The 115,000-nt window shown below is 34.4% G+C and overlaps 1 long non-coding RNA gene and 1 other non-coding gene across 2 annotated transcripts; one reads left to right on the top strand and one right to left on the bottom strand.

The window, feature by feature from the left end:
- The first annotated feature begins 22,139 nt into the window (after positions 1-22,139).
- Positions 22,140-93,359, top strand: LOC145291621 (uncharacterized). The gene is made up of 2 exons (XR_013869469.1): positions 22,140-22,367; positions 92,401-93,359. It is a non-coding gene; the product is annotated as an uncharacterized LOC145291621 (long non-coding RNA).
- On the bottom strand, positions 70,521-70,656 carry LOC145291842 (U4 spliceosomal RNA). The gene has a single exon (XR_013869482.1). It is a non-coding gene; the product is annotated as a U4 spliceosomal RNA (small nuclear RNA).
- Positions 93,360-115,000: the final 21,641 nt, after the last annotated feature.

Genomic DNA, 115,000 nt, shown 5'->3' with positions numbered 1-115,000 from the left:
CATCAAAACGTACATTTCATTAACAAAGCTTCTTTCTTAGAACTGCACGTCTGTGGAACTCTCTTCTGTTTGCCTGCTTCCAAGCTGACTACAACTTGGTTGTCTTCAAGTCCAATATAAACAAATTCTTAATGAACCGCCCCATTAAGTAATCCAATCTATCAAATTTTCATTAATAACGACTACTACAATATTATACTATTGATTACTGTACACTCAATAACACTTATTCTCGAGTGGCCACCAGGCCTTGATAAGTGGTAAATCTCATATATATATATATATATATATATATATATATATATATATATATATATATATATACGGTTACTACTGATAGACAAAATAAAAAATAAGTAAAAAACACAAAAAAATACGCGTCAATTTGATAAGACTAAAACACTTTCACTTTTTTTCACTTTTTTTTCATACAATGGACAAAAAGCAGAAAAAATATACAATCACATATGCACAGACGAAAAACTATTTTACGATTTCTGGTTTTGAAATGTAAATCTTAAAAACAAGACACAACAAAGACGGCCTATGATTCAACCGAATATATGCAGTTGGTAATTCACTGACGCGGAACGATTTCAGGACTACTTGGGTCTAATCTGAATAGTCATTTTGTATTATACTCTTGCTGGTATATACATACATACATACATATATATATATATATATATATATATATATATATATATATGTATATGTGTGTGTGTGTGTGTGTGTGTGTGTGTGTGTGTGTGTGTGTGTGAATCACTTACTTGGAACCTACTCATTTTGTATACAGGAAGTCGGAATATGTAAAAAATCGATTTCGACGTACGAAGTCAACCACTAAACTAAGTTGTTCATAAATCTACACAGATATTTTTTTATAGATGTGAAGGCTACGTATAGAACTAACCATATTTTTTGGAAAAACTGCTAATCTCAGCCGGAACAATGGCTGCTACAAGACAGAGCAGGTAGTAAACTTCAGGCTTTTGCATAAAGTGTTCTTTCACCTAGATGCATGTCCCAACGAAGGTGGATTAAATGCGCCTCCAGAGATAAATTGACAAATTTCTACGTCCCCGCGCGGATAAGATATATATATATATATATATATATATATATATATATATATATATATATATATATATATATATATATATATAATACATTAATTACATTTTTACCCCAAACAAGGCACATTGCTATTTGATGTAGCGGGCTACAATCAGTGACATAAGCTAAAGGTGTACTATGTGGGGAGTTTGGCAGAAAGATGTCGGTTCACGTTACGCTTGAACTTCTGCATGTCGGTACAGTTGGGGAAGCAGGAACCCGGAAGGGAATTCCAAAGTCTAGCGTTTCTGGGAAGAAACTGTTGGAGCAGAAGGTTCTCTTACATCTAGGGATCTCAACTGTGAAGGTGCGGGATTTTGCTGTTTGTCGGGGGTATTTACGTCGAGGGGGGAGAAATGCTTGCAGTTCTACGGAGCATTTACCGTTAAAGTACATGTAGAACAAGCAGATGGATGCTACATTTCGTCGATGGGACAGCGGCTGAAGCTTAGATGACAGTTCAAGACCCATCAGGTTAGCGACTCTCTTTTGAACCTTGTTTACGAGTGAGAGACTAGTAGCAGATGCACCAGCCAAATATGACAGCAATACTCCATGTATGGGCGAATGGTGGCCTTTTAGTGGTACAGCATAATTTCGGGCGTTAGTAGCTTTCTAGCACGGTATAGAGAACCTACCTTTTTCGCAACGGTCCTGGCAATGCTCTCAATGTAATTGTTCCAACTCATGTTTCTTGTGAACGTTAGGCCGAGGAGTTTAGAAGATGTACTTTCAGATAAAGAGTTTTTGGCCAAGGTTTCTTGTAGTTATGTAAGGAAACAAGTTTAGTCTTGGCAGCATTGAATGTGACCACCCATTTTTGTTCCCATTCCACTACAGATTGTATATCATCCTCTAATGTTTCTGCCATTTCCTTAGATATGTGTTCATTTGTTTTCCTGTCGTGTCTGTTATACAGCGTGGTGTCATCAGCATATATACCCATCTCACAGACAATTTTGTCAGGGGGGGGGGTCATGTAAAATATTAGGAATAATAGAGGTCCAAGGATAGACCCCTGAGGCACTCCCGCATTTATATCATATTGTTTAGATGTACGACGATCGAGGACACCTGGATTTTTCTATTATCCAAGTAGGATTTAATTCAAGTCAGATATATATCTATTCTTTTTAAAATATAATTATCCACTGACACGTGTTTCGTCGTCTACGACTCATCAGAGTGGCTGAATCTTAAGGGGGTACCAAATTGATCAAAGGGAAAATTATTCCCAACTCGCATTTAGGTAAAAATGCAATTTCGTATGAATAATTGAATTCATTCAAAAAGTATCGCAAACAAAAAAAAACAAACATATATATATATATATATATAAATATATATATATATATATATATATATATATATATATATATACTAGCAGTGTGTAAAATACGCTTAAATATGATATTTTGATTAATGTAGATTTCGTATTTACTATTATATTCTATTGGACACATATATAGTAATGATTTAAAAAGTAAAAAAAAAAGTATGACTCCTGCGCCACCACTGAGAACCGAAACCAAAATATTTAGCTTACAACTTATTTTTGCCTCTACCGTTAATGACTCAGTTGTGACGACATGCTTGCCGTAAGGCTAAAAATTAAAACATGAAACAATAGATACTACGTTATGAATGTATATATGTAATGCCAGCGTTTACCTTCACCAAATAAATTTCATTTTTTTTCACACGTTTGTAACGATTTTGCCGGGATGAAACCCAAATATAAACTTCGCATGGGTTCAAATACCTTATATATAAAGTTTCATGTCAGTAGACCAAAAAGTCTAGGAGTTTTCTAGGACAAATTTTTTTTAAACAAAAATGCATACGTATACATAAATATATATGGAAAGAGTTTTGTGTATACTATAAACTTTGTATGCAAATATTACGCAAGTATAAATCATTCAGAATAGCTGCATGAATATAATCACCTCTAACAGTTTACTAAAGATGATCATCCCAAAGGAAAACCGAAAAAACTAATAGGGAAATAATTAAAATGAATGTTTAAAAGAATATACAAATTACCTAGATCTTTTGCTAGTGAATGTAATTCCACAAGACATATATAACAAATTCGTATTTTCTTTTTAAATAAATAGAAAACGGTTTTTTTTTATATGAATATCAATACATAAAGAACAAGTGAAGCATGCATGGTCCCATGTAAGTGCGGAGTGAAAGAGGCATAAAACAATGACTAAGTTCAGCATCCCCCCCATCCATTGAGCCCCAAAATTCCCAAGGGGACGTCAAATCCTGCTGAAAATGAACAACGGTGCAGTGGTAGGCCTTAACATATGTAAATTTGAGTTCTGTACCATGCAAAAAAAAAAAAAATTAAAAAAATAACGTCCATCATTTGCTTCCTCCTTATTTAGCCCCCGAACTCCCCAAGACCTTAACATATTTACATTTGAGTTCAGCACCATGCAAAACTGCTAAATAGATATATACATAGAAAATTTTGGACAAATATGGTAAAATAGTCCCCAAAATGGAGTATTTTTATTAGCCCTGAAAGAGCCCCTGAGGCACACCGAAGAGTTATCGCGAAGTATAGACAAACAAAATTATATAGAAATCAGTTAGTTACAACTTTCTTTTTTTTTTCTTTTTTTTTTGCATAGGCATCACCACATTATCAAGGCCCAGAGGCCACTCAAGGATAAGGGTTAAAGAGTGTACAGTAGAAATTGGACAATATAGTAATCATTAGTAATGAAAATTTGGTAAATTTAGTAACTTATATGGAACGGCTCATCAAGAACTTATTTATTTTAGACTTGAACACAACCATATTGTAGTCAGCCGGAAAGCAGGAAAACGGAAGACAATTCCACAGGCGTGCAGTTCTAAGAAAGAAGCTTTGTTCATGGAATCTACGTTTAGGTTAAGGCACAGATAAAGAGTGGGGGGAATTATTGATAGTGTTTACAGCTAGACGAGTGTTTCTTGTGAAAGTTTGGCGAGGGGGGACCATAGATTGAAGCTCAGTCGAACACTTTCCATGAAAATAACGATACATCAGAGACAAACTCGCAACATCTCTTCTGTGAGATAGAGGTTGCAAGGAGGAGAAAAGGACATCTCCTACGAGGCTACGAAGTCTATTTTGAACTCTTTCAAGGCAGGACAAGTCCTTTCTAGCAGCTCCTGCCCAGATGTGGCAACAGTATTCCATCCTTGGACGAGTTTTATAAAAATCCAAGTCATCAATTTTTTTTATAAGCACAAAAGTGTCAATTTTAGCAATTTTAACCCGGAAGACACCCCTAGTGGGAACACCCGGAGTTTTCCCGGAAAATCCATTCTGTTACATTTTTACACTAATCATGTTTAATGTTTGTGCGAAATTTCAAAACCTTCCAAGGTGTAGTTATTGAGAGAAGTGCGGACAGACGAACGGACGAACGGACAAGGGTGAATTTATCGGTTCACCCTTCTTTCTATATATAGTTTACTATTAAACTAAAATAACGAAATACAATAATAGAAGAGGTATCGCAAGCGAAAAAATGGTAATGATAAAATCGCCCCCCCTTAAAAATGGCGAGTCCCAGGAGAGGAACCCTATGCACGCTTGCACCGCTTACGTAGAACTACCACATGTGGCAGAATAACACGCCACGGGGAATGGCAGGTTTTGACGGGTGACACCGCTCATCCCACTACCAGGGGGTGGGGAGCTCCAGTGAAGGCAATTGTAACTGGAAACATTGTGCACGCTCAATCCGTTTGATTAACACTCGTATAGTTATCAAATATGGCGGATGACATACCATGGGATGGGAGATTGTTTTATGGGTTACACCGCTCACCAGCACCGACGGGATAGTGGGCCCCAAGCGTGTTACTTATAAATGAGAACCTTGTGCACGCTCGCATACTATGAGTCGGTTACTAGTGTGACCGCCCAATGGTAACAACGAACGGCTTGGGAACGGCAACCAATGTACGTTTTCAGGGAGAGAATTTCTTCTGCTCCACTGGTGGATGACTCCAGGCCCCGCCGGGGTTTTCAAACGGTATTTCAGAAAACAATAAAATACATCTCGTTGTATTATTTTGATTAATCGGACAATTATTCTTATCTTGGGTGTTATTAGCACCACGTTTCCATCGCTGTGCCCTGCGACATTCTTCGGGTGTTGAATACATGTTTGATTTTCCTCTACTAAGGAAAAGAGGAGTTAGCTCTGCATTGCAAGAATTCGACAAACGAAGGCAGGGCCACACCGGGGTCACTTATAATGAGGACCATCAATTTGTATAATAGGTTTGTGCCAATAAAAATTCACACTACAATCCCACAGATCCATTTGAAGGGGTCCCTTTGGTTTTGATACTTCAAAAATTTGGAACTATCTATTTAAACCCAAACCCCCTAGTATATATATATATATATATATATATATGTATATGTATATGTATATATATATGTATATATATATATTGTGCATATATAAGCATGTATATATATATATATATATATATATTATCTCTACAATTATATAAATGCTACTTTGTGTATGTGAATTCGTTCGTTAGAGACTCAAAAACGTCTGGACCGATTTATATGAAATTTCACACAAAGGTACTTGGTATGCCTGGCACTGTTTTGGCATCGAAATGTTTCGAATAAGTATCAGGAAAAATATTCGCTATGTATTATTGTACGTATGCAAATGAAAATGACCGACCATTTTTCCAGGTCGTTGTTTAGCGACGAGCCACACCAACGCTGACACTGTTATTTATGTTATGGAAAGGTTCGTACTACTACTACTCACTTCACAGTGCATGCACACACGCGCACACACGCACACACGCACACATGACCACTACAGCGTGTTTTCTCTTTCTTTCTTTCTTTCTTTCTTTTCTGTTTGACGACGTCACTTCTTAATGTTGTTCCGTTAATGGGAAAGACGTTTATTGATACAATTGGACAATTTAATTTCTTAAATCAAAACTGCACAGACGGTAATACCTCAATTACAGTATGAATACAACTTAATTTTTTTTTATATTTTAAAATAGTTTTTCCATCTTTTAGCATTAACTTCACTTTAATTAACACTTTAAATAACATTTATTTATACAAATTCAGTAACTTACCAAAAATGATTTTTCTTTGACAAACTAATCAAAACAAAACACTATTCATAACAACAATAAAACCACATTGCTTATATAATACTTATGCATTTACGAACACTTATTTAAAATTCTCTCTTTTCTCATTTAATCTTCTCATAAATTTCGATTGAGATTTTTTTCGAAAATGTTTATTTTTACATATTTATTTTATCTTACACTTCATACGCATAAAAATGGCATTAAATCAGCCCCCCGACCAAGGTCGGGTAATACTGCTTGTGTATATATAAATACATGTGTGTATATATATATATGTGTGTGTGTGTGTGTGTGTGTGTGTGTGTGTGTGTGTGTGTGTGTCTTTATTTCGAAATAAACATTTATGCATGCGAATTTATTCCATGAATAAATTTCGTTTTCAATGATAACTAATTGTGTGTGTATATATATATATATATATATATATATATATATATATATATATATATATATATATATATATATATATATACAACGAGTATAGATAGAAGAGAGGAAACTCAATTCTATAAGAGGAGACTTATCGGGATGATATAATGCTCAACAAATTTCAATGGAGCTTATATAGGAGACTACAATAATGGAAAATGAATTGTCAAAGACTATATATAGAAAAATATAGAATGAGTCATTTATTTAATAAGGGTATGCATACATTTAGTTGGGGGATAAGGGGTACTCTTTATACCAAGTTCTTTCGAAGCCTAATGCTTCTCATCAGAAGAGCAGAGAAGGTGCTACAAAACATAATGGGGGTGTGACGTCTAGCGTTCATTAAGAACGAAATAAATGAATAAAATTATTGTTGTTAGGGGGAATTATATTGAATTCTAAGATAAAGGAGGGGCGTACTATATAAAGTGTAATATAAAAAGAATGTAGGGTTTCTACCATAGTTTTTAATAATGGAAGTAGTTTATGTCTTTAAGATTCAGGGGGACGTATTTGGGTGATTGGGCTGTTATTCTATTTTATCCGTATGTAAGGTCTATAGTGTCTATGCAGGAGATTTACGCTAAAAGGTTTCTTATCGACAGCGGTAACCAAGACAACAATGGCACTTAGAGACGGTGTATGTTTTTAGGCATAAATTATGATGAACAATTAAAGCGATAGTGTATATGCTAAGCAGGATTAATCAAAAGTAACGTTATCATAACATTACTTATAAGGAGAATATAGCTATGTCGTGATGTTATGAGATTAATGCAAGTTAGGTTGTGGATTACTTGGGGAGTATACTAGGATTTTAATTTAGTTGGGTAGAGGAAGGCTCGAAGGTTAATTAAAGGGGTTAGTTATGAGATGGGTATGAGTGGGAATTTGTAAGAGTATAATAATAATTTTCAGAAGATAATATATGGTGGATAATATGTAGTATTAGGGATGCCTTGTTGTTAGGTGTAAAGAGGTTTGTGTGAAATATAAGGCAAAGAAATAAAGATAGGGGTGTAAAGTTGATAAAAGTGGATAAAGGGATGAACAGATAATTAGGGTTTGGACGAATTGCGCGGTGTGATAACAGGGGAAGAATATACTACTACTAATAATAATAATTACAAATCGATAAAAATATCTAAACTAAATTTAGTCAATTGGAGGCAATGGTTGGAGAGATAGGGTACATGTATACAAAAGTGAGGCATAAAAGTGTAAATTATATATATATATATATATATATATATATATATGATTAGGCAGCAAACGAGCGAGATAATATCCCTTTAGGTACAAAACTTTTCGCGAGGAAAATGTTTGTAGATGTCCATATTATAATCCGGAATTTTTTTGGATGCAGGGGCCAGTGGTATAAGTTCTTTATGAACAATCAAGATATAAACAACAAATTACATTTGGGCTCGTGTTTGACTAGAGTGATTTTCCCCCAGTATGGAGATTCGATGAAGTGAAATATTAATGGTAGTGAGAGAGATTGGCAAATTGAAATTAAAATTGAAATTTTGTCTTATCAGGAGATATGAACGATGATAACATTACCTCTGTCATAATTAAGGATGATGGCACCCAAGATTGAGTCGGTATTTACATGGTTGGAGTTAGAGTGTCCGCGTTTGCTCTATATTTCCTTGTTATATGATGCCGTAGGAGTTCCTTGGTGTAATGCTGTTATATTAGTTTCTTTATTCATCCTTGGCGCATGAGGAATGCGAGATTAACATAGCAGTTTCAAGCCTGTTTAATGGACGGCGAACTGGACCAGAGTCGGCTAGCTGGAGCTTTCAGTGAGAATTAAGGACAGAGTCTTGTGAGTAGTAGAGACGAAATTGCCAGGTTGAAGCGGGTTTGATGGTATAGGCTAGGGATGCGTGGAGAACTGGGGCTATAGACCTTAACGGCTAGTATATATATATATATATATATATATATATATATATACACACATAGCCTAAACTATCAAACCCGCTTCAAACTGGCAATTTCGTCTGTACTACTCACCAGACTCTGTCCTTCATTCTCACTGAAAAAGGAAACAATTGTTACTATAATAGTAGTGTTTTTAGTCAAAATAAATATGTTCAGGGAAGAAATGAAGTAAAACCAAATATATTCGTGCTAATAACATAATAGAAGGAAAAAACGAAAAAATAAGCAAGTATGAATCAAGTATCGGAGATATATTTCCGTTTCTACAAACGATACTTTTGTATATTTCTTATTTGTTTTTTGACAATAAGCTTGATTAGGAGTTTGTTCATTATTACTTACGACTCACATGACCTCGGTTTAGGACTCTCGTCTCCTAATTAGCATTGACTGTTAAGAGTCTGATTTATTTTTTATAGATAAATTACGGTAGACAAAGTAAATATTCTCAAGGTCACTTACTTTAACTTTTGAAATCGTGAACTTTCTTGTAACACCTATTTGCTAAACATCCACAATGTCTCTCAAGTAGTTTATATTTAAATAATAAAATGCAATTCAAGTTGTTGTTTATTTGCTATTGCTACCCTGATCCTGGTCGTTTTCTGGTCATTGTGCGTATATCCTCTGAAATAATCAATACTTTATTGTATTAATTTCAGTTTGACATTTTTAAAACTAATCCTTATTTCCCTTTCAAATTAAACATACGTTAGATATGTTAGATGGGTTTCCATTGCACAAGTTGCTATGTTAATTGTAGCTGATCAGGAATTGTGAACCCATAATTTTATTAATAGTGTTATTATGTAAATAACCGGAAATATGAAGTTGATGTAGTCGTCGATTCTAAAGTCTGCAGCAGTATACGTTAGGGAAATTACTCACCCCAGTCCGAAGATCCGATTTGAATTACCCTGAAAAAATCTAAGTGAAGGACGATAAAAAAAACTTGACAGGAAATAATGAATAGAAATCTGTTGGCAAACAAATGAAAAAATTCCAGAAAAATAATAGTGTAAAAAAATATTTGAAAAAATGTGTTTAAGAAAGAAGAAAAAAGCTAGAAAAGAAAAGATGGCTGTCATTGAAGATGAGATTTGCGACGAAAGATGAAACGATAATAAATAACAGAAAAGATGGCGTCGTTGGGAAGTGTTAGCATAAAGAAGTTGATATTTAATGAGGAATGAAGAGAATGTTTGCTCGACATAGTGATAGAAAAAAAAAAAGAGATTATACAAATTAGAAAAAGGAACGAAAGAAATGCGCACATACACTAAAATAAAGAATGATCAAAACAACGAATATTAAATAAAAATAAACACATCTGGTAACATATGATACGGCACAAAACAAAAACAACAAAACAACAAAAAAAAATAATACAAGATGTCTTAAGGATGGAATTGAAACGTAACTTACTCAACCTTTCGTTAAAGAAGACAAAAATAATAACAAAAATGTGATAAAAAAGAAGAATAGAAATAACAAGGTCATGTACTAAAAGATATTCTTTAAGCACAATATACAAATAATGAATGTTTTTATGATGCCTACTTGTTTGCGTTCGTTTATTTCCTCTGTTTGCTAAGTTTTTGTCAGGTTTCTTACTTTTTCACAATTTTATTTTACACACACACACACATATTCTTTATTTGTTTTTACATATGTTGCTACACAGTCATGAGCATGTTTCGGTCAGCTAGTTACCAGTAAATCTAGACCTCTTCAGGCGATACATCTTATAAGAAAACAAAGTTTGCAATGAAAATATCAGGTCTTCGTCGTCACTGAAAGTTCATATCAGGGGGTTCCGTCAAATATTGTGAAAAATAACATCTGGTTGTAAATAAATAGGACCCAAGAGGCTCCAAATATATATATATATATATATATATATATATATATATATATATATATATATATTCAAGGAAATGGCAGAAACACTAGAGGATGACCTCCAATCCATAGTGGAATGGGGACAAAAATGGTTGGTCACATTCAATGCTAAGACTAAGCTTGTTTCCTTCAATAACTACAAGAAACCTTCTCTACCACCAATAGCAATGGCCAAGAACACATTGCCTGAAAGTACTTCTTTACAGGGAATATGAACTGGATTAGATACATTGAGAGCATTGCCAAGGCTGCTGCAAGGAATGTTGGCTCCCTCTACCGTGCTAGAAAACTACTTACGCCTGACAGTATCCTATACCTCTATAAGGCAACCATTCGCCCATGTATGGAGTACTGTTGTCACATTTGGGCTGGTGCATCTGCTGCTTGTCTCTCGCTCCTGACCAGGGTTCAAAAGAGAGTCGCCAACCTGATAGGTCCTGAACTGTCATATAGGCTTCAACCTCTGTCCCATCGACGAGATGTTGCATCCCTCTGCCTGTTCTACAAATACTTTAATGGTGAATACTCTGACGAACTGCAAACACTTGTACCTCCCCGACGTAACTACTCCCGACAAACCCGACAAGCTACTAAGTCTCATCCCTTTACAGTAGAGATCCCTAGGTGCAAGAAAGCCTTTTACTCCAATAGTTTCTTCCCCAGAAGTGCGGGTCTTTGGAACTCCCTTCCGGGATTCTGCTTTCCCAACTGCAATGATATGCAGAAGTGCAAGTGTAATGTTAACAAACATCTTTCTACTCTTCTCCCCTCATAATGACCCCGCTAATTAAGTCCCTAATAGTAGCCCCCTGCTTCAAAGTGTCACTGGGCCTTGTTTGGGGTGAAAATTGAATAAAAAAAAATAAAATAAAAAAATATATACATATACAATTATTTCCACAGCCAGACAACGCCACAGCTCTCAAGAGCCAAGAAACTGGAAGTCTAAGACTCGAATTGCACCCTATATTAGGCTCATCAGTAAGATGCATCCGAACTCGAAATTCGAAACCCAAGCCTCTTGCACATTAGGCGAGCACTCTACCAACTGAGCAAACACGCCACACACACAGATTGTCGTGGTGGCATCGTCCTACGAGCATAAAATTCATACTTGTGAGACATTGGCTGGGGTTATAGCAGGTTGGATGACCACCTCCCTTGTTGGGTATGAGGTAGGTTCATTCCACTGTCGGATTTATGCTGCGGGTTGCGTGATCTGTGTAAATTAATAGGGTGGCAAAAAGAAAGTCCGCACTTTTCTATTTTTACCCCTTTAGTATTCCGTTTATCATGGCAAAAAGAGAAAAAAACTTTCCCACATATCTGAATCTGCTATGTACCAAATTTCAAGTCTGTAGATAAATATTGCGCGTTGACTATATAGGTTGAGAAGTGTGCTAACGCACTCATTTTCACTTTTATATATACTAGCAGGTCAATCTAGCTTTGCCCTGGCTCTATGTACTGTTCTTACATATATATATATATATATATATATATATACATACATATATATATACATATATATATAAAGTTGACTCACATCCTGATAACCTACATCTAAAATTCATCAACTTTCGATTTGTTAGCTTTCTTGGCTTTTGTGAGCTGCGATGTTAGCTGGGTGTGGAAATAATTGTATATTTTCTCACATTCTGAAGATTATACACACACACACACACACACACACACACACACACACACACACACACACATATATATATATATATATATATATATATATATATATATATATATATATATACTAGCAAAAGTACCCGTCGTTGACTGGGTTCAAAAACAGCCTACAGAAAATCAACTCTGATTTATGAAAGTATGATAGGTTATGAAAAGGAAGGGTTGTAAAGAGATAGCTTCGAATTTGGGGGTATCAAAACCAAAGCAAAATATGATGAAAGTAAAAATAAAATAGATAAACCCCATAATTTATTATACCATACCTATTCAGACTGAAACACTTATCACAATATTGTGTGGATCTATATTAAAAAACCTTGTTTAACTTTGTGACATATTTCCATTCTATGGAGGTCAGGTGCAAACGAACACCCCATAATTTTATTATACCCTATTTCTTCAAACTGAAACATAATTATCAAAGTATACTTACGCGGATAGATATTAAACGTCTTCATTAAAGTTTGTTTCTATTTCCATTCCGTGGAGGGTTAGGCGCAATTGTATTATACCATCCATATTCAAGTTAAAACATACTTATCAAAGTATTATTATGTACATCTATATCAAAAACACTTGTAAACGTTTTTTTTTTATTTTTAAATTTTTTATTTCCATACTTTGTGGACCAGGCGCGAACGCAGACCCCACAATTTTAATGAACCACCGTTCTGCAGGATCAAAGATACCCATTCCTGTGTCTCGATACATCTTCTATCATTATATGTAATCAGTTTTTTTTAAAATAGTCAACCATATAGGAGCCTATTCGTGACCACATACATACACATACACACACACACACACACATTCAGCTTTATATTATATATATATATATATATATATATATATATATATATATATATATATATATATATATATATATATATATATATATAGTCATCCACATACAGTACGATATAATAGCAAGTCGCCTCACGTTTCCTGGTCGTATATTTCACTGAAATATAATATTTTAACCGATGCAGATTTCGTCTTTATTATGGAGCCAATTAGCTGTTGATTATTATATTGTACCCAATATATAGTATTAAATTATCATATTTGTATTCATGCAGATGTTGTATGGTTTACCAAAGCTCTATTGGCTGTGATATTGTAACGAATATATAATAATCGTTTCGAATATTTAAAAAAAAACTTGGGTGCCATCAGCCAGAATGGAAACAAAATATTTAGCGCCCCAGTCTTAGTAGTTGGCGTTTAAGTTATAAACAGTTGGACGAAAACGTTAAAAATAAAGCATCTTTACTGTGTGTATATATATGCGCGCATGCGTAGAAGCAACAGGTTCAGTCGACTTACTCCTACCAAGTTCAATTTTTTTTCTTCAACTTTGACCTCTGAGCAGTTATTTTTACCTGCTAAAAACCAAATAAAATTTGTGAGACAGGGCCAAATTTCTTATATTTTTGAAGTTTAAAGTCTCAAGACCAAAAATTTCAGAAAGGTATTTTGCAGACAGAACTCGTTCCTCGTACAAACGGAGACAAGTCCACACATATATATATATATATATATATATATATATATATATATATGTGTGTGTGTGTGTGTGTGTGTGTGTGTGTGTGTGTGTGTGTGTGTGTGTGTGTGTGTGTGTGTTGTTACTTTCTTTGATATTCTGGAGTGTTACCACACAGTGTATTAGCTCGAGTTTAAGTTTCTCAGCCTTGGTCCCCATTCAGAGATAACACTTCATCAGACCAAAAAGACGATGTATATATATATATATATATATATATATATATATATATATATATATATATATATAATTATTATTATTATTATTATTATATATAATGGTGGCAAAAAGAAAAGTCCGCACTTTAAGTTTTTCAGAAACTGCAAATTTAAGCTAAACTTAATGTAACTGTTTAAACAAATTATACCTCATTTTATTGGCCTTTTATTCTTCTATAATGTTATTTGTTCATATTTGACTTTTAATTGAAATATTCTAGTGTTTACGTCAATTTAAAAAAATAACTTCAAATTGAGGAGGCAAAAAGAAAGTCCGCAGCAATAAATTCGCTTAAAACTAGCTTAAATTATCGCCCCTAAATCAGACCGACTTGACACGTTCCTTAGGATTATTTTCAAGCCTACTTATTGTTAACATAATGAATCTGCGATGTGAACCATTAGTTAGCAGACAGAAAAACCTGACGACCCCGCACGAACCAATGTTTCTATTTTAACCCCTTTAGTATTCCGTTTATCATGGCAAAAAGAGAAAAAACACTTTTCCACATATCTGAATCTGCTATATACCAAATTTCAAGTCTGCAGATAAAGATTCCGTTGAGTATATAGGCTAAGAAGTGTGCTCACGCACTCATTTGCACTTTTATATATACTAGCAGTTCAGCCTTGCTTTGCCCTGGCTCTATGTACTGTTCTTACCTTTATATATATATATATATATATATATATATATATATATATATATATATATAAAGGTAAGAACAATACATGGGGCCCGGGCAAAAGTTAAATTAGACCCTGTTGACACCAATGATTCCACGAGTACTCTGGAATCTAAATTCCAGAAAAAATTAGTTAAATGGGTAAAAAGTGGTTTACTTTCTTCCGAGATAGCTAGTGAGATTAGACTCTCGGGCTCTATCCGTCCAAGATTATATGGCCTACCCAAAACACTCAAAGCGGATATTCACTTAAGACCTATTCTATCTATGGTAGGGTCCTCACAACAGAAGGTTGCAAAATGGATCTTCAATATTCTTCAGAGTATCAAATTATAAAAGTAAATACTGTCTAAAAGATTTATTTCATTTTGCTGACAACATGCAAAAATCAACGAGTACAAATAAATTTATGTGTTCGTATGATATCAGCAATTTATTTATTTGCGTCCCAGTTTTAGAAACGATAGATATTGGTGCTGACTTTTTATATCGCAGCTAAAGTCCAACATTTTCCGTTCCTGAACACGTATTTGTTGAACTAATTAAATTTGCCGTAACATCCGTTGAATTTAGCTTTAATGATGTAATGTACAGGCAATTGGTGGTGTGTCGATGAGCTCCGTGTTGGGACCCACATTGGCCAACATTGAGGAAAAATTAATGGTCTATTTTAGATATGTAGACGACACGTTTTGCCTGTTTGATAGTAATTCGGAGGCAAACGAATTTTTCTCGTTACTAAACAGTATGAATCCGGCGTTAAAGTATACGTATGAAAGTGAAGATAATTCTGCCCTGGACTTTCCCGATGTTTTGGTAACAAAAACGCCATCTAGTTACCTTACATCGATTTATCGCAAACCAACATTCACTGGGCTGTATACACGCTGAGGTTCATTCAGCCCTAACAAACGCAAATATAATTTGATTTGGACATTAACACATCGTGCCCTAATGATCTGCTCGCCAGAAAAATTGGATGAGGAATTAAATACAATTACAGATGCTTTGTCCAATAATGGGTATCCTTTAGATGTAATTGAAACCACCATTAAAAGGAAAAGAGCAGATTTTTTACAAAAAAAAACCAATATGGTGGATAAATGTCCGGTTTTTATTCGATTGCCGTAGTTGGGGAAAGTAAGTGAAAAATTCACCAAATAAATTAGTTCAACTGTTGAAGGATATTATTTTGCTTCACATGTTCGTGCTGTGTATAATGCAAAACCATTAATAGCTTCCAATAAAAAAAGATGTTCTACCCCCTCATCATATTAGTAATGTCATTTATTCATTTAAATGTGGTTGCGGTGCCGACTACGTAGGTCGAACGTCTTTAAAATTGGTAAGTCGCATACAACATGTACCGAGCAAAACCAGGAATGGAACATTCCTACCTACCGACGCTGCAAACAACACATATGGATCCGCTATAACGGAACACTTTATTAAATACCGGGATTATACAACGAACTTCAGCATCGATTCTTTCTCCGTATTGAGTCGAGCTCACGCCGTATATAATCTAAAAGTCTTGGAGACTGTTCACGCTGGTCTTAGGAAGCCTTCCCTTTGTAACCAAAGCGACTGCTTGTTGGGTTAGCATGTGTTCAGCCTCTAAAATTCACCCCCTTGCTCTTGCTCGCGTTTCTTTTTTAGATTTTATCATTAAGGAAAACAAATTACTAAAAAATAAATCCCTCGATTCCAATTTTGATGAGTGAGGGCGAAACATGTCAATTGACTCGTTTTGATTTTCTTTTCCTATTTCCCTACTTTTATTTTTTATCGTTATCCATTTTCCTTTTCTTCTCAGTCTTGTTTTTAATATAAAATGAATTCCGAAGGAATACGTCTTCCCTCCATGATTGCCTTAATAAAGTTTTGTACCCCCAAGAAAATCATGATATATATATATACATATATATATATTAAAATGTTGACTCATATCCAGGTAACCTACATCTATAATTTCAAGTGTTTAAATCAAAAACATGGTTGAGGAGTGTTGTAGAGTCTGCAAAAGTCAGACCGTTTGAACTTTGACATCTTGGTAGCAAAATGTTCTGCCAAAATCGATAAAGAAGTTTGCCCTATGTCTGTATACACTTTATGCAAATTTTGAAACGTTTAGACCAAAAATTGGCTTGAAGATTAAATGTTTTCAATTTTGACCCCCTTAACATTTATTGTAATGGCCCAAATCAAGTAAAAACTTTGATCTATGTACAAATTGGAACAGGAGTTTGGTAGAGTTTCCAAAGGTCAACTCGTTGAACTTTTACCCCTAGAAAGCCAAATTTCTGGATTAAAAAAGTTTTCCCAAATCTGAAAATTGACAAAGTAGTTTGGCAGGGAAATGTAAACACACACAGAGACACAAACACAATTTCACTTTTATATATATATATATATATATATATATATATATATATATATATATATATATATATATATATATATATAGGTATTATGTCTTTGTCTTGGTCTTTGTGTGCTTGTACGTATTGTGTTGCTATAATTTGATCGTTCCATCGGGATGTTGTGTTGATCCGCTTTAGTTATACGCACATCTGCCACTTTAAGCTTCTTCCTTACGCACTTAACTTGTTTCTTCCGAAAAAGTAATCATAACAAGTTTTACTGACACATTTTTTTAAAACTTGGCCGTTTCGTCTTTCATTTATTCTATACATTTTCACTCATTTGTTTGCATGATTATTATTTTAAGAAACAGGCTTCGCTTTGTATTATTGCTTTAGAAATATTTGTGTTATATATCAGTAGCACTATGACATATATATATATATATATATATATATATATATATATATATATATATATATATATAAAGCTGAACGTCTGGGGGTGTCTAGCCACGAATAGACTCCTATATGGTTGACTATTATAGAAAACTGATCGCATATAATGATAGAAGATGTATCGAGACACAGGAATAGGTATGTTTGATCTGGTATAATGATGATTCATTAAAATTGTGAGGTCTGCGTACGCGCCTGGTCCACAAGTATGGAAATAAAAAGTTTAAAAATTTAAAAAATAAAACGTTTACAAGTGTTTTTGATATAGATGTGCATAATAATATTTTGATAAGTATTGTTTAACTTAAATAGGGATAGGTTAATAAAATTGTGGGATCTGCATTCCTTCCTGGCCTCCATAGAAGGGAAATTAGCACAAACTTTAATAAAGACTTTTCATATCTATCTGCGTAAGTATACTTTGATAATTATGTTTCAGTTTGAAGAAATATGGTATAATAAAATTATTGAGTGTTCGTTCGCGCCTGACCTCCATAGAATGGAAATATGTCACAAAGTTTAAAAAGGCTTTTTAATATAGATCCCCAGAATATTGTGATAAGTGTTTCACTGTGAACAGGTATGGTATAATAAATAATGGGGGTTATCTATTTTATTTTTACTTTCATCATAGTTTGCTTTGGTTTTGATACCCCCAAATTCGAAGCTATCTCTTTACAACTCTTCCTTTTCATAACCTATCATCTATAAATATAAAAGCGAAAATATATGTATGTATGTATGTATGTATGTGTGTTCGCTTTTTCTATGTGTCTACAAAAGGCTTTTTTCAGAGAAGCGGTCGCTCGCTTAACAACTTTTTAAAACTTTTTATATCACATACAAATCGTAATATCTCACAGATAACAACGAAGCTCGCCTGTCTATTTAATTTGGTCGATTTCGGGAAGATAAATATTCAATATTTCTCGCTCGCCGCATGTGGGTTAGTTTTTTTCTTCGGGAAAAAAAAAAGCGTTCAGCAGTAAATGAATACCATCCCGCAGTCAAAACTTGACCTCATTTAAAACGAGCATCTGCTTAATCTAACTAATTAAATAAATTGAAACGTGTTTCCGTTAGCATGTCGCTGTGGGGCAATGGTTAACATCGCACTTTTTTTTTGTTCACACTTTAATTTACAACTTTGCCTCAACGGTTCGGGTTCGATCTACATACTTACTTTTTTTTAACCCCCCTCCCAAACACCCGGGCAACGCAGAGTACCCCTCGCTAGTACTTTCATAAATCAGAGTCCATTTTCTGTAGGTTGTTTTTTAACCAGGTCAATGACGGGTATTTTTGCTAGTATATATATATATATATATATATATATATATATATATATATATATATATATATATATATATATATATATATACTAGTAGGAGTACCTGTTGTTGACTGGGTTTAAAAGGAGGCTTCAAAGATAGACTTTTATAACAATATAAGTGTCTTTTACATTCTTTAAAACTAATATTTGTTTCCTACATACTTTTTGTATATTATATGTAGTTTCGTCTAGTAGATGGACAAGCACACATACTTTGAGCTTTATAACATCGTCTTATAGATGTGCAGCCAGACAGGCAGATCCGACATTGCTCTTATCATCTTTATGAAAGTGGGTCTAATTTTCAAACGAACATGTGGGGGGAGCAGTGGTTGGAATCTTTATTGACACAAACGTATGGACACTAATTAGGGTTCCCTATTATACGTGACCCCAATAAGTTCCCAGCTCTGTTAATGAAAGTGAGATATAACCCATAAAGCCCTCATTTTGATGATGGGTTATCATGGCAGGTTCGGTAGCTCTATGCCAAACAGTGAGAGCGTGCATAGGTATATATAAAGGACACCAATGAGACCTCACCCTCGTCGGGGAGAGCGAGTGGTGTAACCTGTTAAAACTTCCCCTTCCTCTATGGTTGGTTATCCTGCCAAATTTGATTGCTCTACGTTAAACGGTATGAGCGTGCATAGGGTTCCTCCCGTGTAAGTGGCCTCCTTCCATGGGTCCAACTTTATCATGCCCATTTTAGATCCTTGATACATCGTTTATCATTTTATGTGGTCAGTTTAGTAAAATAGGAAACCATATAGAAGTCTATTCGTGTACAGAGAGACACGCAGACACACAGACGTTGAAATTTATTATATACAGTAGAACCCCGGGATACGCTGGCAGTGGGATACGATTGTTGTCATGTTACGATGTGGGATACGATTTAATGTACTTCATTTAGTTACTAATTTTTAATTCCGTATCCCGGGGTTCTACTGTATATATACCTATACATACATATATACACACACACACATACATACGTACATATATATATATATATATATATATATGTGTGTGTGTGTATATGTGTGTGTGTAAATATCTGTGTGTATAGTATTTTGTGCATAGTCTAATGTATTTACTACTACTCTCTTTTCGACGCGTTCAAAAAAGAGCCTCTACTTTGATAGGTCACGCAATATTGGCCAAACTTCAACCCCGGTCCCATCGCCGCGATCTTGTATCCTTGTGCCTGTTGTACAATAACTTTAATAGAATACGCTCTGACTAACTCGTATCAGTTATGCACTTTAGACGCACATATTCTCGATTAACGTGTCAAGCAGCAAAATCCCAACCCTCCAGTCTTGAGGCCTGTATCTGACGTAATCTGCAGAATTATGATCCAAACCTACAAATAAGAACTCTTTATTTCATCTTAAAACGAGTCAAAAGTACTTTTCGGAATTTAAATCGCTGGCTTATAAAAGAAAATACCAACTAACAGGAAAAAAAAACTGTTTGCCTACACTCATAGTGTAATGTTGTGACCCTTTGGGCTGTGGTCATAGCGTAGTATCTGTGTTATCCGTTGCAAACAGGACCAAGGGTCAAAACATCATCATTATTATTATTATTATTATCATTATTATTATTATTATTATCATCATCATCATTATTATTAATTGATTCGAGCGACACCAAGTCGCTGGATCAATTATTAAGACTAGAAAAATAAACAATTAAATAGGGAAAAATGATTGACATATAATATATATCGCAAAAGGAATGTGAAAATAGAAAATAGATGTAAACATTATTTTTTGTTTGCATAAAAAATAACTAGATTGGGGTTACATCAGCTGTTGATTTGAGACACGTAACGAAACACGTGACGAAATGTAGATTTGTGGAGATTCTATGAGTCGGTAGTTGGACATTAGAGAGAAAGGACATCTCAAAAAGGGGAGTTGGTCTCCATGGCGCTGGGAGCGGCATCATTACAGGTAGCGAAGATTTAAAAACGCTTAATCTCTGAAAATGCCAGGCAGATCATAAAAATAAATGTTCGTAAATAATTCAGGTATGTGTTGTATTATTTACACCTGTTAAAATAGAACTGTTTGTCTACAATTGTTTTGATACGTCCACGTCAATCGTTGCCTGTTAAACTCTTGCATAAATGTTAAAATATACACACTAGACGATCAAATAAATGATACGACGTATATACATACACGCATTAACATATACATGAATATACAGAAGAAAAACCCAACTATACATGTACGTCGTTATATGCATATTCATATACACAGTACACAAAAGACCCCTTTGTAAAGCACCATAACGTAACAATAGTCAATGTCACATGTCCCAATACAATATGAATATATTGATTTGTAATTAATAGTAAGTTGACATTTTTGCACAAACGTATTATACAAGGATACCAAAAAAAAACAAAAAAACAAAAGCTAAATAGAGGCCATCTAGAGCATATGCTGTAGAACGGAGAAAAAAAGGCCAAAGACCCTAGTGTTTTGATGTGATGTTTTGAATATAATAAATTAGTTATGACCAAAGTTTCATTTCATTTGGACAAAAAACGGGGCCTAATTAGAGTTGGGGCCCGTTTTGGGGGGATCACCCTGTACTATAAATTAAGATGAAAATAGCTATTATATTCTTTTTTTTTCTTATATAAACATCTTATCTTATAGGATTGTCGAAGTTCTCGATTTTCCATTTATAAAACAATGTTTATTTTTTTTAGGTAACTTGTCATCTTTTTATTATTTTAATATTTAATTTTATTTTTAAGTTATTAAGCGTACATCTTCCATATACACTCTGTTCGTGTTCTTTCTTTGTTAAAGCAACAACTTTTATACCACTATTAATATTCAGTGTCGGAGTGGTTCATGGAAATACACAAAGGTGGCACAAGAGGGCATCTACCAAAGTGCAGTATTGTTTTACTGTCTTTCTTTTTGACACCAATAAATCCTCAATTTTAAATACTATATATCATCTATAATAGATCAAAAAGAGAGACGATATGGTTAGATCTTGACAATGATCGTGTATATTGAAAGTATATACATAACAGCAGATTACTTCGCATTTGCCAACAGTGGTAGTATGAGTTTGAATACAATAGATGCGATAAGATGTAATCTCAGAGTAACCGATTCCATCGTCCACAACGGTATTCATTCGGCTGATCAAGCACACCCAACATAATAAATACATCAATAAAACCGAGCGCATGATTTAAAGAACTAGTTGTTTAGATACAACTGAAAAACATGTAACACGATTATAGGAATGTTTATAAACTTAATCGTATTCACGCTATTAATTACAGGCGCCGGCGACGTCCAGTTGGATTCAAACGAAAATATAATTACACACTCAGTTTGCCATGTTATTTAAAGCCTGTGACCCAATAGTAAGTTGAAAGAAGATTTCAAGAAAGTTATTCTGAATTAATGGTTTCTAAACTACGTCGCCCTCAGATTTCATAAAGGAAAATAGGTAAGTAGATTACAGTTATATGAAGAGTTGACCAACTTAAGTTTAAAAGGAGTCTTGCTAGATTGTTTTTAGTGTACTAAAATAAGCATCCATGATTGTTAACGTGATCTTATCCTGTTTTCATGTTTGATGAGATTTTTACAACGTTTCAGCTGATGGTCTTCTTCAGGTGTATTTTTTTCTCGTACTGGGGAATTATTCTCCTAAAGTATAAATCTGCACGGAATTCTGAGCCGAACTCTATATTTTATCCGCGTCGTATATAGCTGATATACATTGCTCATGTCTCTTTAACGTTGTGATGCGTCGATGTATGCCATTTCTGGATTTTTGAAGTTGAGGATTGGTTATTCGTATTATTTGGATTCATCGGACCATCGTTCTCAACCTGATTGTGATTTTCACAATGTTACGTTCGATGTAACCTCCGATCTTCTTCAGGTGTATCTTGTCGAACTCGGGAATTTTTCCGTCGAACTCGTGAATTTGGACGGAATTTCGAACGGAACTTTTTATTTATTTCACGGGGTAGAATGCTCTTATTCAGTCTGGGCGGGCGAACAATACAATCGCGAATTACTTAGGACTTCTATCCAGTCATGGCTGACAGAACAAGAGCATGCTACCCCCGTAAAGTAAATAAAGGTTTTCGCTCGGACTTCCGTCCATATTCCCGAATTCGATAGAAACATCCCCGATTTCGACAAGATACCCCTGAAGAAGGTCGGAGGTTACATCGTTGTAAAAGTCACACTCAATATGAGAACGATAGTCCGATGAATTCAAATAATACGAGGGTAGATATATATATATATATATATATATATATATATATATATATATATATATATATGTGTGTGTGTGTGTGTGTGTGTGTGTGTGGGTGTGTGCTAACATTTTGTGATCGTCTACTTCCTTGAATGTGCGTATAACGTCTGTTGGTCGTCTCTAGTATTTATGTGTGTGGATATTTTTATAACAGTGTGTATAGCAAGTATGGACAATGCTTTACCAACGAGATGGATAACATTGTCGGTGGGGACACAAGCAGAAGAGACTTTTTCAAAGTTTCTTTCGTGCTTTTGTGCAATTAGATGCTTTCCCTCGAAAAGGGAAACGCTAAGATCTGAATTGTAATTGAATATGATCATTTATTTCCATGCTTGGTCGCTTCATCGGAGTTGCCCATACTTCAGACCAGTCTACATTTTTTAATGTCACTCCTTTGACTTCCCCGGGCGGCAAACCCAAACTCTAGAGCACAAGACTCCCGTATGTTCGCTAACACATTAGATACCGAACTAATCTTTCTTCACTGCCCACATGTATCTCTGTTTCCTCCTTTTTTCGTTCTTTGTGAGAAGTCATCAATAAATCATCTTTGTTGTTTATCAAAATCCATGTTTATGCTTGTTATGAAAACTAAAATTCCGTTTTATCAAGTTAACATTCCTGGTACATATTTTAGCATAAATATTTTACATTTAAATACCTAGTACGCTTCGATGACATTCTTTTTGTTATGTAAGAATTTTATTCGTTACCGAAATATTTCTACTAACTAAATACTGACAATTACTCACGATAGCTACCCGGCATTTTCTGGGAATAACAACATAACACTCGATCGTATCATGGTCTTGTTTCTTCAGCTATGACCATGTAGAATTCCTGAGTAATTCGCAATTGTATTTTTGACTAAAGAATAAACTGAGGATTAAGATTTATCGAATACTTTATCGATTACACTACGCATCGATCAGATACAATCGCCATCTAAAACAAAAACATAAACATATATCTTATCTGCTTAGTTTTGCCTTTCCGTTTTACAGCAGATTGGGGGTTATAAAGTGCTGAAAAAATCCTATTCGTAACTATTCTTTTCTATGTTTACTTTATGTCATATTATTTGGCGATAATTTAATGTCTAAATCCAATATCTATACATACAGCCATTGAAGCGTAAGGAACTACTGTGGCGTTGGGATAGAATTATAGGATGCACCGTAAGTGGGGATTTGGGTAGCATGATATTTTCTCTACGTGTTGATACGGTAGCATAAAAAATGGGGGAAAGACAATTCCGGAGACAAGCGGCTTAAGCAAAGAAAAGTAGAGCATCTTCCGGCATCTATGGGCCTCTACAGTAAAGGGGTGCAAATTTGCTGATATTTTGTGGATCCAGCGTGTTTTCCTTAGAGTGTACAAGTACAGTATGCCTACAGAAGTATATTAGATCATATAAATTCAGTAAAATGAGGAGATAAGGGACAGGGTGTGGTAGACAGTATATGACCTATCTGTTTAAAAAGTAATTTTGAACCTTGTTCACAAGAAAAGATAGTACTGAGTGCATTAACCTAGATGTATCAACATTAGTTCATGAGGGGTAAGATTCCCTAAACTAATTTTCATAGTACTGTGTAAGAACGAGCATTATCATGATGGAAGATGACTCCTTTTGTTTAATACAAAGGGTAGTTTTCGGGTCAACATGGGTGAAAATATTGCAGAAAAATATGATTTTAATCTTTAATAATCTGAATTATAAATTAATCATGGTGATATTTTTAAAGTAATAACACTATACATAAATAAATAACAATGGTTTAAAATGCCCCTTCTACAAACCGGCAAAATCGTTTTCATCAACCTCATATCTACCCCTAATATTACCTTCCCCCCTCAGAGCGGCATTCACTGTAGGTGGGTTGAACCAGCTTTCTATGAAGGAGAAAATTCGTGGAAGTATAAAATTCACAAGCGGACCCCCAGTCGTATATATATCTCCGTTAAGGGAGACGAGGACGTTAGACATTTGCAGCTCTTGCAAGGAGGTGTCAATTTCCTTCTACATACACCGCTTGGTATTCTCAGAATGACCACCCATCTGATTGAGAAGACTCAACGTTGCTTAACTTCCGTAATCTAATGAGAGCTCGACGGAATGTTGCATCAATGTGCCTAGTTTACAAGTATTTTAATTGAAGGTGCTCCAACGAACTCCAAGCACTTGCACACCCTGGACATATATACACCTAACAATTAACTCGACAAGTAGCAAAATGCCACACCTACCCTTACACAATAGAGATCCCTAGATGTCCGAAAACCTTCTACTCTAATAGTTTCTTTCTTCAAACTGCTAAACTTTGGAATTCCTTCCAAGGTTTCTGCTTTCCTGACTGTCTGACATCCAGAAGTTCAAGGGTAATATAAACAAACATCTTGCTGCTCAGCTCCCTACATAGTATGCCCGTAAATTATGTCCCAAAGACTATCCCCTACGTACAAAAATGCATTGTACCTTCTTTAGAAATAGCAATGAAAAAGAAGTGGTCGACGTGATTATGCATATGTAGGTAGGTGGATAAATAAATAACAACGTTCATAAAAGGTAAAGGTATTTCGCAGCACCTGTTCTAAATAGTGTGTTTTATTGGCTGGGGAATATTGTGCGATCTGATTTCTAATCCAGGCAAACGATTCGGTGTAGTCGCGTGTAACGCGTCCATTACTTTATTAGTTTTATGGCGTTCCGTCTTATATGTAACAATGAACGTTTCGCTGTTTATTATGAAAAATAAATACCTGCTGAAATCACTTGTTTACGGGAGTGTTGATGAAAGTAGATATTTGTGCCAGCAAAACACTTAAGGTTTTAAGCTGTCTGACTAAACACAATTCAGACGTAAATGCTGTATTGTGGATCAGACCATTTATTTCTTGATATAAATGGACATTTGTAAAATTAGTTTGTAAACAACGGCATTCATTCGTGAGCATATTAGCCATTTTCTTTAATGGGAGCCGTCGTCTAAAAGAAAGGAACAAACGAAAGAAGAACAAAAGGGAGGCGGGAATGAAAGCGCGAATGAATGAAGTAAATAGTCGATAGGAAAAGACATTAAAGAGTTTTTCAAAGGAAATGTAAATTCCTCTTGTAAAATTGTATTAGTAAACACTAAAAATATCCAAGAAACTGCAGTCACATTAGACACAATATTCCTTAAATGACTCTGTGTTTTATGAAGATGTGGCTTATTTTAATCGTGTAGCCGGGGGTCTCAAAAGTTGTCGAACGGAGTACGAGATTGTTGACGTTTTAGAGATCTACACGGCAAAATAAAAAAAAAAAACTATATATATGTCCTGGACGCGTTTAATCTTGTTTTGCTAAATTCACTTTGTTTTTCAGTGAAACTGGTTCTTCAAAACCTCATCATTTTAATCATTTGTTGAGAAAAAATAAATAAATAATCACAATATTTCTATACATTTCTACTTTTAAAAAAATTCCTGAATATTTTTGTACGTTTTCAATAAGAGCTGTGCAGGCCGCCTTAAAGACTTTGGCGGACAAGATTTGGCTAGCGGGCCATACTTTGGAACCCCCTAATGTAGGCCCTTGTTGATAGATACGTATTATCTACGTGTATTAAATTGTTCAGAAATAAATGGCGCTTTTCAACCCAACTTGTGTGTTATGCATTGCACGCCAAAAATACACTTAGATTACGTAAGTTATTTTCAAATTTATACCCTCTTAATATTTTACCAAGATTGGTCTCATCGCAGCTATGGTTGCAAATAGGCTTAGATAGAAATACCAGAGAATTCGTTCTCAGCCATCAACCCCACATGTGATGGACAAGTTTACTGGCCTTTTACGTGTCGGATTGAGTTATTCGCTGGTTAATATCTATAATGTTTACCCTTCCAAGCTTTGCCACACGGATTTCGGATAGAGTGAGTTCATTATTTACTGTCTTACAAGGATATATCGACGGAGCTATCGAAGCTTTACTTTTCACACCTTATGACCTTGTATCACATTTTCCTGCGGTGGGGGAAAAAGTAGATGAATATTGGATTTAATGAATTTGTTTCTTCTTTTTTTTTTTTTTTTGCTTAGCATGGTGCATGCTACTGGTTACCAGACATAACATTTGTTTCAGCTGTCAATGTAATAACACGTTTACTCTATGTACAATATTACGTACAAATCTCTAATGTTTTTCGAATACTTTATTCACAAGATATAGGACATAATAATGAGTGAAACAAACAACAACATCAACTTTTTTTTAAATAAAGAAAAAAAACAAACAAATAAAATGAGATCCAGGTTAGAAACACCATTTCACCATTTTCTAAGAATAGATCATATCGTAGTTTCAAAGTTTATTTAGAACTAAAAACATGCAGATAAATCTCAAAATGGAAGCAGGATTTAAGTTTAAGGAGATAAAATATGGATCGAGTTTGAGTGTGAAAAATGTCTTTCCAAGATAAGAAACGGACGGGGAAGCCAATGCCAAAATAAAAATTACGAATGGGTATCTTGGAATAATTCTATTACTAAAAACTAAAATATAAACGCTGCGAGGAGTCTCATTGGCTCAACTTGCTGTAATGCTATCTTAACCAAGCTGAGTTTCAACTGGACCGAACTGCCATGGTCAGGTATGGGACACGAAATCATACTCTGCTCTTTCTCGTATGCTTAAACTTGCAATCACATTTTGTTAAATTCCCTGGCACATAAGATTTTTCTTCACAACCGAGAGATCTTTATAGGATTCTATCCCCCCTTTAAATGCAATTGTTTGGATCTCATGGTGGTTGCTTTACGGTCTATATTAACACCAGATGAATTATGAACCCCATTGCTTCTACAAGTACTGCAATGATTGGCATCTTTCTCTGGTGCCAGTTTCTGTTTATGTCTTACGGACGACCTTAGTATTTAGTTCTCTTCCACCTTGTCAGCTTAGTTGAAACTGGTATTATTGGTGACACTTCAGCTAAGACTACAACTCTTTTCTTTTGATCCCATATCGCTATGACAGGTTTACAATCTTAATGTTCTTAGTAAGTAGCTGTAAGATGGTATAGGCATAGTGCGTGTGCGTCGGCGCTAACTCTATTCGAGTTTAACCGGCTTCCTCCTTCGGAGGAAGCTTCATGGAGGTATGCAATTCATAAGTGGTCCCCAGTCGTATGCATATCTCTGTCAGGGGAGATGACGACGTCAGGTTTTTGGAACTCTTCCAGAGACGTGCGGACGTCCTCCTACATACAGCGCTTAGAATTCCCAAATTGGTCACCTATTTTAGTAATGACCAGCCTCAACGTTACTGAACTTCGGTGATCTGACTGGAACTGGTGTGTCAGCGTGGTTTTGTTGTATATAATTATAGGGAATAGAGTATGACTCATTCCAGCAATTCTAATATATGCTCATGGGGATTGTTGCTGCACTGCCTGTCCAATATTTTACAGACGATCCAGTGGTGATATTAATACATCTCTATTATGTCGCGTCCTATAGTAGCTTTGGCATAGTGAGACCTTACAACTGGATAGCAACTGAATCATATTCTCCACTTCTCTGGGACACAATCTAAAACTGTTGGAATGACTGGGACCAGTCACCTTTTCAAAATAATTACTCTGATCAATGTCCCTTTTTATCATAATAGAGCGATTCCCTTTTTTGTCAGTCTACATGACCGTCATAATCTATATACTAGTTGTGCACCCGGAGTTGCTCGGTTGTAAATACGCTTAGATATATTTTGATTTATGCAAATTTCGTATATATTATTATCTTAAAGTCAATCCTCAATCCATTATCATATATATTATATTGTACCCAATATTAAAAAACATGACGGGTTTCATCAGCGAAATCAGAACCAAAAAATATAGCACTTCAGCCTTAGTCGTTACCGTTTGAGCTACTGTCAGATGGATAAAAATAGTTAAAAATTTACAGGCGTTAACGAACACGTGTGTTCCAAAGGAAACAAAGTATTGGCCATTTTTTAAATGACTTTTTCTCTATTAATTCATTTATTGCGGACTATTATTCTCATCTTTATTAGTTGTTGTTTCACGACGTTTCGGCCAACTATTCATCTGGCCTTCGTCAGGTGGTAACCGCGATCGATAGGAACTTCGAATCTCACAACTGCATTCTCAGCAATTACCGACATCCGCAGTTGTTTTCGTCACACCACGTTTTCGGCCAAGTAAGCCTCTGCCCGGCTTTGGGTAGGATTGAAACCGCTATCTTCAGACAATTCTCATTTTTGATTTATAAGATAAAAAAATCCAACCTTGATCGCCCCTTCGGGGCCCGTGGCGCAGTTGATAGAGACGTTGAATCTCTACGGTTCCAGATGAGAATTGTCTGAAGATAGCGGTTTCAATCCTAACCAAAGCCGGCCAGAGGCTTACTTGGCCAAAAACCTGGTGTGACGAAAACAACTGCGGATGGCGATGCTTGCTGAGAATGCAGTTGGGAGATTCGAAGTTCCTATCCGTCGCGGTTACCACCTGACGAAGACCTGAGGAATAGTTGGCCGAAATGTCGTGAAACAACAACTAATAAAGATGAGAACAATAGTCCGCAATAAATGAATTAATATAAATAATACTCATCTCAATAATGAATTCCAATAATATATAGGCTTTTTCTCTGTTGAATGATGTTAATGTTACCAAGTCCTGTGTAGCCCGAACGAAGTTCACCCTCCCAGGGCTTACTTTCAGTCTTTTAGGTGACTAACGTTTATTGCTTACTGTCTGAAGCACCTTTACTAGGAAATGGCAACGGAGTTGCTCAGGCAGTTTTCGCTAGGTCGGAGTTCTCCAAGTTTAGGGGCGCTACCTTGGCCTTCACAACTTTCCTGACCTTGTGTCACATCCTTTTTCGGTAGGACGGATATAAATATATATATATATTTGTGCATGCGTACAAAAATACGTTTAGTGGACTTACGCTTGCTAAGTTCCATTCTTTTTTTTTTAATTCTGACTTATTCTTATCGACTAACACCCGTGAAATACCGTCCACGAAAAATGCAATCATTTGACCCGCCTCTCACCACTCTGCGACCTTACGTTTCGGAGGAGATGCACTTTGAAAAAAATGGAGAGACAGACACACAAACATAGTGGGTTTTATAAATCACTCTGGAGGTATTATATTTCGCTCTTACGGTCAGACTGGCATGAGCATTCTAGTTTTTTCAGCCTTAATACTTCCGAAAAAGATTACCGTACAGGGCAAACGGGCTCTCCCTATTCGCTTTTTTTTTTTTTTTTTGGTAGAATTTTCTAAACGTCAAATCGTTGAACTTTGACCCCTTAACAGCCAAATTTTGGGCTGAAAACCGATTTAAAAGATTTTCCCAAATCTCACTACCCCTTATGTCAAATCTCGAGTCTCTAGACCGACAATTGACAGAGATATTTGGTAGGGAAATGTACACACACACACCTTCTCACACACAGACATTTTCACTTTATATATATATATATATATATATATATATATATATATATATATATATATATATATATATATATATAGATAGATGTATATATATAGATATAGATATAGATATATAGTAGTTCTGGTCGTTGGTTTATTCAGACGATAGCCTGATTCTTATTCTGAATAGCTACACAAATAGCACAGACGCACCTGTTGATACCGTGACGGATGCTTTGTTAATTTTTTCTATCAACATAGTTATAAAATCTTCAATGTCAACGTTTTTATTTTTATTATTATTAACAAGGGTATTGGATTTGTTTGTCACGTCCCATCCATTCATTATTAGCAAGTAATCACATCTTTTCATAGAAGTCATTGGAATAATCACCAAGCCGGATATATATAATATGCAGCCACTCCAAACAAGATTGGGTCAGCATGGAATGCGACTCGTAACATTTAATAATCTCGTCTAATTAGTTGGGAAATGATAATTATACATCACCGACTGTCATGTATATCATATTATTCAATGATGTGTGCATTGTGTTACAAGTCCAAACACGCACTGAAACAAAGCAAAATATAAAAACGACCCGGATGTAATAATGGAAAATGTAAAATGAAGAAGCAAGACTAGAATTTGTACCATAGATAATAAACGTTTCTCAAATGGACTTATGCCCGGATGGGGACAAAATAGGTTTCACAAAAGTAATTATGAAATATGAACTTAATAAGAAACATAAAAGATAGGGTTAAAAATGTCGGTGACTACATTAGCAAAAGAATGTTAATACAATCGTTTCATATAAATTCATATACATTCACACAGAGGCAGACAGTCACACACAAACGCACACACACACACACACACACAACATAGTTAATATGTTCATATGACATTTTACTGCTTAGGATAGCATTTACAAAAAACTAACGTTCTCATTTATATAGCTCAATAGTGCGATACTAGAGCTATAAATATTTTTCTTAAAGCTAACCCGTAATAAGAATACTCATTTTCCAAACGTTTGTCTTTTATTGGTAACTTTGCGAACAATTGTGTTAGCTCTTAGTGTTAGTATATAACTATACAACAGTTCATCATTTATGATTTGCGCAACTTGGACTTCATCAGCGCTTAGTAAAAACAAATTTTCAACCGTTTCACAAACATACATACATATTCATAACACGAAAGTATTTACACTTGGAAAACTTTGTTTCGTATTTGAATTATATTATAGAAATTAGAAAGCCAAATAACGACGTTTGTGTTTTTCTCAATAATAATAAAGTTAATCAATTATTTATTTATCTTACAGAATACAAATCTTTCGACTTAAAAAAGGCCTTCCTCCGGTTCTGACATTGTTTTTTTTTAAATAATCTTTTCCATTGGAGATATGAACCTTCTCCCCGTGGATAGCAGTCTGTGAAGATGTTAATCATTATTAATTTGAATGTCCCTGGTGCTACACGTGTCTGCATGTTATTGGTTAATAAGAAAAGTGTTGACACATGGAAAACATCGTTTCGTATTTGAATTATATTCTAGAAATTAGAAACCCAAATAACAATACCTGTTTATATGTATAACAATATGTGTTATATATATATATATATATATATATATATATATATATATATATATATATATATATATATGAATGATAACAGAATGCAGAACATCAATATTCATTAGAGAAATAGTAATGCGAGTGCAGAACAATATACGTATGTATATACGATAGTCATTCCAAAGGTAAGGCCCTATTTTTTTAACGCATGAACAAAACGTTGAATAGCTATGGAGACGAAATTGATATCGTTAAAACGATCCATCCCATGTTCTACAAATTTGTATTTTTCTATATAATCACCAATATTATCAATGCAGTTTTGCCAACCTCTTTTGATGCTTCGATCGTAAAAGTCGGGAACATGGTTGGCCACTTACACCTTTGTCGTCACTCTGCAATTGTCCAACCCATCGTTATACTGGCTTGACATCATACGTCTCCTAAATATTCATTAGGCGCCGGTGAATGTCGGTCGGTTCAATTTTTTTTCAGAATGGAGGAGTTAAATAACGCATCTGTGGTTCTGGCGCAGGTCCATGGTATGAGTTGCGTTCTTAGCATCCTACAGCGCCAATGACTGCAACAGAGATACGTTCAGGTCATGAATGCATTAGTTCAGTCATCATAACAATGCAATATGCAATCCCATTTGATCCATTCTATCGCGATAAAAAGATAGGAAACATTGCTTTTGGAACATCTTTCGTATACAGAAGGAATGGCTTGCGATAATTTTGGTATCCGTCTGTATAAGAGGACATTGAATTTCCGCTTATTAGCTTAGTATACTGGATAATGGGAGGGTGTTTGTGTGTGTGTAATCATTAGGAGAACTCTAAGACGATACATTATATATATATATATATATATATATATATATATATATATATATATATATATACTAGCAAAAGTACCCGTCGTTGACTGAGTTCAAAAACAGCCTACAGAAAATGGCCTCTGATTTATGAGAGTATAGTAGGTTATGAAAAGGAAGGGTTATAAAGAGATAGCTTCGAATTTGGGGGTATCAAAACCAAAGCAAAATATGATGAAAGTAAAAATAAAATAGATAAACCCCATAATTTATTATACTATACCTGTTCACACTGAAAAACCTTTTCAAAATATTCTGTGGATATATATATTAAAAAAAAAAAAACTTGTTAAATTTTGTGATATATTTCCATTCTATGGAGGTCAGGCGCGAACGAACACCTCATAATTTTATTATACCATATTTATTCAAACCGAAACATAATTATCAAAGTATACTTACGCAGATAGATATGAAAAGTCTTTATTAAAGTGTGTGCCTATTTCCATTCTATGGAGGCCAGTCGCGAACGCAGACCCCACAATTTTATTATACCATCCCTATTTAATTTAAAACATACTTATCAAAGTATTATTATGTACATCTATAGCAAAAACACTTGTAAACGTTTTTTTTTAATTTTTAAATTTTTTATTTCCATACTTTGTGGATCAGGCGCGTACGCAGACCCCACAATTTTAATGAATCATCATTATGGCGGATCAAACATACCCACTTCTGTGTCTCGATACATCTTCTATCATTATATGTGATCAGTTTTCTATAATAGTCAACCATATATGAGCCTACACACACACACAGACGTTCAACTTTATATATATATATATATATATATATATATATATATATATATATATATATATATATATATATAAGTGATGTGACGATTCCAATATTTTCCCGGATCCGATATAATTACCGATTCCTTACAAAATTCCCGATCCCGATAATTTTACTGATTCCGATTCTTCATAAATCTCTAAATATTTACTGTAAAGTTATTTTTTCCGATTTCAGTAAAAAAAAAAACACATGTGAAGTGTGGAGCTATTTTCCTAAACGTGAAAATACTCTTGTGGAGGTAATCTATAGATTTTAGTTTGACTGGTTGTTTTAAAAAAATAAATATTTAGTATTATATAATTACTACAAGCTGCAGAAGATTTTGTTTTTTACAATCGTTTTTGGCATCGGAAAATAAATACATTTTTTTTCGATTTCCATACCCCCAAAAGTTCCCATTTTTCCAATTATTCCGATTCCGAGTTCGATCAATCGTCCCAACACTATATATATATATATATATATATATATATATATATATATATATATATATATATATATAAACGGCGATATATCGGTCGGTCCATATTTTCAAATTCTATCTTCTCCAAAACTAAGAGTCGCTAGGGGCCTCCAATCATTTGATTTAGTACGGACCATACTTTTATAGGTCTTTAAAATTGTTGTTAAGGAGTCAAAAATGGGTCGAAACTAAAAAAAAATCGTTAAACATTTTGTACATTTTTTTTTTTCATTTTTAATCGATTTATATCCGTGTGAGATTATTACAGTCTAGCTGAATCCACTGTGAAAAATTTCCCCCACTCTATATCTGTGCCTAAATCAAAACGCGGATTTCATGAACAAAGCTTCTTTCTTAGAACTGCACGCCTGTGGAACTCTGTTCCGTCTGCTTGCTTCCCTCCGGACTACAACTTGGATGTCTTCAAGTCTAATGTTAACAAATTCCTAATGAACCGCCCCCTTAAGTAAACACTTCATCAAATCTCCTCACTAACGTAATGTACTTGCAATAACCCTTATCCCTGAGTGGCTTCCGGGCCTTGATAAGTGGTGATCTCTGTGTAAAAAAAAAAAAAAAAAAATTTCACTAGCTTTTAATATTTTAGTTTCTTTTTCCATTCTTATTGATGGCACCCAAATATTTTTATTTTACTTTTGAAATCACGACTCTATAATAATATATACGAAATCTGGACAAATTAAACTATCATATTTAAGCGTATTTAACGCCCTGGCTAACCCAGGCCCCACTTTTCGCTAATATATATATATATATATATATATATATATATATATATATATATATATATATATATATATATATATATATTGATTTAAATGATGATTAACGAATATTTCACTTTTCTGTATTTTTATTCTCATCAATATCGATGAAATCGATCATTCTTAAATCAAATCGATCTGGTTGACGATCCATCGTGGTGCAGGTAACGTCCCATGCCTCTCTGGAATGACTTATTTCCCAATACAATGTACTTAATATTATGCTGTAGACAAGACAGTGTTGATTTTATAAAACGGTTTATTAAATGTCTTGAATTAATGTTTAAAATGCATAAGTCAAGTGTCATACTTCAGTTGTGCTCTAAACAGAAACATTCATTTCCAATGCGCCCGTTGATTTCATATCCTGGCATGTTGGCTTGTGCTGTGGTAATGGCTTGAATTAAAGTTTAAAATGTAAAAGCCAAGTATCATGGTTCAATTTTGCTCCAAACAGAAGCGATCATTTTTAACAAGCTCCTGTCATATTAAGGAACATACGATGTTATACGCTAGCCGTTTCTGTATGTATGTATGTATGTATGTATGTATGGTGTCAGGCCATGTCATATGCTACTGGTACCATGTAACCCAGTACTACCTTCCTCATGGTCGGGTCACCGGCGACTAAACTGGTTCCCCCACCAGACTTGTTTGGTGAGGAGGGCGGCTAGTCTCCCTGAAGGATTAAAAACAAGACCTTCCAAAGAGCGAATGAACTCTTTTTCTTGGTCAACGGCCAACTAGCACCGAGTATATTTGTGTGTGTGTATATGTGTATTGGGGTAGAGAGGGCCCCCGTAAGCCGTGGTGAAGGCAACCTTTCTAGGAGAAGCAAATCTCTGATTTACAAAACCATAAAGCGGAAGACCAGTATCCGCATTAAGCTGGTCTGCAGTTTAATTTATTGCTGGCTATCTTGCTCTTGCTTGTTGCTGGCTCTCAACATTTTGAATCGAGAGAGAGACTTAGCTGTCGTACAAAGCTAAGACTCTGTAACATCATATTTGTATAGATACTCCCTCAGACATTTGGGCTCATGGATTTTAAATGTCTGAGGGAATAGCACTCGTCTGACAAGACGTTGCAATCATCATGTTTGTATGGTAATAAAATATTTCAAATACACTTAAAGGGTTTAAGTTTGGTCAAAATCGCCTGTTCCTTTTTCATCGGATTGTTTCAACTATCGATTATCGATTCTTACCGAAACATTCTGACATGAAACCTATCTACAAACACTGTCAGATACATAAAGTACACGTATGTGAAATTTCATAAAAATGGATTCAGACGTTTCAGGAGGTGACTCACACATACCCACACACACAGACACACACACACACACACACACCGATACGCACACGTACACAAAGTTGCTTTTACATAATAGTATATATACAGTCCTGGTCAAAATCATAAGACCACTTAAGAAAGTAAGCGTTTACGCATATTATCGAATTTTTAATCAAACAAATGGTTCAAACCATTGCCAAAAAGGAAAATATGATGGAAAAAATGAAATTTGCTTCATTCGAAACCTTAACCCTGATCTAATAATTATTTTTTAAAAAACAAACATTTTCACCTGGTCAAAATGATAAGACCACTGATAATTTATCTAACAAAAGGTAATTATAAATTACTAAACAGAGGCTCAGTATAGCCTCCATTATTACGAATTACTTCAAAAATTCTTTCCGGTATGCTTGCAACTAAGTTTTTTTTTATCAGTTGCGAAGGAATTTTATCCCATGTACTGAAACCTGAATCAGAAAGTTCCTTTATCGAATCATACTGGGTTCCATCCTTGAACACTTCTTTTGCCATCCATCCCCAACGATTTTCAATGGGATTGAGGTCCGGAGAACATGCTGGATGATAGCAATTCTATATTATTTGAAGAAAAGTATTCTTGTGTTTGTCGAGAAGTGTGTATCGCAGCGTTGTCTTGCTGGAAAATCCAATTTCTTCCACACAGACGTGGACCTTCAGTCCTGATAGAAGCATTTTCAAGCATTGAAATGTACTTCAATGATGTTTGCCGGCCTTTCACTACTTGCTACTTTAGGGTCCCAGCTGACGAGAAAGCACCCCACATCATTAAAGACCCTCCTCCACTAAGCCGAGTTGAAAGTCTCTTTGGGCAAATTTTTATCATGCCAATAGTGTTGAAATCCATCTAGATCATCTAGATTAAACTTTTTCTCATCGGAGAAAATAACATTTTCCCACTTCTCCTTATCCCAAGTCTGGTATTTGCCGACATATTTAAGTCGGTTAGTTTTGTGCTGTTCAGGAAGACGTGGTTTCTGCATTCGCTTTAAATGATTAAAACCCTTCGTTTTCAGATGCCTTCTGATGGTTTTAGGACTACATTCTGCTGCTGTTTCAATTTTCAATCGGCTTGAGCTTATACTGGAGTTCTTTTTAAAACTTCTTCTGATGCGGCGATCCAGTGATGGGGCTATTTTTTTTTTCGACCTGGACTCTTTTTGTGTCCATATTGATCTGGATTTCTTAAAAAATTTGATGACCGTTTTGCTACGATTCATTTCGTTTACAATGGATCTATGGGAGATTCCACCCCTATTAAGCTCAAAGATCCTTCCTCTCTCAAACTCTGATAATGGTTTCCCTTTAGCCATTTATAATTTAGTAAGACGTTTTTTTTATCCACTAGGAAGTTGCTTTTAGTAACATAGAAAGCTTTTCGTATTCATTTTTTAAAAACTAGCCTATTTTATTAAAGTGGTCTTATCATTTTAACCAGGTGAAAATGTTTGTTTTTTAAAAAATAATTATTAGATTAGGGTTAAGGTTTCCAATGAAGCAGATTTCATTTTTTTTTTTTCATCATATTTTCCCTTTTGGCAATGGTTTGAACCATTTGTTTGATTAAAAATTCGATAATATGCGTAAACGCTTACTTTCTTAAGTGGTCTTATGATTTTGACCAGGACTAAAAATATATATATATATATATATATATATATTATGAAAACTGTTTGTATTTTGAATTTTCGTTACTGCTGTTACTATATATTTTTCGGGATGTATTTGAAAGATTTTAGGTTCCGCAAAATTACTCGAGTCTTTTTAAAGTTTGGTTTTAATTAATGTTAACATAACTTCATTCGAAAAATAACAATTTTACACTTAATACGATTTCGACAGAGTTACCCCCCTTCCCCGACGAAGAACGCATCTGTTACCATCGTCATTTAATCCTATTTAAATGTTTACCTCCAACATTTCTCCGTATTTATTTCATCTGCATTCCTTAGTTTTCATCTAAATATTTCAAAGATTTTGCCTTTCTAATTGAATTGCACATCACACCATTAATTTCTCCTTCCTCGTTTTTTAGATGTAATTAAAAACTGGAACTGTGTTTTTTTTTTATTAACGATGAACATCACAACCCAGCACAGCAGAAACGAAACAACTTTTACTATCCCCTCCATATTATATACATACATTGCATCAACATTGAGAGCACATTCTTTTTTGTTTTTATAAACTCAATTTTATATATACTCTGGCAGGCCGCCCGCCGTTTCTCGGTCGTAAAATATGCATAAATATTATATTTTAATTCATGCAGAATTATTATAATTTCATTACCATTGGTTAATATTAAACTATAAAATGAAAATACTAGAATTAAAAAAAATATTTAGACTCAATCAGATGTGCCTTATGCACTAATATAAATGTAATGGACATTTTGTTGCACTTTCTAAGATTGTAAATATCAATGAAGTTAAAAAAAAACGACTATTATATTATTATAAGTTTTTGACAGAAGAAATAAAATGAATTGTGTGTTGTCTATTTATCTGAGCACACAAATATTTCATTTCAGTAGGAAAAGTTCGAGTCATTTTTTTTTCAAAGTTCTCAGTATTTTGTTTTCATTCGTTACAATGTTTGAGCACTGAAGGGTCAGTTTTGAGCGAACTTTTACATTGTGACGACCATCAGTAGGGGATGGAGTCTCAGTGGAATTTTATCAATCGGCATAGTTTGGAATCCACAGCCAGATTTTAATCTGTAATTTCATTCTCTCTCTTGTAGTTTTTTTTTTTTTTTTTTTTGCAATAATTTTCGTGTATTTTAATATATCTCGGTGTTTTACTTCCTTCAAAATTGAATAAATTTTTGGCAATGTCAGGCCAAATGTTTATCAAACATTCCCAAAATGCCTTGGCATAGTCTTGCTGGCCACTATTAAAACACCTTTAATTAATTCTAAGCAACATTGTGAGTGCCAGGGACCAGTTATATTTTTAATTGATGAATTGGCAAATCAATTTTTGGGTGCTTTTAATACTGTTGGCTATCAAAGGAAAATGGTGAATTGTCTGAACAGTTCTGTTAGCAAAACAATCATTTCTTTCTTTGATCAATTTCAGGTCAAAACTATTTTGAGCATATTTACTGCCAATTTTCTCCCTTTTATTTTCTCTCAGATCATGATCTATAATGATTTTTTCGTTTATAAGTCAGTTTGTACAATGATTCCTTTTAGTCTATTTCTGCGTATAAAACAGGTTGACAGAGCAAGGAGGAAGTGGTAACAAATTAACTCTGTCGCTTTTGATCCACAATCTATTATATTCAGTCCATGCACTTTTCTCACGCGTGGTCAGTTCATGAGGGTTAAAGTCAATCAAATAGACATTGCACAGCTTTCTAGCACGTGACAAAGCTACATAGGCCATTTCGTCTGAAAAAGATCAGATCCCAAGTCAACAAGTCAGCTTCAACTAAAATACGTTGGGGTTTGTGGACAGTCACAGCATAGCTGAGTGACAAAGGTATTTGAGATCTAGTCACAAAGGGTCCATGAGAAAGCTCATAGTCAGCTTGAACAGATTCAACAGTAACTTCATGGCCTATATGATCAAATTTTACATTAACAACGAAATCTTTGTCATTTTTGTTTGTATTTCCATTGTACCATTCCAAAGCCCTATTTTAACATAAATATTTCGATGCAACATGCATTAAGCACCAACTCCAATTTTCAGCACAGTTTTAAGCCCAGCTGCGTCAGAAATCTTTTTAAGTTTGGACTTTTTTTGGTGTATATTTGGACTTTTTTGGTGTATATTTAGACTTTATTTTTTTGGTGTATATTTGGACTTTATTTTTTTGTGTATATTTGGACTTTTTTTTTGGTGTATATTTGGACTTTTTTTTGGTGTATATTTGGACTTTTTTTGGTGTATATTTGGACTTTTTTTGGTGTATATTTGGACTTTTTTTGGTGTATATTTGGACTTTTTTTGGTGTATATTTAGACTTTATTTTTTTGGTGTATATTTGGACTTTATTTTTTTGTGTATATTTGGACTTTATTTTTTTGTGTATATTTGGACTTTTTTTGGTGTATATTTAGACTTTTTTTGGTGTATATTTGGACTTTATTTTTTTGTGTGTATATTTGGACTTTTTTTGTGTATATTTGGACTTTTTTTGTGTATATTTGGACTTTTTTTGTGTATATTTGGACTTTTTTTTGGTGTATATTTGGACTTTTTTTGTGTATATTTGGACTTTTTTTGGAGGGGGTGTATATTTGGACTTATTTTGGAGGGGGTGTATATTTGGACTTTTTTTTTAGTGTATATTTGGACTTTTTTTTGTGTATATTTGGACTTTTTTGGAGGGGATGCATATTCAGACTTTATTTTTTTGGTGTATATTGTGACTTTTTTTAGTGTATATTGTGACTTTTTTTGGTGTATATTTGGACTTTTTTGTGTATATTTGAACGTTTTTTTGGGTGTATATTTGGACTTTATTTTTTTGGTGTATATTTGGACTTTATTTGTGTATATTTGGACTTTATTTTGCGAACTGATTTTTGTCTAAAGTTGGAATCAGTAGCTGAAATTTCAATGTCATGAATATTTATTTTTTTTTTTTGCAAAATTTTATTGTTCACAGCATCAGCAGATTCATTTATGGTTACAATACAAATAATATGCATTTCTTTTTGCAATTTTTGCAAAAGATGAGTAATTTTATCAATATTTGCTTTTTGTTGAGAATTTAATCGATGTCGATTCAAGATTTCAATGTTTTGGTGATCCAAGTCTGATTCAGTTCCGAATGTCAACAAAGTTTTTTTGGTGTATATTTGGACTTTTTTTGGTGTATATTTGGACTTTATTTTTTTGGTATATATTTGGACGTTTTTGTGTATATTTAGACTTTTTTTGGTGTATATTTGGACTTTTTTTTTGTGTATATTTGGACTTTTTTTTTGTGTATATTTTTACTTTTTTTGTGTATATTTGGACTTTTTTGTGTATATTTGGACTTAATTTTTTGGTGTATATTTGGACTTTATTTTTTTTGGTGTATATTTGGACGTTTTTGTGTATATTTAGACTTTTTTTGGTGTATATTTGGACTTTTTTTGGTGTATCTTTGGACTGTTTTTTTTTTTTGTGTATATTTGGACTTTTTTGGTGTATATTTGGACTTTTTTTTTGGTGTATATTTGGACTTTATTTTTTTGGTGTATATTTGGACTTTTTTTTTTTTGGTGTATATTTGGACTGTTTTTGGTGTATATTTGGACTTTTTTTGGTGTATATTTGGACTTTTTTGGATTATATTTGGACTTTTTTTGGTGTATATTTGGACTTTTTTTGGTGTATATTTGGACTTTTTTGGAGTATATTTGGACTTTTTTGTGTATATTTGGACTTTATTTTGCGAACTGATTTTTGTCTAAAGTTGGAATCAGTAGCTGAAATTTCAATGTCATTAATATTTTTTATTTTTTGCAAAATTTTATTGTTCACGGCATCAACAGATTATTTTATGGGTACAATACAAATAATATGCATTTCTTTTTGCAATTTTTGCAAAAGATGAGTAATTTTATCAATATTTGCTTTTTGTTGAGAATTTATTCGATGTCGATTCAAGATTTCAATGTTTTGGTGATCCAAGCCTGATTCAATTCCGAATGTCAACAAAGTTTTCATTGTCATCTTTTTGCCGCATATTTATGGCCAATTCATTATAATCGAAATATGACGAGAACAGTATACCAGCAATTGCTGATTTTATTTTCAAGTATCCCGAAGAGATATTTTGGAAAATACAGGCTTCTCAATAAAAGTGAAAGCTGAAATAAGTTACCAAATGCAACAACATGTTTGCTAATGGGTATACTTGCTTTCTAATGTCACCGCAAACGTCTTACAAACGTTGGCGAATAAAAGCTAATTGCAAGTAGCTAACCATGCTTATTTCATCAATAATGAATAATCTTACATATCCAAGCATGGTTCGATAATGTTTTACTTTGTCCTTTGACAATGGTTCGTATTTAAGTGTAGAATCATGATGCACATTTAGTTGAAAGACTCTATGGCGTAGAGGAGTAGTAGTACAAATGACTACAATGGAAAAAAGAAAATTGGATTCCTTAGCTTGCATTCCACAATTAAATCCTATAGTTAATCATTATTATTGAAATCAATTAATGTTTATATAACCATGCATGCATGTAGTAAAAAAACGTTAAACATGTATTTGTTACTGATGAGTCAGTATTTATCAAACCTGCTCAAGATAAGGTTAAGTAAAATAAATGGATTCTCAGTTGAAAGATACTATGTGTGGATTGAAAATGATAAATAAATTGAATAAAATTTGGTTATTTCTGAACATGTATCTGCTGACAATGAATTTGAAGACGACTTAGTTGTAACCCAATCGGGAGCATTTCAGTGGTGACATGTTTCACAGATGGAAACTGCTTATGCAAACTAATGTAAAAAGGAAAACTTATTGCATTTAGTGGATATGTCCTTATGAACATCTGACAGGACTAAACCAAAGATTAAAGAACGGTCTAGCACCATTCATGGAAATAATGATAGAGTAGAGAAAGGCTAGCAAGTTTGTTTTTTCGTATGAAAAAAGGGCTGCAAAAATATATGTCCTTCCCCATTTTATTGTTAAGTTCATTTTAAACTCTGTCAAAGAATGAAAAAATACTCTAAGCGACACCTCCCAATTTGGAAACGCCACTCTAATTTAGGAAGTATCTGAGTTTTTAAAGCTAGCATATTGCATCAGGAGTGTATACTTTTGGAGCAGTAGTAAGATCTATCTACGTTTTAAGCAACCTTAGATATTAATTGGATACAGGTCTTTGATTTTAGATCTGATATGAAGTCCTAGAATTTTAACTGGAACTGAAACAAGGATCTGAGCGTTGGTAGTAAATACAGATAAGCTTGATTAAAATTAACAAGCTAATTTTCCCCATTGCACCACATGCTCCAGATCCAAAGTGAGAGAATCAGCAATATTTTGATTACAAACCGTTGCCGTATATTAAAAAGAAACAAATTTGCATATCAGAACGTAATAGATAAAATTATTGTTGAGCAATATTGTAGGTCTGCCTCCTTCCCAAAAAGATTTGAGATTCTATTTTTAGGCGATTATGCGTGAATATCGTAAAAGACTTGACAAAAAGACAAAACAACAAAACGACAGAATTTTAAGGTTTCGCATATAAATTTAGCATACAATGATCCCTTATTTTCAAATCGTTCTTGCATTTTAGCAAATAACCATTTTTTTCTTTAAACTATGTCAGATAAATGATGCGTGTTCTGTTTTGAGAGGTTCTACGTATTTTAGACTATTTCATATTATTTTATGCCCTTGTCACTCATACTTAGGGTTAATGGTAAAAAAGATTGGTTAGTTTCTTAAAAAATTAGAATTGTCCATAAATGAGTGTCATTTTACGTTACATTTATACACAAAACTAATCCCCATACTAAAATTCTAAAATCTTTTTCTTTCCACTAAATGCATTCGTCTAAAATAAATACTTAGAAAATCATAGACGTGGGGAGAGCAATAACAGCGATTTTTCATCAACAAATTTACCAAAATTAAATTATTTAAAAGCATTGAAATTACGAAAATTATTGGTCGTAATATATTTTTTATTTTATTTTACAGTTGCGATTCTTTGAAGCAGACGATGGATTTTCGTATATATTTTCAATATTTCTGTTTTAAACGCAAACAAATATTCTAACATATTTAACTTCTTCTGAATACTTGACAATGTCCTATTTATCTTCTTGTATATAATAAAAGAGGCGCAGTTTTTCCTCTTTGCACCAAAATACCGTGGGTTCACACCAACTGATGGCGCATGAAAATGTAATATGTTTACGCTATTAGCCATTACCTTATATAACCACAGAACTCTATTACAGACACATCATTCCGTAATATTAAACCATTATATTTATTACTAGGAGCGCCATTTCATCGTCGTCATAACCTACAGAAGAAGTAGCTTACATTTTACCCCCTCTTACTAAGACCACTTACGACACCTTCCTACACCGCGTGCATTTATACTTTTTTCTACTTTCCTGGGTTTACTCCGTAATTAACTGACTAGCGAATTCATAAATATCGCCTACTGATAACGCTTTACCCCTACACAATGATTTCTCCCTCTTCCCCTCCATCAAAATCTCATTGGTTCCAATCTACATATTCGAACATTCCAGAATTGACGAAACCATGAAAAAATGAACACTCCAGAGATTACCACGAATATGGCTTCCCTGAATAGAATCATTACATATTAAATACCCCGAGTATAAACTTCGGAATCTCGAAAAAAAAAATGATTTGCACTACATTTAGATGTTTACCATTACTATTTCCGTTAATATCTTACTAACATCACTATGAGACAAATTACTTGATGCATTGCTTATTTGTCTTGTTGTTTCACCAAACAGAAAATGGAGTTTAATATTTTCCTTGCTGTTTACAATTACTTCATTTACAGTGACAAATAATTATTATATCTCATTTCAGTAATAAAGTTACAGTGAAAAATCATTATTAATTATATTCTATTTTAGTAATAAAGATAATGAGACAGTACTTCGTTTTTACTTAACGGTAATTATGGACGCTTTATAAAAACAATTCGTCTCATTTTGTTTTCGAGTTGCCGATTTTTTTTTTTTTTTTTAATTTAAAAAATTTTTTTACAAGTTTGTTTATATTATAAATGCTTCGCAAACTTTAAACAGCAAAAAATAATTCACGCTATTATTTCCCATGTTCATTAACCTTTTACTTTATTAATAAATATACCGCAATAGTATTTCGTTTTTTAATAGACTATCGACGCATGGGATAAACTTAACCACGTTATTTAAAAAAAAAAAGGGGGGGTAAATATGAAGATTCTTTCCACCTTCGACCAATTCTTTAAAATTACCTGTGGGGTATATGGTTAGAAAGAAAGAAAAAAATACGTACTGGGCGTATCTGCATCGCTCTTTGGGAAAGGAAAAGGGAAGGATGGCTACCTCATTTATATACACGAAGGGCATCTTGGGAAGGCAGGGCTTGATGGGAGAAGCTATTTTTTCCCTGTCTCTTCCTTTTTTTTTTCTTGATAGGATATAAAAGCTGGGAAAATTGTTCACTGGAGGTCGTTCGAACGTACGGTTATTTTGTGTGTCAGTGGGAAGAAAGAAAGACGAGTTTTCTACGAACGTCGAAACTGGCGCTACGTTGAGAGGGGGCCAAGTAACTTTCGGACGCCTCAGCGCAGAAGGAATGGCAGGAGTGGAAGGTGATAAAAATATCAGAACGCAAAAACCGGAGGCTTGCTGCATTGAGGACGAGGATTTCCTGGCGAGGTTGGATGGCGAGAGGTGGACAGTGGAATGGAAATAGATGTCCGGGCCTCCGGAACTACGAAACAAAGTAAGCTGCTACGAAAAAACACTGCGAGGAGACATAAGAAAAGGATTTGAGGAAGAAGTTGAGAGGTGGATAGAGGAGGGAATTCTGGAACTGTAGACTGGGGAAGTTTGCCGCATGGAGAGAGATCAGGGCAGAAGCTTCATTGGCGATCGAAGGGGTCATCGAAGAAATATTTTTGGATAGAAGCCTTTAAAGAGTTGTATGCTAAGTGGGGAGTAAGGCAATTTTTTAGGGCAGCGTATCGGTCGAGTGGTAATGGGATAGTGAGGAGGAACCATCGCACCATCAAGGCTGCTGCGGAAAAAAGCAACATTTCACCCATGGAGGCGGTGTTTTGGTACAACATCTCATCGAAAACCAGACAATATCATACAACTGTGCCTCATAGAGCCATCTTCGCATATAAGTGGCGGCATCCGTGCAACAAAACGGTAGGAATTGAGGGTGAAGAAGCTGCCATTAAAGTGAGCGAGGAGGTATGGGTAAAGCCCCCCCAATGCAAACTGTACCACTCGCAGGGAGAGGGGGGCGTAACAGGAACGCAGTCGAAGAAGAACGTGATGGTGAATGGCGTTCCCCGGCATATCCTAGACCTGTGTCGTGTAACCCTGCCGGTGTGCACTGATGGCAGTGAAGAGTAGGAGGTTGAGATCCACCAAGAAGCTAACGATGCACCCCTATTTGACTTAGCCCCACATTGTGGTTCTTTACAACCGGACGAGAATGTCTGTAGTGAACCTGAAAACGTCAACCCCAAGAGGCCTCAACGTGAGAGGAGGAGGCCTGCTTGGATGAAGGATTATGAAGTGTCTTATTGATCTCGAAGATCAGGGGGCGTGTGGGGTATATGGTTAGAAAGAAAGAAAAAAATTGCACCGGCGTATCTGCATCACACTTTGGGAAAGAAGAAGGAAAGGATGGCTAGCTCATTTATATACACGAAGGGCATCTTGGGAAGGCAGGGCATGATGGGAGAAGCTATTTTTTTTTGTCCTGTCTCTTTCTTTTTTTTTCCTAGATAGGATATAAAAGCTGGGAAAATTGTTTACTGGAGGTCGTTCGAACGTACGGTTAATTTGTGTGTCAGTGGGAAGAAAGAAAGACGGATTTTCTACGAACGTCGAAACTGGAAGAGAAAAAGGATTACCGAGAGTGTTGCAAGCTGAAGAAGAAAAACCTCTTTTTTTTTCTTGCATGAACATTTAACAGTATTCGGCAGTTAAAAGGGAAACTTTAATTTCAATACTAGATTACCCCTTTTATAGGTTTTCTGAGGTGCTGAAAACAAAAATCACGTTTAAAATTCCGGCAAACACGTAGTTTAAAATATATGAAGAAATGTTGATTTCAAAAAAGGTTTTCGGGAGTGTTGAAAACGAAAACAATGTATAAAATCTCGGCAAATAAGTAGTTTCAAAAATATAAAAAATGTTGGTTTCAAGAAAGCATGGAGTTCACTTGCATATAATGATTTAACGTACAATGAGCACCCATTTATGGCCACCTTTTTTTGATGGGGACAGCGTACAATGAATACAATTTCACGTAAACTAGGCACCCAATTTTTGGGGGGATGACTAGTAGGCATTATTAATCAGTTAGACGGGCCATAAAGTGGGTGATCATTTCGCGTTATATTATTATAGAAAAGTGATCCCCCACTTTTTGGAAACTAACATTTATTCAGAACTTGAATCCACTCGTATGCCAGCTTTTTTGTACGTTATATTCGTTTTCAGCACCCCCGAAAACCATTAAAAGTGGTCATTTTAAAGGATTTTTCGAGGGTGGAGAGATTCTTCATATGTACAAAAATGTCCAGGATCCTCGTCGCAGCCGCTTTCATCTCGCCAATTGTTTCATAACAACAACCTCTAACGTTTCCTTGAGCTTAGGGAATAAACAAAAGTCACAGGGAGCTAGATCTGGACTATAGGTAGGATGAGGAATTGTCTTGAAAACCCATCTAGGTCAAATAGTCTGTTACAAGAATCAAGTTGTGAATTGTCCTGGTGGAAATACTATTGAACCGATGTAAAGGTTGCTAACCTCTTCCGACGGGGTCTCTTCCTGAACTCCTTTAAAACCTCAACATAATATTTCTTTTTGACTCTCTGTACAGTGGGAACCAAGTACATGTTATAAAGCCGTGATGTCTAAAAATGGATCACCATAAGTTTCTGGATGGATCTGGTCCGTCTGGCCTTCTTAGGTCTGGGAAAGCCAGCATACTTCAATTGGAAACTCTGCCTCTTGGTCGCCGAGTAATAGCAGTGGATCCAGCTTTCATCACAGGTCACCAGACCATGTGGGAAGCAGGCAGACTGAACAGAGTTCCACAGGCGTGCAGTTCTAAGAAAGAAGCTTTGTTCATGGAATCCGCGTTTTGATTTAGGCACAGATAAAGAGTGGGGGAAATTTTTCACAGTGGATTCAGCTAGACGGGTGTTTTTTGTGAAAGATTGGCGAGGGGGTACCAGAGATTGGAGTTCAGACGAGCACCTGCGATGGAAATAACGATAAAACAAGGATAGGCTCGCAACGTCTCTTCTGTGGAGAGGTTGCAGGGTAGAGAAAAGGGCATCTCCCACTAAGCCACGAAGTCTATTTTGTACTCTGTCAAGGCAGGATAGGCTTTTTTTAGCAGCTCCTGCCCAGATATGGCAACAGTATTCCATCCTTGGACGTACTTGGCTTTTATATATATAGAGAATTGCATCAGTAGTGAGATATCTTCTGGAGCGGTAGAAGGATCACACCATCTTTCCAGCGACCTTGGCAACAGACTTGATGTACGTGTTCCATTTAAGATCAGGAGTAAAGGTCAAACCCAGAAGCTAGTCAAAACACGGGGCCTCACCCAGATGAGAGCCATCCATCACAATTGATGCCAGATAGGGATCAGAGCGTTGATGATGTAAGGATAGGAGTTTGGTTTTGGATGCATTAAAGATAACCAGCCACATCTTCCCCCACTGAACCACGCGCTCGAGATCAGAGGAGAGAGAATCAGAGAGAACTTTGTCATTTACAGCCTTTGATGTGCTGCCGTAGATGGTCGTGTCATCAGCATAGATGTCAACGAATGATTTAAGTATGTGTTTAGGGAGGTCAATTATGTAGATCAGGAAGAGAGTTGGGCCCAGGTTTGACCCCTGAGGGACTCCAGCATTTATATTGCAGGCCTCCGATTTTTGTCCATCTACCACTACTCTTATGAACCTATCGGAAAGAAATGATTTTATGATTGAGAAAACATTTCCAGTTATACCGTAGCTGGAAATCTTGTGAAGTAGACCCTTATGCCATACCTATCTGTGCCTAAACCTAAATATAGATTCCATGAACGGGGCTTCTTTCTTAGAACTGCACGTTTGTGGAACTCTCTTCTGTCTGCCTGCTTTCCAGCTGACTACAGTCTAGTTGTCTTCAAGTCCAACGTTAACAAGTTCTTGATGAACCGACCCTCTAAGTAATCCAAATTACAAAAATTCCACTACTTATGTTTACTACACTACAATCACATTGACTAATGCATACCCATTAACCCTTATCCTCGAGTGGCCTCTGGGCCTTGATAAGTGGTGATTTATATATATATATATATATATATATATATATATATATATATATAACCAAAAGTAGGAAATAATTGTATATGTATAATGCATGTAAGTCGAGTTTTTGCGAAAGATATTCCGATTTGCCATTTTTTCGCAAAACTCACTTTATAAATAGACAATACTCTTCCAATTCACTTTAATTTCGTGCAACCTGTCTGTATTTTGGTAAAAAATAAAGTATAAAAAGTTTCACATCGGACAATTTTAGGTCAGTGACTGCTGTTTTATATTTAACCTTATCCTAACACAAAACCGTTAAGAAATCGAGTTAAAACATATTTTGACATAATATGAACATTTCGATGAAATAATAGATATAAAAACACATTCAAAGGGTGCGGCAAGGACCGTTGAGACTTTTTTTTAGGATAAGCAACAAACTGGTAGAATCAATAGTTAATTGCAGTGCAGTATCATTATGAATCGAGGAACAGGAACTCGATGTTTATATTATCAAAACCAAACACGTAGGTCGTAATTAAACCTTGTTAAGTTCTTCAAACAGCGTAAATAATAAGGTGAATTACTTTTGTTTTCCTAAATTTCTCTTGTTCTACAAGTATTAGAGTGAAATATGAACAATAAGATGAATGAGTCGCCTAGTACTTTTCAAACAATTATTCAAGGATTCACCAGCATTATGACTTTTTTTTTAACGTCTTTTCATCCGAAACAAGGCTTTCCTGAATATGACCTTAAACTATATCCGGTGGTGAGGCCTCAGTTTTCGGGCTTAGGGAAGTGTGGAGCCACCCTTTAATTGCCATTGCTCCCAGGTCCACTCTGGCACGGAGTAGTAGTACCTGTTAGGGTCCCAACTATTGTTGAATAGAAACCGACTTGAAAAATATATATATATATTCTATTAAAAACGTTTTCTTCAAAATCACTGGGTTCGGCATTAAATAACCTGAAAAGTGTTGGCATGCCGTAAAACAAAAACAACCAAACAACCAATCAAACACGACTGCAAAGGCCTAACATTTGGAATCCTGTCAAAGAGAGGTCTGATGGCAGTTTATCAGCGATGCGTTTGTTCACATTGCATTTAAACTTTTATAGGTTCGTACACATAAAAAAAGCAGGAAAAAATGAGGGAATTCCAAAGTCTACAAGTTCGAGGGAGGAAATTCATAGAGTAGAAGGCTTTCCGCCATCTGGTAGCCTTAAAATTTAAGGGGTTGGATTTTGCTGCTTGCTGAGTTAGCCTGGATTATGCTAATAGAGGGGCACCTGTGCCATGAATTCATCGGAACAAATTTCAATAAAGAACATATAAAACAAGCACAGGAGATGCAATACTACGGTGATGGGACAGAGGTTGGAGCTTATCCGATAGTGCTGGACATATTATTCTTTTAGAGGCCTCTATAAAGTGAGAGTCTAAATGTAGATGCACCAGTCAAAATGTGACAACAATACTCAATGCATGTGGGAAGTATTTAGGGATTTATCAATACTGTAGCTCCAATGTTATGGTGTAAGAAACAAAAACTGTTTCTTCTGCAATCGTTCGTACATGCAATCCGGTGAGGAGTGAATTATGAAGCAAAAGTTACGTAATCTCTAACGCTACTTTTCCTGGTCAAGCAAGATACGCCCTGTATAGCAATAAGAAATCTTTCAATAAGCAGAAAATAATTATTGTAGTTTACCATTTTGCTTTCAGAAACGGTTAGTTTATTACTAATCGCCTGAAGTTCTTTTACCGGGAGTGCCGATGAGGCCGATTCTTTCTGGGTGTGGGATGAAGGTGCACTGCATCTACGTCCTCACTTTCCAAGGATGAAGGTGCACTGCATTTACGTCCTCACTTTCCAAGGTTGTGCCTGAAATTCTTGTGGGGGGGGGATGAGTAAATACTCTCCTCCGTGAAAAGATCTAAATAAAGTATCTGTTCGGCTATCGTCCCGGGAAAAAATTGCAAACAACATTCCCGACTAGCCAATTGGTATTTTTGTTACATCTATTTATTGCAACAAATATGAAAATCATCAAAAAATCTAATGTGCTGTTGTATATATATATATATATATATATATATATATATATATATATATATATATATATATATATATATACTAGCAAAAGTACCCGTCCTTAACTGGGTTCAAAAACAGCCTACAGATAATCGACTCAGATCTATGAAAGTATGATGGGTTATAAAAACGAAGGGTTGTAAAGAGATAGCTTCGAATTTGGAGGTATCAAGACCAAAGCAAAATATGATGAAAGTAAAAATAAAATAGATAAACCCAAGAATTTATTATACTATACCTGTTCAAACTGAAACACTTGTCACAATATTCTGTGGATCTATATGAAAAAACCTTGTTAAACTTTGTGACATATTTCCATTCTATGGAGGTCACGTGCGAACGAACGCCCCATAATTTTATCATACCATATGTCTTCAAACTGAAACGTAACTATCAAAGTATACTTACGCAGATAGATATGAAAAGTCTTTATTAAAGTTTGTGCTAATTTCCATTCTATGGAGGCCAGGCGCGAACGCAGACACCACAATTTTATTATACTATCCTTATTTAAGTTAAAATATACTTATCAAAGTATTCTTATGTACATCTATAAAAAAAACACTTGTCAACGTTTTTTTTTTAATTTTTTAATTTTTTTATTTCCATACTTTGTGTGATCAGGCGCGTATGCAGATCCCACAATTTTAATGAATCATCATCATTATGCCAGATCAAACATACCCATTCCTGTGTCTCGATACATCTTCTATCATTATATGTAATCAGTTTTTTTTTTAAATAGTCAACCATATAAGAGCCTAATCCTGACAACACACACACACACACACATTCAGCTTTATATTATATATATATATATATATTTATATATATGAATAGATAGATATTAGATAGATAGATTGAGATATATAAATATATAAGTAAGAAAATGTATGTCATTTTTGGTGGGCTTTCACAGCTGATACTCACACAGAGTATCCACCAACAGAAAGTTAGAATGATGCGTTATCTATAAAGTTGATTACTTTTCCTTAATTCCTTTATTATACATTTCTATTTTATACTTTAATTTTGTAACAGACTTACTATAATATTAAAATATATAAACAAGTTTATGCAATCATCTGTGTTGGTAGTGATAATTAATGTTGGTCAGGAGATTCGAACCCAGACAACAAAGCAACCCTTTGTTTAGCAGATTTGTGTTTTTTTCTAATAGCAATACCAGGTAGTTGAAAGGACATTCAGTCATATTGAATGCCATTTTCGAGGGGCTTTCACAATTGACAGTCAGACAGATTATTCAACAACAGGAAGTTGAAATGATACATATTAGCTAATAAACACCCCCACAGATACACACAAACACATACACACACAAATACACACACACACATAAATATACATATATATATATATATATATATATATATATATATATATATATATATATATATAGCCAGTAGAGTTTAGTTTCCTAGAAGTACATCCAATGAAACAACATCTGTCTACCAAAATAGTGCTCAATGAGTGAACAGAGCAGGTATATTAATTTTATTTATACAAACATTAATGGCTACATATGTGCATACATGTTTCTGTAATCACCCACGTTGGGGGATTACGTCTTCAGGCCAAGAATTACCGTCGAAAGTGATATTTCCACCAAATACATTTTCCTATTTCGTTTATCCAGTTAGCATGCAACCTGGGTGGGAGTCATAAAAAACGGTAAAAGGATGAGTGAGGTCTTTGAAGATAATAAACATCTTTTTCATTTCCCTTTCTCCTTCCAAGCTAACTTTTGGTTTTTATGGCATATATATATATATGTATACATATATGCATATGCATGTGTGTGTTTTGACAAAATCCACTTTTGCGATTATATATCACTTTTTTATTTAAAAGCTCAATGTTTGTTAAGTATTATAACAGGGTATATATAAATATACCCTCACCACCGGATATAGTTTAAGGTCATATCCAGGAAAGCCTTGTTTCTGGTGAAAAGACGTTAAAAAAAAAAGTCAACATGCTGGTGAATCCTTGGATAATTGTTTGAAAAGTACTAGGCGACTCATTCATCTTATTGTTCATATTTCACTCTAATACTTGTAGAAAAACAGAAATTTTGGAAAATAAAAGCAATTTACCTTATTATTTACGCTGTTTGAAGAACTTAACAAGGTTTAATTACGACCTACGTGTTTGGTTTTGATAATATAAACATCGAGTTCCTGTTCCTCGATTCATAATGATACTGCACTGCAATTAACTATTGATTCTACCATTTTGTTGCTTATCCTAAAAAAGTCTAAACGGTCCTTGCCGCACCCTTTGAATTTGTATAGGGTATATATAAATAATACGGCATAATCACGTTGACACACCGGTTCCCGTCAGATCACCGGAGTTAAGCAACGTTGAGCCTGGTCATTACTAAAATGGTGACCAATTTGGGAAGTTCAGGTACTATATGTAGGAGGACGTCGACACTTCCCTGCAAAAAGTTGCAAACATCTAATGTCGTCATCTCTCCTAACGGGGATATATATGCGACTGGGGACCGCTTGTGAATTTCATACTCCCATGAAACTTCCTGCTTCGCAGGAAGCCGGTTAAACCCTGAATAGGGTTGGCGCTGACTGCACACGCACACATATATAAATAAATAACAATTTCCTTGTATACGAAGTTCCAAGCTTTTAAGTATCTTAATAATTAGTTCTTTCAACATATCAAAACATCGGCACATTATTTACAGGCCTGGTTCGTTTACGAAAAAGAATTATACAAAATTATACAAATTGCCAAAAAACGATCGATATATCTATGTTAGCAGTGAAGTTTTCTTTTCGTATATTCATGAGAAAATAACAAATTTTTCTTATTTTTCTTAGGATAAAAAGGAAAAACATAATCATATGATTCATTTTCCACATTACATAGTAATGCTTCTTCTTCCATATGCATACATATATATATATATATATATAGTGACGCCAAAAAGAAAGTCCACATTTGTAATTTTTTCAAAAACCGCAAATTAAAGCAAAATTGACACCTACACAACCCATACCTCATTTGATTTGCCTTTTATTCCTCTATAATATTACCTGCTCATATTTTACTTCTAATTGAAATATCCTAGTGTCCACGTCAATTTAAAAAAAGTAACTTCAAATCGAGAACATAAATAGATAAAAATTCGATAACGTCCATGTACCAATTTTTTTCAGTTTTGACTCCTTGGCCGACATGTTTTCCAGATTAAAACTAATTAAAAATTTTCAACATGTCCGAATATCCTATATACGTAATTCCCAATCTATAGATAAAAGCTCGTTGAGTACATAGGTTGAGAAGTGTATTAACATACACACACACACACACACACATTCTCACAGAAAAGAATGCTAGATATTCGTCAACGTTTTACAACGGGACTACTCAATACAAGCAGGACGGAAACGCATTTAATGGCGAATAATACATTTTTATTTTAAAATAGCGAGGTTCCGATGGTTCAGTTCTTAACGACACGAACTGACAACTTGGGTGTATCAAGTTCGAATATAGTTCCTGTCATAAAACTCACTTTCCTTTCGAACGCTGGAAAATTTCACGCGACCCCTTCCTTAATCCCCGTTGACTTTCTAGTAACAATTCTGACTAAAAAACAATTTTAAGAAACCAATGCCATAGTGGCTATGATGATGACTTTTCAAATAAAAGTGAAATGTGAGCAATAAGTGCTGATTTAAGTAATTAAAAGATAAAAACGTTCTCACGTTCCTAGAACAATCCTTTTTATCTCTGTGAGTCGCAGCTTCGGCACTAACAATTAAACGAGTTCAGCGTGTCTTGATGATAATAGAGAAAAGTGCATCTCTTAACATTCTCTATCAAGCAATCATAATGAAAGCATTGTTACTTTTGTTTATGAAGGCCGAGTATAGTCAAAAATTCAGACCAAGGCCGCAATTATAAATGGATAGTTATATCCTTTCCCTCTTCCGTATCGTTCTACACACACACACACACACACACACACACACACACACACACACACACACACACACACACACACACACACACACATATTTACTTATACAAATTTTATGTCATATATCAACATGAAATGTTATAAGGAGATACAATGTACATCGTCGATTTATTTAATTCAACGTGAATAAAACTAGCTAGTAAGTTATGAATATATCAGTATATCTATCTATCTAACTCTCTCTATATATATACACATATTTATATACATATATATATAATATAAATATAATTATAAATCTATTATATATATACATATATTTATATACATATATATAATATAAATATATATATATATTTAGTAGAAATGGTAATTAATAAAAACCTGAAGAAAGTGCTCAATACTGTTGTAGAGCAAATATGCGTTTTGTTTTTTATTACCGTATTTTTTCTGTTAAGTTACATTATTGTTTCAGCTACCCGGCCGTTTTTTGGCCGTCTGCAGCTTCCTCAGACTTTTAACGAACATTTCTGTAAAAGTCTGAGGAAGCTACAGACGGCCAAAAAACGGCCGGGTAGCTGAAACAATAATGTAACTTAACAGAAAAATACGGTAATAAAAACAAAACGTATATATATATATATATATATATATATATATATATATATATATATATATATATATATATTCTACAGAATGTGAGAGAATATATAATTATTTTCACAGCAAGTCTAACGTTGCTTGCGATGACCACATCCCTTGTTCGGTAAGAGATAGGTTCATTCTACTGTCGAATTTTGTCGTGGTTTGCTTGATCTGTGTCAGTTAGTAGGCGTCCTTGTGTGTGTGACGTGTTTGCACAGTTGGTAGAGTGCTCGTCTTCCATGGAAGAGGCTCGGGTTTCAAATCCCGAGTTCTGATGAGCCCAAATGAGGGCAAAACTCGAGTCTCGGACATCCGGTTTTTTGGCTGTCATTGCTCTTGTGAGCTGCGATGCAACTTTGTCTGTCTGTGAAAATAATAATAATATATTTATATGTGTGTGTGCTTACATGTGTTTTAGAATTCACTTATATATTATTTTGATAAATTTGTGTAGCAAACTTTAAATATCATCATTTCCTTTTTATCTACCTATTTCTTCTAATCCGTATTTCATTCTATATAAAATTTTGCAACACACTTTTAAGAGCATACATTTCCCTTTGAGGAGTTTTATAGTGCCTTTCTGGTACTCACGTTAGCCTTGTAAAACGTACTTCATAAAAAAACATTAATAACAACTTACAAATATGAATAAAATACATTGCATGGTTTTGAAATCATACATATATATATATATATATATTTCATTATTAGTTTATATTTTATTTCATTATTCTGAATAATATATATATATATATATAATGTGGCTAGAGAATGCAACTACGTCAAGCCAGGATTGAAACCTGATCGCCCAAACGACAGTCGGAGCTTCTAACCGTTGCGTTATACGGCTGCTGCTATGCGGACAGTGGATTTACAATGTTTTGACTAAGCTCAATGTGTTTACACAAAGAGCATCGTTTCATACGCTAATGGTAATTTGTATATCACTTCCCAAATGCTCAACCTAAGATAGGGAGCGTTATAGTCATCCACATGCAATACTGTTTCGCTGTTTACTTATAAATTTGAATATTTTTCTCACGTTGACGTTGTTTTAGAAGCCTATGTTTTCTATTAAAAAAATTACTAAAAAGAACTTTATAATATACTAAATCATGGATATGTGAACAAATTCATCAGTATAAACTAATTTGCATATTCGTTTGAAAACGAGCGTCCATAACTTCATTTCTTATTGTCTTTTTTTTGGGTGGGGGTTCTTTTTTTTTGTATGCTCACACTGAAGCATAATTATCAAAGTATACTTACGCAGATAGATATGAAAAGTCTTTATTAAAGTGTGTGCCTATTTCCATTCTATGGAGGCCAGGCGCGAACGCAGACCCCACAATTTTAATGAACCACCGTTCTGCCAGATAAAACATACCCATTTCTGTGTCTCGATACATCTTCTATCATTATATGTGATCAGTTTTCTATAATAGTCAACCATATAGGAGCCTATTCCTGACCAGACAAACGCACACACACACACATTCAGCTTTATATTATAGATATATATATTTCCGGGTGCTAGAACATTTTCATTTTCATGTAGTATGCAATATGTAGATCTTACGCATGAAAATAAAGTGTAATTGTTGAATATAACCGAGCATACAAAAAAAAAGAGGGTGCAAGGTCAGGAGAGTAGGGAGGATGGGGTAGATTTCATAACCACACGCCTGTGCTTCTGATCTGGCGACATGCGAGTTGTGGACCCGAGCGTTCTCCTGCAGGAGGAGGGTACCTTTGCTGATCTTGTCTTGCCTCTTGATTTTGATAGCCTCCCTTAATCTCCTCAAAAGTGAAGCATAATAGGCTCCTGTAATTGTGGTACCGTTTGCCAATAAATCTGTCATCACTACTCCGTCCTAGTCCCAGAAGACTGTGAGCATGACCTTGTTAGCGGAGGGCTGAACCCTTGCCTCCTTTGAAGGTGGCGAGTCCTAGTGTTTCTACTGCATTGACTGGGCTTTGGTCTCTGGATCATAGTGATGGACCCAGGTTTCATCCTGAGCAATCAGTCTTTTGAAAAACTTTGACTCATCTTCTTGGCACATCTCCAAATTCATCCTCGAGGGGCGATTTTTTTTATTTTTAATTTTGATTTTCTTACTTCATACTTTATTCATTTATTTATTGTTGAATACAGTTAGTATGTTTGTCAATAGGTGGCACGCAGAGGAAATAAATCGAGACTGGTTTCTAATAAAATAGATGCCGGTAATAATAATTAAAAATACATTAAATTAAGTATATTATCAATATAAATCAACTTTAAATAACAATCTTAAATAGAATACTTAAAACAATTATCCCGCTATAAACAGTAACTAATAACAGCTATTTAGTAAAATCGATTTTCCTTAATGTAATATGCAAATTAGGTTACCTCCTAAGCGTATATTTTGCAAAAATCATACTACATATAGAAATCAATGAAATACAAATGTAATGGATCTTTTGTATGTATTAAAAAGATTGTGAACAAATATACAAGCAAACAAACAAACAGACAGGAATACGAAATTCTATGATATATATATATATATATATATATATAATAGATTAATTAATACTACAAACATGACATCTCCCAAATTAAAACTGACTTATTGTTTTTTAATTCAAACCAAAACATTTGAATTGCGTTTTTATACAAACCAAAACCAGTTGATTCGCTGTAAAACAAAGCAAACAAACGAATACACTACAGTGAAAAGGGGAGGAGTTTTACTGCTTGTAGGGTTTTTATTTTTACATGGGGATCACCGCTTATCTAGGCCCAGAGTCCACTAGAGGATAAGGGTTAATGGGTATACATAATTCATTGTGATTTCAGCGAATCTGGAATATTCGCGTCGCACACAGGTGCTACGAGTTTGTCAGGGCAGATTCTATTAAAATACTTGGAAAACAGGCACATATCCCGTTGAACAGTGGATAGATACGTTAAGTCTCTACGGTTCCAGGCGAAGATAGTGGTTTCAATCCTACCCAAAGCAGACCAGAGGGCTAGTTGACCAAAACGTGGTGAGACAACAACAACTATGGAAGGCAGTAATTACTGAGGATACAATTATAAAACTCATCATTTCTCCCCCGTCGCGGTTAATCACCTAAAGAAGGCTAGGGGATGAGTGAGCCGAAGCGTGGTGAAACAACATCACCAGCAACAACAACAACTTTGAAAATGAGGATAACAGTCAACAAATAAATAAACAGGCGCATAAATTAATATTGCGACGATGGGACAGATATTTTTATGGGAACTTTTTTAAATGTGAAAGACTAAGAGTGGAAGCATCAGGTCAAATTGGCCTTCGAATAGCGGCAACTAAATAGGAACAATAATTTATGCAAGGAAAAGACACAGGTTTGTACTCTCTTCTCATCGCACAACGAACAATGTTTTTGGTAAGATACGTCCATTCAAGTTGTAAATGTTTTAAGCCGTCAGTCGCAATGTAACTCTATTAAGTTTAACTTTATAATAGTATTTTGGATGTGTTCAGTTTTCTCTATAAGATAACCTGCATGTCGGTATGTTGGTCTGTTACGCTTAAATTGGCGTAGCGTTTTCGTTGGTTCGTCACGTTTATGTCTGAAACTAAACGGAAATTTCACAAGAAAAGTTTTTTCCCCCTGCAACTATAAATCTGCGGAACACAATACCGTGAGGCTGCTTCCCAGCTGACTATAACACGGTTAGAAATAAAACAAAATGATACGTTGATTTATTTATTTATCTTTTGATCAATTTCACCGCAACAAGGCATATTGACAACTGGCTACTATTTGGGATCGTGTCTAACTCAGGATTGTGGGGAATGAACATCAAGATGTATGTTCACATTACATTTAAACTTCGACATGTTTATATAGTCAGTGAAGTAAGAAACATAGAAGTAATTTCAAAATCTAGCAGTTCAAGTGTGAAACTATTAGAATAGAAGTCTTTCTGGCATTTCAATCCTAATGCAAATTAATTTTCTCGTTGAGCCGTTCTCTTATATAATCAAACCTTGCCCAATTATTGATTATCGTTGTGTTATCTCACCGTTTACTTAACACATAATAACAATTATCCTAAAGTATCCTTTTGTGCTGTGATAAACGGTGGTCATCTAAGTAAAAAAAAAAAAAATAGCATGTTCCGCGTAAAACGCGCATATTAATTTGACGCAACTTAAGATACGCATGTTTTTGTTCATCCCTTCACTAAAAAAGCAATTGTGAAATATAACGCCGCCTCTTTTAAGAGTTCAAATTACATGCATTATAAACTATTTCGGGCACCGAATTTTTGTTTCTATTTGTCATATTTTAGTTTCAAAAAAATCTCTTTCCTTCTTATGGTTTATTCAAACATTTTCTTTTATTTCCCCCTTTCTTTTCACTCTGTGGTAGGTCGTGATGTAAACCACTCTCTATTGTGCGTGGAATAATCTTTGTTTTAAATACGTACAGCCCTCGTGTTATCTAACCGGGTTCTTTTGAGCTCAAGAGACGGAACTTGAAACCAACGATTTCAGAAGAGATATGGCCGTCACTGAGTGGTTCAATCAAGAAACGACGGGAAACGACTATACGCAATCCCAAATTATTTCTCGCACTTTTTCTAATGTGATTCGGAATTTCTATTAGAACACATAATCCACGTAGCATATATTAGAATAGCAGGGTAGTGTAATGCTATCGACGCCCCCCTCCCGCCAATTGCTAGGAAGTAAAAGTAAGAAAAATAAAATAACAAAAAAGGAGGAAATAAGTTTGTCAGCAGAACAAAAGTATAGGACTTTGTTCACCAAGGCACACAAAAGCTGCTGAAATACAATTGTTAAGGTATGGCAGACAAAAACCGAACCTAAAAATTGATATATTTAGAGTTAATTTACGAACAAATTAAGAATTGACAATGAATTTTGCGATAGTCTACGGACAATATTGGGTTTGCGACGGTTGAAAACAGTTTGAAGTTAATGGCCGTTTCCAGTTTTATATAGTTAAAGGCAGGTTGTGGTTCGGGGCAGACTGATATGAGCTTATGTCACCTGACGAAGACTGCCTCAGCAGACGGCTAAGATGAGTCACCCACACATATAGAGTGCAAGAGCTATTTGCAGAATGTGGCGGAGTTTGTGTTTTATTTCATTTTGTGTTAATGTTTATGCCATATCCAACCGCCAACAAGAGAAACGACGACACAGATAGAAGAAGAAGAAGAAGAAGAAGAAGAAGAAGAAGAAGAAGAAGAAGACAACGGAAAAACGTTGGGATGAGCGTATTTTATCGAGTTGGCCACCACGTAGTTATACATTAGTAATACAATATTAGTGATATTAAAGCTAATATGTCCATGATCACGCGTATGTCAAATGAGTCGCTCTCTATGGGAATTGTTTGTCGCGGATTGTTCCCTATGAATGGCTTTCGTCTTGGGGAACCTTATGTTTTGACAAGCTTCTCGGCTTGACCTTTACTCCAGATTTGAAATGGAACACGTACATCAAATCTGTTGCTAAGGCCGATGGAAAAATGGTGGGATCCTTCTATCGATCCAGTAGATATCTCACTGCTGATGGCATTCTCTAGCTATATAAGAGCCAAGTTCGTCCAAGGATGGAGTACTGTTGCCACATCTGGGCAGGAGCTGCTAGAAAGGACTTATCCTGCCTTGACAGAGTTCAAAATAGACTTCGTAGCCTCATAGGAGATGCCCTTTTTTCTTCCCAGCAACTTCTTTCTCACAGAAGAGATGTAGCAAGTTTGTCTTTACTTTATCGTTATTTTCATGGCAAATGCTCGACTGAGATACAATCATTGCCCCCACACTCGTCTAGCTGAAACCACTATCAATAATCTCCCCACCCTTTATCTGTGCCTAAACGTAAACGTAGATTACATGAACAAATCTTCTTTCTTAGAACTGCACGCATGTGGAACTGTCTTCCGTTTTCCTGCTTTCCAGCTGACTACAATATGGTTGTCTTCAAGTCCAATGTAAACAAGTTCTTGATAAGCTGTTCCCCTTAAGTTAACAAATTTATTGAATTTCCATTACTAACAATTGACTCCTGTACACTCTTTAACCCTTATCCTAGAGTGACTCCTGAGCCTTGATAAGTGGTTATGCCTATGTAAAGAAAAAAACAATTAATGAAGGTTAGACGTCTTGTTTTTGCAAACAAGAGACGGTTTGTATCAAGATGATGCTTTTCTATTGCACCCTAAGCAATCTAGGTTTGTGAACAAGTAAAGTATTAAATTCAGGAATACTAAACGCTGTATAGTGTGGCGGAGAAAAGCACTTCCACTATCGGGAGCAGTAAGACAACCCCTTTCCTCTACTATTCAGTGGAAGACACTTGGGCAAGGTTGAATACCTACCTGGACCCCCGATTATGGTTAGTGAAGTCACAGGAAGCAGGTGATGGATGAACTCTTGAGTAGCCAGGTGATTTCTTCCGGAATTGTTCAACTCTTCGTTGTGGTAAGCAAATGATACTGACTGAGATACAATGTCAAAGACTAGCGATCTGTATGAGCACTGCACCTATAGCAGTAATTGGAATCTACTTTAAGTAATATGTTGGATATAACACCATAGTGTAACGGTCCGAATCTAAAAGAAACTTAAAAATGAGAAAAGTATCATATAGTGTCTGCAGAAATCCTGTAAAATAGCAAATAATATATTAAAATGTCAAATTTAAGGAGAATAGAAATGGAATTTGGATTTACGTTTGACTCCTTCTTAACTTCGACTTTCCTCATTTTGTTCTTTATAATTCACATTTCATACGCATGTTTTTAATAAAACAGGGGAAAATTGTTGTTTTCTGGTTTACAATATATTCATCAAACATTTATCGTTGACTTTTTTATCTTGAATTAATAGTATATAATTTAGCTCTTTTTATTAGGTGTTTTCATGTCTTGCCTAGAGTGTCTTCCATAAAAAAAGGAATCTGAACACGAAAATTGGCAAAAGAAGGTTTCAGTTGGTCAGCCATTACTTCTGAAATACAATGAAATAATCCTGGTTTTAGCTTATTATGGCGATTATATTGATTATTGTGATCTAATACTCCAACCGCGGCCACATGGGTTTTTTTTCGGTGCACTTACTCCAAGATAACCGCCGAATTCTAATGTTGCATCTCGTCCATCTTCCTCAGATCAGTTGAAATATGCAGCTATTCTAGAAGTTAACGGGCTCAGTTGTAGGTTGGAGTTCAAAATGACCTGTTTTGTTTAATCTTAGCTACAACTCAGCCGCTGTCTTTCAATCGTGGTTGGTTGGTTGTTTTTCTTTTACAGCATATCAACCCTTTTCAGGTCATTTAATGCAGAATCCAAAGATTTTGAAGAAAAGTTTTTAATCGAATATTATTTGTGTTTCTTTTTTCAAGTCAGTTTCTGTTTAACTCATTGTTGGGACCCTAACAGGTACTACTAATGCGGGTCAGAGTGGACCTGGGAGCAATAGCTATTAAGGGTTGGGTCCACACTCCCCAAAGCCCGCAAGCTCGGGCTTCACCATCGGATCTAGTTTAAGGTCATATCCAGGACCATTTCAATCGTGGGCGTGCCACTTTTCTTCCTGAGATTCTTATGTATGGCGTTACGCTTGGGGAAAAATCGACTCTGAAAAAATCTTTGTTTAAGTTCATGTATTTGATCCATTGTTCTTTCTGTATATCGTCAAACGCTTTCATACACCTGAGAGCGTTCATTATGTCTGCAAATCTACTATCAAGCCACGTAAGAAGTATTTTTATGATACGAGGATTTGGGCTTGTGGATCTCTGTCCCAGTTGAGACTTCTCGATAAGGTATAGAAACGCCTCTGAAATTATTTGGACCCTGCAACCTTCCTCTCAAAGGAATGGCGTTGCTAGTCTCAGTCTTTTCTATAAATACTATTATAGCATGTTTTCTTCAGAATTGTCTGATCTGTTCCCTGCTTTTTTTTTCTTTTCAAGCTCATTTAACTCGTTGGTTTAGTGGTCTCTATCAATCCGTTGTTTTGATACCTCATTATAATATAGTTTCATATTCCAGTAGCTTCTTTCTTTTTGCTGTTGATTGTTTTTCCCCCTACTTTTAACCTTGTTTTATTTTTCAAGACTAAAATAATATGCGCATCGTGTCTTTGAGATAACCATCTTTTTTTTTTTTTTTTTTGCTAACTTGGTACATTAACTGGCTTCCCATCCTGTCTGTACCGATTTCCATTAAAAAATAAGCTTTTTTTCTGTACCATCTCCTTTTTAGCTTGATACCAATTCATCGATGTACATTCACTGATTATACATCAACCATGTATCTAAACCACCTACGATTGTAGAACCTTAAACATTTTTTTTCTTTGGTGCAATTATACCAGTGTTCACGTTTAACACAATGATTGTCACATTAATTAACATGTGTATACATGACTAGGGTTCTATTTTAGCAATAAAACAGAATGATACTTGATTTATCTTTTACTTATTTTCACCACAAACAAGGCACATTGACACATGGAGCGTAAGGGGCTACTATTTGGGATCGTGTGTAATTCAGGATTGTGGGGTGTAGAGCATCAAGATGTTAGTTCACATTGCACTTAAACTTCGGCATGTGAAGATACTAAGGAAGCAAGAAACATAGAAGTAATTTCAAAATCTAGCAGTTCATGGGAGGAAACTATTAGGGTAGAAGGCTTTCCGGCATTTAAGGACGTCACGAGTAAAGGAGTGAGATTTTGCTGCTTGTCCGGTTAGTCGAAGTATGCGCGTCGAGCGAACAAAACTGCTATTACTTCATCAGAGCACATTCCTTTAACGTACTTTTCAAACAAGCACAGTTTGGTTATATAGAGGTTTAAACTTGATCGACAGTGAGGGAACTATTAGATTTGCCACTCTTCTTTAACCCTGGCTAAGAGTGAGAAATTAACGGTAGATTCTCCAGACAGCAATACTCCATGCATGAGCAAATCATGACTTTGTAAAGATATAGACTGCTCTCTGATGTGAGTAATTTTCTAGTGCGGTAAAGGGAGCCCACCTTATTCACAGCAACCTTTCTTTGAAAGATATGCTCTCATATAAAGTGTAAATACTCCAAATAAAGTAAGACTACCCCAGCATGTGCAGTGCAAACAACAAATTCTACGACGCCTTACAGAGAGTTATCACATGCTGACCACTCAATAAATTCTAAAGGAAATAGCGAGACTATTTATTTACCTCTCGTGGTTTAATCTATGTTAAAACATGGGCTCCTATTTACAATGCCTCCCCACGGGACAGAGTTAGACACCAGGGTCGTTTTTTTTAACATCGGGAAAAGGAACAGAAATAAAAATTGTTTCAGTGGTGAAGGATTTCTCTGACAGAGAACAAAAATTTGTAGTGTAGCATCACAACAGATACTACACTTTGATAATGGTTCGAACGCCAAAAAAAGGACTGGATAATAAGTTGCCGGAAAACTTCACAGTGACCATTTTCCCAGCATTTTGTATCCCCTAACTCTAAAAATTTCCTAGCCTCAACCCCAGAATATATTTTGGTGTTTATCTAGTTTCTTCGAATATAAAACAATGATAATTGCACAACACGCTTTATGAAGTACGTAAATTCTAAAAAAAAAGGTTGTACACTATAATTTATGTAAATCCATTCAGTAGCTTTCTTTTTTATAAAATAAAACTAAATAAGTTCGGCAAATGATTTCTATCCGATCTTATTGTGATAAATTTGTGATATTTACACTTTTTATTGACGAAGACCTTTTTAAGGGTGAGATAATCAGTGATACTTTTACGAAAATGGCGCACAAGATATTTCGCCGTAAAAAGGAGCTCTTTACTTGTTATAAAATACTTAAGGAATTTACGTGATTTTTTGGTTTGCAGCTTTTTTTACAAAGCAATCACCACTTATCAAGGTCCGAAAGCAACTCGAGGATGAGAGTTGATGAGTGTACGGTGGTCACCGGGACAATATCATAGTAATAGTTAGTTGTGGAAATAAAGTAGAAATGGATTATTTAGGGGGGTAGTCAACGAAAACTTGTTTTCATTGGACTTGAAAACAACCATATTGTAGTCAGCTCGAAAGCAGGTCAGCGGAACAGTTTCACAAGTAGGCAGTTCTATGAAAGAAGTTTTGTTCATAGAATTTGCGTATCGATTTAGGCACACATAGAGAGTGGGGGACATTGTTGATAGTTGTTGTAGCTAGATGGGTGCTTTTTGTTAATGCTTGGCAGAAGCAGGCACAAATTGAAGCTCAGCCGAGCACTTAGCATACAGATAACGATAGATCAGAAACAGGCTTGCAACGTCTCTTCTGTGAGAAAGGTGCTGCAAGGAAGAGAAAAGGGCATCACTTACTATGTTTTGAAGCCTGTTTTGAACTCTGTCGAGGCAGGATAGACTCCCGTCCAGATATGGCAACAATACTCCATTTCAGGACATGGCTGGCTTTTATACAGCTAGAGGATTGTGCCGGTTTTAAGATACATTCTGGAGCTGTAAAATGACGCAACCATTTTTCCGACGACCTTGGCAACAAATTTTATATAAGCCTTCCATTTAAGGACAAGAGTGCTTTTTCTTTTTTTAAAAACTAACATTTAAAGTACGTTATAACTATTTTGTTTGCCTTTGTTTATTTTCCTATTGCGAGCAGTTTTGTATTAGGGTAAAACTCGATAAACGTCCGTTATTTATCATATAGGAAAATACAATCACACTGAGCTGTTCAATGAACAATTACATGCTGTTCCATCCTAAATGCGAAATCATAGGGTAATACTAAATGTCAACACGCGAAGCAGATAATAATCAGCATAAAAGTCTATAAAATTTAATTTTAGACATCTAAAAAAAAAACACTACCAAATAAAATTTACCGAAATTTTATTATATGACCGACCCATTTGTCATAATTATCACATGTTTTTATTTTCATTTTTCTTATAATTTTTTTCTAGCTAAAGATTTTTCCATACATTCCAATCGGTAGATCTTAGATGTAATAATAACTGTTCATTTCAGTGCAATTATTTCTATTTCTTTGTACCACCGGTTATATTTTACAGGTAGTTTGTTTTTGTTTTTTCTGTTTGTTTGTTTGTTTGTTTGTTTGTTTGTTTTTTCATGGATCAATTGGCTCTATAATTACTAAAATAGTTGAGATCTTTTTAAGATTCCATTTTTTTTTCAAGTCGTACATAAAACATTGGTGTTTCATTATATTTTCCCCCTCGGCTCTGTTGGATGACACTAACTTCTACTAAGGTTGTTACTTTCTTTTCATTGTTCGCTAATGTACTGTATGACCAGGGTTCAATCCTTGGTCAAATCATATCAAAGATAAAAATATATTACTTTAGCGATATTCCGTTAGATAAATGAGATTCTCATTAAATTGATGTTTCGTAATGAGCCTTAATTAAGACAGTTTATCCAAATAGACGAGTATTTTAATTAGACTTCCTTATTTTCTTTCTGGCTTGTACTAGCAATGTTTATGTTAGGTGAGTTTATAGCTTTCTATGTAATTATATTCCTGTTTGCTTTGAAGTGAAATATTGCGAGAAACGGAAATGGTCAGTAGAACAATAAAGCAAAAACAACTATACAAATTCTAACATAATTATGCATATCATTTGAATACGCACCAAATCACCAACTCGTTTCATGGTTCAGTGTTACAACCCCTGACCCGATGAGTCACAACCATTAGCAACATTTTTCTACTTTGTTTTCTTTGGTTTCTTCAGATGCTACACTTCAATTTCTTGTTCTCTGTTAGTGTAGGAGAAATCTTTCATGACTGAGACAATTTTTATTTTTTGTTCCTTTTCTCCACATTAAAAAAACGACCCTGGTGTCTAACTCTGTCCTCTGGGGAGGCAGTGTAAATAGGAACATATGTCTCTCGTACAAATGAAATAAGTAGTTTTTCTTTCTTTTATATCTTCATATTTTTCTTTTTATTATTAACATTATCATTGATGTAATCATCATCATCATCATCATCATAATCATTGTCATCGTTGTCGTCGTCGTCGACATTTCTATTATTATTATTATTATTATTATTATTATTATTATTATTATTGCCTCACAAGGAGCTTTCACATAGATCATCAAAGATCTCTCCTTGAAAACAACTTGAGGTGTTCCCTGGAAGCTGAGTGACAATAAGTATCTCCAGATTTTCCAGTACTCTCCACCTCTTTCGATAACATTTGCAAATAAATTTGCATTATCGCAACAGCCGCTTGACATTGATTTCTCGTTGGCAACAGCTATTTGTCTTCACTGAAATTTGAGTGGTAATATGCCTCTCCAAGGTCCCAGTTCTCTTCGCACTTATCCGGCGGAGGTCTGGTTAGTGCTCTCACCTCGGCCTTTCCTCCCCCCTTGACTTTGCTTGGCTATTTGGTCTCACTCTTTTATGGGGGGCAGTGATGTGGTAATGGGAGAATGTGGGTGGGGTTAGAGAACTTATAGATATGCGACTTTAGTGTTTTTAGTTCCATGTAGCGCTTCAGGTTTGGCCTACATCAACCGAAATCTTGTGCAAATCAAACTCAAGATGAAAACTTATTGTCCGATTAATCCAAATAATAAAAATTAAATAAAATTTGCGATTTTTAGCTAAACTAAACGTTTTGATTATTTTGAATACACATAAAAGCTCGGTAATAGAATTAAGGTTTCCTTCGTAATAGCCATATTTATGAAATCCACGGTTGTCTGCCCATGAATATTGGCATATTCTAAGAAACATACCGGCTCCTGCCTCTATTATCTTTGTTGTTGTTGTTGTTAATTTGATTAAGTTCCGTGATTTTTGGAATATGACATCTTATTTTCGTTAAGGGTGCGCACACAATTTAATTTGTCTGTACTTTCTGTATTTTTATTAAGTCAAATGCAAAGTTAAAATCGAAAATTCATTAAGTAATTTCTGGTATTTTTGCTGAATACGGGTTCTGCCGAAATAATGACCTTGTTATTTTAACCATTTCTAACTAAATTATTCAACAAATATTCTATAAGTTTGATTTTAAAATCATATATATTTCTGCATTAATACGTTTTATTAAACATTATTTCTTTGAATTTAAATTCATTTTTTGGATGTGCTGATTCTAGCTGATGGTATCTAAATAAAAAAAAGTATTTGGTTGCTATCAGCTAGAATCACCACATGGGCCATTCGTGGATAAGGGTTTATGGATGCAATAGTATAGTAATCGGTAAGGGTTGGATATAATTTGATTATTTACAGGGACGGTTCAAAAAGAACATGTTGACTTGAAGGTTATCATACTGTAGTCGACCGGGAAGCAGGCCAGTGGAGCTGTGTTCCACAGTCGGGTAGTTCTATGAAAGAAGTTATGCGGGAAAACTTTTTATAGTTGTTGTAGCTAGTCGAGTGTTTTTGTAAAAGTGTGGCAAGGGGGGGGGGCATAGATTGGAGATCAGATGAGCACTTTCCATGGAAATAACTATAGAGCATTGACAGGCTTGCGACGTCTCTTGGTTAGTGAGACACTGCTGGGAAGAAAAAGCACTATCACTTAGATGTCGAAGCAGGTTTGAACTCTATCAAGGCAGGATCGCAACACCCTACTTCTTTTTGCATTTTAATTTATGTTGAATAAAGTTCAGTTTAGGTATAACTCGAATCGTGTTCTTTTATTTTTTTAAATTCAATTTTTTTTAACTATTTTAAAGTTTTGTGTATGGTTTTACGTCAGAGATTATCATTCTATGTAAGTGATTATCGTTTTATGTAAAAGATAGTGTATTTTTTTCTCGGCCACCACAAGAATTGTGACACCAGTATCGGAGACTAGGATTGAGAAGTCAGCGCCCCCGAGGAGAGGCATTCTGACCTTCAAAAAGTACCTGGGCAGCCCCGTTTGCATTCCCCAGTAAGGGCGTCGTTATCGATTAGCAATAAAGTAACCCCTCCTTAAATAGAGTAGGAAATCTTGAGAGAGTGGACCTTCTAGGACTGCACAGAACTAACACCCCAACACAAAATCAACAAGGAAAAATCATTATAGTAATAGTCGAATCTCTGTTGACTTGGACACCGAGAATAAAAACCCCTAACCGAGTTGCGTGAAAGTCAATAAGAGTTTAATGAGTCCAAAAATAAAACACAAAGTAGATTCTTACGTAAAAGAGAAGGTAAAGAGTGGGAGAGAAGATAGTCTGCTTTTAGATTGAATTTTACACCTCCTTAGAGGTGTTCAAAAATTGCGGTTGGTATCACGTGGATACCACCGCGGGGTATTGGGAATAGTTTTCAACTAGCAATAACAACGCCTCGGCAAATCCTCATTGGCTATTGTATCGCCTCTGCGCAAAGCTGACCTTTACACGGCCAGGGATGTGTTTATATAGCGGCTTCGGTATAATACATCATCGCTTCAGCTTTTTCTTTTTTTATGCATTAATTAACTCTATTCAGCTTTAAAAAATATTCTAAGCTGATATTTCTATCGATATGAATATACTAAACATTTTCCTAAATAATTTTAGTAATTTTACTGGCCTTAAGTATAGAAAATTGTTCTTTGTTTATTAAAACTTCGCAAAAACGGTATGACCGTGACGACCTTCACCTTCATTCCTGTCGCTTTATTACTGATTTCTTAGTAGTGCTGAATTTGATATTTAATGAAGATGGTTGGTTGGTTGTTTTTGTTTTCCCTCATATCAACCCTTTTCAGGTTATTTAATGCCAAATTCAAAGATTTAAGAACATTTTTTTAATAGAATATATTTGTTTTCAAGTCGGTTTCTATTTAACAATAGTTATGACCCTAACAGGTACTACCACTCCGGGTCAGAATGGACCTGGGAGCAATGGCAATTAAAGGGTGGCTCCACACTCCCCAAAGCCCGACAGCTGGGGCCTCACCTCTGGATATAGTTTAAGGTCATATCTTAATGGAGATGTTTTCAACCTTAATTTATAATACAATGAATATGTTTAGTTATTGTTGTTTTACGAATTTTAAAGTTTTCTTGTCGTTGTTAAGGGTGAACGTATAAACAAAGCTATTCATTGTTTTATATTTAGTGTTCTTCTTTTTTTAATTTCCTCACGAGAGATATGCGTTGTAGTTGCTGTCAAAATGGCCGAACAATAAAACGGCTCTGCTGCTTAAAAAATATGTTTATTACTTTAAATTTGAATGCTGATTCTGTTTGAATGATAAGTTAACATCTAAAAACAGAAATGTTGTATTTAAGTGTTAAAAAAAATTTTTAAGTGACAAATTTCGAAAGAGATGAAAACAAAAATTCATTCGAATTTCAAATACGAATAAATAAACTTGAAAAAATGCTGGAAAAATAATTATAAATTTTCTGGAACTATTTCAACGATTATTACTAAATTAAAATATTAAGATGAGTAAACACAAGTCCGGCCGATTTTCGTGAACTGCAAAAATTTCTTATAATTAATTTAATTATGTTGTAATAAAAACACATGTATGCTTGTTTGATTAGAATATTTTTGAATATACACAAATAAGGATTTATATCGTATTAATTTGATTCATCGGACTACCGCACTCATTTTGAGTGAGATTTTCATACCTGAAGAAGGTTGGAGGTCACATCGACCGAAACATTGTGAAAATCACACTCAGGTTGAGAACAGTAGTCCGGTGAATCTAAATAATACGAATAGCCAATCCTCATCTCAAAAATTCAGAAATGTCAACAGTTTATTTATTTTTCTCTAAAAAAGCTGCACATGTAAGAATACGTTTTTTAATTGTGTAACATACAAACATTATTTGTGACGTTAGTTTACCAGTGTTGCAAAATTAATTTTTATTTAAGTTATATTTTATTAACACTAATTTTAAAGTCTTTTTCCGTAATATTCTAGAAAAGTATAATTTTTATTTATATATTTTACATATACTAGGAATGAAACTAATATAAGCGGAATTTTCAACCCCCATAGCTAATTATAACAGTAAAAGCTTGTAAAATGAAATTAAAATAATTTTTTTTCAAGAACAAAGATTATATAAAAAAATCATATTTTTTTGTTTTTTTTTTACTCCCCGTACAACCGGTGAATTTTCAAAAAAAAATTAACAAAAACCTAAAACCAGGAATAATGGAACCAAATGTTATTTCTATGTAGTTTGATACTCACAATAAAAACAACGCGATTCTTAAAAAATCTCTCAAAAATCAAATAATTGATCAATTTTTTTAATTTTGTACAGACTTATTTAAAAAAAAGCTGACAATATAATCTGAGGGATGGCTGAGAAGATACAACGCAAACTGCAGAAATATCAAGAAAACCCTTTGAATGTGGAGACTAACACACATAAACTAGAGACACAAACTGAATACAGAGAAACTACTACAGATGTAAAACACAGACAAACATCATGTAGAATCATGAACACTGAAACGGTATAATTGTAAGATACAGCCCCTTTTTTGTCTTTTTTGTGTCACCATAAAATGGCGCCACAGAAAATAAGCGAGAAGACTTCTGTCCCAACCTTCAAGTCACATTCTGACGACTATCGCCAGGTTGTTCCCTTGTCTACTGACTCGTGGTAGATCTACCGAACTAGCTATCCATTTCTTCTCAATCCATTTGCTTTTCAATTTTTGTTCTTTTATTGCCTGAAATTCCTTGCTTGTTACTAGTTCGCGCTCTTGCAATTTTTTTAAAAATTATGACACGTCCTTTATAAGCTTTTAAGTTGGAAACGTAGACTTTCAGAATGTTTAATTCTACTTTAGCACATCGTTCTATACTTACTAGTCATCGTCCTCCCTCTTTGCCTTTCACATATAACCTAACGACTTCACTTTAGGGTTGAAGAGCTCCATTCATTGTCAATGTTTTCATTGTCTTCCTGTCCATATTTTACAGCCCATCTTCATTCCATTGAATAATACTCGCCCATATTGAAATATAGCTACCGCCCATGCCGATGTTCATGCTGCGGATATTTTGTTTTTCTCGTACAATCTTGATCTATGAATCAATCGTAGTCTTCTCGTATTATTTGTCTATTGTTCTCTTCGTTTCAGCTTCTTTTATTCTAATTCCACAATTTCCAAGTAGGTGTTGCATTCTTCTTCAACTTCCTTTTGGCCCTGTCGGTGGGGCATTAGAATACGCCGACTGCCCCCCTGCAGACGGTAAAAGTCCCTCAGTGGGGGTCCTGGATATGACCTTAAACTATATCCAGTGGTGAGGCCCCAGCTTGTGGGCTTTAGGGAGTGTGGAGCAACCCTTTAATTACCATTGCTCTCAGGTCCACTCTGACCCGGAGTGGTAGTACCCGTTAGGGTCCCAACTATGGGTTAAATAGAAACCGACGTGAAAACAACAAATATATTCTATTAAAAAAAAATTTCTTCCGAATCTTTGGATTCCGCATTAAATAACCCGAAAAGGGTTGATATGCCGTAAAACAAAAACAACCAACCAACCAGTAACCTTCTTTTATTATTTCCCGATTCAAAATTTTTGTTCCTTTACTTTCAACAATTTCCCCTCTTTTTAATTTCAAGGCACCACGCTTCTTTACGCTAAATTCTTTATCTATGTCATTAGTGAACATATGAACAGTTCTTATCAGCATATTAAGCCGGTATTAGTTCTTTACATGATCTGTGAATAATAAATGATTTACTAATTACTCTTTATTTACCCACCGTATTACACGCATTTACCTTTTGTAATATGAACGACAAGGGTACCATACGCAAAAAAAAACAATGGTAACAAGCTGCCTCCCTTAATAATCCCTCTTTCTATATGAACTTCCCCAATATCTTATCTATCTGATGTGAATGATACATTCCATTGTTTCATGCTTCTTTTCAAGAAATCACGCACATTCACAGGTATTCCAAACATTTCCATAAATTCCTTAGTCCAGCTATGTGGAAGCAAATCATATTCTTTGCAGTAATCTCTCCAAAACATGTATAGATTTGTGAAGCTTCTCTTACAATCCCGAAGTATTGTCCTATCAATAAGCAACTGATCGTTGGTCCCTCTACTACAGAGGTTCTGAACCGGAGTCCACATGGACTCTAGGGGTCCATGGAATATTTTTGGGGGTCCACAGGCAAAACATAACAAAATACAAGATATTGGTAAAGAATTATTATCACTCTAATTTAGATTATTATTATTACTTATTATCATTATTACCATGATTATTATAGTTGTTGTAGAATACTTTATTTGCATTAAATTAGTTTTCATTTAAAAATAAAGCTTAATTATATAATAGTTATTTGATTATTAAAACCTCAAAATTTATATTAGTGAAAAATAGAAGATTGTCTTATGATCAATAGTTATGAAGGGGTCCACCAAGATAAAAAAGAAGGGAAAAGGGGTCCATGAGTAAAAAAAAGGTTGGGAACCACTGGTCTACTACTTCGTCTACTTCCCTTTTGTTCCTCCTTTAAGATCTCTTGCTTTTCTGGATATTTGTAAATATCATCTGCCAAACTGCCTGTTAGCAGTTTCCACATCAATGGAAGGTAGTATATATAATTATTAAACGAATTTTTATTGGATTCTTTTTAATTATGAAACATAAATAATAGGTAACACTTTAATGTGAAATATATATTCACATTAAAAACAAGACACGTATTCAATTTACATTGGCTTCTTCCGAAAGTGGAAGTGTCATGGAAATGTTAAATTCACAAGCAGTTCCCAATCACTTGTATATTCCAGTCAGATAAGACGGTGATAATACGCTTTTGAAGTTATTGCAAGGAAGTGTGGGGGTTCTCCTACATACAGCACATAGTATTTCCAAATTGTTAACTGTCTTATACTGACTCTGCTAAACCTCGCATAACTTTAATGATTTCGCGGGAATTGATGTGTTAAAAGAATTATGCCGGATATATTTTTTAATTACATTTTAATCCCAAACAAGGCACATTGCCATTTTGATGTAGGCGGTCTACTATCAGGGACATAATCTACAGAGGTAATATGTGGGGAGTTGGGCAGCAAGATGTTAGTTCACGTTACACTTGAACTTCTGCATGTCAGTACAGTTGGGGAAGCAGGAACCCGGAAGGGAATTCCAAAGTCTAGCAGTTCTGGGGAAGAAACTACTGGAGTAGAAGGCTCCCTTACATCTAGGGATCTCAACTGTGAAGGGGTGGGATTTTGCTGCTTGTTGGGTTTGTCGAGAGTATTTACGTCGTGGGGGGTACAAGTGCTTGCAGTTCGTCAGAGCATTCACCGTTAAAGTACTTGAAGAACAGGCAGAGGAATGCTACATTTCGTCGATGAAGCTTAGATGACAGTTCAGGACCTATCAGGTTGGCGATTCTCTTTTGAACCTTGTCTAGGAGTGAGAAACTATTAGCAGATGCACCAGCCCAAATGTGAAAACAGTACTCCATATATGGGCGAATGGAGGCCTTATAGAAGTACAGGATACTTTCGGGCGTTAGTAACTTTCTAGCACGGTAGAGAGAACCTACCTTTTTCCCAGCGGTCCTGGCAATGCTCTCAATGTAATTTTTCCAACTCATGTTTCCTGTAAACGTTAGACAGAGGAGTTTAAAATATGTATTTTAAGATAAAGAGTCTTTGGTCATTGCTATTGGTGGTAGAAAAGGTTTCTTGTAATTATTGAAGGAAAAAAGTTTAGTCTTGGTGTTATAGAATGAATCAAGAGAGAGAGAGAGAGAGGGGGGTGAGTTATAGTGTAGACACGTTGATCGGAAGTCAAGATCAGCTGATCGGATTGCGTGTGAGTTATGTGATCAGGTTAGCTGAATCGAGGAGGTTTGGTTGAGACTTAGAAGAGAGCGGACGGCTTTGCCGTTGTCTCCTTCCCTTCGCTGGAGGGTGGGGGGGACGAACGCTGACGTGGTAGATATAAGACCTAGAAGAAGAAACCACACATCCCAAATTCACTTTCCATTCTTCTGCGATCGATCTGGAAAGTGAATAAAAAACTATAGAACCAATTTCTTGTCTTGGAGTGAAATAAGTCTTCGTCCCCAAAAATAGGTACCAGTCTCCCTCCCAGACGAGATGTTCCAGATGGACCAACAAAATGGCAGAAGGTATGTTTAAAATGCATGTCATACAGAGCGACATTAACTCTGATAATATAATCAAACACCCAATCCTTTATGATTCGACAAAGTAACAAACACTCAATTTGGTGCTCATGTAGTAGAATGTACCCATGTCTCTAGATTAAACACTAAGACTCTTCCTAAGAAGAACAACAACAACAATACAGAATATACGTCATCTTAATACCACCAGTATATAACATTGGCAGCATTGAATGTGACTATCCATTTTATTCTTACTTTTCTATATGATTCTGAGTATTTTCTTTCATGAAGTTGGTCATATCGTGACTTTTGTAATATATATATCATTCAGGCTCGTGAACTGAAAAATGACGTCATCGCAAGGTTCTAGCAAGCAAGATATGTCGAAGTCAGACTGCCGGTAATGAAGCAAAAAATAAAAGGGGGAACATTTATCGATTGAGTTTCTAAGAGCATTTTGTATATCTTTAAGTCGTTATTCAGTTAGGTAGAAAATTAACTTATCTTGCCTTTGGTAAAATTCATTTGTGATATATTATGTTTACAACTTTTTCGAATTTCTGATGGTAAAAACACACCAAAAAGCCGTTGTAGAATTTAATTAAAATTTGAGTTTTTATTTTCTTGATTTTTTTATATTATCATTCGTTGTGTAGGGTTAAAACATTGTTTTCAACTGTTTCCTGCCATTAACAAACATTCAGTTTAATAATAATAATAATAATAATAATAATAATAATAATAATAATAATAATAATAATAATAACTTATTTAAAGATTTCTTTGATAGATAATAAATATATTCGGTGTTAGTGTTATGTTGATTAATCGGACTATTATTTTCATCTTGGGTACCACAACATTTCGGTCGCTACAACCCGCGACCTTCCTCGGGTGATGAAAACATGCTTCGTTTTGTCAGGTTGCAGCGACCAAAATGCTGTCCTAATAGCACCCAAGACGATAATAATAGTCGTATTAATGAATATAAAACAAGCATTCACATCTCATCTAAAAAATTCAGAGTTCCATATTCGAGGGTACTTTTATATAATATCACAATTAACTTTCAAATAGTACTAATAATTAAACTTAAAAAAAAACTTTCCTTTTTTCTATTTGCCAAGAAATCCTCTCTTTTAATGTACATGTCAACAACAGATTCATTTACGGGTCTCAAAATGTATTTTTTTTAATGAATTTTTAATTAAATAAAATATTTAAAAACTTAAATTAAATTAAGTCTTTACAAATTTAAATTGAATAAAGTCTTTGCAATTTTTTAAACTTAAGTCTTTTAGAGGTCACCAAAATTTAATTGATCTATAAAAATATTTCAAAGACATAATTCTTTCAGAGGTTTCAAAAAAGTAATTTAAGCATGCAAATATTTTTTCACAAAGCTGTATGAAGTAAACCCTTGCGTAAATAATTACACACCACTTTAATTCGTTTCATTATCTATGGATGCGTTGTTTCGTATTTCGTTTTATTTTCACTCAGCTTTCATTTTTACGTAAAACCCGATGCCGGGGCGGCCATCTTGTTTGACGATTACCATAAGATGTATATAGGCTCTAATTGTTGTTATATTTTACCATCACGGATAAAGTTCACCTGCATCTATGGGAGTGTGGATAATTGGTTTCCTAAACTAGCCTAATTGGTGTCTATCCAGTTTTTATTCATAAAGGGAATAATTTTTCTTATCAAAAACCGAAAATGCGTCACTTAAACTGTTTGAAATGTCCGTCCAGCTTTGCTAACTCGTCTCCTTTTTCTCGTCCACTCCCTCTCTTTGTATGAGTACTTGGTTGCAAATGGGTCTCTTAAACAAACTCTTTTGCTTTCGGTGACCTTCATAAGTTCGCCCTCAATCGCCAAGCGTAACCCTTCGACTTTGTCCCCTCAGCTCCTTTTCCTTTCTTGCCCTCTTTGAATGACGTTTGCCACGAGGTGATTATGTTATTAGAACCAAAAAATATGATTCATTTGGCCATTCCCTTCACTCATATATCACGTGATTCAGACCGGAAACGGATAAAAGCGCGGGATTCTTTCACGAAAAAAAAAAAAAAAAGACAAAGCTCCATAGTAATTATCCCATATAATTAGTTCCATTAACACCACTTTTCATGAAAATTAAAACTCCGTTGCTTTCCAGAAAAAATAAACCGACTATGTTTGACACAAGTGCTGCCATTAAATTATGTTTTTTTCTTTCCTGCGAGGGCACAGAGTAAACCACAAAGTAGGGTGTTTGTTTTATTGTGAGAACATCCAGATCCCCCCCCAAAAGGGGCACTATAACTTTAAAAAAAATTAAAATCTCCACAGAAGTTTTAAAAAATCTTAGCCTGAATGTCTGTTCAACAGAAATCATAAAAACACTTGAACCATTCCATTTCTTGTATTGTTATATAAAAAGTGGAGCTAGTTTAAAATTTACAATTTTGAAATAAACTTACGAGTAAGACTATGAAATTTGGCGTAACAACTTCAAATTGAAATCTACATAAATAAAACAGTAGATGTGTTTTTTGTCTGCCTGTGTGTAATTATTTAACTGATAAATTCTTACCGGCCACACAATACTGAAAAGAACCGAAAACAGTAATCATACAACAATTATGGTTTATAACGAGTAAAATCTTTGGGTGTATGAATAACGCCTGCAGACATATGTTTGTTGGCACGTTTAAATGCAAAAGTTTCATTTCAACCTGCCGACATATTTACTTCTTTACGAGCATACCCAAATGCGATTCATTTCTGTAAGTCGCTTAATATCAACTCTATCTTACACATCTCTCGATAGATACATCAGTAGGAGACGCAGCTGAAGCACTATACGCTTTGGTTTCGATTTTAACTGATGGGAACCAAGTCAATTTTTTCCAACTTGTGAAAATCAGTATTATATATTAGGTACAATATAATATTCAATAGAAAATTGTCTCTGTAATAATAAATACGAAATTTGCACGAATTAAAACAAAAATTAAGCGTATTTTACGCTCCCACCACCGCTAGTATAGAATCAAACAACGAGTGAACGTTTTTCAAAAGACTTATTTCTAGGGTTATGACAACAGCATATTCCTTTCCTTGTTTTGATTCTCAGGTATATATCCATTGATATCTTATATGGTTTTATGTAGAGTGATGTGGTTCTCTGTTGATTAATTGTATCTAACTGTGTCGGATATATACTCGAGAGTCAAAACAATGAAAAGAATAAGCTGTTGTCATAGCCCTACTGATTACACACGAAAAAACCCGGGCCTATCACTGAAACAGTGCGTATGGCGCCCTTGTAAGAAAATCATCAGCAGCCGGAGGACTGGCGAAAATATTAGCAGCAGCAGCCGTTTTAGAATATATGCAAATTTGGCAGGGGTCTTACGTAACGGGAAGAAGGAGAGAAAAATAAAAATAAACAGTAGGTGGTCGGAAAAGATGGATGTGTGAGTCGATGAGGAGAAAGCGCTAGCCAAGGACGGCGTAAGGCTGCGGGGACAGAGACTTTTAACAAGCGCATGTTATACGACACAGCGTTGTACAGCACATGTGATTGCGAAAAGACTTTTGAAAGATAATGAAATGCGTTGTTTTGGATGAACTACGAATAAATGCATTTCATTTGCACTTTATAAAGATGCCGGATCTGTATTTCTTTTCCTTCTTATTTGTTTGTTTCTTTGCGTCGGTACAAGACAGCGTGTGGGTACGAGAAGTTTGCAATGTAACGGCACAGTTCAAATGTAACGACCACATTACATCACTATAATTCAAAGACCAACGTCCAATCAATACAGTGGAAGCAATGCAATATGGATAATCAACTCCCCACTTTTGATGTCCATTGCAAAGATAGGCCCTAGTAGCAGTGCCTCCTTACGTTTCAGTTCAAATATGCTTTGGTTGGAGAGAAATAAAAAACAAGAAAAATAAATATTTTGAAATCTATCTAAACCATAGTTTAATGTAGATTAAACCAAAAGAGTATTATTTTATGCGTCGTCGGACGGGTTAGGAATGCAAAAATCAGTTCAAGTTAATACGGTTGCTGAGTTATATGACGCTAAAAGTCAATTTACGTTTTAGAACGTGAAACATAACACAACGTTGATGACTCTCACTTTGTGTATAAGAAGAACAGTCGATTCCTAGTCCGCAGCAAATGTATTAAAAAAAAATGCATGTTTAATTATTTTTGTTTGAATAAAATAAAATATTATTTTACTAATATGACTATATTTTGAGTATTTTGAAATATATATATATATATGTATATGAATTGCATATATTTATTATGTACTTTTTTTGGGATGAAACACATTTTTATATCTGACACTGTTTACTGCGGACTTCTAGTTGACTGTTTTGATTCACGCTTTCATTTTACTCCAAACTTTCTTGCGAGACGCAAGAGTATAATCTATCATGTATTCGATATTTCGTTGAAGAATTGGTGTTTTAGCAATATCAGAATTTTCATATCATTGATACGTATCATTGGTAATCACTATTAAACAATACTATATATATATATATATATATATATATATATATATGAAATAAGTTATATATATATATATATATAACGTATTTCATTACATATATTACATATTATATTACAAGCAAGTCACCACTTCTCAAGGTCGCTTTGGGATAAGGTTCAATGAACGTACGATAGTAGTGTAGTAATAGGTAATGGTATAAATTGGGTAGAATTTGATTATTTAAAGGGACGTTTAAAAAAATTGTTTACATTGGACTTGAAGGCTACCATTTTATAGTCGGTCGGGAAGCAGACCAGCAGAACAGTGTTCCACAGACAGTCACTTCTAGAGACAGAAAACTTTGTTCATAGAATCTGCGTTTAGATTTATGCACAGATTGTGGGGGAAATTGCTGATTGTGATTTTAGCTAATCGAGTGTTTTTGTGAATGTTTGGCAAGAGGGACCATCGATTGGAGTCCAGACGAGCACTTGCCATGATAATAACGATAGAGCAGAGACAGGCTAGCAACGTCTTTTATGTGGGAAAGATGTTGCAGAGAAGAGAAGGACATAATATACTAGGTTTCGAAGCCGGGTTTGAACTCTATCAACGTAGGATAGGCCGCACTGATCTCCTGCACAGATAAAACAATAGTGCTCCAGTTTATGACATATTTGGCTCTCATACCTAGAGGATTGCATCGGCAGTGAAATATTTACTGAAGTGGGAAAATGATCTAACCATTTTTCAGCGATCTTGGCAACAAACTTGATGCATGTGCTTTATTTTAGATCAGGGGTGAAGGCTAGTCTCAGAAGCTTCTCAAGAAATTCTGTTTCTACAAGACGAGAAACATTTATTTTAATTGGGGTCTGATGGGGGTCAGAGCAATTATAATGAAAAGAGAAAAGCTTGGTATTAGACACATTAAATTTAACCAGCCCCCTTTTCCACATTTATGATGCCACGTCCTCAAAATCGGAAGAAAGAAAATCAGAAAGATATTGGTATTTGCAGACTTTTAAAGCGTTGTCATAGATTGTGGTGTCATCTGAATAAATGTCTACGAATTATCTTACAGCATCATTTGTGAGATCATTAATGAAGATCAGGAAGAAAATTGGGCCGTGAGGTAAGCCAGTCTTGATACTATGAGTTTTCCATCTCCGCCCATCGACGCTACTCTTATAAGCATACCGAAGCGAAATATTTAATAATTGAGACATTTCCAGCTATCGCATAACTGGCAATACTGTGGAGCAGACCTTTGTGCGATACCTTATCGACAGCCTTTGATATTACTCTAGAAACGAAGATCCCATCGAGAGATTCACTAATCCCGTGTTGTATTGCAATTAGCACATCAGCTGTAGATCTAACAGAATGAGAACTGTATTGCATGTTACTGAGAAAGTTATTTTTGCTGAGGTGGTTGACAATTTCTCTATTTATCACATATTCCAACAACTTACTCATGCTACACAGGAAACTGATTGGCTTATACTTAGATGCAGATGACCCATTCACGGAATTCTTAAATATAGGGCGTACTGATGAAGATTTCCAGTGCGTTGAGCAACATTTCTTCTTAAGGCAACCCATAAAACAGCTTTGTATATAAGCATGAGCTTGTTTCGGTTGAAGCTTTTGAGTACAATGATTGTAATGTCGTCGAAACCAGTTGTTTTCCTGGAATTAAGGTTTCTGATAAGTTTAGCATCATTATGCACAGGTATGTGTATGTTGCCTTGCGTGTTTTTAGTCAAAGGAGGAAATACGGGGGGGGGTAAACTGCCTTGGTCACAAAGGTAGAATTTGCCGCAAAGTTCTTAGCAAAAATTTAGCTTTGTTACATAATGACTAAATTACCTCAGGTCCATTGATCGTGGTTCGGATAGAGGATACGCTTCTGTTCAAGGCCCTGTTTGTTATTCGCCAAAACTCATGGAAATCATGCTGCTGCTCAGCTACTTTGAACTTTACGTGCTGAGCATATGGATTTTTCACATTATTTATTACTCTTTTAAAGTGGTTGCTGGCAGTCCTAAAAGTGGCTTTGGTTTCATAACATCTATTTTGTAGAAAGCAATGTAAATAGTGATATTTATGCGCAATGGCACATTCTAGGGTGAAACATGAGTGATTGTAAGACTGCTGGAATTCCTTGGAAGAGTCTTTACAAACAGTAAAATATTCCGCCGGGTTTGATACTATAGAGGACACATTCTTTTTAAAAATGGAACGCAAAGGTATATCTGACATAAATTTTCCGAAATCATAGAGTATCGATATACAGTGTGATAGAGAAGTAGATATGAGGACTTATTACATGTTATTTTATTTTAACCGAAAGAGCCGAGTGATCGGAAGATCTCATTGGAGACAGAACGGAAGATGAGCACAGTTCTGTGTAAGTTGTAAGAAAAAGGTCTAAGGGACTTGCATAGTATTTCTCAGTGTCTGGCATACGGGTGAGTTTGTTAACAACTTGTGTTAGTAATGGAGAAATCATGACAGTAACCGCCCTCATCATCCATCTTAATCCATGAAAATATACATGAAAAGTAAACTGAACATATTTTTTCGTTCTTAATCCCGGATAGGGAAACGAAAGGCTAACATTTTTGTCTTTATTTAATGTCATTCTCCTTTCCTTCTTTTCCTCTCTCTCTCTCTCTCTCTCTCTCTCTCTCTCTCTCCCTCCCTGTCTTTATATATATATATATATATATATATATATATATATATATAGAGAGAGAGAGAGAGAGAGAGAGAGAAAGAGACAGAAAGACAGACAGAGAAAGAAACAGAGAGAGAGAGAGAGAGGGAAAAGAGAGATAAAAAGAGACAGATAAAAAAGGAATAAACAAATTTATATGCCCATCAACGTTATGTTTTATTATAAGACTTCTTCCGTATGAATAAATTGAAGAAAATAAAATACCAGTACAATATTTGAAAAAAATAATTGTATTGAAAAATTTGATTTTGTCCTGTTTTAGACCGAAAAAAAGTCGGTGGAAATTCAAAAAGTTATAGCATTGTGAAGAGGGTAAGATTTTTTAACGTCTTATAACTGTCAACATATTTTAAAAAGGTATGGTGTGATTTGTATTCATTTTGGAATGAAAACAATATCTTTTTAAAAATATATTATCGGTTATATGATGTTATAAAATCACCTTATACCCGTCACAATGCTATAACGTTTTGAATTTCCAACGACTTTTACGTTCTGAAATAGAACGCAGTCATACATTGCACAACAAATATATTTTCAAATATTTTACTGGAATATATTTTCTTCAATTTATTCACCCAGAAGAAGCAGTCTTATAATGAAAATGAAACTGCGATGGACATAGAACTTGGTTTGCCCCTTTTTCATCTGACTACATCGTCGGAATACTATTTCCATTAATTTCATTCTCTCTCTCTCTCTCTCTCTCTCTCTCTCTCTCTCTTTATATATATATATATATATATATATATATATATATATATATAATTTTGCTTGTAACGTATTCCATAGGTATTTTATTTTAAAATTCAAAGTTCAGTCAACGCTTCTAACACGGATAAAAGAAAAAAAGAAAACTACCTTTATTTTTAAATCGCGCGGCCACGCGCATCCTGCCGGCATTTCAAAAACACCAGTGCAGTTAACATCACGTGGACCCTTCATTCAACTTTCTACAACTGAACATCATTGCGAGGGGAAAAAAGAGAAATAATATAAAATACTGACGAGGGAGTTTTACTTCGAAATATATATATCTTCAAAATAAACACTTGTTTAATTTAATAACTCACTACCTAGCTTTGCTCCTGTGATGAACAATGTTGAAATAAATATATACACATATTCACACGTGTGTGTATGTGTTTTTTTTTTGAAACAGTAAAACAAAATAGAATAATAGAAAGCTTTCTTACAAGAGTATAAGTTAAAATATATTGGATGACTCATATTTTGAACTGTTCCAAATCGGAAATGGGGCTAATGTAAAGTGGCTTATTTCCAAGTTAAAACCCGGATTCTTCTCAAGTCAGAAAACCTCCCACAAAATTCGTACGTGTCCTGATGAGGTATGTATTCACCCCAACTCGCTGTTACTCCCCATTTACTTCCCTAAAACCTATAAATGTATGTCACAATAAAAAAAGGCAGCATTGTTTTAAAAATACTTTCAAGTCAGTTTAATTTGGTTGTCACTGCGTGCCGTTATGTGATCAGGTCAGATCGGTTTACGGTAATGGAGTGTCGTTAACAACGAAATGACGATTTCCTGTCGTGTTCAGGCGTCTATCGCATAACGACAGTGATGATGTCGTGGGGAAGGCGCACATTTCTATGAACTACAGTTTCTACCTTGTATAATTTTACAAACATGTTTACATGTATATGTATATGTGTGTGTGCGTGTTTGCTCATATATATATATATATATATATATATATATATATATATATATATATATATATATATATATATATATAATTTATTTATATATATATATAATTTATTTATTTATATATATAGGTGTGTGTGTGTGATTAAATGCACACGCACAAAACACACACACACATAAACACACATGCACACACACACACACACACACATATATATATATAATTTTGCAAAAATCTAGACAACAAAATATAAGATATGAACATAAGTTTATTTTCTGATGTGTTACAATTGTTTCGTATCGATTTGTAAATATATATATTGATAATATAATATTATAAATTGCATTTTTAAAAAAATTCTTAATTCTGCAATATTTTAAGTTATGAATTTATTATAATTTTTACTAAAATATCTGGTCCTTTCTTTTTCAGTTTTAACAACTAGTCCTTCATTTTTACATGTTTAAGCTTAACCATATTACTTTTCATGTTCGCATTTTTCTATTATAATCCATGATTTTTCCAGGCTTCCAATAAATTCACTTGCTCTTTGTTTAATTTCAGTTTACTTTTTGGCCCCATAAACACATATGTAATAACAATGCACGGCACTCTTATGCTTTCAATAAAATCCCCCCCAATTATCTCCCTCTCGTACTTTTCTTCTCTCTGTTTTACTTATTACTTCTCTTTTCAAGACAGCAGTGAATTAGTAGCAACAGTAGTCGCTGAAGCGACTTGGTTGCTATGGAAACCTGTCATAAAAAGCGTCGCTCACCTTCTTACATATTTTTACGATTTTGTACACCAGAAAATTCATCATAACTGAACGAAAATTGAAATTTGTTTTTCACACTATAGCTGAGAAGGTGATATATAAACTGTAAAAATTGTCTAAAATTTGGTCAGAAAATTAGTGAGTGGTGAATCTTTAAAGCAGTTCTAAATTACTAAAACTGCAATTTAACATGTCTGAAAGTGACACAATGTTCAATGAGCGCTATCGGAGATGCGCCACTGTACAACTCCTGCTCCCTACCGACCACAATTATGACAACAATGCCATTGCCAGCACTCTCAAAAAGCGTCGCTATATTGCCACGAATAACAAGGACGTGCTCAGGGTAGGAAAACAAAATTTCCGGCCACGGTTATGATTTTTGGTGTGGTATTAAATGAGGGCTACATCATTCCACCTCACATCTTCGAAGTTAAGGAAGTTAACATCAAAGTGTACCTGGATGTGCTGAAGAATGTTGTGATGCCCTAGTGTAATAAGGTAACCGCTGGCAGACTCTGGGTATGGCAACAAGACTCTGCGCCGGCTCACATCCAAAGAGACCCAGGTTTGGCTTCAAAAGGTGTGCTACAACTTTGTACCCTCCTCTCATTGACTCCTATCCTTTTAATATATATATATATATATATATATATATATATATTCATATGCATATAAAGTTATATAGGGCCCGAGCAAAGTCGGTTTTAACTGCTAGTATATATAAAATTGAAATTGTCTGTGTGTACATTTCCTTATTAAATTACTCTGTCAATTGTATGTCTACAGACGCGAGATTTGACATAAGGGGTATTGAGATTTTAGGAAAATCTTTTTAATTGGTTTCCGGAGAGAAATTTGACTCAAAGGGTCGAATTTCAACGATTAGACCTTTAAAACTCTACGAAGGTCCAACGCTAATGGTGGGTCTAAACACGTGAAATTTTAGTTTTAGGTTACTTGAACATGGATCAAACTTTTTCAATTGATTTGAGCTCCCCCAAAAATAGATGTTATGGGGTCAAAATTGAGATATAACTTTTAAAAAATTACCTCTCAGACAATCTTTGGTCTTAACATTTGAAATTTTAGATAAAGTGTATTCAGACATAGGGCAAGCTTTTTAGAAGTTTTTTTTTTTTTTCGCCGAAAATTTGTCTGCTAAGGAGTAAAAGTTCATAAGATTTTATCTACGTGGTCTCGAGCCAATTATTCAGCCAAATTTAAGTCTAAACATTTGAAATTTTGCATAAAAGGTATTCAGAGATGGAGCAAGTTTTTAATCAGTTTTGAGACGAAATGTTGGCTCTCAAGAGGTCAAAGTTGAAAGAGTTCACCTTTGCAGACTTCGGACGACAAATATCGAAAAATTGGCCCAAAACATTAATTCGTCTACCCTCAACCGGACACTTTTCTACAGGAAGAGGTTGCTTATTTTTTCGTCAATATTTTCGAAAGGCATCCCCCCTTTTCGATTGACTAGCCTTAATTTAAACCTACGTCACTTCCGGTTTGGGGATGAACGCAACAGCAAAGACGTCACAATTTTTTTCATCTTCGCGGTACAGGTTCGAGCCTGCCTGCCTACTACCACTTTTTTATGCCTCAACACACACCTCTAAACAGCCGGGTAAATCAGGCTAGTAAAAAATAAAACAAAGATCTAATGAGTTTCACGAACCAGTAGCACACCCATCCGTGGTACGACAGCACGAGGACCCGGATATTTTACTTACGAAGAGAAAAAAACGACAAAAATTCCTTCCTTCTTTGATGAATTTTACGATCTGAAATCAAAAGGCTGCATTTCAATTATAAGAAATAGAAATAAAAAATGTCTAAATCAAATGATATTTTCTTAATTTCATAAAATATTTGCACTTTTAAATGATGTCAAAACTGTTTTTCTTTTTCTTTTTTTACGTTTTTAATTCATGAATCGTGCTTCTAAGACCTTTTCCCAGCTTTCTTTACATTTTCGTACATATGGGACGATTCCAATATTTCCCCGATCTCGATACAATTGCCGATTCCGTTCTAAATTTCCGCTTCGGATTCAATTATCGAATCGAATTATTTTAAAAATGTCTTTATATTTCAGTATAGAGTTGTTTAGTTAAAATTAATTTTCAGATGAAGGTAAAAACGCATATAATATACGTATATTTATAAATTGATGAGGGCTGACCTATAGATTCTAGTGTACATGGTAATTTAAAATCAATAAACATTTATTGTTTACCAGCAATGGACTAATTTGTTTCAAGTGAAAATAAACAAACAAAGGAGAATCGTTTTTAGTATCATAAGATTTGTCTTAATTACTTCCGTTTCTGATACTTAAAAATTGGCTGATTAATCGCCACAACACGATTAAATATAATAAATATGATTGAATAAACACTAAAGGGATTTTAAATAAAGATTTGTAAAGATGTTGATAAAAAGCTCGACATGTGGCGTGGAGTATAAAACATATAAAATAATAGATGATAAAATATATATTGGTCTGAATTTACTTGTCAGTTCAATGTTTAATAAGGGATTAATAACAATGGGAGGGAGTATTATATATATATATATATATATATATGTAAGATTTGTTCTTTAGCGATATGAACAATTTCGAAACGCTGTTACGTTCATTTTTTCGCTACCTTTGCGGTTTTTTAAGAGCCATAAACACTTTTTTTTCCTATAAATATAAATATATATATATATATATATATATATATATATATATAAAGCTGAATGTCTGTGTGTGTGTGTGCGTGTGTCTAGTCACGAATAGGCTCCTATATGGTTGACTATTTAAAAAAAAACTGATTACATATAATGATAGAAGATGTATCGAGACACAGGAATGGGAAGGTTTGATCTGGCAGAACGGTGGTTCATTAAAACTGTGGGGTCTGCGTTCGCGCCTGGTCCACAAATTCAAAAATTAAAAGAAACGTTTACAAGTGTTTTTGATATAGATGTACATAAGAATACTTTGATAATATGTTTTAACTTAAATAGGGATTATATAATAAAATTGTGGGGTCTGCGTTCGCGCCTGGTCCACAAAGTATGGAAATAAAAAAATTAAAAATTAAAAAAAAAACGTTTACAAGTGTTTTTGATATAGACGTACATAAGAATATTTGCTAAGTATGTTAATAGGGATGGTATGACAAAATTGTGGGGTCTGCGTTCGCGCCTGGCCTCCATGGAATGGAAATAGGGGCAAACTTTAATAAAGGCTTTTTTTTGCGTTAGTATACTTTGATAATTATGTTTCAGTTTGAAGGAATATGGTCTAATAAAATTATGGGGTGTTCATTCGCACCTGACCTCCAAAGAATGGAAATATGTCACAAAGTTTTACAAGATTTTCTAATATAGATCCCCAGAATATTGTGATAAGTGTTTCAGTGTGAACAGCAGGTAGTGTATAATAAATTCTGGGGTTTATCTATTTTATTTTTACTTTCATCATATTTTGCTTTGGTTTCAATACCCCCAAATTCGAAGCTATCTCTTTGCAACCCCTCCTTTTCATAACCTATCGTACTTTCATAAATCAGAGTCGATTTTCTGTAGGCTGATTTTGAACCCAGTCAACGACGGGTACATTTGATAGTATATATATATATATATATATATATATATATATATATATATATATATATATATATATATATATGAATGGATCGCCGTTATTTTTTATAAAACGTATGTATTTATTTACTTTTATTATTAAATATTATTGCGTGCAAAAAATTATACCAATGGGCATACATTCTTCTAGATTCAAGAACGATGGCTTAAATCTAGAAACATGCATGTCCGTAGGTATATTTTTATGCACGTGAACGTTAAGCTGGGGAGTTTGATAGAAGAACGTTCAGGTAATGTATTACGTCATAACTATTAGTGTTTGGGAAGGTTTCTTGAATTATTGAAGTAAAAAAGCTTAGTCTTTTCGGTATTGAATGTGACCATCGATTTTTGTACCCATTCCACTACAGATTAGAGATCTTCCTCTAGCGTTTCTGCCATTGCCTTAGATATGTGTTCATTCGTTTCCGATCGTGCCTATTATAGAAGGTTAACTACCCATATCAGAAACAATTTTACCAGGGAGGTTATTTATGAATATTAGGAATAATAATGGTCTAAGGATCGACCCTTTATACACCCGCATCTATATCATATTGTTTAGATTTACGACCCTGGATTCTTCACTTATTTAAGAAGTATTCTATCATGTATGGTCCGATTTTCCTGAGAAGACCTTCGGTGCTTACCCTGTCAAAAGCCTTAGATATATCTAGCGCTAGATTCGAACTATAAAACTTTATTGCTGTTATATCCACTCTCTTTCTTTCTCGATTAGTTTGACTGTTCAGTAAAATTTATAACCGTAGCAAAGTCATTATCATAGCACCGACAGTAAGTCAGGCAAATAAAATCACTCTTTTTTTTTTTTTTTTTCATTTTTCTTAAAATTTTTCTTCTAGGGGATGGGACATCCAACCAGATGTCTGATATTTACCCCTATTTTAGTGAGTCCAACCAAGAGATCTTTTCAGGATTCTAGCCGTCCCTTTCAGTGCAATCGTTTGTATTTCACTTGCACTTGGTTCACCGGGTATGCTTGCTATGTACTTTTTAAAGTTCTTTTTCATAAGCCCAGTTGCTCCTATGATGACTTAGGTTCTTTGATATGAGAGGTGCTCGTCTGAAATGAATGTTCTGTTTGAACCGTGATTTTACGTTTTAAACTTTAATTCAAACCATTATATAAAAATAATTTTATAAAATCAACATTAGGTTCTCTATTTTGCAATGTAGACTAAAATGTATTGTGGACTAAGTCAATGTGTGGAGGCATGTTAAGCTTCCTCCCTGTACACCACGATCGTTCTTCAACTAGAGCAGGCAATCAATCGATTTGATTGAAAAATGGACGATTTCGCCGATTTCGATGACAATAAAAATATGGGAGAGTGAAATATTCGTTGATCATTATTCAATCCGGGCAACGCCGGGTCTCTCTGCTAGTACTAATTAATTTTCTTTTACAACAACAAAAAAAGTTATAATTACGAAATGAGGAAAACATAAATAAACAAAACCAAACAAAAGCAATGATAATTTCATAAATATTGGCAAACAGAACAGTACCCTATTTAAAGTTAGCAGCAAACAGTGTTTGGTATGATCCTTTTCCTGAAATCAAAATTCATGTGTAATATAACTTCCGGCGACAGTTTCAATTTCCCAAATTTATTTATTTATTAAATTGTTACGTGAACGTACAGAATAGTTAACAAAGCACCTCCTCTTCATTTAAAGTGTGGCTTTCTAAATAATAATGTCATTATTTCAGCACGTTTATTGGAGGGATATCTACCAGTAATTTGTTTTATTATTTATTTATAAATCATTATCGATACTTGAAAGATATGACCCTATTATGGCGGTCATTTTTCCTATTCTCACGTAACGCTCGGCACTATTTGTTTTTCGAACGGAATTAAAGTTTTAAAGTAAAACAAACCCAACATTCCTATTATAAAATAAAGTTTTATTGGATTATATATATAAATAAATTTGTAAATAATTTTACCAATTTTCTGTATAATAATATGTATAATAATATGTTTTTCAACAAGTAAAAACGTTTTATTGCAAAAGAAAATAAAAGCATTGTCCGCCAGCGATTAAATCATTTAATCAAGTTTCCATTTTTAAGATGTAAAAATAAATTGAACTTAGGTAAATATGGCATCGGTAAAAGTTCATTTAGACTTGTTTCAGGGTATTATACATACATTTTTATGATAAAATAATTATTAAATAAAACGTTATAATTATTTTTCGGTGCTTCTACAGAATTTGAACCTTAATCAACCGACTTTTTCCGAGCTAAAGCTAGGGGGGTTAACCCTAATTAAAACAAGGGGAATGGAAGCTTACTCTGCACTTCTCAAACGGTCCTACATTTCCGTTGTCAACGTGCGAAATTTACCTAATTATTCATTTTACCATTTTTACCGGTGCCATTAATATAGAAAAAAAAATTATCAATTCCCGCATTAATTTTTACACACACACATGTATGTATATATACATACATGCATACACACACACACACACACACACACACACACACATATATATATATATATATATATATATATATATATATATATATATATATATATATATAGGGTATCCCAAAAGAAGCTGATGGTTAAAAAGATTCATAATTTTTTAATCTTTCATATTTTTCTTTTATTTTTTCAGATTATCTACAGTAACTCTCGCAAGGTTACTAGGAGTCGTTATACTACGAGGAGCGGCTATTTATCGTAGAATCCTATTTTCGGTTGAATGAGTCAATATCAGAAACTCAAAGAGAATTTCGATGAAACTTCAACACAAGAAATTATCTTACTCCCAATGCAATAAAAGCTATGGTGGCTCGATTTCATGAGCAAGGGTCTGTATGTGGCCTCCCTAAATCTGGTAGACCCCGTACGGCAAGAAGTGATGAGAATCGTCAGAGATTAGAAGAGAGTGTGACCGATGATCCATCCATATCAGTAAGAAGGAGATCAGGTCAAATTTGTGTCTCGCGATTAATGTGGTTCTAGTAGGATAGTGCAACGACGTATACGGCTCGAGAAACATTAAATCTTCTCCAGGATATATTCGACAACCGAATAATTGCTCGTGACTGTGAGATAAATTGGTCACCCTGCTCGCAAGATCTCACATGTGCAGATTTCTTCCTTCGAGGTTACCTCAAAGAGCGGGTATACGCAAATAAATAAGCCGCAATAAATGCACTTAAACCAATATAGAGGAGGAAATTAGGGCCATAAGCCCTGGAACATTAAGTGATGTGCTGGAAAATGCCATGCAGAGAGCACAAGAGTGTGAAAATGAAAATGGTGGACATTTGAGTAACATCATTTTTCATAACTAAAATTAGACCTTGTGAAAAAATACTCTAGATATGGTTGTCTAAATAAAATTAGAATAAGTAGATTATGATATCTTTCAATATCTCAAAAAATCACTGAGAGGTTCATCTCTCTACATATGAAAATTGGGAAGCCTGACTTAAAGATTGAGGAAGTTAATGAAATTAAAAATCCGTCGGCTTCTTTTGGGACACCACACACACACACACACACACACACACACACACACACACACACACACACACACACACACACACATATATATATATATACATATATATATATAACTCAAATGACCTTGTAACGAGTGATGTAACCCACTTTCTGGTTTACGACATCCGATTGGGCACGCGTTCATAAACATTAACCCAGAACAACGTAAACAAATAAACATTAACCCAGAACAACGTAAACAAATAAACACAAATCGCTTTTTTTTGAAGATTTTGACCTGCGCACTGAAATATTAACGTTATTATTTTGAAATCATTATTTAACATGGGAAGAGTGGGGGTGTTTTGCAACTATTCTTTATTACAATTATACTGTCTCTATTTTCTTATAACTAAACAAATTTAGCCCGTTGACAAATGGAGAATTGTAGTAAATCCAAGACTACTACTACTACTACTACTACTACTTCTACTACTACTACTACTACTACTACTACTACTACTCTCTATCCGTCCCTTTTCCTTCCTTCTTTTATTATTGTTGTTTATATTTCTAGATACAAAATAGTTGTGTGAGAACGGTGAATTTGTTGACACATTTACTAATCTGTTTCAATATTAGTTTTATTTTATTTTATTTATTTAGGTTTTATTTTTTTTAGATTTTAAGTTTCTATAACTTGGTTGAAGGATTCTAATATGGGTTTTTCATTCTTATATTTCTTATCGGTATGTTCATGTGCGTTCTTGCTGCTAAATAACTTTCGTCGGCGTTCGATTCGTAGGAAAATCATGTTTACTCTTCGATATTTGAACGATTATTCGGAAAAATAGGTAACTTTACACGAATAGGGAGGATTTATTTTTTCATGTTTGTAGTGATCCGTCCAGATGCCATTAACCCGGAATAAACAACGCAACCATAAAACGTATTGTTTTACTGTGTACGTTTTCAGCGTCCCAATTGTCCTTTTGTTTTGTTTTTTGTGTTATTTTTTTCGCGTTTATATTATCCAAATAAATAATTGGTAATACTGTCTGTTTGTTTGTTTTTTACATCGTTCATTTCTTTATTACGTTTAAGTTATTTTTACGAACTTATTATTATTATTATTATTATTATTATTATTATTATTATTATTATTATTATTATTATTTAACAAATAATCTACTTTAACCCGTTGACAGTCATAAAATAAGTTATGTTCCCGTTGTAAAAAAAGATATATCAAAATTTGAATTTAACTATAAAAGTATTATGCTATCTGTTCAGTGCACATTTACCTATAAGTATGGCCAACCACTTATAATAAAGTAACTGTAATTTTTTATTTAAATAATACATTATAATAAACAGAACGACTCATAGAAATCTATCTATATTCTTTTTTTTTTTTTCATTTTAATATACTTTCATAGAATTGTTGCGGTTATGTCAAAAAAATCTATTTTCTTTACGTCAAAAATGTCACGCTCATATATAAATTCCGTAGCTAATATAACATACTGACCCAACAGGTCACGGGAAGTCTAGTATATATATATATATATATATATATATATATATATATATATATATATATATATATATATATATATATATAAGCAGAAGTACCCGTCGTTGATTGGGTTCAAAAACAGCCTACAGAAAATGGACTGTGATTGATGAAAGTATGATAGGCTATGAAAAGGAAGCGGTTGTAAAGAGATAGGTTATGATACTACAAAAATTTTACCCTAAGCAAAATATGATGAAAGTAAAGATAATTTTCGCGAAAATATATTTTTTATATCAACTTTGTTTCAATTCATAGCCAAGAGTGACCAACAAAATGATGCTTTCTTTACAAAGAGAAAATGTTATATATATATATATTGACTATGGTAACATTTATTTCTTGTATATTTATATATATATATATATATATATTTTATATATATATTGTATATTTATATATATATATATATATATATATATATATATATATATATATATATAAATATACAATATATATATAAAATATATATATATATATATAAATATACAAGAAATAAATGTTACCATAGTCAATAAAAGTTACTTTTATGGTAGAAAAGTTCATTGGTTTGTATTTTTAAGTAGTTTGTAAAAAAAGAATTTGATTCACGAACCGGTTAAAAAAAATGGCAGCGACTTTTAAATGGAGAGACCCGTTTTCAATTTGAAGGAGGGGCACCTGAGCATTTTCTGTTAACAATTTAAGAGAGTTCCGTAAACGTAAGGAATATTTATAAACATATTTTAATGTTTCTGTTATTTTGTGCTTCAAGAAATATTCGATTATGGCATGTGTAGTTTATATAAAAATTAATTTAAGCAGTTATCGCCTCAAATTTCGATATGCCGTAAAAACAAAAACAAACAACAAACCATTTATCGATACTTGTAATAGAGACCTCGGTTAAAAAGGACTTCGTCATAAATGGTACGCGTAGAAGCAACGCATACTTGCTAAAAGGGTGGGAAGGAAAAGGTTCATGGCCGAGAGATAAACGTGAATTCTATTTCATATCTGAACGCGAATAAAAAAGATTAGACTTAAAATTTACGTGCGGTAGAGAGATGAAAATACTGTTTCAAATGATGGCCTGACAAACGAAAGAAAAAAGTATATCTCAGTATGACAAATCGACGCAGTAGAGTCATGTAGAGATTTTTTGTTAATTATGTTTTAAGTTTTGTTAAAGTCAAACATGGAAAATGCGTATAGTCTAAAAATATTCCATAGAGGAATATATATTTTTGAAAGAAATTTCAGCGTGATACAGTGCTTTTACAAAAAAGAAAAACATTGTAGAATTATGTGTGAGAATCAACTATCGTGTTTTTAGGTACTATGCTAGCATTTTGTTTTAATCGAAAATCTGAATAATATTTATTTTTATATTGGATACATATAAAGTAGTATATAAATATTGTAGCTAATCTACTAAACATTAGAGGTAATGAACACTGTTTATGTAAACACTAGAACCAAAATATCTACGTAATATAATGTTTCACAACATAATCATATATACATACTAGCAGACCGACCGGCGTTGCCCGGTCTTAAAATACGCATGAATATTATATTTTAATTTATATAGAAACTAAGACATGTACAGGCGAGTATTATGGTTTTTTTTCTGAACAGTCCAATTCCTGTTAGTAAAAAAAATAACTAAAAAATACCCCAGCTGAGATCGAAACAAAACCCTATAAATAGTGAGTCAAATATGATAACCATTCGGCCAGTGTGAGACGATCTTAAAAAGTATTTTCCAACCGACTTGTACCTAACATAAGGAATCTATAATTTCAACCATTCACGCATGCTCAATCGTGAAACAGTTAGCACACTGAGAAAAATGCGACGACTTCCACGTTGCTATTTTTAAATTTTCCGGGTGAAAGCATTTTAAAAAGTTTTCCACGTGTCTGAATAACTTATATACTAAATTTCAAGTGGGTAGATTAAACATTCGTTGATTATATAGGCTAAGAAGTGTACATACACATTTTCATTTTTATAGATATATAAATTTGTAAATAATATGTAAAGAGAAAACGAGAAAAAGAGTGAGAGATAAATGGTGAAACAGATATAGCAAAATAATATATTAAAACTATTAGATATAATGAAAGTTTAATATTTCGACTTAATTTTTTTAAATGATTTCTCGGGAAAAAAGTAAAAATTGAACGTTATAGTAATTTACCGACTAAAACATTGCAAGAAGATAACACAGATAAAAGAAATCTGATGAAGGCTGAGTTTTTAACGGCACTGATTGTAAACCTGTGTGTGCCAAGTTCGAACTCAATTGGTCCCCTAGAACATGTTCGCCATGTCTTTGTTTATAACAATACTGAAAAGATAGAAATAATTGCCAATAAATAAGAATTCTAGTGTTATACAAATTTGAAACGTTTTAGAAGAACGTTTAAGCGATCGTATTAATGTATACCTTGGATGCAAACGGTGTTACCCGCAAACATGTGGAAGTTGGATAAGAATGAGAAAAAGGAAGCATGGCAAAAGAAAAGATAAGTTTATCGGGTAAAACAAAGGTATATGAAATAGGGTTGAGAAAATACAATACATAAGAAGTTGTTCACCAACGTATACAAAAGAAAGCTGAACTAGGATTGTGAATCAGGGTGTGAAGGTAAACGAGAACAAAATGTCCTGGAAATATTTAGAGTTTATATGCAGGCACGTTACGAACTGCCGTCAAATTCATTGCTACATCTCTAAGTAGCAATGAATTTGATGGCAGTTAGTAACAAATTGCGGACAGTTTTGCGATTGTGACGGTTACAGACAGTTGAGGACAGTTGCGAGTTGGGTATAGTCGAAGGCAAATCGTGGTTCGCAGGAGATTGAGAAATGGATTGATTAACCTACAAACATAGCTTCGTCAAAAAAACTAAGCTTAGAAAGTAGTTTCCAACGACGGCGTAATACATGCATTCAGAGCCAAATTGACATTCACAATAAGTGTATTCTATGTTTTCATTTGGGTTCGTTATATTCTTATATACTTGTGAACCTTTCCACACCTCTTGACGGTAATGAAAAACGACGACATGGCCAGAATGAGAAAAAAATACTACAGACCATGGAGAAAATGTGGGGGTTGGCGGCATTGATGACCGAAATCTACATGGTATTACAATCTACACAGGTAAGTCAGCACAGTGACATACTTAGGTATGATCATTTCTTTTATTTACATAAATCTAAATAATTTTATTAATGCACAAGGAAGGTGATATTTGATTAGAATAATGATATATGGAAATGAAGTCATTTTTAAGTACTAGTTTTAAGAAATGAGTGTTAAATAAAAACTTATGCGCATATTTCATGTAAACACACCCATTAAGATGAAAAAAAATCGATATTTTAATTAAATTGTAATTCAATCGAAAATAAATAGAAATTAAATGTATACACAAACACTAGTAAAATGGTATTGTTTTATATAAAGTGTTTCCAGAGAACTAAGAAAGTGAGGTAATTTAAGAGGGAGAAAATGTACAATAAAAACAGAGAAAAGTGTAGTATCTGTTCTGATGATTCGATTAGTCTATTTTGTACTTAGTCAGTGAGGAGAACTCCTTCTACACTGAAGTAAATTGTTTTTCTACTCCAAACTGCCCTGTTTAGGATGAGCTGTAGTTCCCGACATCCAAAATCGAACATGTAAAACTATACCCTTGTGCGAATGTTTATGAATACGAACGTAATAAAAAAAAATGACAAAAGTATGGTGTGTTTAACATTTATTTGAAAATGTTTGATAACCAGTACGAAAAACTGATTAAAAATATTTTTTGATATTCACCCAAAATATATCAGTTTGGATACAAATCGTAATTTTACCTACTATGTCGTATACTATTCAACAGAATAACCCAACAGATTGTATACTATTCTAATTTGTTTTCCTACGAGTAAGACAGGCAGAACTTTTTTTCTTATATACGATTCTTTATTGACGTATTATTACTATACTAGTGAATGTATCTAATATAATCAGGGTTTGTAGGTAGTATAGCTATTATACTTATTAGCAGACGGTTCCAGTTTCGTCTCGCTTGGCCTAGGGGTTAAATTTCCGGGACTAGCTACACCGATTAAGCACTGGGATAGAATTACAGATGTCGTACACTATTCAATTTTTCCCACGGGCAAGAACAGGAAAACTTATTAGTTATATGCGGTTCTTTATTGCGCAAACAATGAAATAAAACTTGGCAAGCAATGGAATTTTGCAAAAAAAAAAAAAAAAAAAAAAAATGCGACTGCTCTTAATTTATTTCTTCTCTTAGCTTTCTTCGAACTAACACGACAGAAACGTTGTTTAACTGATGGATTAATTAACAAACAAACAAAAGCGAAATGTTCCAGTGCCCTCTCCATCCGAAAGAACGTGGTCAATTATTTTCAATGCTGACCTGCAGTTTTTTTGTTTGTTTATTTTTCCTTTTCCTTTTTTCTTTTTTTGACAGGTGTCAACGGAGATTTCATTTTCTCCGCGACCACAATGTGTAAAAGCACTTGAATGGATCGGGCATTCGGTGGCCAGAATCGAGAATTGCGGGAAGGGGGCAAACTTGATGAAGGGCTTTTAGACGAGGATGCGTAGAGAGGGAGGGCGATGGGCGTAAAATATGACCGCCAAGAAGGTAAAGCCCTTTCAATACCAGTTGAAATTGCTTTGGTTTGGGGGGACGGGAGGCATCTCGCAAAACTATCAACTTCCGGCCTGTGTATGATGAAAATGGAACAAGTGACTGAAAGAATAAGGAAAAAAGTTTAAAGTTAATGAGAAAGCTATATAGAATAGAGGGCTGTTACTTCGACCGTTTTTAAAATGGTCGGATTGTGTTTAATGTTGGTGCGATTAATGGGATTGGGGAACTCTTATGGGTATCAGAATCGGATGTATTTAAACTTTAATTCAAACAATTACATAGAATAATTTTATAAAACCGCAGTAGGTTTTCTACAGTGCAATGTTGACTACGATGTATTTTGGACTAATTAAAGGGGGGTAGGCAGGTGAACAGTCCTCCCGGTGCAACACGGTTGGTGCCCGATTGGAGGAGGCAATAAAGCAGTTTGATTGAAAAATTGACCATTTCATCAGTTTCGATGACAATACTCGTATTGAAAGTGTCGAACTTTCGTTGTCAATCTCGGACAACGTCAGGTACACACACACACACAAGCATGCACACACACACACTCAAACATGCACACACACACACACACACACACACACACACACACAAGTGCTTCACAAAAGACAATTTTTCGATTCCAAAAATAATTTTTAATTATTTTATTCTTGCTCGTATTATTTGGATTCTTCAGACTACTGTTCTCGCCTTGGGTGTGGTTTTCTCATCGTTTCCGTCAATGTAACCTTCGACCTTCTTCAGGTATATTTTATCAAACTCGGGAATGATTCTGTCGAAGTCCGGAATTTGGACGGAATTTCGAAGGGCTTGGCTCTCGCTGTTCCCGGAGAGTTGAATCGCTCCTTAAGACTCTCCTGATGATACCGTACTGTATTCAGGGGGCGTAGTAAAAAAAAAATCATGACTAAGACCTGTGTATATGAGATACCATGTAAATGTGTAAAACTATGCATAGGTGAGACATGTTGTCCACTATAATACGGTTTGATGAACATCGAAAATCCGTAGTAGATGAAGAAATTGAGAAATCGGGTCTAGATTTAGAGAGAAAAAAAGGAAACCATCAACCATTATGTGACCAAGTAAAAATTATAGACAGAGAAGAACGGTGTAGAGTAAGACGACTCAGAACATATGCTGGTGGATAACTAATTAGTAAGTAGACCTAGTATAGAATTTAATACGCTATAGGAACCGTTAATTATAAATAATAGATAAGATATACACATGATAAGTAAAAAAAAAACAAGAACAATTATATATATATATATGTGTGTGTGTGTGTGTGTGTGTGTGTGTGTGTGTGTATACGTTTTATTTTTTATTACCGTATCTTTCTGTTAAGTTACATTATTGTTTCAGCTACTCGGCCGTTCTTTTGGTCGTCTGTAGCTTCCTCAGACTTTTACAGAAATGTTCGCTATTTTGGGATAAAAGAGTGAATGAGGTCAGGGGGGTGCGAGGAGGGTGGAAGAAAGAGAGGAAGGGAGCAAGGGGGCGCTTGGTATGTCGGTAATGTTTTAGTTTTGGGGTTTAAGGAACTTGTGGGGGAGGGTTTGGGAAGTTTATTTCTGGTGTGGCTGAGGGAATAGGGATACATAGAGGGGAAGGGGAATATGTGGGGTGGGAGGAGGGGGGTTACTTAAAAAATATGTATATATATATGCATTATATATATATATAGTAATAATAATTAGAAATAAATAGTAATATTTACAACTAGAAATATTATATATAAGCCTCATAAAATTCGTACTAGAATTGTTCGCAAGGACCTATGGCGCAGTGGTTAGAGTACTTGAAAAAAAAAATTCAATTGTAAAATAGCGATATTCACCTGAAGGTTAAAAACCAAATTCTTAATTGCTAATTACTTAGAATTTATATCCAATCATGGCTGACGGAACAAGAGCATGCTACCCCCGTGAAGTAAATGAAGGGTTCTGTTCGAAATTCCATATATATTACTTGTTTGTAAACTAAAAATGAACTAAAAGTCATCTATGTAATATTCTGCCTGTTTCTTTTTTGATTAGTCGATACGTTACGCTTTCAAAATAACGAAATACAATTTGGAAGACCAAACTCTTTCACAAAAGCCCAAATTCGCGAAATTCCGTTTTAAAAAAGACCAATCTAATAAACCTAGATAAGAATATGAAGTAGATATCTCGTTGATGTAGCATCGTTTTCTAATATCATTAAAATGAAAACAAATATACATATATATGATCAGTGTTGTAATGGTGTGAGACACACCCACCCTCCCATACACACATCATATATATATATATATATATATATATATATATATATATATATATATATATGTATATATATATGATAATAATGGAAATAGTTGTCCGATGAGATAGAAAGATGAAAAAGGGAACAATCCAGTTATGTGCTCATCAACGTTTCGTCTTGATTGCGAGACTTCCTCTGGATGAATGAAAGGAAGAAAACAAAACAAAACACCAGTCCAAATATTTGAAAATATCTGTACTGGTGTTTTGTTTTCGAAATTTCATTTATCCAGAGGAATTCTCACAATAAAGACGAAAAGTTGATGAGCACATAACTGGTGTGTTTCTTTTTATCTCTCTCTCTCTCTCTCTCTCTCTCTCTCTCTCTCTCTCACACACACACACACACTGTCTGCCAGTCTGTCTGACTGTCTGTCCTTCTCTCTCTCTCTCTCTCTCTCTCTCTCTGTATATATATATATATATATATATCATTCAAACACGGTAGAGTTTGAATATATGGTTAAGTGGCAGTTTTAGTCAGTTAGAACTGTCTTAAAGCTTCACCACTCACTCATATTTCGACCAAATTTCAAACAATTACTACCGTTTATAGATAACCTTCTTAGCTATAGTGTGAAAAAAAATTCAATTTTCGTTCAGTAAAACAAAAATTATGATGAATTTACTGGTATTCAAAATCGTAAAAATATGTAAGGAGGTGAACAACGTTTTTCATGACTAGTTTCTATAGCAAGCACGTCGCTTCAGCTACTTATGTTGCCACTAATTCACTGCTGTCGCGAAAAGAGAATGATATTATGAAATTGAGATAATTGGGGGATTTTATTGAAAGCAGACGAGTGCCGTACATTGTTATTACATATATGTTTATGGGGGCAAAAAAAAACTGAAATTAAACAAAGAACAAGTGAATTTATTGAAAGCCGGAAAAATCATGGATTACAATAGAAAAATGCAAGCATGAAAAGTAATATGGTTAAGCTTAAACATGGAAAAATAAAGGACTAGTTGTTAAAACTGGAACAGAAAAGAACAAGATATTCTTGTAAAAAGTATAATTTCTTTATAACTTAAATATTGCAGAATTAAGATTTTTTTTAAAAATGCTTAATGCTGCGATATTTAAGTTATAAATTTAGTATATTTTTTACTAGAATATCTTGTCCTTTTTCCCAGTTTTTACAACAAGACCTTTACTTTTCCATGCTTAAGCTTTACCATATTACTTCCTCATGTCTGCATTTTTCTCTTGTGATATATATGTATATATATATATATATATATATATATATATATATATATATATATATATATATATATCAAAGATAGCATTTAAACCACTTGCATTTAATTTATTTCTTCTCAAGGAGTGCTGTCTTTCAAAGACTACGCAATACACATACTAGTCATGCAATTAAAAAAAGAATGTTTAGCATTCTCAAACGTATAAACAGGGTTGCAAATCCTCGCTTTAGTTCGAGATAAAATGTCAAATCAAATTAAGTAAAAATGAAAATGAAAGTATAAATGGTATATAAGCAACTTCAGAATTTATGGTGACAAATTAATTGAAGCTTTCTAATCGTAAATCTATTGATCTCTGGCGATATTTGCCATTAAATTATTACGGTGTGAGGCAGGTATATTAATTATATCTCCGTAAGAAAGTAGGCCATGAAAGTGTGGCGATCTGTATACAGAGATTAGCGGTAGTGAGAGAATTGTTGTCTCGTATGCAAATATTTTAGTAGCTATATTATACCGGTGAGTAAGGACACACACACACACACACACACACACACACACACACACACACGCGCGCGCCTTCCCTTCTATAGCCTAGCCAGGTTACTAATATACACATATATATATATATATATAATTGGTCTTCTAAGGAAAATTAGATCATATGAAATCGCTAGAAAAATACATGTAATTAAATCCTTCTTAAGTAAGATAAAAATCCAAGTTGTACATCTAAACAATATGACATAAATGCGGGAGTACCTCAGGGGTCTTTCCTTGGACCTCTATTATTCCTGATATTCATAAATGATCTCTCTCATAAAATTGTTTCGGAGATGGGTATATTTGCCGATGACACCACTCTCTATAACAGATATGAGAGGAAAACAAATGAACACATATCCAAGGAAATGGCAGAAACACTAGAGGATGACCTCCAATCAGTAGTGGAATGGGGACAAAAATGAATGGTCACATTCAATGCTGCTAAGACTCAGCTTGTTTCCTGCAATAACTACAAGTAACCTTCTCTACCACCAATAGCAATGGCCAAGGACACATTGCCTGAAAGTACTTCTTTTAAACTCCTCAGTCTAACGTTTACAGAGAATATGAACTGGAATAGATACATTGAGAGCATTGCCAGGCTGCTGCAACGAAGGTTGTCTCTCTCTACCGTGCTAGAAAACTACTTATGCCTGAAAGTACCCTGTACCTCTATAAGGCCACCATTCGCCCATGTATGGAGTACTGTTGTCACATCTGGGCTGGTGCATCTGCTTCTTGTCTCTCACTCCTTGACAGGGTTCAAAAGAGAGTCGCCAACCTTATAAGTCCTAAACTGTCATCTAGGCTTCAGCCTCTGTCCCATCGTCGAGATGTTGCATCCCTCTGTCTGTTTTACAAATACTTTAATGGTGAATTCTCTGACGAACTGAAAACACGTACCTCCTGGACGTAACTACCCCTGACAAACCCGACAAGCCACTAAGTCTCAGCCCTTTACAGTGGAGATCCCTAGGTGCAAGAAAGCCTTCTAATCGAATAGTTTCTTCCCCAGAACTGCAGGTCTTTGGAACTCCCTTCCGGGATTCTGCTTTCCCAACTGTACTGATATGCAGAAGTTCAAGTGTAATATGAACAAACATCTTTCTACTCATCCCGCTTCATAATGCCCCTGCAAATTATGTCCCTGATAGAAGCCCCCTGCTTCAAAGTGGCACTGTGCCTTGTTTGGGGTGAAAATTGAATAAAAAATTTATATATATATATATATATATATATATATATATATATATATATATATATATATATATATATATAATTTAAATGATGTGTGTGTTTTGCGTGGTAACATAAACACTGTAATTATTAAAACAACTCGCATTAGCACATTGAGGTGACTAGGTCATAAGAGAGAAACAACAAGTTTGGATAATAAAAATGTGAAGAGCTGAAATAAAAATTAGAAATCTTAGGAATAGAATTATATTTTTTATTAACAGTACATTTTTATGAGATAACTCTCATACGTTTAAGTTGAGGGCAAGAATATCATCATAGTTTGATTATCATCGATTTAACTATGTGTCTATATCAAACCATGTCTTTCATCGTAAACATTTTAAGTATCCTGTTTTTCTTAAAAAGATAATTATATACGTTTTGTTCGTGTACATGGCGTTATTTGTTACTGGTTATTAGAATTAGGAAAACATACTTTGAACATGAAACTATTTATTATTATTAGTATATAAAATGATAACTTCACAAGAAACGATTATTGTTTGTAATGCGTGTCCGCCATCTTGGATATGTTGTTCTAATGTCACTCGTCTAGCCAGGGGAGATAGATTTACTTTGAAGTTATTTCCTTTATTTTCTCTTATAAAATATCATCATTGCAGGATGTTTAATGTGGGACTACTTGTAGCATTAAAGTTGTTTTGCACCCTTGTTGCGTCCTGATTGGATTTTCTTTGTTTACTACATATTACGTAAACACTTTGGGATAAATCAAATGTGTCCAGTAAACTATTTACGAGAATTATCGTGTCATTTGATTGTCTCTGGAACTTATTTGCATGTTTGACCAAAACAAATGAGCCATATCTTAGATTATATCACCAGACCGACGTGCTATGTGACCTCGGGTCCATTGGTCAATGCTGTAGTCTTTTGGACGTGACCTAATTCCATGATGGCGATTGAACTGGTTTTCCATTGTTCTGTTTCTCTTGCGAAAGATATTTGATGACGGGCAAATAGTATTAATTGACAAACGTATTTTTCTGTTTGTCAATGCTTCACCATTTGAGCAATTACGATTAGTAGTAGATCTGTAGCTACTTAGAAATATCTCCATGATTTCTTGTGCAGTTTCTTCTCCTTTTAACTTCTATAGTGCTCTCTTAAATGTGTCGACAAACCGTTCCGCTTGCTCTTTCGATTGTGGATGAAAGGGTGGAGATGTTAGGTACAAAATCCGGTTTTGTTTACAAGAGATAAAAAAAATCTTGCTTATAAGGTACCGTTATCAGAAACTAAGATTTTAGGGATCCCCAGCCGGCTGGAAATTTCTTGTAGTTTATTATTACATTCGACACAGTATGGATAATCTGAAAGACTACTGGTCACTTAATGCAAGCATCAACTAATATTAGGTGTCTATTTATTGCTCCTGCAAAATCAACATCTAGTCGTGACTAAAAGATTTCTAGGATAGAACATTAATACAATATTGTTTTCTGAGTAGGCTTTGCAACCGGTTGACATTTGGTATTACTCTTTGCAAGTTCCTCTAACTACCGCTCCATGGTTTTCATCGGATTACTTCGCTTATGTCTATAATGATATTGCTTGAGAATTCTGTTCTGAGGTTTGACTGGGACAACAGCTGTTCAGCAAAAAGGAGATTTCCATTGATCTCGAATAAAGAAGATTCTTGCTGAAAAAATGGCTGAAGTGGCTAATCTGTAATAACGAATAAGCGGCTGTAGCCTCCTGGATACTAACCGAAATGACATGTAGTAATCTCACTGTGGAAACAAGTTCAGAGACAACTTCAGTGTCTTCTACTGCTTTTTTGATGAGAAGGATAATGCATCTGCCTGGCCAATTTTTCTGCGTGGTATTTTTTTAGAAAGGTTGAAGTCTAAAAGTATAGTTATTGTCTTTTAAACTGGTTTGCTGTATATTTCTTGAAACCACAGATACTTGTTAGAGGCTTATGGTCTGTGATTAGTATAAAATGAAGGCCATATAGCATTTTGTGAAATTTCGTCACAGCGTAGATAATTGTCAGAACCTCGTTTTGATTCGGCTATATTTTAGTTCAGTTAGTGTCAATGATTTTCATGCGTATGTAATTGTTTTTTCTCTTACACCAGGAAAATATGTGATATCACTGCTCCGATTCCATAGTCTGAAGCATCAGTCACCTCAGTAATGTCTAATTATAGATCCTAAGTAATAGCTTAGAACAAAAAAGTGATTTGATTTTCTCAAATGATTCTTTGCGTGCGCTTCATTTTAGTATTATTTTGTAAAGGATTATTAGGAGGTTTCCGTAATTATGCATTTATAGAAAGAAAAAACAAAACAGTAATGACTTACAAGGCCTAGAAACGGTTGTAGTGTTGAAACGTCATTGCGGCTTCCGTGTCCCTTGACTATATGTTGTCTGGTTTGTAATCATTTTGTTAAATATAAATCCAAAATATTAAAAAAAAAAAAAAGATTGAAAGAATTTGAATTTGTCCGCCATTAAATCAAATTTATATTGTTTAATTCAATCCAGCACAAAAATTAGGAGACGCATAATGTACTCTTGGAATGTGTCTGTAACGATGATGGCATCAATATAAGCAGTCACAGTTTGTTGGCATATCGCTGGAGCTGACTTGATCACAAATTGCAGACGGTTAAATTGAACTAATCATTTCTGTGTTTTGATAGTGAGAATTGTTTTGGAATTTGCATCAACTTCTATTTGTATAGATTCATCTGCTAGGTCCAATTGTGTTTTGGGAATTAATCTTCCGGTATGGGTAGTGATTACTGATGTGTCGCCAATGCGTTTTCCGACCCCGTAGAGAAATCCGCACATGGGTGTATCTTGCCATTAACGTTCTTCAAATTGAAAATAAGTCCTGCCCAGGATTTTTAGCTTATATGTTCAATTAATCCTGCTAGTTGAATGTGGTTCAATTCTTTTCTCATTGTACCAAAGCTGTGTATAGTAGAAGACGGGTTAGTCTGAAGACTGGTTTTGCATTTGACCAGTGTTTAAGTCGCTTTAACTTTAGTAAAAAATCCAATATTTTCTTGAAAAACGTTGCTGAACTTCGTCTTAAGTGCGCTTTTAAAATGGGTTTCACCATCTTCTACAACATTACTATGGAAAGAATTGAACATTGAGTTTAGAGGAGCATTGAAAAGATCAAATTCTTCAATAAAATCTAAGCCAAAGATTCAGGTTTGATGTACCAGAAACCTAGCACACACCTGAGTTTTCTTTCTTTAAAGAGGCATTACACGTTAACTACCCAGTTAGTTGTATCTTGTTTATCGATGCACTTCAAACAACATTATATTCTTAAGAGTTCGGTTTCCTTTCAAACCTCATGTTGGATGTGAGATCAGAATGATAGTTGAAACGCTATCGAACTGGAAATTTATTGTCTTGTTTATCTCCACAAGTATATATTTCCTACGAGTTTTAAAATTTACATAAAAAAGTGGCAAAATTTTAAATTCGATGTGAATTTTAGGAAAACTCCTGGCGTTTTAAATGGGTTTTGCTTCTAGGTTGTGTAGTATTCGTGCTGGTCTTTTTACGGTTAAACACATCCTTGTGCCCGCGACGTAAGGACTGTTGGCACGTGTGTATTGTAAATGGGCAATTTCTCCACATGACCAGCGGATGTTGGAGGTTTCTTTTCCCTTCCAGTCGAGGATGTTGCTACTGATTTCATACTGCTAGAAACAGATGGGTTAATGGAAGGTGGTGGTTGTTATTGTTGTTGTTGTTGTTGTTGTTATTGTATTTGTCGTTACACCATTATAGTATCATGTTTAAGGTTTATCAAAAGTTACATTGTGTTGCCAGAATGTTTACTATCATTTTTTTCCAACATAGCTAATAAGCGTGTGCGTATATCAGCATCGTTTTTGGAATTGTAGTTCTACGACCAAAACATTGAATTTCTATCAGAGATTTCAGCCGAAAACTTTCGTATTGTACCTTTTTGCTGAATTTACTTGTAATCTACGCTTGTGTATGTTTTTCTTTATTGCAATGTATACGGATTGCGTTCCATAAATAATACTTTTAATTTGTTTATTCCACCCAAATGGGTCAGATAATTGCTATGATAGCTGAACTTATGCATTTGTTACGTAAAGGTTTCCCATCTCTCTTGCAGATATTGAAAGTGAAAGTCCAAGGAAAAAAAACTGTCATTGACGAGAGCGAGAAGCAGATATAATTCATTGAATTCATGGCAAAAGTGCATTAAAAATCGCGATGACTATGTAAAAGAATACATTTTTACGCAGAAATAATTCCTGGTTTTAATGGTACATATTTCCGTCTTTGTAGTTCTTCAACTCCTGAGTTAGAAAATGGAACGTTTTACTTTTCGTGGCATGAAACCTGCTTCAGATGTCCATTAACAGCCATCGTCCATAGCTTGGGGAAAGTGCATTGAGAATGATGGCAAAAACTAACTCCTCGGCCTAACGTTCACGGGAAACACGAGTTGGAAAAATTACATTGAAAGCATTGCCAGAACCGCTGCAAGGAAGATAGGCTCCCTAGAAAGCTACTAACGTCCGAAAGTATCCTGTAACTCTATAAGGCCACCATTCGCGCATGTATGAAGTATTGTTGTCATATTTGGGCTAGTGCATCTGCTACGAGTCTCTTACTCCTAAACAAGGTTCAAAAGAGAGTCGCCAACCTGATAGGTCCTGAACTGTCAGCTAAGCTTCAGCCTCTGTCCCATCGACGAAATGTAGCATCCCTCTGCCTGTTCTACAAGTACTTTAACGGTGAATGCTCCGACGAGCTGCAAGCACTTGTACCCCCTCCATGTAAATACCCCCGACAAACCCGACAAGCAGCAAAATCCCACTCCTTCACAGTTGAGATCTCTAGATGTAAGAGAGCCGTCTACTCCAATAGTTTCTTCCCCAGAACCGCTAGACTTTGGAATTCCCTTCGGGGTTCCTGCTTCCCCAACTGTACTGACATGTAGAAGTTCAAGTGTAACGTGAATCGACATCTTGCTGCCCAACTCCCCATATAGTAACCCTATAGCATATGTCCCTGATAGTAGCCCCCTACATCAAAGTGGCAATGTGCCTTGTTTGGGGTGAAATTCTAAAGCATAAAATCGCTCGTTTTAATGGTACTACTCCCGCTTATCGTAACTCCTCAACCGTTTGGATTACAAAATAGGAGGCTTTATTTTTATACCTAGTCTCGATTTTTTCTTTTGCTATCATCTAGGTTATGTCAAAGTTTTCCGCTTCTCTGGCATTTAAATATCTTGTATCTATATTCCTTATTTCATTTGTATGCATATTTGCTAGAAGAGCACTGTTGCTGTTATGAACGATCATTAATCAATCTCTGTATAAGCCTATGTCGTTGGGATCTAGTATTCTGTATTATGTGTTTAGTATTTCTATGCATATCCAGTCTGCGATGCCAGCGAGGACAGCGCTCAATTTATTCATCAAATTCCCATGTTTATTGACTTAATGTCGTACTTAAATGCTCCCCAGCTACTGCGGGATTTCTGCGACGTTCGTAGAATAGTTGCTATTGATAACGAGTTCCGTCGTGAGTAAAGCATAGAAGTCGATGATCAATTCACTATCAATAGTTAGTCTAATACATAGGTGATATAATCCCGACTATTTAGTTTAAAAAAAAAGAGATAACTTCAAAAGATATCGAGAAAAGGAACCTTTTCCTGTACCGTTACTTAATCGTAAGATGAGACCGCAGTTGGTGAAGTGAAATATAATGTAAATTGCGGCGAAAAAACTTGGTCGAATCACGGAAAAGTTTATGGTTGGCACAAGACCAAGTGTCTTAGGGCGAATAAAGATCTCCATAATACTATATTTAAGTACACGAAAAGAGACAACTCGAAAGTCAAATTCCTGAACAATTAACTCAAAGACGAAAATGAAAAGATGAACAATCTGCACAAGAAAATAAACTAAGGACGTCCTTAATACGTCGTTGTCTCAATGATTACCGCACATTCATAAATTATTAAACTCGGATGGCTTTTGGGCTTTGATAAAAGGTGACGCCACCCCCTGTGAAAAGAAACTGCGCAAACGATGTTTCCAGATTTTTTTTGGTGTGGGAACTTTTATTGATAGTACACACACACGAAACTTTGGCCGCATTTGAAAAAATATCCTCTGACTGCAACTTCAGGAAGGCCCATGGAAGTCCTCTTTTGTGAGCGTGTCAATGAAACACGTCACAGCCTATTTCATCTCCTCAATTGTCTCATAATGACAGCGTCTAAAGTTTTCCTTGAACTTAGTGAATAACTAAATGTCACAAGGAGCAAGGTCTGGACAATATGGAGGATGCGGAACTGTCTTGATTCCTTTTTTTCTGATCTTCTCTGAACATCCTTGGGATAAACTTTGCGCAAATCTTCCGCATCTTCAGTTCCTTGCGAATAACTGAGTGTACAGTTCCCGTAGTATATGAGTCCTTATTGTCTCTGTAAACACACGGCGATCCTTATTCATGAACTTCTTTATTTGGCCAATCAACTCTTGTGCTAATAATTTTTTACCCCCTCCACATCTCTCATAATCCCTCACGGAGTCATTGCCTTCTTTGACTCTCTTATGCATCAGAAACTGGTGTAAGAGTGTACAAAAGCAGTCTGGGGCATTCTATACATTACTGTACCATTTTTTAATAAGTTTAAAACAGAATTTATTGCATATCATCCAGATTTTATTTTTTAAATTCACCAGCTCTGATAATCAGGCTTTAGTATGGTGTATTCTGTTTGCCATTGTAGCTGTTCATTTGAACGTGAAGTCATAAAAATTAGCCAGCATCTCATAAGATGTATAGCAATAAAATACAGAATTTTCAGGGTGTCTATGACAATTTTAAATGCCTGTACAAAAAAATTGTCTGGAAACTTATTGAAGGCACTTCGTAACATTCTGATAATATTGTCCAAGAATTCGATTAATCCAAATAATATAAATAATAATATAATAGTTCGTCTAAAAATTACGAAGCATGATAAACCTTTCTCATATTTAATAATTTATAGGGGAACAATATATTTCTGGCATATTTTTGCGATTATTTCATAGGAAAAGGAAAAATATTACTAAAATGTTAACATATAGTCAATTAATTTTGAAGTGCAGTTTTTGACAGAAATGTTCGCTTGGGTTCACATTTATCGATATCCAGTATTGAAATGAACGAGCATATCACAATTCTCACCTTTTCCTTTAACTGTAAACCGTTACAACACCATCGATCTCTATATTTACTCTGATAACCAAACGTATTAAAACTAATACAAAACAATTCTTCTAACTTCCATTAATGTCACCCATGTAATTATATATACACACATCAAGTTCTTGTTATTCCCTGATCAAATAAAGTATTTTCAGAATATCAACGCCGTACACATTGCAGGCGAATATAAGACGTTTATATGAAAATAAATTGATGGTGTCCAATATTTATTTATTAAGCTATCTAGGTAGTTAGATAGAGGGATATGTACATGAAAATGTATTTTTTTAAAATATATAATCCACTACCCGTTTTTCATACTCATATTTGTGTAGGTAGAAAGTAAATGTATTTTAGTCCTAAGCACTAGAAAGAAGCAAATAATAAGACGTGAAATAAAATAGTCTCTTAAAAGATTTAAACATATGTTAACGAAAGATATACTAACTGTCGCTAGTTTCGTATTTAATAGCTTGACTAACGAGTCGAACGGTTATAGGCAGCTGCATTTATATAAATAACTTCTAAGTTATCCCTACCTGGCTCTCTTCCACGTCCTTCTCTCTCTCTCTCTTTCGATATATATATATATATATATATATATATATATATATATTTATATATATATATATATATATATATATATATATATATATATAAGAGTAAATAGTTAATAAAACATGTTAAAAAACACTTTGAAAAAAAATTAAAAACATATTCAATTTGAAAAGGAAACACTAAATAAATGGATAGTCCTTAATCCGCGGAGTTTCGAAGAAATACTTACCTTCTCATCAGAGGGTAGGACTAAGCAAAAAGCGGGGTCGGATTTTGCTTGCAAAAGTATTTGATGAAACTGCAAGTAAGACAAAGATCTTACTTGATAGCAAAAAGTGAAGCAGAGGGAATAGGGCGAAAAAAAAAGTGATTTCATGCGAATGGATAGTCTGGTGAAAGGTAAAGTATTGAATGACGGCAAAATCCAAAAATGTAAAGTTAGTTAAATTTCCATTCGCACAGGTAAAATCCAAGGAAATCGCGTAATTGGAAGATGGTCCAAAATAATCCAAAAGGTCAAATCCATATATTTAAACGTAGTTGCAGTTTTCAGTTTACTACAAGCACATCGCAAGAATTCGACACCCGAATCAGGAACACGTGACACAGACAACTTATGTACCATGAGAAGTACTGAACATTACGTACGATTCCTCTATCACTTAAAACTAAATAAATAACCTTTGACTTTCATTTCAAGCTACTTTAAGTAAGTCACACTATTCTTATCATGTTAAGATTTTAAAAACGATTTATACAATCTACTTTTTGTAATCAATTATGCGCAAAAGCAATATACAGCTTTTGAAAGAAAATCTTTATATGATCTATATCTTTTGTACGATTGTTTCTGATAATAATTTACGCATACAATTCGTGGACATTTCGGCAAATAATTTTCACTTGATCACATGACAAAGTCTTCTATCGAACCATGATCTGAAGGCAAGCAAAAATGTGTATAAATACATTTCAGTGAGCTTAAAACACCAAAAAAGAAGTGGAAGCAGATTTTCTACAAAAATGTCTCAGACTTAAATCTCATTGAACTTATTTTCGCACAAAAACAAGTTCACTGATGAAAGCACGATTGTTTCAAAAGACGACTTAGCCCGATTTATATTCCTAATTTGAAACATTTTGTTTTCAAAATAAACACATGCTTATAAGTATTAGCAAAGAGAATTAGTTAAACTTAAAAATAATAATAGAAGTTGACTTTAGAAAAAAAGATAAAAATGAAAAACTAATTATTTCACTGGTTATACACATATATAAATATTATATATATAAATATTTATATATATATAATATATATATATATATATATATATATATATATATATAATATGTGTTTGTGTGTGCTTGTAGTGCATATATACTTTATGAGAGTCCAAACTATTCAAGGTAAAAGTTCAATGATTTTCAACAGTAAAAGCAGAGCACAACATTGGTCTAAATTCCAATTCCAACTTATTGTCCTTTTTTTTGTTGTTGTTGTTGTTTTTTTCTAAATTCGAAATCTTCTGCCAATTTGGATCTAAACACTTCAAATTTTAGATTTAAGTCACTTCCACATGAGTACAGCCCTTTTATCTATCTATCTATCTATCTATCTATCTATCTATCTCTTATATATATATATATATATATATATATATATATATATATATATATATATATATATATATGCATATAAAGTTATTAACAGTACATAGGGCCCGAGCAAAGCCGGGCTGCACTGCTAGTATATATATATGCACATTAAACGGGTTATGTATATATATATATATATATATATATATATATATATATATATATATATAAACAGGTTATATATATATATATACTTATATATAAATAAACGGGTTACATATATATATATGCATATATATATACATATATACATATGTACACACACACACACACACACACACACATATATATATATATATATAACCACTTTAATATAATTTCTTATTTATTACCAACGTGGTGACTCGATGCCATTTCAAATGTCTGTGAGACCGGTGAGAACTAAAAGGTTTGTATTTATAAAAACTTTGCATATCAATGAATATGCAAAGTTATGGTTAACAGCGTCATTGAGAAATTTTTAACCGTCCTTTTTATTTATGTATTGGCATTTATTGTTAAGTGTCGTGAAGTAAACGTTATTAAATACGCATAGACCACCCACAGTTTTTCGTTCTAATTGATGCTTTTTATTAGCTTTAATAATTCATATTCTTTTTTGCATTAACATAGATTCAAAAGTATGAAAACCGTAGCCGTTGGCAAAATATATTTTTTTCATTTTACGCAGTATAATCGCGTGCACACACACACATACACCCCCATATATATATATATATATATATATATATATATATATATATATA

The sequence above is a fragment of the Euprymna scolopes genome, chromosome 12, assembly GCF_053919585.1.
Source record: "Euprymna scolopes isolate OS-2025 chromosome 12, ASM5391958v1, whole genome shotgun sequence".
NCBI classification, from domain to species: Eukaryota; Metazoa; Mollusca; class Cephalopoda; order Sepiida; family Sepiolidae; genus Euprymna; species Euprymna scolopes.
The sequence above is the reverse complement of the archived record's forward strand: the minus strand, read 5'-3'. Positions and strand labels throughout refer to the sequence as shown.